At 42.7% G+C, this 144179-nt stretch overlaps 1 protein-coding gene across 15 annotated transcripts; it reads right to left on the bottom strand.

Annotated features, from left to right (window-relative positions):
• Positions 1-1922: 1922 nt before the first annotated feature.
• On the bottom strand, positions 1923-76590 carry PCMTD1 (protein-L-isoaspartate (D-aspartate) O-methyltransferase domain containing 1). Of its 15 annotated transcripts, none has more exons than XM_053245771.1 (9): positions 76188-76590; positions 52666-52877; positions 45236-45295; positions 42198-42624; positions 35151-35253; positions 9292-9463; positions 7040-7060; positions 5908-6031; positions 1923-4494 (listed from the first exon to the last, which is right to left on the bottom strand). In XM_053245771.1, the coding sequence occupies exons 4-9, from the start codon at positions 42502-42504 to the stop codon at positions 4124-4126; spliced, it is 1098 nt and encodes a 365-aa protein (XP_053101746.1). In that variant the 5' UTR covers positions 42505-42624; positions 45236-45295; positions 52666-52877; positions 76188-76590; the 3' UTR covers positions 1923-4123. The 15 variants fall into 15 exon arrangements, 14 of the variants coding, with proteins under 14 accessions (XP_053101746.1, XP_053101743.1, XP_053101745.1 ...); XM_053245768.1 differs by lacking the exon at positions 76188-76590 and adding an exon at positions 75878-76179; XM_053245770.1 differs by lacking the exon at positions 76188-76590 and adding an exon at positions 75483-75756.
• Between the last annotated feature and the right edge of the window lie 67589 nt (positions 76591-144179).

Below are 144179 nucleotides of genomic sequence, written 5' to 3' on the forward strand. Positions count from 1 at the left end.
AAACAGACAGCAGCATTAGTAAGTCCACTTATCTAGTAGAAGATGAGATGCGAACAAACTTAAAGATCTTTAATAGATGGAGAATGTTCCTTGAGAAGTAAACTCAAATACCGGAGAAGTAAACTCAGTGTTTTAGCCATTTCCAGTATATTACAATTTTTAAATTCCTTCACAGAAGATCTAGATTACTTTGTAAGAAATGAATCACCAACATCTCAGAAGATTTCTCTGTATGTATAGAACCATCATCTAAAGTGTAGCATTCATCAGAATCTGAACCAGAGACTAAAATTCCCCATTACAGATACAGGTTGTGCTGGCAACATAGATGCCACTGTTGGGATTGATGTGGACAATACTGCCACAGAAGATACCAAATATGTTGAAAGACGGTATCACCATCCTTCAACAACATATACAGTGTCACCAGAATGGATAATATAGGAAATAGAAAACTATCTAATCATTCTAATGAGCAGAGTTATGAGATATCCGTTCACTATGAAGGGGTAAAGAGATGATAGTCGATAGTGGTTCACTTCTGGGAACTGGAGATCTAGCCACTGTATGCCCAGGAGAATTATCCTTCCAGTAATCACATTAACACAAGAGATGAATAATAAAAATGCTCCCTGCAATAAGGATCCCAAATAGAGGAGGCAAGAGAGTAAGGTGCTATGTGTCTGATGTCATATCCCCTGTGTGGGAATATACATTTGGAAGACAGGGTCTCAGTCGATCAGTGAAACAAGATGGACTTCTATAGTGCCAATGGTAATCAGGAAAAGTAGACAACAATGGTTGTATGAATGGGATTTCCTATGTAGGGAGGGATGCCATATCCAATTTGGGTCCACTGATCTCAGTCTAGATTGCAGCATTGAGTATTATCATGTGTTCGGATGTTATTCATATCGTGGCCAAATATTGTTATATAATATGCCAAATGCGTATAAATGTAGTCTGATTTTATATTATATCATCATCATCATCATCATCATCATCATCTTAATATTGTTGTATTGCTGGTCTACGACCGAAATAAAGTTTTACTTACTACTACCGTATTATCATGTGGATTCCCCTCTTTGTCTCAGTAGATGTCCTGCTGGGAAATAATATACTGGAGACACTGAAGGCATTTTCAGTATCTATATTAATCCAGAAGTACTACTGTTGTTTATTCTGTGAATTTCGCCTGACAGTGCCTGCACTTCTTAAATGATCTTTTTGTATCTGGAAGAACAGAAAATCTCAGCACTAGTCAGAACTACAATCCAAATTTTAAAAAATGAATGCTACAAGTTCTCACTCGCCATCAAAGTGTGCAAAACAAGTTTCCAAAGAGGAGCAAAGTTTTCCCAGTGCTTGGAAAGGATCTGAAGAGTCAGTGCTCTAACCAACCTTCCCTAATGGTCATGCTGGCCATGTGAGGGTAACATCAGAGTGTCTCAAGAACCTTGAGAAGTTTCCAATGCGGCTGAATGTGAAGGTGCAACTCCCAGTAGTCTGAATGCACAGAGGAATATAACAAAGTTCTAAACACATCAATCATCCAACCTGTAGGATTGTTTCCTTCAGATATTACAAGAGTAGCATGGAATTTAACCATGGAAGAGCAGCAATGATACCATTCTGGTAATTTAAGAATAAGTTCTGCAGCAGGTCATTTCAGTAGTCCTTGTGTGCTGCAGTGATAAGACTATTTGTCATGTTGCAAAAGAACAGCAACAGAGAGAGAGAGAGAGAGAGAGAGAGAGAGAGAGAGAGATTGAGATTAAGCAGCTCTGATAATACCAGTGCTTTCAACTACAAGTGTATTATATAAAACTGTTTATATGATCATTCTCAAACTGAATCTCAATTTGTTAAGCAAAAAAAGATACACAAGTAGAAACACTAACAAAATTTTAATCAGCACAAACCACTAAATATATTTTATTGTAATTATGCCAAAAGATTTAATTTTGATTCATTTTATGCTTTTATTTTAAAAGTAAATATAAATTCAAGAATGTGAAATAAATCCACAAACATGAAAGAAACATTGCTCTGTAACTTCAAAAAATTACATATTGAATATTCATGACTCATCTATTGTCTATCTGATCAAAAGTACAACAGAATGGGGAAAATGAAGTCATTCTTCAAAAGTTCTTTCAGATAATTTTTTTTAACATTTTGCACTCTGAACAAAGATCGAGGACATAAGAGAACTAGAAGATACAACATGAATTTCAAAATATCTAAAAATTAATTTCATCTAAAATAAATGTGCTATACTGTATAGTCAATTCTTCCCACAGATTAACCTTCAGAACTATTGCAGTAGTTATGCTGTATAGGAAATTGTCTCTACTATTTGTCAGTTTTTATGGTTGAGAGACAAGGCTGGCACACATTTCCAGCAACAATTACATTGTTTATTCACTAGTGTAAATGATTTTTAGAAACTAACTTAACATGCTGGTTAACAAACCAAGCTTTTTTGTGAAGCTGAATTTTCAGAATCACCAAAACACTTTAAATAGCAAGTAAAAGTATTAAATTTGGAACCAATTTGTAAGTAAAACTATATCATTCATAGATTCTGGCCAATAAGAATTTTATAATATTGTAGAGTGGTTATCACAAAACAAGACCAGGTGTAGTTTGACTGGTTTCCATGTATAAGTATCAGGCTGTGATAACAAAATAAATGCTTCACCATATATCCTGATTTTATTTTGCTTTAAGAATTTTCATTGTATAGTAATACCACAACAGTAAATTGTGCAGGAATTTTCTCTATTAGGAATGCTTTAGATTGGGCCCCAACAGATCAGATGTCTTTAACAGTAGCAGTTTTTACAGCATATCTTGAACTCCATCTTATTTCATTGATATTTTACACTAAATACTAAAATTATAAAGCTGGTGAAAATTAGACACTCCATCATGCAAAAAGAAAAATAAACCCTGCAATGTCATTAAATAATAAGAAAAACGCAACACCACCGGAAGATGGAACAATGAAGTCAAGCAATATCAGTCCCCAAGCTTGCAATGCTACTATTAATTTCCAAAAGGAAGAACATCAATAGCAAATATAGGAACCACACATCCTGCCTTAGAGATAAATAAGGTACAGAATCCACTTAAAGTGCACCTGCTGAACCAACCTAATACAATTCTATCATCACAGCTATGCAAATAAGCAGCAAAAGCTAGACTTTTTACATACTCTACTCTATAAAGTAGTAAATATAGTAGCTGAAACCAAAATTACCATATTTTATATATGAAAAATGCTTTTTGTACCATGAACTTTTAAAAGAAACTAAATACTTTTTTCATAAGTGTTGGAAAGTTGAGAAATCTGTTTATCAGTAACAGAGGCTGGTGTTAAGGAAACAGGGTTGCAGTATATTTTTTAAAAAACATTGTAGTTAACAAAATGTTTTCTTAAGGCTGAGAAAAAAGCAGTCTCTTTTCTTGAGATCTTTTGGCAAGAGATATAAAAGAAAGTGTGGCAGGGCCAACTGACATTTCTGAACCTGAATGTTCATATTTTGTTAAAGCCAGCTCATTCAGTATCTGCACACAATTATTGCACTCATGTATTCCTTGGAATACATTTACATCAACACAGTAACGATGATTGCAACATAGCCATGGTAAAATAAAGGGTTTTAGTTCAATATGAGATGAGAAATGCCTGCATGTTCAAAAACTTCCCTAAGAGAATTGATGCAGACAGTTTCTGTTAATGACTAAAAGTCGTTGTTCAATTATTCACACTTATAAAATTTCACTAACTCTCATCAATACAAATTTGTCAGGGAGCAAAAAGATTTATCATGCAAACTCTTAATTGGTGCTGCATACTACTTTGGAATATATTCCTATCAGAGTTAAGAGTATTTTATTTTTGAAAAGTAACAAAAAATGGATTTAAAATAGAAGTCTACTGCTGAATGCAAGTCCTTGTAGCAAAGTTAAGACAAGTTACATTTCATTTCATCACTGCACTTGAATCTTGCTGAAAGACAATTGATATTTGTCCATCTATTCCTTAATAAATGCTACATTTCAAGAATAATGGAGCTATCAAGTCGGCATTATCACTTCTACTTAAAGCAAGTTATTTTTCTCTGTAGTATGTCAAGTAGGCTTTTAGAGATTCAGGGAGCGGTAGACTCATAATTCTTTCCCGCAACAGATTTCGAGGGGGTTCCTCTGGCTTCAAGGCTTCACTGTGATCTTTATCCTCTTCTTCTTTGTTGTCTTCTTCCATCTTTTCATCCTCTTCACTGTCTAGAGGCTGAGGAATGAGCTGATTACCTACAAACACATAGGTATTAATCCTGCGCCTACGGCACCTTCTGCGTTTGCGCTTTGGTGGGGGCTTTGGAGTAATACCCTTGGCTTGCATCTCATCATTTATATAGTTTCTAAGAGTGCGCCTAATGTAGATCCGAGCCAGGTCCTGTAGATTTCTAACGGCACAAGGGGCTAACCAAAAAAGAAAAAAAAAGTATTTACATAAATGATTACTCTTTAGGTAAAAAACAGAGCTAACATGAACTATACTGTAAAAAGATATGAAAAATGAAGTCCAGAAAGAAGATTGGAAATGTTGAACTATGCCTAATATTTCTATAAGAGATAAAAGTTAAGAACCATTTGCTATGAAATACATGAAAGCTTGAATGCATTTAACATGCTTAAATGCTGGAAAACCAGCTATATTGTCCAAGATAAAGAATATGTGAAACTAGTTCTGTGTGTGCACAGGAGCCTTAGACGTGTAACAGTAACCCCTGCCCTGCCTCTGCCTCATGCTAAATGGCAAGCTGGTTTTTAAACTGCACAATCTTAACAGCAGATTGTGATATGGCAAGTAGGCCTGCTCTTGAATTTTTTTATTTTTTTATTTTAAAAACAGTAGCACAGGGCAGGATTAAAGTAACTTTTTTGAATCCAGCCTTTATGGAATATCAAACAGTCACACAATAAAATTTCAACTAGACAAAAAAAGATACATAACCAAATGTAATCTTTGTGTGATCATCTCCTAGTTACTTTGATGGAATTCCTCAATCACAAAGTAATTTACCAATGTAAGAGGCCCATAAAGTCATTTTGTAGGTATTAGAGATTTAATGGCACAAAGGAATCTACTTCATAATACACCATGCACTAAATGAATTGACAGCCACCTCTATGTTTCCATTCAGTCATGCATATAAGTTTCTTCCGTTCCATTTGTTCCCAGGTCTTAAGAACAGGGCAGCCCGCAGCCAGCCAATTATTTAAAAGTGTGAAGGAAGCACATCAAGTAATGTCTACTACTAGCTAGGTCCACAAGGTGCATTATGCCCCGCTTCAGCAGGGGGAGATGCTTTAATGAGCATCTATCCCATCTCCAGTTCTTCACTGAGCCAAACCAACTTCCTGTCAGCAGTTCTTGAGGGATGTTTTTAATTTGATGATGATCAGAGTGTTGGTTTGATCTCAGAATTTTTGTTCTGACTTTCCCACATGTAAACCTAAATGTAAATCTGTGTGTCCTGGTCAATCACGTTTGGTTCAGCTTCAGCAAAAAAATCTGCATGAACACCCTTTATACTGAATGGGCTGCTTCCAAAGGGTTGCTTTGTATGCAAGGTGAGGCAGTCCCCAACTTCCAACAGTTCCTCTTTCCAGTTGTAGCTTTCCATGCCACAACCACATGATTCTTTAAGTGTACCCTCAATCCCATTTTATAAGCAGAACTCCTTTCATGGTAATGTTGACATCAAAGAGAGCCATCAGAATTATTTTTCCTAAGCAAAATTACCACTTTGTTTAGGCAGATTAATGGAAGGGACATTTGTACTAACAGCATTACTGCCACAAAGGAAAGGCACAATATATAGTACTTACGCAGCCCCACAGTATCATTTCTGCAGGTGTCATTCTTGCTTGGCTGAACAAGTGGAGCAAATGAAACAGCAAGGATGTTTTTGCTTTCCCAAGTATTATGCCCAGTCCTCAGGATTTGGGTGAGCTGCATAGAATCAGTGAAAATGCATGACAAAGAATAATTAAATACATGGTTTCATCTACATTTGTATTCATTTTTCATACTGTTTCGTATTCCTCAGGGGGAGAAAGAGAAAATATTTTAAAACAGAGTGAACAGAAAACCAACTTTATATTACATTCAAAAAGATTTATCATTCCCAGTTCCTTTTAGAAGGATTTGCTAAACTCTGAAAAATAAGAATGCATCCTTGATAACTTTAAAAAAGTTCTATATTGACATAAAATATTGATGTAAATGAAGATTACCCAGCTGCTTTATGTTTTAGTACAGTTACATCATGAACTGATATTTGATGCATGCAAGTCCATGAATTGCCCAGGGACAATGAGTACTTAAATATATATAGTGATGATATGCATAATACTCAGAAGTGAAAGATACATCATTAAAATAGTTCAATATCACTGATCAAATAAAAAAGATAAATATTTATATTGCTCAGAGGGAATGTACAAATTTGCTTGGCAAGAGTTCCTTTAGTACTTGCCAATAATGCAATTATAAGGTCAGGTTACAGCAGCTTTAAGTTTATTTCTTTTATTCCTTCATATTAGTATATGAAGTTAGCAGTACCCATACAATTTTCCTTGCAAATATTAGATTGCAATCTTCTGGGTACGTCAGAAGTAAAACCATTTATTTCAGTAGCCCTTGCTTCAGTGCAGTGTTTTTCCCCCCAATGGATAGCCATCAAATGATTACTGAACAAAAGTGGTATGATGTAAACCTCTCAATTTAGAAAACATTCATGTTATCCTACAGAAACAATATAAAAAGTTGTTTGGTTACCATGAAGAGAATCTATAAAGCAATTAATATTACAATTTAATTGATGGAAATGTTTACTATAAGGCACTTCATTTACTTATTGAGCAAGGCAGGTTTGTTAGGGATACTGTCAGCTTGAGCAAGTCATGTTACAATACACCTAGACTTCCCCATCTGTAAAATGGAGACAATTATACTCACCGTAGAAAAGCCCTTTGAGATCTATGAATGAAAAATAAGTGCTAAGCATTATTGTATCACTTAACTTTTCATGCCTCTTAAAACATTCTGTCCTTGTGATAATGCAAGTTTATTGAAAGCTAAGAAAGAAAAAGCCCTAACTCCCCTAAACATTTTGAGCATTAAACTTAACTTTTAATACAAATATTTACCCTGAAAAATCCAAAAATTGTGTGGATTTTTCAGGACGATTTCCTGAATTATTGTTAGTTATTATTTTTCCCTTGGCTAGTTGCCATGCTACAGATGTATCCTAAAGTTATTATAATTTATACACTACTTTTCAATTAAAATGTTCTCAAAGCAGTTTACCTAAAAAAAAGAGAAAAAGAAGATGGCTCCCTGTTCCCAAAATGTTCACAATTTAAAAAGAAATATAAGGTACAATAGGCTCTAGAGGACATTGCGCTGAGAATTGATAGTGACAGTTGCTCTCTTTCTCCCTGCTAAATGCAAGAGAATCACCCTACTGAGATGTGCCTTTTTGTAGGGCTGTGCATGGCCATCATTATTGGGATCAACCCAATCCTGGAAATGATTGAATCATGCATTTAATTCCTGGAGTAGCCTTGATTGCATCAAGCCAATACCAATGTATCAGTGTATTGGGGTAGGTAGGAGGCTTACCTTTAATAAAGTTCCTGCTCCTTTAAAGAATTTGGCTGCCCACAGTGGCAGTATTTAAAATCACTGCCTTTTCTTCCTTGGTCTCACACTATAATGCACAAAGCAACATCATGACATTGTGCAGCTATTTCGCCCCCACCCCCACCCCAATGTACCTAGAAAAGAACACAGGGACAACTTTAAATGCTGTTTTGGCAGGCAGCATTCTTCAAAGAACTGAATCTTCACTAAAGATAACCCCAAGCCGAAACTATGCAATACAAATCAATATTTTATCAAATGGTTTACAGATATCAGAGATATTTTTCACTGCAATAGTTCCCATTGAAAAATCCTCCAAGATGGCTTGTACTACCTTGGAGCTGATTAACTGCGCCAATGTGACACATAGATTCCCTTTTTACTCAGTTAGCAGCATGGAATCTAGTCATGGGGAAGTTGTAGTTATACTGTTTGGAACATACGAACTGGGCTTTAGATAACTGTGGTTATTTATTTATTTAACACATTTGTATACTGCCCAAAGTGCAAGTCTCTGTATAAATTAACAAGCTGTCTGTATAAATAAAGCTGAACATTACATTACAAATAGTAGTAGGAGCACCAAAAGGATAGCAGTCAGTAATCAAACATACAGTCGTCCCTCGACTACTACTCAACATAAGTATTTTTCGAGTTACAAACGGCAGTTTTAGATCCGGTTTTAGATGCGGTTTTTTCGACTTACAAATTTTTAGATGGGGTTTCCTCGACTTACAAATTTTTAGATGGGGTTTCCTCGACTTACGAATTTTACATGCGGTTTCCTTGACTTGCCTGCCTGTTTACTGCCTGTTTATTCTTGAAAAGAAATGTTCCTGTGCAGTTTGCAAGCCTTACTGGGGGTCTGGGTCTTTTTTCTAGGCTCCGGAACGCATTAATCCGTTCCCAATGCATTCCTATGGGAAACCGCTTTTCGACTTACGAATTTTTCGACTTACAAATGTGCATTCGGAACGGATTAATTTCGTAAGTAGAGGGACCACTGTACTCTGTCCTCAAACTGATAGCTTTAGCATAATGATGCCTTGATAGTTAGGCAACAAACATTATCAAAAGACACTGTCACCGTCAATTTAAAAACATGGATGGGTAACTTCTTTAGTAAATAGGTTTGGATGATAATTACTATTTTGAACTGCTGACCCCGAAAAAGCTTATTTTTGACAGAATACTCTGGCTAGTCACTTTGTAAGGCACAAAAATATTACTTTAAACAGGGGTGAGCCTTGTCAAGAGAAGAATAATGTAAAAGCTATATAGGATTCACTGTGGAAATGCCAGAAACACCTCCCAGAGGCTGCACATACATATTGTGCAATGTTGGGAGTATCTCTGAAGGTCACAAGAAAGGGGAAAGTACCATATGTGGTTAATGAATTGTATGTTCCCATTCTCAGGTTTAAGGTTTACAAAATACCTTTGTATTCACTGTACTGAGGCAATTGACAATAGGAGAATAAGTAATTAAGAATAAGGGTCACAAGAATACTATACTGTAACTATTACATTTAAAGATACAGCAAGAAAAACATATTCAGAGTCACCTGATCTTCTATAGGCATAACTAGAATCCCTCCAATTTTCAATAAGATTTTCATGTAGTTTTCATGGTCTTTCTGTACACCAGCTCCGCAGTAAATTCGGTCATATTGATGACTGTCAGATGCAATTTGCAAGCAGTTGCCAACTACAAAAGCAGGTTCACAAAATTCAAATCTGAAAAAAAGTTGAAGATGTTTTGAACATAACATATTAGAAAAACACTAAAATTTCAGCTCTAAACATTTGGCAAGTCCCAGTGTTTTCACTAGAACCTATCTACACTGAAATATGCAGTCTAAATATATAATTTCCTGTTCTTTATATCATTTCATTTCAATTCACAAAAATTTAAACACAGTTGAATATGCTTAAGTAACTAATGCTGAGGAATTTAAACACACACACACACACACACACACACACACACACACTTTGTAACAACATTTAAAAATCCAAAAGAACAGCAGCAGTCTGGGTGATTACTGTAAAAGTAGTCCTAGAAAATCTGAAATGCTTGTCGCCACCACACTTTCCCCCCACAATTCTGAAATAAGTTTTAATTTAAAGATCTAGTGACAATAGCATTTCTAGAAGAAAAACTTCTAAAAATTACTTCTTGGGGTTACTTCCAGAAGATTAGTAGCAGTTCTGACAATCCTAAGAGTCAATTATTCCATACATGGGCAACACTGTCAGAGCTAAACAATGCAGTACAGCCAAATGTGAAGCAACTCAGTCAAAGCTATTGCTTACATTGCTTATGAAAGTCAGAGGGACATTTTTCAAGACTCATATTAGCATCTAATATATATGACAATGTAATCCAAGAACCACAAGCATCTGAGCTACTTGCAGAACTGTGCTATAGATATGTCTAATACATGTAGACGTTAAATTTCCACTGATTTCTACAAAAAAAGTATATTTATTTATTTATTTATAATATTTCTATACGTCCCAAAACTTGCATCTCTGGGGAGTTTACAAAATCATTGAAAACATCAAATCAATTAACAATTGAAATCTTTTAAAATACTGAAAACATTTAAAACCCAGTATTAAAAATATTAAAACTATAAATCTAATTAAAAGTCTGGGTGAATAAATGTGTCTTCAGTGCCTTTTAAAAAGTTGTCATTGATGGGGAGGCTCTTATTTCAATAGGGAGCGCATTCCAAAGTCCAGGGGCAACAATAGAGAAAGCTCGTTCCCAAGCAGCCGCCAGACAAGTGGGCGGCAACCACAGACGAACCTCTCCAGATGATCTTAACAGGCAGTGGGGCTCATGGCAAATACCCAGCATCTAAGCTGTTCAGGGATTTATAGATAATAAACAGCATCTTGTATTTTGCCCAGAAACCTATCGACAGCCAGTGTAGTTCCTTCAACACAGGAGTAATATGGTCTCTCTTAAATGACTCAGAGACCAACCTGACTGCCGCATTCTGAACCAACAGCAGTTTCCAGACTACGTACAAAGGCAGCCCCACATAGAGCTCATTGCAGTAATCTAGCCTAGAGGTTACCAGCATATGTACCAACATTTTGAGGTCATTCATCTCAAAAAAAACTGATGCAGCCAGCGTATCAGCCGGAACTGATAAAAAGCACCGCTTCAACCTGGGACACCAGGGAGAGTTTTAGATCCAGAAGCATCTAGACTGCATACCTGTTCCTTCTGGAGGAGTGTGACCTCATCCAGAACTGACAGATCAAGATTGTCTCTGGAGTTCCAACCTTGCACAATAAGTCTTATCTGGATTCAGCCTCAGTTTGTTATCCCTCATCCAGCCCATTACTGCTTCCAGGCAGGCATTTTGGGAGGTTATGCCTTCTCCTGATGATGTTGACATGGAGAAATAGATTTGGGTGTCATCAGCATATTGATAACACCCTGCACCAAATCTCTTGATGATCTCTTCCAGCAGTTTCATGTAGATGTTAAACAACATCAGAGACAATATGGAGCCCTGAGAGACACCATAAGAGAGTTCAGATTTTGAAGAACAGTCTCCAAGAGACACCATATGGAATCTGCCCATGAGGTAGGAATGGAACCACAGCAAAGCAGTGCCTCCCACCCCCAATCCCCTCAGACATTCCAGAAGGATACTGTGGTCATTAGTATCGAAAAACGCTGAGAGATCCAAAAGGACCAATGGAGTCACACTCCCTCTGTCAATTCCCAATTGGAGATCATCCATCAGGCCGACCAAGGCAGTTTCCACCCCACAGCCCACCCAAAAGCCAGTTTAAATGGGTCTAGATAATCAGTTTCCTCCAAGACCACCTGGAGCTGGTCAGTATGCCATGTGATACTATGTACATGTTCAAAGGTAGAGAAAAATGTCTCATGTCTATTCTCAATGTGACTAGCAAAATAGCAAATAATGTTTCATCAATTTTGAGATGCAAAAATCTTGCATTTTGTCAGTTGTATATTACACTGGTGAGATGTGCCTAGATTCTACAGTAGTCCAAAAATAAATTAGTCTTCATTTTGAAAGTATAGCAATCAGAATTGTGGAGCGAGAGATTCTTTGAGAATGGTCCTTATTTTGCATACTGCAATTGCATTATCCTTACAGAACAGTTAATCTGCTATGAACACAATCCAGTCAGAATTTATCACTAAATTCAATTCAGTTTGTTGGATAAATCTATAGTTCAAAATATGTGCATTCTGCAGTGCGCACACTTTTTTTGGTTACACATATGCACTGTCAATGAGAATCTCAGCAAGTATATTCATATCTCATTTTTTCAGCAGCATGGAATTTAAGGTGGCATACATTGAGTTCCCTAGACAGTCTCCCATCCAAGCACTGACCAGACCTGGACCTGCTTGGAGTCCGCAAGATAACTGCATCATGTGCCCTCAGAGCATACCCTGGACTAGGAATGTAAAATACTAAACATTTAACCATTCAGATCAGTCTTACTTGTAATAAAGTGCATTAAATGTTTTGTTTTTAAAAGGATGTACAGCAGGGGAATCAAGTGGGGGAGCAACAGGACCTGGGAGTAGGGTTCGAAGTGCAGTTCGAGCACTTTTAGGGAAATTGCAACGGGAACAATTCATTATTTGCTCTCTGCTGCCCCATACAGCTTTCTGCTGGGGTGGTGCACATTCCAATAATTCCCACCCATATGTGTGCATGCCATGTGCATGCTGGCATTGCACAGGGGGTTATTGGGATGTGCACTGCCCCAGCAGGAAGGAACTGCTCTCCTTTTTCTTAAAGTTCCTGGTACAATTTCCCTAAAAGTGCTCAAACCATGCTTCAGGCACATCCCTACCTGGGAGATACCTATAGCCAGTATCCAATACATCGCCAATAAAAAGGGCTTCACCAATTGTTCCAGTTGCCAGAGAGATAGAACAGCAGCTGGGATCTTCTTTGCTCTCTTGAGAACTGGGAATTTTCGTGCAAGAGATCCCATCATTGTGATACAATTGTGCAGACTATTAGAAGTTATAAAAGATGAGAGTGAGCGAGAATAAGGAAAGGTGGCAGCTCAGATGAGATGGACTAGAACATACTATTTAACCATTCCATCATCACTTATCATGACACTATGGTTTGGTTCAGATGTCTTGTGGAGTCAGTACTGGGTCTTGGTTTCACATGACATGACATCCCTTGCCTTGAGAATAAGAACACCACATGAAACCTGGATTCATTCCTTGCTCCATGAGATATCTGAACGGGACCAATGACTCCAAATCCAATTTAATAATATTGATGCTTTCTCTAAAACAAATGAATCCTTTTATTTATTATTAAACATTTATACCCTGCCTTTCCCCTCCAAAAAGTTACCCAATGTGGCTAACAACCCTACAAAACACAAAAGCAGTAAGAAAAAATACTTTAACCAACACACACACACAGTAGTATAGCAGCTGAAATAATGCAATCAAATAAAATCCAACAAACATCGAATACACATTTTAAAAGCTTGGTAGGTACATTTTAACCCAATGTTGGAACACTGACAATAAGGGAGCTGCTCTGATCTCCCATACTGGGTGCCACCATAGAAAAGGCCCTTTTGTGTGTTGCCACAAAATAAATTTCTGGTGGGCTGGAATATTCAACAAGGCTTCACCAGCTGACCGTAGACATGGGCAGTTTCAAGCAGCAATGAGGCTGTCCTTCAGGTACCCTGGTCATAAGCCTTTTAAGGCAATGGCAATAGTCAGCACTTTGAATCGTGATCAGAAAATAACACAAGTAACAATGTCTGCATTATCATCCTCAGAACCAGGTGTTGGAATAAGAGGAGGAGATCAGTCAGGATTCTAGAACTCCCAAAAGAGAAAAGGGCAATTTTGCCATAAAGAACAAGTTCTAATAAGAACTAATCTGCCTACTTTCCTTTCATTTTCACTACAACTAGACTAAATCTTGTCCAAATCAGTTAGGCAGTTCACAATCTAGCCCACATGAGCCTCAAACATTCATGCATCTGTCATCTTGAATTGGGGTGGATGAAATAATTGCAAACTATGTGTTTGAGGTGTCTCTATGTATCCCTACAACTGTTCCAAATTTGGTCCAAATCAGTTCCCATTTGCACCTCAAATGTTCATGTGTCCGTCATCTTGCCAGCATGGAGCCAGCATGGTGTAGTGGTTAGAGTGCTGGACTAGGACCGGAGAGACCCGAGTTCAAATCCCCATTCAGCCATGATACTTTCTGGATGACTCTGGGCCAGTCACTTCTCTCTTAGTCTAACCTACTTCACAAGGTTGTTGTGAGGAGAAACTCAAGTATGTAAAGTACACCGCTCTGGGCTCCTTGAAGGAAGAGCGGACTATAAATGTAAAAATAAATAAATCTTGAATCAGGGTGGATTGCATCATTACAAACTACACCCTTGAGCCATCCCTATGTGTTCCTACCGCTGTAGCAAATTAGGCTCAAATTGGTTAGGCAGTTCACAAGTTAGCCCAATTGCATCTCAAATGTTCACGTGTTCACCATATTGAATTGGGATGGATGACATCATCACAAACCATGCTGCTGACGTGTCCCTATGTGTCACTCACTACATCTATACCAACTTTGGTTCAAGTCAGTTAGATGGTGCACAAGTTAGCCCACTTGCGACATCCACCATCTTGAATCAGGGTGGATGACATCACCATCAACTATGCCATTGGAGCATCTGTATGTGTCCCTACAACTGTATCAAATTTGCTTCATATTGGTCCAGGCATTGCGAAGAGGACGGGGTGGGGGTGGGGAACAAACACATGGAATATCGGGTGATCTCATAAACCGACTGGAGAGTAAGCTAAAAATTGGCCTTGGTATTTCTGCTACCAGCCAATAAAGAAGTAAAGATGTTCATTCTGCATTGCGAGCACATGCGTGCACACACACAGCACAAAAGGAACTTGAGATACATGTACTTGATTTTAACATTCTCCTTTTTGCATATGCTGTCAATGAAACTTCATCTATAGTTCAGTGACAATGTCTTTGCCTGATAGTTCTGATTCTGGAAAAGCTGGAAGCTAGTTGGCAAAAGCAGAATACCCTTGGATTATATACAAGTTAATACAAAGTCAAGTCTTGCCATCTGCTGAGTTTGGCTGGGGAAAGTGTATGCCTAGAATTTAACTTAAGTTTGTGTATTCTTTTATTTATTTTTAAAGCACAAAAAAGCTCCAAATATGAACTAGAATGACTATGTCTTATGGACTGATCCCTACTGATTTTTCTTTTTCTCATTTGCAAGTTGTGCTCCCAAATGATTCACTGATAGGAAAGAATAAACAGAGGATGACAGCCTGGACAGACCAGTGCAAAACCAACTTGATGAGCAGCAATGAGCCAGGGACCAACACCAGCTTTAATCAGATTATGAACATAAAGCATGTTTGGCACCACAGCTCATGAGATTATTCTGGGTTTCTCAGGCACTGAGATGAGAAAGTCCAGAAAGGAACATAGCCCCTTTCTTTTTAATATAGAAGACAGGCAGCAAGACAGCAGAATGGCCTAAAAGATGGCCAACCACAGAGATGGCCTGAGCACAAGGTTTCTGCTGAAGAGCGGCAAAGAGTGCATAAAGCCTATCAGTCCAAAGCCAATTTCTCTGGTTTAGCCCTTACTTTTCTCACTAGCACCTGCCTCTGAACCATTCCACACCTCACAGGATGTGTTATCAGGACAATTCACACTGGCCATATTGTAACAAACTTGGGTACATTTTTTAAAGGCATTTCCGTACTTACAAACAAAGCCAGTAACATATCACATTATGGAAGTCCCCAACTTACAAATGCTAACCCACACATAAAAAACAAGTTATCACTCTTAGGAACTATATGCATTTTGAGTTACAAACATCTGACTTTTGGAACATAGCCCACTTGTAAACTGGGGGTTTGTTTCTTGTTTTCTAATCTTATTGGCTACAGCAAAGCCTGCCAATTCATCTCTCCCACACCATCTTATAATACATGCTGAACAGTGTTTTAATGTTCTTACATTTATATCTGGGAAAAGATAATATTATACAGCAGAGAATTATGGATAATAATAATTATTTCTTGCTAGAATGTTCTCAATCACCTTAGGTACATTCCACAGTAAAGTACATCATGCTGGAAGAGTCACATCTCCAGTACATTCCTTCATACCATTCACAATGCTTAAAGGCAAACAGTATGCAGGAAAGGAATAATGATGAAGCACCACCTTTGTGACCCAGCTCATGCTGTTAATATTTCGTAATCACTTTATAATCCCACCCAAACTGACATTCTTAATAACATTTTTCTGTGTCAATAGGCTGTATCAACACTTAATTCTGAGTCTAATAGTATATGCTAAGACCAATATGAACATGTTTTAAGATGAAACTAACATATGTAGTCTTTTTGGCAGCCCTTCATTACTCTTATGGCCATCATGATCCAATGTCTGATTAAATCCTTTTGATAAAAACAGAATAGTTCAGCAATACAACCTTTTCTGTGCCTTAAAATTCTACCGAACATAAGTCCTACTTGAAGAATTTGATAGTTTCATAAACTATCATAAACTAAGCAAATGGGTCTTATGAAAATAATACCATCCTTTTTGTCTTGACAAGAAATTGGAAAAACATTCAGCTCCGTCCTAATACAGAGATAAGCATAGTAAATATTTCAGCCTAGCTATAAAAAAAACTTAAGTCATGTTTTTCTTACGACTTTAAAACTGCATTTTGTATGAGACTTCAACACAAACCAATCTGCAAGTTTATAAACACAGTATCAAGTAAGTTAAACACAAACTATTAAGCTTTTGTTGTGTTAATAATCAATGTTTATTCACAGAAGTTTCTTCAGGGTACTTTCATTATGATCTCCAAATGCCTACCAAAATAAGTTCTGCCAAGTGCCGCATTCATCCAGTGGGGATACTTCTTTTTGCCCGATGCCAGAGGAAAAAATGTGATGGGGGTGGGTGGGTGGGGGTTGACTGAGAAGTAGTGTAACCAATGGCCACTTTGCTCTAGACCACCAACTAAGGTGGTTCTCTTTCTGAGCATTCATTCCTGTGCTGATTGGCCTGGAAGTGTGGCTACCACAGACAGGTCAGATTGGAGAGTTCTCTCTTGTCCATCTTCTGATTATAAAGCAAGATATGAATAAAGGCTTAATGTCTCTTAGCCTTCCCTCTCACTTGGCAATTATATTTCATTTGGGACTGTTATCTTGTTGTAGACTTGGCTACAAGAAGAAAAACACTTAATGGCAATTAAGTGGGCCTTTTCGGAAGGGTGGTATAAAAATCGAAATAAATAAATAAATAAATAAATAATGGGCTCCCTGACTAGCTGGCAACTGGGCATTTGGGTTTTACCTTATGCATAGTAAATTATTTTTCTTGTTTATGTTGTATACTTACTTTTGTACCCTGGACTCTTTTTAGAATCACAATTGACCTTGGTGCTAGAGCAGCAGGTAGGAACCATAACCTGGGCTAAGCAGGTTTGGGCTGCCCACATGTCCAGGGCTGTGGGCTCACATGATAAACCATCATGGGAACTGACATACCAGTTGCTTTCCCAGGTTCTTGATAGTTCTTAACATACCATCTGATGTCTGATGCCATTCTTCCTCACAGTAGGTAGGCTAGGGATTTAGGGTCAGTATATGGGCTATTACTTACAGAGCATCCCTGTTCATATAATGCCACTTTCCTATAAGCCAGGTGTGGGGATCCTTGGCCCTCCAGCTGTTTTTGAACTACAACTCCCACCATCCCCAGCCACAATAATTGTGGCTGGGGATGATGGGAGTTGTAGTTCAACAACAGCTGGAGGGCCAAGGTTCCCCACCCCTGCTATAAGCAATAAAGATATGGACAGCTTCAACCTAGTTATGTGCACAATTCCCAACCCATGGTACACACAATTTAATATGTTAGCTATGACTTGAAAGATTGTATTGGTATTTGCTCGAACACCTGACCTTAAGCAGAGAGCATTGCTCAAATTCAGTTCTGCACAAATCTTCATATTAGGCAATTTTTAGTCATGATGAAATTTATTTAGTTATACAATAATTGTATGTTGATCTCTCCAAATACAATTATCTATATAGTTTCAAACATATTTACATTTAAGGAAGCAGTTAGCAAAAAGGTTGGTTTTGCTCATTACAATTTATGTAGGAAAATCCAGTGCAGTTGGTTACTGCCATATCCAGATACATTTTCATTATTTTTTTTTAACAAAGCAGTTTTAGTAAACAGAAAGCACAATGCATAAGAAAATAACAGATCTGGGAGTTTAAAATATTCTTATTGTCTACCCTTCTTCACCTTATGTTCAAAGTAGAGTGTATAAATCCATAAAGTGTGCTTTAAATTTATTTAAGAAGATGGTGAAAATGTTTAACTTTTACTTTCTATTTTAAATTTAAATGAATTGCTTGTGTTGGTTCTTAACTGAAATAAAACGTATGCTTCCAAGACCCATAACCTAGCTAAAGGTAGCTATCTTCTCATTCAATACTTGACTAATCTGAGACAATTTTGTTTATCAAACAGTTCTTGCCCAGAGATAAAAGCACACAGCACCTACTGTCAGCCTAAGGCTGTAATTTCACAAGTATGCTTTCTGGCAATACCAAAGTGACCTAGAAAAGTCCTGTGAAAGTATTCTTTGTTCAAAATGCTGACGTGGGGCCTTGTTTTACAGCAGTGTAGAGTCATTAGTGTGCAAGAAAATGTGAACTGTCTCTTTGTTGGTGAGAATTTACATAACAATTAAGTCAGAAAACAAGAAATAAAGTGCTCCACACCATTCTATTGTGATGGACTTACTATGAGAAAGCTACATTCAAATCCCCACATAGCTATGGAGCTTACTGACACACTGAATCTCATCTCTCCCAGGAATTGAACAATAAAAGAAATGTAGCTGAAAACTCCTCAGAGGGTGGGCAGAACAAAAAAAAAAAATCTGCCCCAAGATGCACATTAGGGACCTTCCTTTAACCCCTTTAGGCATATTTTGAAATATCCCTTATTATTTAAATCTAGATTTCAAAGCTCTCCCTAAGGTATGCCCAGAGTTTATAACTTCATATTTTGAAGACTCCCAGTGAAGTGTGAAACAGTGGGCCAGTTTGGATAACATTTTGTCAGTCAAACCAAGCACTTGTGATAAAGATATGTGCATGATATGCTCCCTCTGCCTCTGGCATATTTATATCCTCCCTCTGCCTCCGGCATATTTATTTAATCACGTGGGTGGGGGCTGGTTCATCTGAATCATTCCTCTACACACCACAAATACTTGTTTGAACCAGCATTTGTAGCATGTGTAGAGGAGTGGTTTGGATGAAGCACCACTCCGTGCAATCAGAGAAAGGTGCCTCGCATGCTGGGGTGGGAGGGGACATGAGCATGCATATCTTTATTGCATGGGATTGGGCTGGCAGACAAAAGTATTGTTGGAACCAGCCCAACCACACAATCTGAAATTATCAAACAAATATCTTGTCGTATACTATATAGTTAGTTACACCTGTTAAGTAGTCTAACAAAAGTAATGAATCAAGTGTTTATGTAATTTAGTTAATATTACAATATAATCTTTGTATTGCCTTTTTATTGATATAAAAACCAATTAAATGGTGTTTGCCATTCAGTCTGAGTTTGTCACAAAGTTATGACTGATGATATAACTAATATTATTGCATTCAGATATATTGATAGCTAAGTAGCAATGTGGTGGGTTGGATACTTTCTCTGAACAGCACAGAAAGAGTGGACCCCGCACTTGTATCATGTTAGCTGTACAATAATGCAACACTATACCTCTGAGCTTAAAGATTCTGCCCAAATATGCAACTCCTGTTTTCTTAAAATGTGATATTTTACATAAATATCCCTAATATTTCTATATTGGAGCTAATCTTTACTTTGGAAAATGTACAATTACATGTAAATGTTCAATGTACTTAGCATAATAAAATTTTGAGACATTTTTCAAAACTACTGTGACTATAGTGAGATATCTCATATTCTTTATATTTCTATTGGTGAAACCTTTTTAAAAGTCTGATGTTCTATTTGAAGACTACTACTTACAAGTAATGTACTTGCTTTTGAAATAGTAAAGATCTGTTTGCTACCTCTGCTCATTATTTCCATATACAAGCTTTTATTTGAATAATTTATCTACTGACTCCACATTGAAGAAATTTTGTCTTGAAAATTGGAAACTGGTTTCTTCAATTTTTTTGCTTTATTTGTGACCTCCATTCCTCCCTCTTAAAAAAGTATATCTTGCAGATGAAAGATTGCAGAAAGTATGTGTTCTGCTTAGAAACTTGCATTTGTCTTATTTTCAAGTGACATAGTAGTAATGATTCAAAATTTCACTTTGTTCATCTGTATATCATAAATTGTAACACTTTTGATGATGGGACACACATTTGATGAGAACTTCCTTTTTCTTAATGCATAATTCCACAAGCTGAACTTTTCTTATACAATATAATTTTGAAAATCTGAAGAAGCTAATGTTGCAGTAGAAGCATTATCTACAGTTTCTTCATTGGTCCTGCAAAGCTTCTGTACATCTAGATGCATATTTCTTCTACCTTGAAAACAGAGGTCATGATTCCAGTGTGATCTTGCAAGTCAGCAGGTTAAAGAGAGGCAGTCTTCAACTGTGGAATCTTCAGATGAATACAAAGGAACATCAAAGCTTTGGGCACGATTTATGCATTGTGGCCAAATTCCAAAAAAGAATAATCTCTTGCTGAAACACGTAAACCTGTGACCATTTACCTCCCACTAATGGTAGAAGTTTCCAGAATTTCAAATGATAGGTTTCCATTTTCTCTCTCAGATAATTTCTAATTTAGTTGCAAAAGAAGTTCTTCAGTGCAAATGGGACGAATGACCTCTCTTCATAGAATTCCACAAAGAGTTCTAGAATTTCTTTTCCTAGCATTCACTGTGTTGTCAGAACGAAAATGAACTGAATCTCATTAGAGGAAAAGTAATGCTGCTGGACGATTGATGAGAGTAAGCTGGCTTCCTTTCTATTGCAGATATAATCTATTAGAGGCTTGTCTTACCTATAAGATTTATCCCAGAAGTAGTACTACAATTCTGGTCACTTACCATTGCAGAGATTTCTTTAGCAGAATGGTGACTGTTTCATATGGCCCAGAGAAGAACTGTTGGTTTTCTTGCACAGTAGAGATCACATCTGCTTGTGCACTTGGGGATTTGGTAGGCTGCTAGAAGGTGACCAACCTAGCATTGCCCCGTTGCTCTCCCTCCAAGATGGATATTCTACGTCTAGAAGCTGACTGGGAGCAGAAAAGACAACACATTCCCCTTCAATAAAACAAGTGAAGAGGGGTCTCAACACTGCTACATCTGTGCATTAGACACAGCCTTAAGGATGCTTCCTTTTTTTTTTAACTGCCCCATGTCAATTAAGGAAATATATTCCTTATTAAACTTCAAAGTCAGGACAAAGTAGCTAACAAAATGTAAATGGTATTTCTCCATAGTGCAGTCTGGATTGAACATTGCCTTCTGTTTTGCTGCTTGAAGCAACATTTTATATTGAAATTGAATAAAAAGGAGGAAGCTTTGGCCTTCTTGGTTTTCTATTCAAAGGAGAACTAAAACTTTGCAGAAAAAGATTGGTAAACATGGAGCCAAAAATGATTACTATAAAAGCCTTACTAGAAAGTTGTCTCAAGAATAAAAGTTTTTTGGAGGGCACAAGTGCAGGCAACTTTATCCTCAGAACAAGAAAGTATTGATAAAAGTGTGACAAAAAGACAAAATACATGTTTACTTGGCACAAAGCATTCAAGATATCATATGACCTACCAAAATAACTCCTATGGAAGTATAAAAACTCAAATCACTTTTGCCAAGTTAAGTCTAAAGATCAGCCTTAACACATATTATTGGTTTTTTAAAAGTGCTTTTGGCATGTAAATATGATAATCGTGATGCTCTAAGCAGCAGATGAATGGCTGTACAACTGCTAATCAAAGTCCCCATGAGCTTACATAAGAAACATGGATGTATGCATACTAAATTGTGCCATATTTTTGAGTAGTAGGTTACCCATTCCTCAAGGTGATAAATAGCAAGGCAATCATTTGATTGCAATCCTTAAAGACACCTTGGCAATTTCTTTGAAGTCTTTTTGTTCATAATCCCAGTTATTGATGCTGGTACACAGCTATTTTGGCCTTTTGGCCACACAGTCCTGTTCCTATCTAGTTTGTGCAAATAAGTTCTACGGCATAGAGATATTTTATAGTGTGTGTGTACATATATATGTGTGTGTGTATCACACACACACGTTATGAATACAGTGAAAGGCACACAACAGCATCTCTGAATACTTTTTAATATATATAGCAGTTTAGACTACTACAAATGCATTACTGCTTAGGATGCAGTCTGAAGCTTTCTAAATCATATAAATATAGAGAGTAGAGCCATGGAAAGCAACGGAATTGGCTGAGATCCAGCATTTCTCTAAAAGGTTCCACAAAGTCCTCTGAAATTGTGCTGTAATTGCAAAGGCTCTTCTGTTATTTGCATCTCTATAGAAACTAAAAAAATATCCCTATAAGATATAGGATTTGAGTAAATTGTTGAAATGAAAAGCTATAGCTTTGGTGAATGGCATTATGTGACTAGATTCTTTGGGGCATGTTCAGGAAAAGTTCCAAGGGTAAAGTTAGCTTAGATTTATATCACTCACATATATACCCCTACCCTCCTCCTCATCTTAAAAGATAGCAAGTAATGGATACTGAGTCATATAGAACCATCTGCTATTGAGTAACAAAGCTTCTTTACCCTCCAAACAGCAGTTCTACTAAATATGGTACTTTGGCACAATATAGTACATGTATATCCTATACAGCTTATTGCTTTTTCTGTTAGCTGATTATTACTAAAAAGAAAAGAGATTCCTCAGACATATACAGAACACTCCCTAAGTTATTCATGGGCAAGCTTGCTGAATGGATAGTTCTGCTCTAGGCACTTTGAGTGAGGCTGATTATATGGGCCCTTTTCAATCTGGCTTCTTTCTGGGCTCTGGAATTGAGACTGCTGTGGTAGCCTGGTTGAATAATCTATGCTGGAAGATAGATAAGGCCACATTTCCTTTGTTTATGTTTAGCCTACTCTCTTTAAGGAATAAACCTATGTGATCACCCAGCACCCAGCATTCTGTGTCTCTGTGTATGTGTCCCTATCAACTTTGCAATGCCTGGACCAATATGAACCAAATTGGGCACTGATGTAGTGACACATAGGGATTCCTCAACAACGTCATTTGTGATGATGTTATCGAGAGCCCAATTCAAGATGGTGGACACATACACGTTTGAGGTGCAAGTGGGCTAACTTGTGAACTATCGAACCGATTTGAACCAAATTTAGTACAGTTGTAGTGAGTGACACATAGGGACATCTCAATGGCATAGTTTTTGATGATGTCATCCATCTTAATTCAAGATGGCGGATGTGTGAACATTTAAGGCTGGTGGGTTAACCTGTGAGGATGGTAATAATAAATTAAGATTATAGCGAATTGAAAGTAGGCAGAACGGTTCTTACCAGAACTTGTTCTACACTCAACAGCTTTGAACATCATCGTCCACCTGATACTTCTAGGCTAGGAATACAAGTGAGATACTGGTGACCTCTGGGCTTGACTACTGTAATGATCTCTACATGGGGATGCCTTTGTACTACAATTGGAAACTACAATCGGTACAGAATGCAGGAGCCAGACTGGTCTTTGAGACAACCCGAAGGGACCATATAACACTGATTTTAAAAGAACTACACTGGCTGCTGATAGGTTTCTGAGTGAACTACAAAGTGCTGGTTATTATATATAAATTTATCAACGGCTTGTGTACAGTGTATGTAAGAGAGTGCCTTTATCATGAACACTGTTGCCTATTAAGATCATCTGGGGAAGTCCAGTTATAGTTGCCACCAGCTCATTTGGTGGCAGCTAGGGACCAGTCCTTCTCTGTGGCTGCTCCGCGTCTTTGGAATATGCTCCCTGTCGAAATAAGAGCATCTCCAACTCTGAATGCTTTTTCAAAGTTCCTCAAGAAACACCTATTTTCTCAGGCGTTTCACTTAAATGAATTTTGAAAACTGTTTTTATCTTGTGAAATTGTTTTGTTTTTACTGTTTTATATTTGTTGTGTTTTAATTGTATGCACCACTTAGAGATACACATATCAGGTGGTTAATTTATTTATCTATCAAATTTATATGCGGCTTCAAACTTCTTTTTTGAGTGGCTTACCGCAACAAACACAGCCAAAACACACAAGTAAAAAACTTAAAACAATTTAAAGCCACAATTAAATTAAAAACTTGGGTGAAAAGGAAAATCTTCAATGACTTTTTAAAAGTTGTCAGAGATGGGGAGGCTCTCATCTCAGCAGGGAGTGCATTCCAGAATGTTGCAACAAAGAAGGCTTGTCTCCACGTAGCCACCAGCCGAGCTGGTGGCAGCTGCAGGCAAACCTCTCTGGATGATCTCTCTAGATGATCTCATTTTGGATGGGGCTCTGGAGAATATGATGTTCTCTTAGATACCCAGGGCCTAAATTGTTTAGGGCTTTATAGGTTATATCTAGGACCTTGTATGCTGCCCGTAAAATTATCAGTAGCCAGGGTAACTCTTTTAGTACAGGCGTAATATGGTCTCTTTGAGATAAATATGATTGATAATAAAATAAATAAATAGATTATTTTCAGGAATATTAACCTGGCTATTGGTGGTGTACACAAAGCCAGCAGGTCTGGTTCAGTTTGAGTCCGAACTGGAGCAGGCCAGTTTGGTTTTGCCCCAATTGAACCCTTGCTGGGTTCAGTTTGGGGGGATTCGCGAGTAGTCCCCCCCTTTTTTAGTACTTACGCCCTCGGGGGGGGGCTTCTCCAAGGCTGCAGGGGGTGTCCACGGAGGTCCCCCGCATCAGCCTTTCTCATGCCCAAAATTACCCAATTCATGCATTCTTCGGGCTTCCCTCACCTCACATTGGCCATTTTGGAGGCCCCCGCAATAGGCCCCTGCATGGTCAGGTCATGACCCAGACCATGCAGAGGCCCATTGCAGATGCATGGCAGCCTCCAAAATGGCCACCTCAAGGGGGAAAAGGCCCAGAAAGGGTTGAAGAATGCCTGAACTGGGTGATTTGGGGCACTAGGAAGTTGAGAGAGGGGAACCTTCATGGATGGACCCCCTGCAGCCATGGAGAAGCCCCCCAGAGAGAATAAATACTTTTAAAAAAATTACTCGTGAATCCCCTGAATGGCTGGTGAGAGGCTGTGTGGTTCAGTCCAGGGTTGGACCAAAGAGGGGGTGGTTCAGTTCAACCCCAAACTGTTGAACCCAACCGGTTCGACACTGAACCTGGTCAACAGGGAGCCAGCGTGCTGTAGTGGTTAGAGTGCTGGACTAGGAGCGGGGAGACCCGAGTTCAAATCCCCATTCAGCCATGATACTAGCTGGGTGACTCTGGGCCAGTCACTTCTCTCTCAGCCTAATCTACTTCACAGGGCTGTTGTGAAAGAGAAACTTAAGTATGTAGTACACCGCTCTGGGCTCCTTGGAGAAAGAGCGGGATACAAATGTAATAATAATAATAATAATAACAACAACAACATCGAACCTGTTTGCACATCCCTACTGGCTATGCCCTCAGGCACCAAACTCCCTGTCAATACAGAGTTGGAGATCATCTTCCAGGCCGACCAAGGCAGTCTCAACCCTATAGCCACCTCTTTGCCCCCTTTAGCACATGTCCTCCTGTGTGTGTGCTGCACTTTGTTCATGCTCAGAAGAAAGGACCGTGTGTACATCCCTGTCATGTGGGACCACATATCATTAATGCTAAAGTTCTGGTCAGATGATCCTGGCGACCCTTCTCCTGGAACTGCCTTAGGGTACATTTTAATGCATTAGAATTCTGCCAACTCAGTCCTTCCACCCCACCCTTGGTAACTTCCACTGAGGCTGAGGTCTCCCCAAAATGGGCTAACTACAAGTCCCTGGACTTGCTCTGTGTACTGCCCAGAGCCATCTAGTTTTCCCCAAAACCTTACAACAGCTTCTGAGATCTCCCTAATACAAGTTGGTTGTGGACGAGTGGACGTGGTAATGTAATGGAGAAGGATCATAGAGATATTTGGTGTCATTAGTATGCCAATTATAGCAAGCACTATGTTTTCTTCTCCTCTGATCCAGGGGCAATACAGAGGTCCCTGAACAGGTATCTGGGCTGGGGGTCAGCTAACAGAAACTGAAACCACATCAGACAGATGTTGATGACAGGAGTAGCTAACCATCACATCCCTCTGAAAGATCCAATTTGCAGACAGGGAATATTCGTAGATAAATATGTGGAAGACCAAGGCAGAAATGCTTTCTACCAGCTTCAGCTGCTTAACCAGCTGCTTCCTGGAGGACTGGAACATGTCTACTATCACATACACTGTGGTAAACACAGGTTGCTCACCTGTAACTACTGATCTGGAAGTGATCCATTGCAGTCATAAGAGTGGGTTCTGCACCTGCATGGGACATTGGGCAGAACTGACTAGCTCTTTAAAGCACTTAGCTCTGCCCAGGGGCATAACTATAATACGGCAAGGGAAGACAGTTGTCTGGGGGCCCACTGCCTTGGGGGGGCAGAGACATGTCACATAACTGACTCCCCCAGCCGTGCACCCACCCGGGCTTCTTTTCATCCTCCAAAATTGATGTGAGTGTTAAGACCTGGAGCTACCAGAACACCATGTCTTTCTCTAGTACCATTAAATGACTTGCATCATCCACAATTTACAAAACCTTTTAAAAAATAATTTAGGATGATGTTCTAGTATGGCACATAGATATTTTATATAAATAAATTCTACTATGCTTTTTGTTACCACTATTCAGCCTCATTTAAGATTTCTTTACTTCATGAGCTGAGCTTCAGTGAGCGGGGGCCCATTTTGAAATCTTGTCTCTGGGCCCACTCCAACCTTGCTATGCCCCTGGCCCTGTCCCTCACATATGGTACACTTCCTTAGTCTGGGCAAGCTAGCGTTTTCTCCTCAGTTCCTGAAGGACTGACATTTGGATTCAATCACTGTACAGATCCAGTTCAGTTTGACAAGGTAAGTAGCACTTTATACTCTGTAAACATACGCATTGTCACTTTGCATACTGCAGCAGGGCTGGTGGGAGGGTCTTATAACTGCAACAGATCACTTCCAGATCAATAGTTACAGGTGAGCAACCTGTTTATCTGGATCGTGATCCATTGCACTCATAAGAGTGGGTGACTAATTAGCTGTCAGTGTGGAGGTGAGTGTAGTATGCTAATGTAAGACCCTTTTCAACACACCCTCCCAAAATTGGCATGAGCTGCAGAGTGGAGGTCCAAGGCATAGTGATTAACAAAGGTATGCTCAGAGGACCAAGATGCTGCTGTACAGATGTCCTTGAGCTTAATGCCAACCCTATGGGTGGCAGAGGTAGCATAAGCCCTGGTAGAGTGAGCCCATGTGGCCTTTGGGGGCTCCACCTTTTGGAGTTTGTATGCCAAGATAATGAGTTCCACAATCCAGTGGGCTGGTCTTTGTCTAGAGATTTGGCAACCTTTCATTTTCCCCTTATAACCCACAAAAAGTCATTTTGTATTCCTATGGGGCTTGGGCAGATTCAAGTAGAATAGGAGAGTATGCTGCACATGTAAGTAATGCAGTGACCATTCCAGAGCCATTGTGGGATTTCAGAAGAAGGTATGCAAGACAATGTCACTGTTGATGTGGAAGTCCATAAGCACTTTAGGCCTAAACTCTGGGTCCAAGCAAGGGACCACCTTGTCTTCATGAAATTTAGCGTAGGGGATATCAATGCGAAGGGTGTTTAATTTGCTCACCTGCTGGGCCAACGTTACGGCCAACAGAAAGGCCGTCTTTAGCACCATGAGTTTAGGAAAAGCCGTCACCAAGGGCTCGAATGGACAATTTGTTAAAGTTGATAGAACCAGGGATAGACTCCTCTGTTTGGTAGGTCGCTGGATAGGCGGGTAGAAGTTGTTTAGACCTTTAAGGAACCTCTTTAATTGTGGATGTGAGAAAACTGTCTTTCCGTCCCATCCGGGATGGCAAGCAGAAATGGCGGCCAAATGGACTTTGATGGAAACATTGGCCAGCTTCTGCTGCTTTAGGTTTGTGAGGTACAAAAAGGCCTGGTGAGAAGTAGCAGCCTGAGGCAGGAAGTCGTCCTTCTGCGTGTACACCCATTTTTTCTGTCATTGAATGGATGTTGCTCACCAGCCTATATGCAGTTCGCAGACTCCTGCAGGATTTTCACCAGAACTCTTTTTCACCAGAACTGTAGAGTGTAAGGGGGAAAGATGTATGGAAATTTTCGACCCCAGTTAAACTGGAAGGCATCCCCTCTGGAGTTGTGGCTGATTCCGGCCCTTGAGCAATATTGGGAGCACTTTTTGCTTTCTGACATTGTAAACAGGTCAATATTCAGGGTCCCTCAAGCATTGAACAACACTTGGAGATACGGCAGACCGACGCCTCATTCGTGCTATTGGAGATAGATTTGTGATCTACTGAGGTGGTCTGCTAGTGTTCTCTATACCTTTGATGTGAATCGCGGTCAAAGTCACATGTTGCACTATTGCCCAATTCCAGATCTGTAGGCACAGCATGCAAAGGGAGCGGGGATACTGTTCCTTCCTGGAGGTTTAAGTACACAGCCATCATGGTATTGTCCAGGAAGAACTTTAGTGCCTGAAAGACTAGTTCCAAAAGGGTTATATGCAGCTGGTGCTGGAGCGGAGACCACAATCCTTGTGCTTGGAGATCCCAACAGTGGGATCCCCAGTCCTGTAGGGAAGCATCTGTTGTGACCCAGGCATTCAGTTGAGGAACTTGGAAGGGGACTCCAGACAGCAGGTTGGCTTCCTTCATCCACCACTAGAGGGAAAGCAAGACTGTATGAAGAACAGTCAGCTGCTTGTGCACACTGTCCACATTTGGCTGGAAAACTGAGAGAAACCAGTTTGAAGATGTCATAGTTTAGCACAGTGTACAGAGGAGGTATATGACATCACGAGCCCCAGCAGTTCCTGCACTTCGTGCGCTCTCTGAATAGGTTGTGCCACAAAGGCAGCTATCTTGGCCTTGATGCACAAGAAGCGCTCCTTGGGCAGAAAAGCCCATTGCGATTCTGCATCGAGGATGGCCCCAATGTAATCTATCTTCTTCACTGGCTGTAGTCTGGATTTCATCCAAGTGACCTGGACACCCAGATACTCGAGCAGATTCAGGACTGTCGAGACCTGCAAAGCTAACTTTTCTGCCTACCTGCTTGCCAAACGCCAGTCAAGGTATGGAAAGATCATCAACCCCTGCGACTGTAGGTGTCTATAATCACGGCCATGTACTTTGCAAATAAATGGGGCATCGTAGTCAAACCAAACGGCAAGATGTTATACTGATATATCTGGTGCCCCACCATGAACCTGATCTACTGCCTGTGGCTATGCTGGATCCCGATGTGGAAGTGTGCATCTCAGAGATCCAACGTTGAGAACCATTCCTCCCTGTGAAGGAGAGGAAGGAGCTCTGCAATGTCATCATACGAAACACACATCCATGTGATGGTTCAGCAACTGCAGGTCCATGATTGGCCATAGGCCTCCTTCCTGCTTGGAGACCTGGAAGTAAAAGCTCTGCCACTGGACTGCCCATTGAACCTGTGAGATCGCCTCCTTGTCCAAGAGAGCCTGAACTTCCTCCATCAGCAGTGGAGATGCTGGTGTGTACTTGATCCCATTGAACAATGGTAGAGTTGTGAATTCTATCACATAGCCCATCTAGAGTATGCAAAGTTATGTTGTGCCATGCTAAGGTATGACTTGCCAGCCTGATGTTGGGGGTGGCTAAGATGGTGAAAGTTGGTATCAGGAGCTCTTGGAAAGGCTGCTCCAGAGGACAGGCCATGCAATCAAAGATGCTGTTTCCCTGAGTCGGTAGCTTTCAGGTGTGGGCCTTGAGAATTCCTTGGTTTTTGATTGAAAGGTTTCCTATTGAAGTGTTGATAAGGCTTATGGTAGTCCTTCTCCAATTGCTTGCAAGAATACTGTTGTCTGCCAAGCACAGTACTTGGAAGCGTAATTTTGGGAAGACACGATGAACATTTTTGCCATGAATCTGGATTATTTTGATGCACTCCATGGTGGAGTCTGTGGATTCACAGAAAAGACCCTTCCTATCAAAAGGTAAATTCTCCACACTGTCCTTCATGTCTAGTTGGAGAGCAGTGGACTGCAGCCACTCATGCCTCTGCAGGGAGATCGCAGTCACCAAAGCGTGCAACCTGGTTTCTGACAGGTGTTTGGCATTGCTCAATTGTTGCCTAGTAAGGGGGGTGACTGAGGCATTAATATAATTAAACTTAACCAATAATTCTTCTGGAGACAAATCAGCTTGTTCATTAAAGTGATAATCCCACAGAGAGTGGGAGTATTTGGCAAAACACGCAGTGTAGTTTGCAATTTTGACTGCAAGACAAGAGGCTGAGTAAATCTTGAGACCCATTATGTCTAACTTGTGACCCTCCTTATCTTGGGAGGAGAAGGACAGTCCACAACTGAAGAATTGGGAGATGGATGTTCCAGCAGAAAATTGTTCTCTTTCTCCTGGATCCTGTACAAGTTCTCTGGGCATTTGGAGGTGGAGGCAGAAGTCTGGAGAATCTCCCATGCAGACTTAGCAGCTTTGGTAATCACTGGGAGCACAGGAAGGTAAACAGGTTGTGTGGTAGCCATTGAATTGAAAAACCTATATACTGGATTGTCCATGACTTGCGTTGGCTTCTTGAGCTATAAACTCAGTTGCTCAGCCATGTCACTGATCTGACAGTGATAGGAACACATCTCCTCATTTGGGGAGAAGTCCTCCTTGAGAATCACCTTGACAGGAGGGTCATCTGGGTGCTTTGAAGAATTGGAGGACCCGGACATAGAAGAATCAGAGTCATAGTCCGTAAGTGTGATGGTCCTCGAAGCTGATGGGGTAGGTCCCAATTCTTCTTTGGGCCAGTCTGTGTCATAGAAGAGGTGGTGTCCAAGTCACTTTTTGAGTAGGCTGACTCTTCAGTGGAAGAGCTTTTGGGGCTCCTACAGTCTGCACAGAAATAGAAGCAAGGTGGACCGTATAGGGAGGTACTGCCAGGGGATCCCACCTGGAAGGAGTGACCTGAGTGGCCATTGAAACCACCATAGGAACAGTTATTGAATCCTCAAGGGGGGGTTACCTGGGTGGCTATGGGTACCATAACAGACTAAGCCTGATGCCAGAGCTTCCAGGGCCTATAGTCATGATTGTCCTGTGGGAGATCTGGAGGAGGTTGAGTTGACAGAGGAGCATTGCCCTGACCCCTTCCTGAACAAAGCCCAGACTGAAAACATAATCCCTCGCTGCCCTCCAGGGATGTGGATCATTGGTGTAAATAGCAGAGACATGTGTCGATAGTGAGAAGGGAGCTTGAAAGGCTGAAGGTGTCGAATGAGCTGACTGTAGGGGTGCAGCTGGTGACATTCCAGGTGTTTTCAGCACTGATAGAGCCAAAACGTCATCATCAGCATCGAGGCCATGGCTAAAGAACCCATAAAATATTGAGGCCGACAGAAAGCTTTTGTTGGAATCGAGCATATTCAGAAGATGCTGAGCATCACCAGGACCCAAGCCAGCATCCAGATCCTCACCATCGGCATCGAAAACAACCAGCAAGGTTGAAGAGTGCCCCCTCACCCTTTGCAGCTGGGATGCTGGAGAGTGAGATTGCAATGGCGTCTTGGCAGGAGACAGCAATCAGTCATGGTGCCAAACATCAAAGTCGGCATCATCATCAGAGTCGAAGGATGCCCACAATGTTGAGGTCGGTTTTGAGGTTGACATCAAAGGTTGAACTGGAGAAAGACCATGTGCTGACTGAAGGCAAGTAAGAGACGGTGTCGACAGAAACGATCGCAAGCTCTTCATGCCGAGGTTTAGTGCCCTTATCCCAATGTTTCTTTGAAGGAGGCACTCCTTCGGTGTCCTGCTCATGGTGTTGAGACTTGTGATGTTTACAGTATGTCAATTCCAAAGGCAGTTTTGGAGTATTAAAAGGAGTGCCAGATTCTGTGTGGCATTCCGAGTCGAGATTTTCTACCACCTCCACGGTCGTTGACCTCGACATCAATGCTGTGATCGGTGTCAAAGGAACCAGCACATTGGCAGGCGAATCGAGCCTTGGCATGCCGGGATGGAGTACCTTGTCATACAGCGCGGCACAAAGGCATAGCGCTCTATTTTTCTGCATTTGGTGAGAGAAAGTCAAGTATATTTTGCAGGTAGATGTGTTATGCTCTTCCCCAAGTCACAGGAGACAGAGCTCCTGGTCATCCGCTGGAGGAAGCTTAGCATTACAGCAGATATGTTTGAAAGTTTTCTTCTTTTCCATGAGGATGGAAATGATGGGGAGATAATGTACTTACAAGCCAGAGTCAGGAGTCCGTTCTGAGGCAGTGCCATCGAAGTTCGTCCGTCAGTTCCAGTTGTTGCTGAAAGAATCCATCTGTTTGTCCATTGTGTTTTAAAATTATTATTATAAACAATTAACTAAAGAATAGTAAAGTCCAGTCCGAGTCAGAGGAGTAAAATAAGGTATTGTCTCTTCCTTTTCCACAGGAAAAATGCTCCAACTGAGGAGCTCACTGTTTGAGTTGCCAACACAATGGAGGTCAGAAAGGGACTAAGGAGAGAGCGCTAGCCCGCCCAAACTAAGGAAGTGCACCACATGCAGGGGGCAGGGCTAAGCGCTTCGAGGAATTAGTCAATTCTGCCCGAATGGTCCTGGGCAGGCACAGAACCCACTCTTATGAGTGCAATCGATCGCGATCCAGATCCCCTTGTTTCTATTACTGCAAATACGGATATATGGAGAAGACCTCTGTAGTGATATTTGAACTATGGACCTTCCTTCTTAGGAATGCTAACCTGTTTTCCTCCCTCTTTTAACTTTACAAAAAGTCAGGAAAACCCATTTTGTTTATTGAAGCTTTTAACTTGTACCAATTTCATTGTTCTCCACAATTTTTAATGTGACCAGCCCACAGTTCATCTGTTGTTCCTTCTGCCCCTTCCCTGCCAGGGACCAGAAGAAACTGACAGATTTATGTATCCATATTATAACTTGGTGTGGATTTTAATTGTAAGCCACTTTGGAAGCTAACTTAGGCTGAAAAGTAGGGTATAAATATAATAAACTAAAAGTAAAGGTAAAGTGTGCCATCAAGTCAATTTTGACTCCTGGCACCCACAGAGCCCTGTGGTTTTCTTTGGTAGAATACAGGAGCGGTTTACCATTGCCTCTTCCTGCACTGTATGAGATAATGCCTTTCAGCATCTTCCTATATCGCTGCTGCCTGATATAGGTGTTTCCCAAACTAAACTGCTTTATTTGTGTCTTAGCATATTGGTTTTACTGCTGGGAATGAGCAGCATCCAGACTATTCCAATTCAATCCAATCCAAGGTATTGGTTTCAACTTCTAAAACTCTAAAGAGTTTGGGCCCTAGATATCTGAAAGACAATCTGTCCCAGCAGAATCTGACCATGACATGAAGGGGCCATGCTCCACGTGCCGACACTTGTTTGCCATGTATGAAGGATAGGGCCTTTTTAGCAATTGCCTCTAAGCTCTGGAATGCCCTTCTCCAGAGATGTTTGTATCCTCCCACTCCTTTCAGTTTCTCACTGCAGCTGAAAAACTTGCTCTTTACCGAGGCTTTGAATGATGAGTGTTTGTGATCATCTGCTCTTTTAAATGGTGCTGTTTTTGTTGTGTACATTGACTTTGGAGGACATGAAATGAGATCATCTTTAGAATGTATTAAATATTAGTCACAACTAAGGCCTACTGAAATTAATGAGACTCAAGTTAATCATGACAAACTTGTTTCATTGATTTCAATGGTGCTTAGGCCATAACTAGCTAGTCTGGAAGCTGACCACTGTCTATGTACTGTCATTTGGTATAAAGCCACCTTGAAAGTCTATTGGCAGAAACATGGACTATAAGTAATGTTAACAGTACATGTCCCTGGGAAAGACTCATGCATTTTAGGGGGTGCAGACAATTTTTACATAGATGAAAAAATGAGAATCTATGGATGGCATCATTCTCAAGGAGAATTATGGTTTCCTTCACACATAAATCATATTAACTTGTTCCAGAATATAAAAAATTCATCTCAGTTCAGCATATGCTGGCAATTTAGAGACCTGGAAATAAAAGTGCTCTTCTATGCCTAGTTTTCAGTTAGAGATTAGTTGGAATCCTGAAAAGACTACTTTGGAATCATTCCCACTGATGTTAATGGGAATAGTAAGAATGTGATTTCTGTTGCTCCAGCTCTAACATGGCAGGAAGTAGAAGTGTTCTAGGTGGCATTCAATGTGAAAAATAATTATTCTCATTGCCTTTCCCTAAAAGTTTCATGTTATGTCTAAGAAAAATGATGTAGGAAAATGCTAATGCAGTACCCACACAGATTGCACCAATTATCATATACCTGACATACATATTCAGATATTCTGAAACAGTTATGCTGCTAACTGCTCCCTAATACACAATAGCTGAATCACATATAGTTCAGGCCCTTTTCATTTCAACAGATTATTTAACAAATTACCAAAAATATAAAAAGGATAACAGCATAGACTACTATTTAAAGCATACTTTTATTCCATAAAAGCTAATTAATGGTCAATATAGAATTAGTAAACACAGTGCTTCAGTTCTTATCTTTTTGTACAAAGGAATGATCTAGTGTCCATCCTCCCTACATGTAGAACTGCACACTCCAATTGGGATAGGGAAAGATGTTGTGGGAGAATCAACAACCACAAACCACAAGGCTAAGGTACATATACTTGCATCAGTACAAAGATATAAAGCCATGAAAGATAGCCCAAGATTATAGATAATGCAATTGCAGTAAAACTTCCACTCATTCCAATGGAACATACACAGTTCCAAGTACAGTCATCCATCTCCATGTCTTCTTAGAGCTTCTCATTTTAAAACAGTATTGCAAATGTTTTACTATGGTTACACTAATATTTAAGAAAAAAAAACATTCATGTTTTATCTTGAAACACAATTTTATGACAAATAAATAAATAAATAAATACATACATACATACATACATACATACATACATAAAATGAACCAAGCAGACAATATACTTACTTATCAAAACTATCACTATATTTTATGAAGCTCTCCAGTTTTTCCTTGGCATATTCCACCACATCTGGATGAAGTTCTATTCCATGATTTATTCCAAAAGGGCCTGTAATTTAAAAATCAGCAGGAATGTAAATCTCCTCAGTAAACCAATATGTACAAAGTTTAGGTCTGGTGTAAATGCTAAGCAATTCTAAGGAAGCATTTGGGACATTTGGTACAGGTGCTTCAGCTTTTCATGGTTTAGTAGGGATCAAAAAGAAGGGTTTATGTTAAGGCAAGTGGATAGTTATCCAGTGGACCCAGGGTGAAGGATTAGTTGTAAGGAGCTCTGTCAGGCAGGAGTGCAGATTTCTCCCTAAGTATTTGAGGAGTCGCTCCCCACATTTTATTAAACTCCCCTCCACCAAACCTAATTTTCAATCCTCAAAACATATTTTTCTCCTCCCTCAAAAGTAAAAATTGAGGAGTTGCTCATCAAGCTTTCCCCATTTGCACCTCTGCTTTAAGGATCTAGGTGCTATAGCTCCGACACATAGAAGGTGCAAGGTGGAAACTCCTGCCAGACAAGAAATAACGGGAGAGGAGATAAGATTATATTAAACTTTAAGCTGACCCAAGAAGTTATCTGTAACACCTTTCTAGCTTAAAATGTGGGGGGTGGGGCTTGGATAGGGCAACAGATTTTTTGATTTATTTTTTTTTAAGCTAACCATCCCACACACACACATTTTGACATCACAACCATCTGTTTGGGGTTGTCCTTCTGTCACCTGCACACCCCAATTCTGGTGGACACTATTTTCCGTCATACAATGTAGTGTCATCATGAACCGTGAAAAATGTACAGCAAAATGTCTTCTGCTTTCTCTGATATATTCTAGGTACAAAAATGACATACACCAGCAGTGGAAAGTACAATCACTGCCAGACAATTCATGCCTGTTCACACACTCCAACTTTGCAGTCTATGAATAAATGGCAGAGTTGGGGAAATAGTTCAGTGCTAACTGAAGCCTATATAAGATCATGTTGGGATTGGGCTATAGGATAAGAACAGCCCTGCTGGATCAGGCCCAAGGCCCACCTAGTCCAGAATCCTGTTTCACACAGTGGCCCACCAGATGCCGCTGGAAGCCTACAAGCAGGGGTTGAGGGCATGCCCTCTCTCCTGCTGTTACTCCCCTGCAACTGGTACTCAGAGGCATCCTTCCTTTGAGGCCAGAGGTGGCCTATAGCCCTGTTGGGGTCATGTTGGGGACAGGGTAAGATCATGTTGGGGACAGGGTAAGAAATGGCTGTCAACTCAAAAGTTGCACTCTGTGTGTGGGTTGCATTTTTAAAATTATTTCATCTGTCACTATTCTTAAGCTGCTGTTGCAAAATCAGTGTGCTTCTATAGAATATCTTGAGATGACTGCCTCCCACTCAACAAAAAACAGTGAACAAGACAACTTTTTTTCTTTGCAGATGGTATAATGGTTGAGTCTGCTCCTACATTACCTTCTCCACGTTATGCCCCCCCCCCATGTGCTATTATGTGTGTATTTGTAACAGTGTGGAGAAATAAATATATGTATCAAGCAGTAAAGAGATATTGATTGATTGATTGATTGATTGATTGACTGATTGCTGTCAAGTCGGTGTCAACTCTTAGCGACCACATAGATAGATTCAAAGAAATATAGCCAGTAGTTATTTCCACGGCCACAACAGCACTTTCTCCAGAACTAAAATCATGACTATTACTGTGACTGCATCCATGAACAGTTCACTTCATATTCCTGCTATCTACATGGGTCTGAATGTAAGGGGAAAGAGGTATCTTGTGTATATTGTCTCCCAAGCACTGCACCATAAAATCAAAAGAATATAAATACAGTACCTGATTCTTTGACAAAGCAACACTTAGGAAAAATACATATTTAGGAATTTCCTTTTAGGTGAAACAATTTAGATGAAGCAATTTAGACTGATTGTCAATAAATGAACTGCTCAAAATATTCCTACTGGCAGCACTGTCTCCATAATTCCAAGACATTTACTCTTTGAAGAAGGCTCTATCCTGTTAGGGCACTTCTGGGAGAAAGCATTTGCAAATGTCAGCTCTCAGTAAGAGCTTCCAATACATGAAAGCCACATGAGGACTGATGCCTCTGCTTTTCACTGTTCAAACTAGCAGGGCACAGATGGGATGATGGCCAAACCAACCATTGTAGTCCAAACCTCCATACCAGCAAGTACTTCAAATCTGAGAAATTCCTATGTTGGTGACCGAGTTGCCAGAGAAGCTGCTTCTGGAAGCGCATTTAGAAGGTAACAACTATGTCAACTATTCCACCATAAGCAGCCTTGAAAACTTTTCCACTGCTACTACAAAATGATTGTACTAAAATTATACAGGATGCTTGGAAAAGCTGTCTAATCACTCAAACATGTACAAAGTTACAGAATACTCTACAGACCATTGAAACAGTCTGGATAAATACTTACCAATAGAAGCTTTTATCCAGCAGCTAATTCATCTCTATGGATGATCAACACCAAAGGCTGCACAACTCCAGGGCTGAACTGGACTGCACATCCCTCTAGGGTTGGACTACAACTCCCATTGTCCCCAGCTGTGTAACAATAGTCAGGGATGATGAAAGTTGTAGTCAACATCTACGGAAGTGCTGATGGTGTGCGGCCCTAATCAACACCAGATTAAGCAGAAAAAACATTTTACCGCCCACAAGAAGGAACAGTGAATCAGTTGTCTTACTCCTGCTTACTCAGGCATGAAAAAAAAACAGGTTGCTTACCTGTAACTTATGATCTGGATGTGATCCGTTGTATTCATAAGAACTGGGTTTCTGCGCCTGCGCAGGGACCTCCCGGGCTGACTAGCTAGCTCCTCTTTGCGCCCCGCCCGTCTGCACGTGCCTTGCAGCTTCCGTTAGAATCGACGGTTGGGGCGCCTCTCCTTCAGATTTCTCGCAGACCGCCATATAAATGACGATCCGCACACCAGCATCCACTAGTCCAGGCATTCTGCAGCGGGGCCGGCTGGGAGGGACTTATGAATACAACGGATCACATCCAGATCATAAGTTACAGGTAAGCAACCTGTTTATCTGGATTGTGATCCATTGTATCCATAAGAACTGGGTGTTTAGCAAGCTACCCCATAAGGAGGCGGGTGCAGATGACCCCCAGCTATGCCAACACACGTTTCAACACTGATCTTCCAAAATTCGCCTCCCTAGCCATCCGCAGATCCAAAGCATAATGCTTCACGAATGGTAGATGCGATGACCATGTCGCCGCCAGGCAGACATCTGCCATTTTAATGCCTGACAGATGTGCCGCAGACGTTGCGTAGGCCCTAGTAGAGTGAGCCCGAACCGTCTTTGGCGGTGTTATCTTCTGGCTTTTATAGGCGAGGAAAATCAGTTCCACTAGCCAGTGAGCAAGTCTCTGGCGAGAGATTGGACGGCCCTTGCTACGCCCCCGGAAGGAGAGAAAAAGCTTTTTACTCTTCCTAAAGCCATGAGTTCTCTCCAAATAGTATAGGAGTGATCTACGCACGTCCAACGTGTGGAGGGCCTTCTCTAAGTCTGTCTCTGGACTACTGAAAAAAGTTGGCAGCACTATGTCTTGATTTAAGTGGAAATCTGTTACCACCTTTGGCAGGAATCTCGGATCGAGACGCATCACAACCTTGTGTGGATAGAATTGAGTGTAGGGTCTATCCATCCGCAGGGCCGTCATCTCGCTCACTCTCTTAGCCGATGTAATGGCTACCAAGAATGCCACCTTCAAAGTCAGAAACTTTAGCGGAATAGTCGCCAGTGGCTCAAAGGGTGCCTCCGTTAGGGCGGAGAGTACTAAAGACAGACTCCACTGCTCCATTGGGCTGCGCACAGGAGGGTAAAGGTTATTTACACCTTTCAGGAAACGCTTACATTCCGGGTGGGAGAAAACCGTGGACCCATCCCATCCCCTGTGCTTTGACGAGATTGCAGCCAAATGCAGCTTAATGGAGACATTCGCCAATCCACTCAGTTTGAGCGATGTCAGGTAACGTAGCACATCCCGAGGGGTCGCACGCAATGGCGTGACACTCTTCCCCCTCATATAACTCTTGAAGCGGTTCCACTTGCAGGCATAACTGCGTCTTGTCGACGCACGCCTACTGTTTAGTAAGATGTTGTTTAATAGTTGATTCTCCAAGCGGTCAGCTTGAGAGAGTGCACCTCGGGGTGTAACACCTTTCCGTGTTCTCTTTGCAACAGGTTTGGAGCCCTGGGGAACTTGTGGAACACTGAATGAGACATTCCCAGAAGTGTGGCAAACCACGGCTGGCGTGGCCACCATGGGGCCAGAAGTATGCATTTCGTTTGGTCCCGCAATATCTGCGCAACCACACGGCCCATTAACGGCAGCGGGGGAAAAAGATATAACAGCCCCGTCTTCCAGGCCCGTTGAAAAGCATCCCCCAGGGATCCCTGGCCTATGCCCGCACGCGAACAATAATTGGCACACTTTTTGTTGGCAACCGTGGCAAATAAGTCTATCGATGGGACCCCCCAGATCTCGAACACCCTGTCGAGATACATCGGGTTGATTTCCCACTCGTGTCTTTGGTTGAAACTGATGTCCCTGCTGAGCCTGTCGGCCAAGCAGTTGTCTACACCCTTTATATGTATTGCCACTGGGTGAATTGAATGTTGAATGCACCAGTCCCATATTTTTCTCGCAAGTAGGCAAAGAGACAGTGACACTGTCCCCCCTTGATGGTTGAGGTAGGCAATCGCCGTCGTGTTGTCCAACTCCAGCTGTACTGACCGTCCCCTTATCATAGGTTCGAATGCCCTTAGGCCCTGAAACACAGCCAATAGCTCCAAGTAATTTATATGCTGAAGTCTCTGCAACTGGGTCCATGTCCCCTGCACGCATACGCTGGCGCAATGCGCACCCCAGCCCGCCATCGAGGCATCTGTCGTTATCCGGGAGGTGGGCTCCTTGGACACAAACTCGACTCCTTTGCCCAAATTGTCCATGTCTAGCCACCACCCCAGACTGGCGAGGACATGTTGTGGTAGTGTCAAGTGCATATTCTGGCCATCCACATTGGGTCGGAAGTTGTGGAGAAACCAATGCTGCAATGTGCGCATGCGGAGGCGCGTGTGTGACACCGTTGCGGTGCATGATGCCATCAAACCCAACATCCGCTGGATTCGAACCGCTGGCTGCCGTGGAGTCCTCTGAAAGTGACGTATGAGTTCGTGCATTTGGGTAATTCTTTCCGCAGGTAAGAACGCCCTGGCCAATTTCAAGTCCAGCACTGCTCCGATGAAGTTCACTCGAGTCATGGGTTCGAGTCTCGACTTCTTCCAATTCACATTGATGCCGAGGCACTCCAACAAGGCTAGCAGCATCTGCACTTGGCGGGTCAGTAAACTCCTGTCGTGGCTCACCACGAGCCAATCGTCTAAATACGGATACAGCCTCAAGCCCTGAGTTCGCAGGTGGGCTACAACCACCGCCATCACCTTTGTGAACACTCTGGGCGCAGTAGAAAGTCCAAATGGAAGCACCACATATTGATAGATCTGTGCCCCTACTGTAAACCGGAGGAACTTGCGGTGACTCTCCTGTATCCCGATATGAAAATAAGCGTCCTTGAGATCCAGAGTAACTGCCCACTGTTCGTTCACCAGCAGAGGCAGAATTCCCTGCAGCGTCACCATCCTGAATTTCCTGGTCAGAATGAAGAGGTTGAGCCCCCTCAGGTCCATTATGGCTCTTATTCCACCGTCTCTCTTTGGTATCTGAAAATACCGGGAATAGTAGCCGGTCAGTCTGTTCGCCCATTGCACCCGCGTGATCGCCTGTTTCTCCAGCAGCACCTTGACCTCCTCCCGCAACACCTCCGTGGCCGGCGTATAGACCAGTCCAGAGAAGGGAGGCCTTGTCTCGAACTCCAACGCATATCCAGTCAAAAGTTTTGATAATAATTGAGGAGCAACAGCCAAGAGGTGTAAGCGCTTTGGCGGTCAAGAGAAAACTGAAGGAGAGGTGCCCCAACCGTCGATTCTAACGGAAGCTGCAAGGCACGTGCAGACGGGCGGGGCGCAAAGAGGAGCTAGCTAGTCAGCCCGGGAGGTCCCTGCGCAGGCGCAGAAACCCAGTTCTTATGGATACAATGGATCACAATCCAGATTAATCACCAACTTGGTCCGCCCCCAAATGTTATCACATCCAACATGACTATCCTGTTGAAGAGTTTAACAACCATATATTAAATGCATTAAAAAAAACCCTGTGTGGACATTTATTCCTGTCTTCCAAACGTTAACATAACTATTGTACAACTCCAGTAATCATTAGTACTTCTATGGATCAATATATTTCTAACACATTATTTCGGGCTAAACTACAAAATACATGGGAGATTTGTGAAGAGACCCCCAAGCAATTCTATTTTCTTTGTTACAGCCAGTTAGGGTTAGAGTTGTGAGAGCCTCAAAATCAGATCAAGGCCAAGATGCTGGGGGAAAGGAAGTATTTTCCACAATCGCAATTACCCTTCCGAAGCTGCTATTTATCCCACCAGGGAAAACCTACACAGCATAGAAGGTGGGGGAGAATTACATTTCTGCTCCCCAAGTGTCACTGCCCAGATCCAACTCTCCTGGCCACAGCTGCTTTTAATTAAAAATAGAAGCACTGGGAGATTTGATTACAGATTTCCCATATTACATGCAGTTTGGCATCAAGTGAAATATCTCTCTCTCACTTTTGGAATAATGAAGGTGAACAGAATGAAGACTTAAAAGTGATGCTAGCACTTTAGAATAGCATGGGATTTTTTAAAAAAGCCTGCATACTAATTTATGATGTTGTGATCAGTCATACAATAGGGTTGAAATCATCAATATCATCTCCTGTTAAAACCTAGACTGATTGAGAGCTGCACAAGCATATATAGTTGTAAAACTGTGATGGCAATAATGCCTTTAAACAAACATATATATTAATGATAACAAAATCAAATAAAGTTACCTAATATTAATCCCACCATTGTGCTTAAATAGCCGGTTCCACTACCCAGATTAAGAAAAGACAATCCCGGTTGAAGTTTCAATGCTTCCATAACTTCAGAATAAATGCAAGGTGCTGATAAATGTATATTTCCATGCTTCCAAGCCAAGTCTTTATATGCATTGTCCCTATAGCCTTCCAGATAGTAATCACCACGATCAATAGCTCTGAAGGCTTGCTCCACTCTTTCGGTACGAATATATTGTGCTTCTTTCAAGTTATCAATTAAATCATCATTGTCTTCTCCTGCACTCACAGCTCCTCCCATGATGATTTTCTGTAACAATTCAAATTATCTTCAAAAATACATTGGCAGGTGCTTCCTTGTTGCTTCCATGTAGAAGAGGATCCAATTCTATCTGGTTCAACACTGCTTTGCAAGTGAATCCTAAAACATGTTTAAGAGGACATGTTTTTATTTTTGCAGGATGTAAATATCTAATTTAATGCATAAATCACTCTGTACAAAAAGTTAAAAGTTAATATTAATTTGTGTCTATATTCTGGACAACAAATATACTGAGTTACTGAATTAACCCAAAGGTTCAGTGTATACTAGAAGTTCTCAGAATTTCTAACTGTGAGCCTTACTAGATCAAGGTAATCCATATCAGCCTGCCGAAAAGGAACTAGGCCAAAACAAAAGCAAACTGGAAATATTCATTTGATCCTCAGGTGGAAACAGGCCTAGTAAAAGAAAAGAGCAGATCCACAAGTCAATTCTTCATCCACAAAGATCTAAGGAAGGGGGGAAACTCCCTCCTGCCCCACTGCCCAGTTTGCTCCAGTGCCCTAGCACCAACAATCAACATAAAGAATGGACATAATGACTCTTGTGTTACTCTAACTGAAAAAGAGATACATGTGTTGGCATTCTGCCTCCTGTCCAATTCGAAATGCCATCTGTGAGGGAAACACAGAATGAGCCCAAATTGCACTGGATCCTGCATTTAGTTTTTAATCCTAATATCAGTGCTAAGAGTTTGGAGGGGCGGGGCGGGGGGTCAGAGCTAACAACAGTAAAAGAGTATAGATACATCTCAGACTGTCCTTGGCCAACAGTCTCCATTCTGCAGTGACCACCCTGCACTCCCCTGCAGGGACCACTCTGCACACTCCTAGGTAAAGGGGAAAATCCAAACATGCAGTACATTTCCAAGATCCCCACAAGGGGGTGCCACTTTTTAAACTGGAATGAACAATAAATGATACAACAACCTGATGTTGTAGAATATCCTGCACATTTAGCATTTGAAAAACAATAGCAGCCAGAAGAAGCTTGTTGCTGAAAAGACCTATTAACACTTCCAGCACTTCTGGCATCACAGCTTGTGAAGGCACAGCGTAGAGTAGTAAAAGAAAGAGACCTCTTCCACCACTACCAATAAGGACCCCAGCAAAAAACAAACAACTTCCAGAAATGTGCCTCTGTCAAAAACTGATGTCATACATCCCACCTTCAAAGTTCAGAACAACTAAGGAAATCCCCTCTCCCCAAAACTTTGGAACAGCACCAAATACAGACAGTCCTACTTGTTTTGATTTTGAATGATTCATTTGCTGTATAAATTAGGTGTGTATAAAAAATGATTCTATTAACATGAGAAATAATATACCCACAAAACCTAAGAGGAGCCCTGCAGGATCAATCCAATATTCCTTTTCCAAGAGTGATCAACCAGATGTTCTTGGGAAACTCACCAAGCAAAACAGCCCACCTCTACTGTTTGCTCCCCAGCTACTGCTTTGAAGTTTAAACCTCAATTTAAACTGTGCAGAGACTATCTAAACAATGTAATTTAAACGCTGAATAGTATAAATTGGCAGACCTGTACTCACTGAAGACTAGTTTTCTAATCCACATTAAAAGCCAGTGGTGATATCCCACATTCTGGCCAACAAATGCCACTGTTTAATTATGCACTAGCTGGCCCTGCACAGAATATCTGTGCCCTAGTTCTCCATCTCTCATCCCTCCCCAGACAATCTGGCTCCCTGACCTGCCTTGCCCACCTCCTTAAGCCACCCGCTGCCATCCGGGATGGCAGCGGAGGAAGCAAAACCTCTCCTCCACCCACAACTCTCTCCCACTTCGCCCCTCCCCCATCCCTTAGCCTACTCCCTCCCCTTCCTAGGGAGAACAGCATTGCAGAGGCCTGTTGGCTCCTACCGCCAGCCTCTCTCACATCGCCCTGCTGATTCTCATCGCGAGGACAGCCAATTCTGGCAGGAGTGTGCACTGAGGGTCAGACTCCATCACCCTGGAGAGGAGAATGGCCAAGCTGGGGCTTTCCTTCCGGCCTACATGGATGGCCCTCGGTGCATTCTTCTGCCCTGGCCATCCTCATGAGAAGACACGGCAAGGCGATGGGAGGCCACTGCTCATTATCTCATCTTCTTTCTTCCTTGTTGCCATAGCACTGCCGCCTCCTCCTCAACAGCTGCCCCTCGATCCGCCGCTCAGCCCTACTCTGCGCCATCTCTCTCCTCTGGACAACTCTCATGGGAGGTGCCACATACCACGGGATGTGCAACATACGACCTAAGGCTTTTAAATAGATAGATAGATAGATATTTTAAAGAGTACTTTCTTTTCTTTTATCTGTCTTGAATTTACTACAAGTCAGTTTCCATGGGTGACCTCCAAATTCTAAGCAAGTGCTTTTTGTTGATGTGGTGACCAGAACCACATAACGATTAATTTGGAAATTGGTTCTAAGAGTCCAAGAAACTTCTATTCATCCTAATTATCTCTCATAATACAAACACTTTTGTTATAAAAAACATAATTTTTTTACCACAAAGTAATTTATTTACCAGCTGTCCCACCAAAAGAAGAAAGCAGTGCAAGAGGAACTCTTTATCTGTGGAGGTTCTGTTCCCACAAGTTTCCGAGGATAATGAGACTTTAAGTCAATGGTGTTTATGTGTGTTAGGTTCTTGAAAATCATAACAAAGGCAAAAATGCAATAAAAAGCAGAATAAGTGAAATAAAGTACCATGTCATGCTCTCCAGGTGTCCAGCAATGCCCCCGCAAACTCCAAATTCTGCCGATTTTCTGAGAAAAACCACAGAAACCTTTTTTTTTTAAAAAAAACTAGGAACCACAAAATGGTTTCTTGATGGCCTGAGCTGACCTTTGAGATCATTTCCAGCCACCTAGAAACTGCAGATATGTGGATTTTAACCCTTTATGCACTCACATATATAGAGGTCAGGCCTCCATTTCCCAAATGTGGATATGTGAAAACATAGGTGTCAGGATGTGACGAGGTCCATATGTATAAGCAGTAAAATATAAGGATAAACATAGTATTAATTAGAAAAATAGTGTTCTAGGGAACAAAGATTCCCTAGCTATACTATCTGAACTGACATCTCAAAATGCCTACCAAACTGAATTCAGTTTTCAATATGCCAATATGAGCAAGGTGGACTATGACAGAGGGGGAAAACTTTAGAAAGACATTTTCACTTGTTGCCTATAATCATAGTGTGAGAAAATCTTGTAACCTTCCATGGATAAAATATTCAAGAAGTGTCATTATTGAAGATACTTTGACCAAGACCATAGCAGCTCTAGAACATATAAGATAGCAGCCGACCCCGCACAGAGCATCTGTGTACTCTATGGGGCCGGCAGTTCCCTTCCCCGCCCCAACTCCTACCCCAATCTCTCTTGCCCTCCTCCCACCCCAACTCCCGCCCCAGTCTCGCCTGCCTTCCCCCACCTCACCTCCAGCCCAAGTCTCTACTGCCCTCCCACACCCACCTCCTACCCCAGTCTCTTGTCCTCCCCCACCTCCTGCCCCAGTCTCTCTTGCCTTCCCCTACCTCCCACCCCAGTCCCTCTTGCCCTCCCTCACCTCCTGCCCGTCTCTCTTGCCTTCCCCCCACCTCCCACACCCGTCTCTCTTGCCCTCCCCCACCTCCCTCCCCAGTCTCTCTTGCTCTCCCCCCACCTCCTGCCCGTCACTCCTGCCCTCCCCTCCACCTCTGCTGACCCCGCACAGAGCCTCTCACTTCACTGGGCAGTGAGTCGCCATTTTCATCCAGAGCTTGTCAGCCATCAGATGGCCCAGCAGCTCTCAAAGGCGCCTCTCCTCCCTGCCAGTCAACCGTTCACCTCCCTCAGCCATGACCTCCCTCGACCACAACCCCTCCCGCCCTTGCACGTGTCACCCCCTCTGGGCCCGCCATTGATCATGGCTGCAGCGGGGCGGAGCTTGCCATATCCCAACGCATCCCCCTGGTCCATTTACAGGAATTAATAATATAGAAGACAGATTCTAAACTAAGATTACTTCAAAAAAAAAAATCATGGGCAAACATTCAGTGTTGGAGAAGACACTCTCACCTACACTAAGCACAAGACTTAAATATAATAACAACATGCTTTTAAAGGTAATAACTGGCACAATTAATACAGCCGGGAAGTTCAATGAGAACTTCATAAGAATTATTTTAATTGTGCTAAAAACTCTCAATCTCCCCCAAATCCTGCTATGCTGCCTCATTGTGGTGGTGGTGGGGGGGGGGGCTGTTCCTGGGAGAGATGAGCCAAGTATGCCAGGAGGTATAATCCCAATAGCATCACCAAAAGCACTAAGATCATCCCAGTTGCCAAGCTAAAGCAAGCAGGCACTAATATTGGGCAGCAGTGATATAGGAAGGTGCTGGAGGCATACAATGACTTCAGTGACAATGGCAAAGGCATCAACCCATAGTATATGGGAGAAGGCAATGGTAAACCATGCCTGTATTTTACCAAGAAAGCCATATGGATAGATAAAACAGAATGATATTGATGTAGTGCCAGATAATGGACCCCTCAGGTTGGATGGTATTCAACATGCTACTGAGGAAGAACTGAGGATCTCTCAGAGTACTGATGGTGTTTATGATGCGGTTAGACTAAAGCCTTTTGGATGTCTAGCAGCTGATGTTGCCATGAGGGAAAACAAAATCCGAAGCTGCAAAGACAGAATCACAACTGGAACATGGAATGCAAGAAGCATGAATATGAAAAAGCTTGACATAGTAAAAGATGAAATGGATTGACTACAGATTGACATCTTGGGCATCTGTGAATTAAAATGGACTGGAACAGGACACTTTCAGTCAGAAAATCATACCATTTACTACTCAGGACATGAAAAATAAAGAAGGAACGTTGCTTTCATAGTCAGCAAGGATATAACAATGGCAGTACTTGGATACAATGTGGTCAATGACCAACGAATATCAATTAGATTTCATGGACAACTCTTTAACATGACAGTTTTTCAAGTCTATGCCAACAACTGATGCAGAAGAAGAGGAAGTTGATAAGTTTTATGCTCAAGTTCAGTCTGAAACTGACAGAACATGCAAGCAAGATGTGCTGTTGATGGTTGGAGACTGGAATGCCAAAGTTGGAAATGGTAAGGAGGAAAACACAGTCGGACTGCATGGCCTAAGAAACAGAAACGAAGCAGGAGAACGACTTATTCGTTTCTGCCAATCAAATGATCTCTTCATTGCGAACACATTCTTCAAACAACCAAAGTGGTGCCTATACATATGGACACCACCAGATGGAATACACAGAAATCAATTTGATTACATTATTGGTGCAAGGAGGTGGAAGAGCTCGGTTATAACAGCAAAGACATGACTGGGGGCCAATTGTAGAACAGATCACGAACTGCTCATGTGCAAGTTCCAAGTCAAGCTAAAGCGGAAAAACAAAGCTATCTAGTTTCCACGATATGATCTTGAGAATGTACTCACCATTTTCAAGGAGAACATCACGAACCACAGAGGAACTGTGGAATGAAATCAACAATTGTTCAGGACGAATGTGGAAAGAGACTGCCAAAGAACAAGAAACAGAAGAAAGCAAAATGGATGTCAGAATAGATGGAGGAAATTGCCCAGAAGAGGACAGAAGCCAAAGTCAAGTAAGATAAAGACTTCAGGAAGAAACTTAATAGGGAATTTCAGAAAGCTGTTAGAAGAGACAAGGAACAGTACTACAATGACATCTTGAAAGACCTTGAGGATGGAAATAGACATGAAAAACAAGGAAAGTTTTCCAAAAGATCTCTGAAATCAGAAGGAGGTTCAAACTATCACATTGGATGCCAAAGGACAGATAATAACTGATTGAGAGAAGATAAAACAGAGATGGAAGGAGTATACCGAAAATCTGTACAGCAGGGACGTCAACATCAAAGATACTCTAGAAGATCTTGCAAGAACCTCTAGATCAACACTTCGGTTATTACCAAGTTGGAAGGCTACAGGAATTGATGGAATAGCTACAGAAATATGGCAGGCAACAGAAGAATCAGTCAAGGCTCTAAACCAAACTATGCCATCAAATCTGGAGAATGACACAGTGGCCTACAGATTGGAAGAGGTCAGTCTACATACCCATACCAAAGAAAGGAGACTGAACAGACTGCAGAAACCATCACACAATATCCTTGATTTCACATGCTAGCAAAATAATGCTCAGGATCATCCAATGCAGATTAGAGCCCTACGTGGAAAGGGAAATACCAGATGTTCAAGCTGCTCTCAGAAAAGGCCGAGGAACAAGAGACATCATTGCTGATGCATGCAGGATAACTGAGAAAGCCAAAGAATAAAGTAAGTTAAAGTGTGCCATCAAGTCACAGGGCGCCCACAGAGCCCTGTGGTTTTCTTTGGTAGAATATGGGAGGAGTTTACCATTGCCTCCTCCTGCGTAGTATGAGATGATGCCTTTCAGCATCTTCCTATATTGCTGCTGCCCGATATAGGTGTTTTCCATAATCTGGGAAACATACCAGTGGGGGTTCAAACCAGCAACCTTCTCCTTGTTAGTCAAGCATTTTCCCGCTGCGCCACTTAAGGTGACAAGCCAAAGAATATCTAAAAGAAATCAATATGTGCTTTATTGACTAAAGAAAATCCTTTGATTGCATCAACCATGTCAAGTTCTGCAATATCCTCAGGAAAATGGGTGTCCAAGAACATCTCTTTGTTCTCATGAGATACCTATACACAAGACAGGAAGCCACAGTCCAGACAGAACATGGTGAAACAGACTGGTTCCAGATCAGCAAAGAAGTTAGACAAGGCTGTATACTTTATCATTATTTATTCAACTTATATGCTGAACATATACTAAGAGAAGCTGGATTGGAAAAAGTTGAGTGTGGCTTTACTGTTGGAGGAAGAAACATCAATAACCTGCGCTACGCTGATGACACTACTCAGATGGCTGAGAATGTAGATGATCTGCAAGCTCTAGTAATGAAAGTCAAGGTGCACAGTGAAAAAAATGGAACGACAATGAAATGTAAAGAAGACTAAACTAATGACAATGGGTACAGCAACCAGCCTCAGAACTGATAATGAAGACACTGAAGTGGTGGATAGCTTCTGCCTTTCAGGATCGACCATCAACAGTAAAGGATCCAGCAGTCAAGAAATATGCTGCAGACTAGAATTTGGAAGGGTTGCAATGAAGGCCTTGGAAAGGATATTTAGATGCCATGACAAGTCTACACTTAAAAAGATTAGAATCATTTGGACAATGGTTTTTGGATGCGAAAGCATCTTCAGTCTGGATCACCCTGGCCAGAAGGGTGATGATCTCCAGAAGGGGATGTTCTCATGTGAGGAAGGAGAGAAGAGAAGCTGGCCCCCAAACAGCTTGCTCAGGAAGTGACTTCCCACCGCCACCTTCTGCCAGTGAAGATGGTTGTCATCAATTTAAACTCAAAAGTGTTCAATAGGCTGGGGCTTATATTTCAGCCTTTCATACAATCAAACTTTAGACTTTTTGTCTCCTCTTAACTTTCTGTACTTAATAATAATTAACCAAAGCCCCATTTTGTATTCAAACAACACCTCTATCCAAATAAAGGAAACACATATACACATATTATGTACTGTACTGTACTGTATTGTATTGTATTGTATTGTATTGTATTGTATTGTATCATATCGTATCGTATTGATAGGACAGAAGCTCTCCCAGCTGTATTTTTATGCAAGTACTGTCCTCAAAGGATGACTATAAAATCATAAAAGTTATAAAAGAGTAGTTGTAAATACAACTGATAAATATCAAGATTACCAGAAGAATGTTTTCTGAAAAGACCCAGCTTGCTTTCAGCTTTGGTGCAAGTAAGACCTTTGCTGTTCCAAAAAATCAAGGTGGATTGATTTACATTATCTATTTAAAATGCAGATTTAAAATCAACTTTCCAACTTTCTAATTAATATGTTTCTTTAATAAGCACACCAATTGGTTATCAAAACACAATTATAACTGGTATATGCTGGCCTTTGGCCAAAATAAACACATACATACATACATACAATTAAAACTGGTCTTCAACTAAAGATAAATTTTATGCTACGTAGGAGTATAATTTCAGACTTTTACTCCTGAAGAGTGTGTGTGCACGTGTTGCAGAACAGAATTTATATCTCCTTCTGATCAAGCTTAGCAATTATAAAATGAAGGGTTTGTGTTTATTAATTAAATTGTTGCACTGCCTAACCTAGACGGCACTAAGCAATTTACATAAATAAGAAGATAAAAACCAAAATAAATAAGCCATTACAAACAATTAAGATCAAAACAATTTTAAATGATTAATGATTCACTAAAAACCAGACTAAAAGAAGTGTTTCTTTAGGACTCTTTTAAAGGCTAGTAATTATTTTAAGCCTTAAATATCTAAACTGAGTGCATTCTACAGCCCAGGAGCGATTACAGAGAAAGCCTGATCCTGAGTTGCCTCCAGGTGAAACAGAGCCAGAGATTGACCTCTCTCAATCTGGTGGCGCTCCACCAGGTAACCTGGTCCTAAGCCATTTAGAGCTTTCAAGATAATTACCAGCACTTTGTATTTTGAACAGAAACATAACAGCATTTATAGTGCAACTGTTTTAACATAGTGCAATTGTTTTAAAACAGACATAATATGGTCTCAGAGACCAATATGGCTGCTGCATTTTGAACTAACTAAAGTTTCCTAACTACAAACAAAGGCAATCTCACCTCAAGACTAGAGGTGACAGGCACCATAGTTTTGAGAACATTATCTTCAAGGAATGGACAAAGCTGTCATACCAACCAAAGATAGAATGCAGTCCTAATCAAGGAGAGCTGGTCTTGTGGTAGCAAGCATGAATTGTACCCTTCCCTAAGCAGGATCTGCCCGGTTGGCATTTGAATGGGAGAGTACATGTGTGAGCACTAAGATATTCCCCTTAGGGGATGGGGCCGCTCTGGGAAGAGCACTTGCATGCTTGAATGCAGAAGGTTCCAAGTTCCCGCCCTGGCATCTCCAAGATAGGGCTCCAAGAATTCCCTAATGCCTCAACCTGAAAAACCAGGGTGAGGCCTAGGCCCAGAAGCACTCCCAAATGAGGCACTCCTCAAGCACTCCTCTTGAGCCTCTGCACCATCTTGAAAGGTGAGCACGGAGTGATAGCAAGTGTAGCCCTTCCCTGCACTTTTCCCACATCCAACTCTCTTAATGGGCCCTCCCAGAACTAAGGAAAGCACAGTACTATGCAGAGGTCAGCATAGCGGGTAATGGCTCTCACAGTGAAGGTCTTATGCCAAATTGGCCCCTCCTTGAAAAATAGTGAAGATCACTGAGTCAGTGCAAGATGAAGTGTCCAGAAGCAAGAATGACCAAGCAGAACAGTATTTCTCTGTAACATGGAAATAATCTCTATATTCTTTGATTTATTGTGTTTAAATATTCATAATTTGTACAACGTAATAGCTGATCTATTGTGCCATACTTATAATCCTGGACCTCAAAAGTCATTTTTATGCCTGTGACATTCTTTTATATATAAAAACAGATTTCAATGCGGTATTTGATTCATGGATTCAATTTTGAAGGTATAGATTTTAAAATTATATCTGAATGAAATATGAACATACTGAACTAGTAAATTTTTACTATCTGCATTAAATCCTTAAACATTTTTCTCTACTCCGAGAACAAATCCTTCAGAAATGTGTTTAGGTTTGGACATTTAGGAGCCATGGTCACTTTGCTACAAAATGTTCCTCATGGCATTTAACCTGATCCTTCCAAAAAGTCTAACATTCTAGAGGATATGCACCAAAACAAATAATTTCATCTTCATTATCATGACCATCAAGTCAAGCAAAGAATGTCAATGAAGAGAATAAGAAACAACAGTAACAATTCAAGTAAAATATATACCAAAGAACACAGTAGTTTATGCTTATTAGTTTCCAACTTGAGGCAAAAATATGAAGCAATCCTTGCATGAAGGTCTGTCTGTTATTAAGAAGTTATTAAACCATAAACTTGATGCCTAGGACTTTTCTAGTGCTGCATGAAGCTCTATGAGAGTCAGGCAACCTTCCCTCAATAAAAAAAACAGGTTGCTTACCTGTAACTAATGATCCTTGAGTGATCCAGGAGTATTCACACAACTGGAATTGTGCATAAGCAGCAGCTGCCATTGGTAGGACTTTCAAAGCTCCATGCGACGTTCTAGCTCTGCCCCGCGCTCATGCATGCCTGTTAGGAGTGGCGTTTGGAGTGCCATTGGATTCAGTTCCTGGACGACCACTGCAGTTAAAGCGATCATCCTATATAGAACTAGAAGAAGTAAGTGAGAGATTATTAGAGTATACCATACATTAACCAAAATATATTCCCCTGTAGCGTGATGATGGGTGGGCTGTGTGAATACTCCTGGATCACTCAAGGTTCTTAAGTTAGAGGTAAGCAACCAGTTTAGCTTTGACATGATCCTGGTTGTATTTACACAACTGGGCAATTAGCAAGCTCCCTGTAGTGGTGGAGCGTACAAGTTCCAGCTTACCTTTACATCTCCCATTATTGCATAATTTGTTGTAGCTCAACTAACAAAGAAAGCATCTGACACAGATCTCAGGCCTAAAGCATAATGTTAGATTTATGCAGACGACCAAGTCGCTGCTCTGCAAATATCTTCCATAGACACTCCTGATAGACTAGCTAATGAAGAGCCTACCTCATGTGTAGAAAGTGCTTTAATGTCTGTCAGTGGCTCCATTCTCCAACACTGGCATGTCTCGATTATAGCTGAAACTATTCATCTGAATAGTCTGATGAGTTCCCCCTACCTCCTTTCTTATCCTCCCTGTATGAGACAAATAAGCTATTGTATTTTCTAAAGGGTTTAGTCCTTTCTAAGTAGAAGGCTAGTGTTCTTCTGATATCTAAGGTGTGTAGTTTATGTTCTATAGCAGAACGAAAATTGCAGAAGAAACAGGGTAGGATTATATCTTGATTGATATGAAAAACTGAATTTATCTTTGGAAAGAAATTTATTTACATCTGAGCACAGAACCACTTTTTCTTTGTGGAAGCAAATGTATGGGATATCATACATTTGATATCCACAAATGTATGATATTTGATATACATTTGACATACATATTATTGTATGTTTTTTAACTTTTGTAAACCACCTTGAGGTTGTTTTTAATGAAAGGTGGTACAGAAATTCAACAATAAATAAATAAATAGATAAATAAATATAAAATAAAATAAAAATCAGCCCTCATTTACTCTCCTTGCTGTGGCCACTGTGATCGAACACACTGTTTTTTATCGATAGACATTGTAGTGATATTGTTGCCATTGGTTCAAATGGAGTTTATTAGACCTGTCAGAACCACTGAAAAACTCCAGTTGCATATTGGTTGTTTTATTGATGGATATAAATGTTCTAGTCCTTGTAGAAACATTTTTCACAACAGGTGTTAAAATGCAGTGCTGGGGTCTATGCCTACATGGCAGCCTGATATTCATTCATTCAATTTATATGCCACCCTTTCTAAAGTGGCTCAGGGCGGTTTACATTAAACTCAAGCATACATAATTAAAATTAAAAACCATTTAAAAGCAAATTAAAATTAAAATTAAAACTAGACATCATTAAAAGCCAAGCTAAAAAGATGGGTCTTTAAGGCTCTCCTGAAAGCCTCCAAGGAAGATAATCCTCTCATATCCACAGGGAGCTTGTTCTACAACCCAGGGGCAACAACTAAGCAGGCCCTATCCCAAGTCACCACCAAATAAACTGGTGACATCTGAAGACTGACCTCTCCTGATGATCTTAATGAGAGATGGGGGTCTTGTAGAGAAAGGCACTCTCTCAGGTAACCCGGACCTAAGTCATTCAGAGATTTAAAGGCAATAACTAGCACTCTGTACTTTGCCCGGAAACATATTGGCAGCCAGTGAAACTGTTTAAGAACAGGCATAATATGTTCTGTCCACCAGATACCCCAGAAACCAATCTGGCTGCCACATTTTGAACTAACTGAAGTTTCCAAACTACGTACAAAAGCAGCCCTACATAGAGGGCATTACAGTAGTTCAAGCTGGAGATTACCAGCTAGTTTACCACTGCTTTCAAGTCACTCTCCTCAAGGAACAGGCTGAGTTGTCAAATCAATCACAGCTGGTAAAAAACACTCCTGGCCACAGCCTCAACCTGAGGCACCAGGGTAAGATCTGGGTCCAAGAGCACTCCCAAGCTATGCTTCTGTTCTTTCTGGGGGAGTGTAACCTCATCCAGAACAGGAGGTTCTATCCTATCTTGCAGATTACAACCGCCAACAATGAGCACCTCTGCCTGGCTTGGATTCAGCTTCAGTTTATTATATTCTTCATTCAGCCCATTACTTGCCTGAAGACAGGCATTTAAAGGGATAATGCCATTTCATGTTATTGCAGCCAGGTGAACCTTTATAGAGAAATCTGACAATCCACTCAGCTTTCAACTGAATAGGCAAGTCAATATCTGTATTTTTGTTAGTAAGAAGGATTTGGAGTTTGCATAGGTCTCAAATCTTTTCCATTCTGCAGCATATGTTCTTGTTGTTAAAAACTTCTTTTCATTGAGCAGAATTCTCTCTATTAATTCTGCACTTGTGGGACCCCCATGATCCTCCACACATTTAGTTTAAGGGTTGTCACATCTGGGTGTGGAATCTTGCCCCCTTCCATGACAGAAGTTCTGCATGTTGGGGTAGTTTCCACATTCTGCTCCTTGAGATCCGTAGGAGTGTTGGGTACCATACTTGCCTCTGCCATCAATACCAAACTTATTAGGAAGCAGTTCACTTGGTCGTACATTACCTTGTTCACCACTCTTGTGGTGAGGGGAAGCTGAGGATATATGTAGTAGAATATTTTGTCCCATGTTATCATAAACACATCCTCTAGGGAATCTTTCCCTACACCTGCTCGTGTGCAATACTGTTAGCATTTGTTGTTCCTTGGAGATGCTATTAAGTCTACCTGTAGAGCACCCTACGTGTCGAATACCTCATGTAAGTATTGGGGATTGATGATCCATTTGTGTGTTTTGGTGTGTGTAATATCTCTGCTCAAGATATTGACTTCTGCATTCCCTATCCACTTGATATGAATTGCAATGGGGTGAACATAATGGTCTATGCACCAGTTCCAATACAGAATGGCAAGATGGCATTGCACCCCCTTGGTTGTTTATATAAGCTATTACAGTGGTGTTGTCCATCACCACCTGAACTGCTTTCCCCTGCACCAGAGGTCTTAATGTCTTGAGTGCCAGGAAATAAGTTAGAAGTTCCAAAATGTTGATATGTAGTCTCTGATGACTTCTTGTCCATTTATCAAACATCTGCAGGGTTTGGCAAGGTGCACCCCAGCCCTTTTGTGAGGCATCTGTGGTCACAGTAATAATTCCAGAATTATGTATGGAAACCTGGTTTGAAAAGGTATGCCTGTGGTCAAGTTCATGGTGTTTTTCCACCACTGGAGGAAGTTTTACTTTTACCAGGATAGTCAAAGCTTGTGATTGATACCCTGTTTGAAAATTGGATATCTTTAGAAACCACTATTGTAGGTACACATTCTCAATTTCACATGTTGAATAGCAGCTGTGCAAAGGCTATCAGCCCTAGTAAAATCTGTAACCATTTTTCCATTTGTTGTGAATTCTGAAAGGCTAAGTCCACATGTTGTGCTATCTTGGAGATTCTGTTTACTGGTAGGAAAGCTCTCTGTTGATCTGCATCTAGAACTGAATCTATGAATAGTATGGCTCTTGTGGGGTGCATCAGATTTTTTGTGGTTGATCCTTATGCCCAAATTGTCCAGTAGCATTATCATATCTTTCAAGTCTTCTTGTAGTTGGGTAGGTGAGTGTGCTGTCAGCAACCAATCATCTAGGAATGGGAAAAGGTGAGCACCTTGTCCCCGTAAGTAGGCAATTATGACAGCCATACATTTAGTAAATACCCTTGGTGTGGTAGATATACCGAAGGGTAGCCACTGGTACTGGTAGGCATTATTTCCCACAGTGAATATGAGGAATTTCCTTATTATGGTCTTGACACATAAGCTCTACCCTGTGTTATTCCTGATCTTCTGTATTCTCTTTTATCCTATCCCTTGTATTGCTGTCTGTATCTTCCATAGGGTTGGTTTGCAGAGTAAGGTTGTCTTGGTTTAGCTGAATAGATTTGATGTGTCGTTAGAATCTCAAGTGTCTTTTTTCAGTTTTTCAAGTGATTCATCTGTTTCCCTGCTAAAGAGGCCCTCACCCTCAAATGGAAGTTTGTCTATTTTCTCTTGAGTTTCATATTGCAATGTAGAGGAGAAGAGCCAGGCATGTCTGAGCAGTGCTATAGCTCCTGCCAGATTTTTGGATTTGCAGTCCATTAATGTCTCACTGTGCTGATTTGCTGTTTGGTAATGTCTGCTGGTTTAAGTTGCAGTTCCTTCATTTTGTTCTCAAGATTGTCTGAATCCTTTTTTGCTGCTTCCTGGAGTTGCTCCCACAGAGCATGTTGTTATCTGGACATGCATGTCATATTAATTGGCTATGCATATAAATAGTATTGAGGTGGAATTGAATTTATGCCCCATTCCATCTAATTTTCATCCCTCTCTGTCAACAGGTGCCATGATTTTTGTTGGATCTAGATAAGGCACAGTCTACCACTAGAAAATTTGGATTTGGATGTTTAAGTAGGCAGGTGCAATTCTTGTACCTTGTACATCTTTTCCAAATGCCTTGAGATTGGAGCAGTAACCAGATGGTTTTTAGCCATGCTTATTTGGAAGCTTGTAGTAGTACAGAAAGTATAGGTAAAGCTGCTGGCTGAGAAGCTCTGGTTGACTGTAGAAAGTAAACACTGGGTCCTGAACATTCTCTTTAACTTGTTTCAGATCTAATCCCAGAGTATTTGCCATATCAATTATGAGGGAGTGGTAGGTTCTGTTCTCTTTTGGAGAATCCAAAGACTTCTTTAATACTTCATCATCTGGAGAAGGTTCTGAAGGAGCCTCTGTATTCGCAGATTCAGCTTCTCGGTCAGGGGAAATCACTTCCTCATCTTCTGAGGAGGAGTCATCTATCTGTTCCCATCATCGATCTGTTCATCTGGTTCTTTGGTGGGGCTCATGCATTGGAGATGTAGAAACTGATGTGACCTTTGCCATTATCTGTATCCTGGTTGCTCTAACTAGTTCAGTTTCAGCCTGTGAGGTGCGTTTCCTCAAATCTGCTGATCCTTCAGAGGGAGATTCTGGCCTTGGAGTAGGTTGTTGAATCGGGTCAGTGGTTGTTGATGAGATGAAAGTTACTTTATGAGATGGTTTTCTCCTGACATCTAGTGGATGCTAGATGGCAAACATTATTTCTAGCTGAGATAATGGTTGCCATCATCAAGTAGCTCTTCAGTATATTTCACAAGCTGCACATGAGGTTCATATCTCTTGCTGTGAGGATAGTACTCATGAGAACAGGCACAGACTGGCGAATAGGTTATATAATAGGAAATCTCCTGATGTCCCCTAGGTTGAATGCCATACTCATTAGCACAAGAAGCTTACCAAACTGCATATGTTTTGTTGAACAACATGTGTATTAATATACCTTCCATTGTTCTTGTTTCCAGTCATATGCCTTTCCATGGTCATCTTTTAAGTGAAAATGTGTGGGGCAGGGGAGAGGTTTTTGGAAGTGCAATCACTTCTTCCTCAAACTCCAGATCTCCTCCAAATGACATTGAAGGGGATTGGACAGTAAAACATATGGTTGTGGTCTCTCCAGTCTCTAATGTCAGCAGTCCTGATTAAGTGGTCTCTGTAGTCAGGGCCGGTGCTACCATTAGGCTAATTCTTGGGGTTTGCATGTTTGTTTTGACAATGCCAGATTTTGTCAAACACATTAGTTTTGTTTTCCTCATAGAGGCACACAAGTTGGCAATTTTGCTTTCTGTTTCCCACAGAATTTAAATGTTTTCTTGTCAGTCATGAAAGACAGAGCAACACTATGGTAACAGAGCAGATAGTAAAATTAAACTGTTTTCTCTCACTTTTATATAGGTGCTTGACAGAAAAACTATCGAGAATCAGAGCTGTCTCATCCCAATGCTGCTGTGGCAGTGGCTGTAAAGGAACGGAATCCAATGATGCTCCAACCACCACTTCTATTGGGCACGCATGAGCATGGGCTGGAGCTACAGCATCATGGGGAGCATTGAAAGTCCTACTGATAGAGGCTGCTGCACATGTGTAATCCCAGGTGTGTGAATACAACTGGGATCACATCAAGGATAATTATAGTTCAGTTTATTGTTTATTACCTGTAAAATACAGCTATTTATGTATTTATACTTGCCCAAAACCTATGTCTCTGGGCAATTTACAATAAATAAAATACAAATTAAAACAGAATTAAAATGTTAACACATTAAAATTTAAAAATTTAACACAATATTAAAACTAGAATTTATTTAGCATATTTTTATACCGCCCAAAACTTACGTCTCTTGGCAGTTGGGCTCATGGGTTGGGCTATTAAAAACTGTGAATTAATTAAAAGCCTGAGTAAACAAATGTGTCTTAACTGCCTTCTTAAAAGTTTTCAGAGATGGGGATACTCTTATTTCAGCAGGGAGCACATTTCAAAGCCTTGGGGCAGCAACGGAGAAGGCCTGTCCCTGAGTAGCCACCAAATGAGTAGTGGCAACTGCAGATGAACCCCTCCTGATGATTTCAATGGAAGGTTGGGCTCATGGCGAAGAAGACGTTCTCTTAAATAAGATGTTTAGGGTTTTATAGGTTATCACCAACACCTTGTATTTCCCCCGGAAACTTATTGGCAGCCAGTGTAGCTCTTTCATCACAAGAGTAATATGGTCCCTATGAGGTGACCCAGAGATCAACCTGGCTGCCTCATTCTGTACCAACTGCAGTTTCCAGACTATGTACAAAGGCAGCCCCAAATAGAGCACATTGCAGTAGCCAAGTCTGCAGGTTATCAGCATATGTACCACTGTTTTGAGGTTATCTCAAAAAACGGACTCAGCTGGCATATCAGCTGAAGCTGATAGAAAGCACCTCTTTCCACTGACTGAAACTGCGACATCAGCTAGAGGCTTGGATCAAGAAACACCCCCAGACTGCATACCTGTTTTTTCTGGGGAAGTGTGACCCAATCCAGAACCGGCAGTTCAAAATTGTCTCCTGAGTTCTAACCTTGCACAATAAGTACCTCCATCTTCTCTGGATTCAGCCTCAGTTAATCCCTCAAGCCAACCCATTACCATCTCAAGTAAGGCACTTAGAGAGGTTATGCCTTTTCCTGATGATGTTGACAAGGAGAAACAGATATTCAGTATACTGAGAACACCCTGAACCAAATCTCCTGATGATCTCTCTCAGCAGTTTCATGTAGATGTTAAACAACAAACACCATATGAAAGTTCAGATTTTGAAGAGCAACAGTCTCTAATGTTCACCATCTAGAATCTGCCTGAGTGGTAGGAGTGGAACCACTGCAAAGCAGTGTCCCGCACCACCCCCAACCCACCTCAGACGCTCCAGAAGGATACTATGGTCCAAAAGGACCAACAGTCACACTCCCTCTGTCAATTCTCAATTGGAGGTCATCCATCAGGCTGACCAAGGTAGTCTTCACCCCATATTCTGCCCAAAAGCCAGTTTGAAATGGATCTTAATAATGCGTTTCCTCCAAGACTGCCTGGAGCTGGGAGGCCATCACCCTCTCAAATATCTTGCCCAACCACAGAAGGTTGGAGGCAGGTCTATAGTTGCTTAACCCCGTGGGATCCAATGCAGGCTTCTTCAGAAAAGGTCTAATAATTGCCTGCTGAAGAGAAGGAGTCATTCAAACCTCCCTCAGAGAAGGATTTATCATATCTACCAGGCTTTCTACAACTGTGGAAGACTAAGAAATGGATAAACTCAAAGACTAAACCAGTTTACTTTAAAAGCTGAAATGTGGGTGGCAGAGGGGGAAAATCTCAATGCATACAGTATATCTGTCTGCCATGTTAGCAGGGATTACTCCAAGTGGGTAGCAAGTGCTCCTCCAAGTATATCTCCCACTCCTCCATCCAGCAGACTGGAACTTTACAGCAAATACAGACACATGGTGTATTATGGTCCTATAGCCTGAATTAATTATTTTATTAATAGTGCTGTTTTAACACTGCACTGCTATTGTTTAAAGAAGTCTCATTCATTCACTCCTCTACTCCAGAACAAGCAGCAGAAGCCAATGCAGCCAGGTAGGCAGGAGACTCCTCCAGCCTCCCACAAGCCAGGCCAACAACTTAGCGTCCTTCCTGGCCAGGAACTGGCTGGATATGACCATGTGTGCAGGGTATTGTCTTCTGTAGATTTCAGCAGTCCTAGTACTGATCCTGCTCTCCACCTCAGTCTTTCCAGCCACATGGTCTTGGACAGGAAGAGAAAACTAGCCTGGAAAGCAGACTGGAGAGTTTGGTATAATTCAAAAAGACAATATTTTCTAAGTGGAATCTTACCTATTTCTGAATAAGTTTGAAAATGTCAAGCAATCTTCATTAATAAGGTAAACTAATAATATATCAATTACTTTGCCTCTATAAATATCTAATGTATAGCAAAATCCTTGCTCCCCTAAAAACATTCTTTGCCATCCTTTTGCCCCCAGACTAGTTCTTCTAGAGTTGCCACTGCATGTTAGAGGCCCAATGCAATGGTCTGATAGAATGTTGGGCTTGGACCAAGATGACCTATGTTCAAATTCCTACTCAGCTACAAACTCAAAAGCCACAAAGCCTTAGCCCAACCCATCTCACAGGACTACTGCAAAAATAAAATGGGAGAGTTCCATGTACATATACCCTCCTCTCATTTCAGTTATCATGCCAAGTGCAGAATTCACTCTCCTAAAATCTCAGCTTTCATTTTAGTTTTTAAAAAGAGTGGGGAAAGCATATAGACAATGCCTATGCCATCAAATGGTCTAACCAGAAGGCAATGGGAGGACTAACTAGAAATTCCAATGATCAGCAACTAGGGCTTCAGATCTTTTTATTTCTGTATTGGGCAACCAGCCAACACTGATAGAGTTAACTGGAAAAAGCAGTTGACCTTGATTGATAGACTGGAGACCCTAGGTCATGACCCTATCAGTTAAGAGGTTAGGTGCGACAAGAAGGGCTCCTGATGGTCTTCTGGGAAGAAGAAAGGAGTGTCCAGGTGAGAGAGGAGCAAAGGAGTCTTGCCAGATTCTCTCAGGGTGAGTTCTGCAAGTCCCTGGGCCAGGAATTGCAGGGTTTGGTCTCACCTAAGTTCTGGTGAGGTCCAAGGGGAAAGAGCCAAGGCTTATGGCTTTCGGAAGACTGACTTAGGAGAAAGTGTTTTAGTAAGACTTATGTTAAAAGTTATTTTCCTTTGTGTTTCTTCATATACCCAAGTATCTGCTTTTTGTAACTATCTTCAACCCTTTAAGTGCCGCCCGAGAACATTTGGGTGTTTTGAATCCTCTTGTAACCACAAAGTGAATATTATTTGCAACAGCTACATGTGAAATTCTGAAAGCTTATTTTTTTTTCTAAAATAATAAATCAATAAATCGTTTTCTTTGTTGTTACAAGCACTCTGAGTATTTGACTGACTCTGGGCAAGGCGAGAAGGGAAGCTACTTGTCCACATGGCCTCCACCAGGATCACTAAGCCTGCTACTTCCCCACTTAAACATATATAAGTGGAGCCACATTTTTATATTGGCCTGTTAGAAAAGTAAAGAGGGGACTGGAATTTTTAGCGTTCCCATTCCAGTCAGAGGTAACTCTCTATTAGCTAAGCAATGCTTGGTGACAGCGATACAATCAGTGTGTTCTCTAAATTTTTTTCATCTGTGTGCAGAATGAATTTTGTTCTGGGTAGAAGTATCAAGGCAGTGTTTGTGCATGTGCATTCAGAGTGGGGCCTTCCTGATTCAATCTGAGCGGGATCTAAAATTGACTGAGCAGACATCACAAAATGGGTAAGTGTGCACGCACACACACACCCCTTAGAGGGAACACTGGATACAATCTACTGGATATTCCATTTAATTAAATATAAACCCAGTCAGCTCGCCAGGTAACAGGGAGAGGTGACTCAGTGATAATTCCCCTCATGTGAACTTGGCTAGGTCTGTCCCTTACAACTTCTCCCTCATGATGTTTTTTTTAAAGGCAGAACGTATATGCAGGTGTGCTTAATTTGCATAAAGTATAGGACTGCAGAATTCAGAGGACAGTATTTCTATTCTATTTTCAAGGTTGCTCTATATAACCATGACAATGCATCCACTGTGCCAGCTGTGTTCTATTTTTTTTAACCTAATACTGAGGCTTATACTCACCAAGGATTCTGAAAATAAATTTAAAAATAGAGATTTTTTTCCCCCGCTACTAAAGTATGGTTTGCTTCACTTTGATTTAAACTATGATGGGACTGTACATCTGTACATTCAATCATTCACACATTTAGCACAAAAGTTCAGATTTTAATTTAGCAGGTTTTGGAAGGTAATATTAACAACGTGCCTGGGTAGAAAGGCAGCAATGCTTAAGCAAGTATTTATGGAAAGACAAGTAATCAAACATGAAGAGCTGTAACATGACAGTGTGTGAATAGTCAAATGAAACATAATATTAGAGCTTATAAGTGACTACTGTTCAACAGTGGTAGATAGAAGTATAAAGATCAAATAAGGTAAAAGACTGACCACAATAAACTTAAATTACAATTAAAACTGTACTCAAGAAAATTGACTGAAGGGATAGGGTTAATAAGCCTCTCCCCCCATGCACTGATCAATACCTTCAAATTGCAGTGTCTGTGCATATTGCTTGCTCATAGTTAATTAAAAGATTACAAAGATAACCAAAAAAAAGCCCTCCTCTGGGGCAAACATGTCATTTTTATTTCCAGAAGGCAGAAAAATAAGTGTAAATATGTTGTTTCTGAACAAGAGCAAGCAAAGGGCTGTAGGAGGCTGCAAATTTTTTTTGCAACACCTTCTATTGTTAATCCTTTAACCTACAAGCTTTATATCTGGTGAAAAATTACATGCATTTTTGTTAAAAACTGTAGGAACTATGTATAAAAATGTTCTCTATTTTTCATTTTCATTTGACTAATGCACAAATATTTGGAAGCTCACTTCTTTAAATGTGAGTAACTAGTATTGGCCTGATCAAGAGATTCATGTGTACATAAGTAGGCTTCACATGTATATCTGCACACATGCTGAGTCACCCACAAGATGGTTGGCAAGGTCAGCTTTAACACCAGTTTAGAAGATGCTGGGATCTTAAACCAAGTGCTTGTGGAGCAGAAGCTGAGAAAGGGGAGGAGTTGGTTTTAGGCCAACCTGCACCATGGATGCCCCACCATGCTCCATGGATGCTCCATGCAGAGACACCAGGGAAACCTGGCAATGACAAAGTCAGGCTTGCATTTTTTAAAATCGATTTTTCTATCTTTCTATCATTCTTTTTATTCTTTCTATCATTCATTTTTCTATCTTTCTATCATGCAGAGACACCAGGAAAACCTGGCAATGACAAAGTCAGGCTTGCATTTTTTAAAATCGATTTTTCTATCTTATGTACTGAAAACAAACTGGTATTTAAAAACAACCAAGGCAGTACACAATCGTACAACTTCACATTAAACAATAAAAACACAGAAATGAACAGGTCAGCAGATGCAAGCATAGGAACATAGGACGCTGCCATATACTGAGTTAGATCATTGGTGTATCTAGCTCAGTATTGTCTTCACAGACTTGCAGCGGCTTTTCCAAGGTTGCAGGCAGGAATTTCTCTCAGCTCTATCTTGGATAAGCCAGGGAGGGAACTTGAAACCTTTTGCTCTTCCCGGAACAAAAGTCACTTGCTACTACAAGACCAGGATAGTGCAAAGCGGAGCATATGTGCTGGGCTTCTGGTGTTTATGCTGTGGGCTTGACTTGTGATTACCACTGTGCAAAAAGATGCAAATTTATATTATCTATCAAACTTCTCTGGGCAGCCTTGGTAAGTCACTATAATTTTAACTGTCCTGTTAAGAAACACACAAGTCTTCTCCTTTTGATGAATATTTAGTCTCAAAGGTATTGATATTTTAAAAAGATATTCTTTTTTATCCTGTAATGAATGTTGATATTCGGAGCACTGTAAAGTTCTCTCCTACCAGGACAAAAAAGTGTACTTAATATCCTTTTAATCTGTTAACATTTGTTTGCAATTTGTTGCACACTTCTTGAATCTTTGAATGTATTGTATTCACTTATTTAGCTGCAATTGTCTGGAAGCTTATATATAGGTCAGACTTTTAAAGTTCTGCTACAAAATGTTTCATCTAATAAGCTAGTAAAAGATGAAAGCAATTAGTGTTTTAATTAAACTTGTGTTGAGGTCCAATAATATTTTTCTTAACACATTTAACATATCCAAGTACGATTTCGGCATGTCATTTCAATAGCAGTTTTTCAAAGTATCATGTGTTTTAAAATGAAGTTGCCATGGCTCCCAGTGTTTCTGAGTGCAACACATGCAGCAGCTGTATCAGCATTTCAGTCTATACTGCAGTCTTCATTTCAAGGAACATTTTCCAGTAGCAGCAGAGCAGCTACCCAGCTACTACTCCTCCTACCCAGCTGTTTGCTTCCAAAACATCTGAAAATTGGGACAAAGCACAATGATTGATTAAGTGCCGTCAAGTCGGTGTTGACTCTTAGCGACCACATAGGTAGATTCTCTCCAAGATGATCTGTCTTCAACTTGGCCTTTAAGGTCTCTCAGTGGTGCATTCATTGCTGTCATAATCAAGTCCATCCACCTTGCTGCCGGTCGTCCTCTTCTTCTCTTTCCTTCAACTTTCCCTAGCATTATGGACTTCTCAAGGAAGCTGGGTTTTCACATAATGTGTCTGAAGTATGATAGTTTGAGCCTGGTCATTTGTGCCTCGAGTGAAAATTCTGGATTGATTTGTTCTATGATCCATTTGTTTCTTTTCCTGGCTGTTCATGGTATCCTCAGAAGTCTTCTCCAGCACCAAAGTTCAAAAGCATCAATGCTTTTTCTATCTTGCTTCTAAGCCAAAAGAGCTCACTATGGGTATGAGGCCCATCTTCTGAGACTATATCTAATTAAGATATTCTAGTCCTCAAGGCTTAATCAGTCATAGAAAATAGGTTTCATGCTTGAATAGAGAGATTGTTCTGCTGAGGTATTTCTCTGTTAGTGGTTACTGGGGAAGGCTTCGGAGCATAGTCTATTGTTCTTCCAATCTTCCCAAGGTATTTATTTACTCATCATCAATTTTATTACGGCCGTTGGCCAGCAAAAGTAGGAGTAACAAATATGCCCAATACAGTATTTATTTACTTAAAGACAGCCCCTTTGTTATTGATATCAAGCGGGGGAGAGGGGCACTCAACCTTCTCTCCCATTCCATTGCCAGGTGTCTTTTTCTGATTGGTCTCTGATAATACCAGTGTGGACCTGCGAGAGTCCTGGTACTGCCTGGGAGACCCATAAGCATATAGCTCAGGGCTAAAAGGGGGTTTACTCCTAACAGTACAGTGGGAATGGTTGCCTCTGCATAGTGCCAAAGGGACTGTACAGAGGATTCAGCTTTGACCAAAACTTTGTACAGGCCTAATACACAATTAGTCAGGAAGCACACTTAGGGTTGATGGGAGCTGCCACTGGCTCCAGGGCTTTACAATAAACACTGACTTAAAGGGTTTTGCAGAGGGAAAGAACTATCTTTTCTGGGGCATGTACAAGGTACGTCCATTAACAGAAGTTGCAATAAAAACTTCCTGGAACTGCTGAATGGCAGGTTGATGCCTTTTCCTGTCACCCATGATGTGCCATGGGGGAACAGAAGGAGATTTGGTATTTAAAGTCAGAGCATCCCACTATCACTATGTGATGCTTTTAAGGCATCCCAGACACTGGATGCTGAAAGGAATCCAATTAGCACAGGAGGCAATGGAACACAAAGGTTCTTTGCCCCACCCCAAGTCATTATGGCTAGGGTGGGGGGGCAGTCTATATATACCCATTCACTGCTTTTTACACATAGTAAAATAAAGATATCAAATTTGTCTTTTTGCTGCAGCCATAACAAGATGTGCATGTGTGCTCATAACAGACAAAACAGCCATCTTGCATTATACCTCTCATACAGCAGGTATTTACCAATATACTACTGCAGAAACAGTGCTGAACCTGAAGAAGCATAAACACAGCCTGAATTCAAAAAGGATAATCATTCATACTGTAACCACAAGATATTGTATTTCTAAAGAAGTAACTCAGTAGTTACTTAAACTGGATTAGGGCCACTCCACATTATTTCAGCTTTCCATCCTAAACCTACCATCACCACACATTTACAGTACCTTTATTCAAAAAGGTGCATGGCACCAAAACATTCAGATAAACATAAGTCCCAATAAGAAGGACTTCAATATGTAGTCACAGGCTGGATTCAGACATAATGTGAAATTATGGTTTGATTTGCTAAAGCATGGTTTCACGGTAGACCTGAACCTAAGTCCACCCATAAACGATGGTTTGTTTGGAACAAACCAGGATCTGAAACTATGGTTTGAAGTTTGTTTGCAAATCAGGTAGTACTAACTATAATTTTGCATTATGTCTGCATTCACAAGTTAGTGATAAGCCACAGTTAGCACCATTGCGTTGCCTCGAGAGGCTGTGTACCATGGAGACAGGACTGAACTTATGACCTTATTAAGTAAGTAAAGTCTAAAGCAGATCAAAAACACAAGCAGACAAACAGCTTTAGATCAACATTTGCTGTACATCTAGAATCTCAAAACAAGATTTGGGTTCTTAACTATGGTTAGTACAAAACATGATTTTGCATTATGTATGAACCCAGCCACAATGACATGGAATACAAAAATCTGGCTTCTGAGATTCATACTTTGCTAATTTATAAATTAGATTAGTGTGCTCTAAGTGGGATTGCCCTTGAAGATGTAAAGCTTTAAATGGTTCAACTAATCAGCTGCTCACTGATGTAAAAGGTAAAGTGTGCCATCAAGTCAGTATTGACTCCAGGAGACCACAGAGCCCTGTGCTTGTATTTTGTAGAATACAGGAGGAGTTTACCATTGCCTCCTCCCGTGCAGTATGTGATGCCTTTCAGCATCTTCCTATATCTCTGCTGCCCGATATAAGTGTTTCCCATAGTCTTGGGAATTGACTAGCAATTGACACTAGAGCCGTCTATTGGCAATTAAGATGAGCTTTTTTGTCACAATCTCACAAGCATGGTCAGGTTCTGGAGCACTAGCATCATAGTTTCAATGAAGAAGCCACACAAGTCGCTTTGTTATCGCCTCCTCCCACCTTCCCCATCAACAAAAAGGCTTCTCCAGGAGGCCCTGTTGTCATTAGGGGATTTCTGGGGAAAGTCAATTTGCAGATGGGGAGGGTGAAGAAAGCATCCACAGAGAAACTGTTGTCTGTCAAGAAAGTCATACCACCACTGCAAGATGGACACCAGGCAGGACCTCAAGATCTTTCGATTGCTCTGTCCCCTCAGCACATACCTCACTTGGAGGACCCCAGTCCTGTGTCAGCCTAAGGATGTTATAAGGATTATCAAGAACATGTGAAGCACTTTCTAGACTCAAAAAACATTGTATAAAAGCTATGTTCTACTGCTGAAGGAAAAATATGAGGTTTCAAATAATCCATGTTGGCCTCAAAAAAGAAAAGAAAGAAAGAAAGAAAGAAAGAAAGAAAGAAAGAAAGAAAGAAAGAAAGAAAGAAATCTCATGATAGTGTATTTTTTGCTTAATCATGCTAAGGCTTGTCTTAAATGAAAATTTCCTCCTCCTTGGAATAAACCAACTTTTACTGTATAGTACAATGATTGCTTAATATTATTAGAATGTATTACTACTAGAATGATAATGCTCAAATTACTCTCTGAAAAATCAGGTAAAAAGACAGGACATGTCTAATGATACAATGGAACCAATACTGTTAATCCTGATACATATGCAATTAAATAGTGACTTCATGACTATCGGAGAAAATTTATTTGAACTAGAGATTAGGGATGTACATGAACAGGTTCAGAGGCCCTTTTACAGACCTCCAAATTGGTTCAAAAGTCCAGCACTTCAAAGGTGGGGGGGACAGCTTTGAGGACCGAGGAGGGTGCTCTTACCCACGCACCCTGCCGTGTTTCCTCTGCCGGCGCTGTGGTTTAAAATGGTCCAACGGGGCGGCAGTGTACCTCCTTGCCAGCATGGTGTGCATCAGATCGGAAGTGCCTGGTCCATGTGCACTGGGCACTTCTGGTCCAATGTGCACCAGGGTGGCAAGGAGGTATGCTGCCACTCCGCGGGACTGTTTTAAACCACAGCACTGGTGGGGGAAACATGGCAGGTGGGGTAAGAGCACCCTCCCGAGTCCTTAAATTTATGCTCCCCACCTTCGAACTGGCAATCGCCGGTTCCATGCACATCCCTACTAGAGATACACACTTTATGGAAATTTTATAGATGGTGTGGGGAATCAGCAAACGCTGAGGTTCTGGCAAAAACTAGAATACATGCAATATTTCACCTTCTTTTCAATCTTATTTTACTATTTTAAGAAAATAAAGTGTAATAAGTATAGCTCAGCAGGTAAAATTACATTGTTTATTAAATGTAAGTATTAAGGCCTTCATTTAATCCAAATAATTACAAGGGCATTCAGAGATTGAATTGAAAGCTGCCGCACACTAACATAAGCATTATGGTTTTTCCAAGAAATCATCCACTCTGAAGTAAACAAAAATGTTATCTCTGCTTCAAAATAGAAATTGACATCCAGCCTTGGATTCCAGACTAGTGTTTCGCTAGTGCAACAAGATAAGTTGCACACACTGAAAAGGTTTGCATTGCTGCTTGAAGTTTCGGTGCTCAGCAATGTTGTACAACTGCTACTGCGAGAACTTCTCTGGGCACAAATAAGGTTGTGCAATGCACTGTGCAGCCTGTCAACATACTCCACCAGTGTACAATGACTAGTCTTTGCACAATACCTTTGCACCATGTCCTTGTTAGCACAACAGCATTATGCAGAAAAAGAAAAGCCTGTATGAATTATGCAGAAAAAGAAACTCACCTTTATGGAGAAAGGTCTAAATTATTACCATAATTTAGTACTGCAACAACATTATCCTAAAGCAACACTAGCCTGGATGTAGGACTGTATACATTATGCAGAAAAATAAAGTCATATTTAGAGATAGGTATATATACATACAGGTGGACCTCAATATCCACGGATTCATGTATCTGCGGTCGGGAAAAAGACATCCTACCTCAGCACACGTGAAAAAGAAGAAAAGAAAAATATGCCAACCTCGCGTATCCATAGGTCAGAGGTGGCCGGAAATTACCACGGAGGTCATTTCTGGCCACCATTTTCTTTGAAGAAGCCACAAAATGGCTCCCATCTTTGTTAAAAAAAATAGAAAGGGGGGGGAACCCCAATTCTCAGCCAATCTGGGAACACAGCATGACTCAGGGGGAGCAACAGAGCACAGTAAGAAGCCCCCCCCCGAAAATCAGCCTACTTTTGGCCATTAGAACCTACGACCACCCCCAATCCCATAGCCCAAATATTTGCAATTTCCACATCCGTGGCTGCAGCCCAGAACAGAACCCCCACGAACAGGAAGGTTCTCCCATACATACATATTAGGGATGAACAGAACACGTTTCAACTCAAAATGTGATGTTTTGTGTGTTTTATGCTTGAAACAGAGCACCCTTTAAATAAAGGGTCTGTTTTGAGCTCAGAGCAGAACCACCCAGTTTCAGTTTAAACATTTCAAGCACCATTTTATGCCTGTTTTCCCCTTGCTGATTGGTTTTCTGCCAGTGGCTTGCTATATCTCCTTGCTTCTTGGTTGGCTTATTATACAAATCAAGTGTTGTCATGGGCAACTGTGGCCCCATTGACTGGGAGAAGAGAGGAACACAAAAGAAGGAAATTTCAAAATGTATTCAAAGCAGTGGTGGCTAGTGAGGAGCAAGAGGCACCTTTAAAAGTAAATTAAAAGGTACTTACCAGCAGTACTGCCACAGATGCAAGCTGCCTCATCTCACATGGTGGTGGTGCAGCTATGGCCCTCAACAGGCCTCAGGGCATGTATAGAGGCCACCTACATGGTCAGCAACACCATGTTGACCATGCAAATGGCCTCCATGCATGCACAGAGGCCAGATGAGTGCCAGAGCTGAACTGCCACCATGTGGGATACTGGGCAGAGCACTGCTGCTTCAGGCAACTTGCAGGTGTGGCAGTATCTCTGGTAAGCACCTTCTACTTTACTTTTAAAGGTGCATCTCTCCACCCTGCCCCCAGCACTGCTCTCAACAGATACCAGTTATTCAAAAGGGACCACGAGGCAGAGAGAGCCTTTATAATGTGCTTCTCTTGAAGAAGAGAAAGGAAAGGAAGATGATGCGTTTTTCTGGGGGGTTTTCTAAGCACTATAGCTGTGCTACTGCTGCTATAACTATATGGTTTTGCTGGATCTGAGATTGAGAAAAGCAGAACTTGGGTGCCTGATTTCCTTGAGTTGTCATTTGGTTTGTTTGTGAGATCGTATTTTGGTGAAAAATAGACAGTGGCATCTCTCTATAATCTTTCTTGGCTATAGCTGTGATGAGCTCTTGTGTTTGGCCTTGAGACTAACTTGTGCTTCACTCACTGCTCTGCAATCTGCATTGCAAGATGTAGTCAGTCAAAATGTGGCTGAAGTTGCTCTAATTAAGCTTATGGCTATGCTTGCTGCTAAGGGTTCTGCTGTAGCAGCTGTTGCAATGCTAGGAACTAAGGAGTCACTTGTGTGTAAGAGAGCAGATTGTGCCAGTGGTGTTACTGTGGCTGGCAGTGGATTCTGGGTCAGTGATCCTTTTTTGGCCACCCTATGGGGTTTTGGGGAAAGGTTAAATATTTGTTTATAATCACCCACTTGCACATTTCTTTTGTGGATTGGGTGGTAGGTAGAACCAGTTGTTTCAACGGAATGTTTCAGCCATCCGCATTGCATCTGGAGCTTGAAACAGAAGGCAAGATCTGTTTTGTGTAAATCCCCCCCCTCTCTCTTACACACACACACACCATTTAATTTCAGAAGCAATGAACTTGGATGTTCATTATCACTTTAATACTACTAAAGAGCTCCATAATCATACAAGTAACAGGCCCAGGGGCATATCTATGGTAAGACAGGCATGGCACGTGCCCCAGGTGCCACTTGAAGGGGGCGCCATTTTTTAAAATTAATTTTTTTAAAAGTCCGCTGAAAACAAAATGGCCACACCAGGCCTCGCAAAGGCAATTTGAGCATGTGCAGTGGCCATTTTGTTTTCAGCAGCCATTTTTTTTAAAAAAAAAAATTAAATGGCTACTGCACATGCTCAAATGGTCCCTGCAAGGCCCTAGAGGCCAGTGGGAGGAGGGGAAACCTTTGCAGACCCCCCACACGGCCTTTAGAAAGCCCCCCAAAGGGGCTACAGGGTGTTTTGTTTTTTTTAAAAAAACACACACAACATGAATATAATAAAAGTCACTGCACACATATTCAGATTGGCACTATGTACAGAAAATCAGGGCTTGTGAATAATGAGCTGAAGCTTATGAGATAGGATTGTATTCATTTGCTCTTACTTTGCTTCTTGTGATAAGTGAGTTAAATGTGATGTCTTAATAATATGGCTATTAATGGTGAGTTTGTCTTTGAATCAGTGTGAAGTCCTTAGTATTAAGGCCACTGGTAGTTTCTTGCTCTCGTTCTCTCATTTTAACTGTCTTTCTGAAATACTAGAATATATTCCAAGCAGTGACACAGTTTACTATACATATCCTTTAATTATTTTCAGAGTATCTGGGAAAAGTCAAATTCTCCATTTATTTCTACAACTTATGTAATAGTGATGCTACAATGCATAGTAGAGAATTAGACAGGCATTTCTGTTTAGTTTCCCAAGTACACCTCCACATACTATTTGGGCATTTCATAAGCCCCAGCATACTGAAATTTGTCATTTTCCAGCATTTTTTGGTCTGGCTACATCCACTGCTAAATATTTTTTGAAATTTTAAAAGATTAACGAGCTTGACTTGTATTTATCAGCTGATATTATGGTAAAGTTATCTAAAAGATGGGTGTCAGATGTTTGGACAGGGGGTGCAATTTCAGTGCTTGCCCTAGGCGTTATTTTCCCTAGATACGCCTGTGAACAGGCCAATTCTAAGCATATAAAACAAGTCCTGCCAAGTCCAATGGGGTTGACTCCCAGGCTAAAATCCTATGCACACTCTCCTGGCACTCCTGCTGAACTCGGCAGAAATTGCCTCTCAAAAGACATACCTAAGATTGAGCTACATCTGTAAATATTCAATTCTGCTTGCCACCTACATTCTTTTCTTTCCTCATCAATATTTCCATTAGAACAAAGCAAGTTTATTTTTCTGATAAGAATCAGCGTCTGGAAGATCCATCACCTCATATTCTGAACTTTTACTTTGAGCTTCATATGCATGCACAAACTGAAACAAGCATCTCATGTCCCTTAACATGTTAAGTCTGTCTACTGATTGTGTGTATTTTCACATTGGCTTCTTTCACTTGATGTACAAGATGGAGAAATCTGAGGTAAGTGGAAAGCAAGAGGAGTCAAGCTAGGCTATAAGGGTCATGTTACCTTGCTGCATTAACAGTATGGATGGTAGACTTACAGATGGTACTAGTACAGTAAACAAACAAATGGTGTTCTGCAGGGATATAAAAAACATTCTGAGGCTGGAACACTCCACCTTAAAATGGGCTGTTTTGAGCTCAGAACATAACACCCTTTTAAAAGGGGTCCTGTTCTGAGTTCAGAACAGAACAGCCCATTCTGAAGTGCAATGTCCTGACCCCAGTCTGGCCACCATTTTGACGCAAATGGCCGTGCATGCGTGGCCACCATTTTGGAATCCAAAATGGTGGCCAGAATGGTCCGGCAGGATGGAACATTTCACACATTTTGCATTCCATACCCAGAACTGAATGCAAGATGTGTTTCATGCACACCGCAAGTGTTCTGTAGCCTGCAATACCTAACCAATAACAAGACTACTGCTTGTTTAATAATTCATTCAAATCATACCAAAGTTATCATCCCTACCATAATTCTCCTTGGATCATGGATTCAAAAGGTTTGAAGCAGCACGAATGAGCTGTGTAATACTTAAAATAATATTTAAGTCATGCTGGAAAAGAGAATATGAAATGCCCCTTATACAAGCATCAGCATAAGGTAGTTAAGAATACTTATGTTGCTTTTCAATGAAAAAAAGTTATCTGAGTGATTTAGGTTATTGTTTGTATATAATGTTAACATTAACTGCTTGCTTTGATGTGTCCTGTTCGGATAGGAAGGCCTAGGGAAAAGCACACACAGATGTGTGGATCTTTCCCCACCCCCTAGAAACTCATCATGGAAAAACTAGAAAATTTTGAGTAGATGCCTCTCCCCAAAATTTCTAAAATTACCATTACAGGTCTCAGAGGAGAAAAAAAATCCACCTAACTTTCTGAGAGTCCCCAGCTCCACCCTCATACTTTCTTTCCAGGTATTCATATCTGAAGAGTGCATGTCAAAGCAGGTGGTTGCTAATGTTAATATGAGTTTCTCATGCCTTACATTATGTTCTAACCTTATGCCAATATGCCAATACTAGCATGACAAGTAACTACATAATGAGGGTTCCCCTACATGCTCAGGTCATTTCTGCAGTGAACTCAGCCTCAGTAAAATTAATTGTTAGGCTTAATTTGTCCTGCAATGGTTGTGCTAAGGCTTTCACTTTGACACCACATCTCTATTTCAAGAATTCAAGTCACACACATACAAAGATATTGCACTGCATTTTTTAAAAGTCCCAGAAGAAACAAGAGAAGCCTATTAAAGTAGCTTATTCTTTTGCTTAAAGCAACAGGTGTAGATATATGCATGTCTGTGGTGTGCGTCAGGATCTCCCACCATCCATTCATCATGCACACAGCTACGATGGCTGTATAAATGGGTTTTAATAGGCCTGGCATGAGCAGGAGACTGGTCATTAGATGATGAGGGGGAGGGAGGCAAGCACAGCTAAAACACAGGTTTTGTTCACAGATACACAAATCCCTTTCTTGTTGCTTTGCTTTCATTTCAAGGTCAATGCATCATCACAAGGGTCTTGTCTTTTAGCACATTCAGAAGATGGCAGAGCCCAGGCCCTGCTGCTTGTTGCGTCTGTAACACATTCAAAGAGCCTTCCTCTCTCCCCGACCTTGGAGGAAATCACTGAAGTCCCAGAGCATCTAACTGCATACACAAAGGAGGAAACCAAATACCTCTTAACAGGAAGGGGAAAAGTGCGACACAGAGTAAGGGAACCACACAGAGGCGGCCTCCCTCCTCTTTCCTTCCAGCCAAAACAACGTCAAGAACAGCAAGTGGCTGACTCCTCTGCAGTCAGCCCGTTTCGCTCCCCCTATAGACAGCGCTCAATGCAGAGCCTTCAAGTGTAAACAGAGGGGAAATGTGACAAGTTCTTGAGGGGCGGGGAGGGGGGCCGCCTGGTTGGTCGGTCGCAAGAAAAAACTGGAAGTCTCGTGGCATTATATGGAGAGAGTGGCACACACTTTTAGGGGTAACTTCGTCTGGTGCCTAAAAACAAAGTGTGTTCTGGTACCTTGGAGGGAAATAATCGGGCGGGCGGGGATTAAGCGTTCGCTCGCTTGCTCTCACCCCCACCCCTTTGCTCGCCTAACCTTGCGACAGAGAGGCTCGGGCGCTCTTCGTCCCTTTGTTGTGGCTCCTTTGGTCTCTTCCTCTTTGGCACCTCTTCCAAGCGAAGCCAGCTGGCGGCCAAAAAGCAGAGCAAAGGAGGAGCAGACGGTGGCGTCGGCGTCAGCTCACCAACTTGTTTATCCTTTTATAGTCCCGGCTACGCCGGCAACCGCTCTGAGCAAGAAGGGCCGCCTCGTTAGCAGCTGGAGTTGGGGAGCAAGCGGGAGGAGCCACATCCACCACCACTCCCAATTCCAGCCCCCCCGGCCCTTTCTGTTGCTGTTTTGCGCGGCCCATGCCGGGACCCTGAATAGTAAGGCTCACCGGGCGATGCGGGCGCGCTCTTGCTTGCTTCCCCGTCTTAAGCAATACATACCTCGTGTCTCTTTGGAGGCAAGACGCTATTTATTGCGCCGGGGGAAAGGGGGCGCTCCCGAACTCAGTCAGAACCACCCTGGAGTCAGAGACGTGGTGGTGGTGGGCATGAGAGGCGGGGGTGGGGCACAAACAGTTTGTCTCGCGCCGCTGGGCTTCCCAACGGCCTTCCGAGGGCCACCTCACTCGCGGCTGCTGGCCCGGGCGTTCGGCTCGAGCCCTGCCGCCGCCATAGGTGCCTCCGCCGCCCCTTCCTCAGCAGCAACAGCTCTTCTGCTGGCCCTCCTACCGTCCCTTCACGAGGCACTCACCCTTCCGCAGTGTCCTCTGAATCCCGCAGGCGAAAGGAGAAGAAGAGGGTGGGGGAGAAGGTGGAGGAGTAGGCTAGAGTAAGAAGAAGACGACAGTGTAGCGGGGGAGGGGGGTATCTCAGGCTCCACAGGGGAAAGAGGATTGTTTTCAGACGGTGCTGCCAACTAGGCGAAGCGGGAAGGGGAGGGGGGGTCAAAAAGGCTCTCTGCTTCCGCGTTAACCTCTCTCCGCCCCCCTTCACACGCTGTTGCTGGTTCCGACTGTTTGTGTTGATGTGAGAGACGCTGGAGGAAGGGGGGGAGGGGAAAGGAGCCAAACAGCTGAGAGGATGTAAACACTGGGATCACGTGACTGAAGCGCAGCCAGAGGGGAACCGGGGGGAGGAAACAACCCTCCGCCTCCTTCTTTTTGTCCTGGTTGTTGGTCCTGCGAGTGGATCCGCCCCGCAACGCAGCGGCCAATCGGGAGGTAACAGAGCGGCGTCAAAATCTGCTGCCGTCAAACGGGGTGGCCAATAGTAGCTGCTGATCCGAAGTCATTGTTTTTGGCTGCCTTGTCAGGAGGCTGTGCTGTTGCTGCCGCCGTTTTGTTTTTTTGGTCAGAAAAAAAAAAGCCGCTGGTTAAGATAAACGGGATCTCTCTCTTAAAATCTGCCAACTCCTAGACCCCGCTTTAAATTCCAACTTTAAGGAAGATATATTTTAGCTTTGATTAAAACTGAAGGTTCCTCCCCATGTTAGTAGAGATGTTTTCGTCTTAGTTTACAACCAGCACACAGCATTTTAAAAAAAAGAAACTTAAAAAACAACAACATACGTTATGTGTGGTTACACACATAAGATTACACCAGAGATTAATCTGCTTCAGTTCTGAGTGCCCGCAACAAAAACAAAATATTGCCAATGCAATCAAACAGATTTCATACATGCACAGAATATTATTTTTCTGCAGACAAAGTGATCCAGAATGGGTAGGATTTCCTTTTTCATAGTTATAATCACTATCTAACATCACACATCATAAGCATATTCTAAAAAACCCGCTTGCCTTGTAAATACAAAACAGTGCATGAAGCCAGGGGCTGGACTAAGAATCTTAAAGGCCAGAAGAAGGATATAAATTTAATTAATTAATTATCAAGCTAGGTAAAATACAGACCATGACCGTAACCAACTGAGACTCCTGCTGTAACAGAATTATCTGGGAATTTTCTGGCACCAAGGGGAGAGTTCCCATTGTTTCTTGCACTTTGCTTAAAAATAGTATTTTGTGGCACTTTAAAGGCCAGCATATTAATTGTGACATAAACTTTTATGGCCCAGAGCCCACTTCATCCTATGTATGAAATGGCCACCTAGATAGAGAAGTAATTATTTACTCTATGTGAAGAGCTTTTCTTTTCTAAATTAGAATAAAAGGTCAAAACAATATAAGAGCTAACTGTAGATGAGTCACAAAACTATGGAGAACACAAATGAATATACCTGTAGAATCCAATCCGGTGAATAAAATTCAATCAATAAGTTAGTGTGTAATGACTGATGCTTTTGAACTTTGGTGCTGGAGAAGACTTCTGAGGATACCATGGACAGCTAGGAAAACAAACAAATAGATGATAGAACAAATCAATCCAGAATTTTCCTCCGAGGCACAAATGACCAGGTTCAAACTATCATACTTCGGACATATGCAAAGACCCAGCTCCCTTGAGAAGTCTATAATGCTGGGGAAAGTTGAAGGAAAGAGAAAAAGAGGATGAGCAGCAGCAAGGTGGATGGACTTGATTACAACAGCAATGGTTGCACCACTTAAGAGACCTTAAAGGCCAAGTTGAAGACAGATTATCCTAGAGAGAATCTACCCACATGGTCGCTAAGAGTCGACACCGACTTCACGGCACTCACTCAATCAATCAATCAATGATCAAAGCGGTGGGTACAAAATCCCTCTAGCTGTGAGGAGTCCCGGGTAGGCTGCCACCATCCACTCTTTCATGTGAGAAGATTTACCCTTCCAAAGGAAGATTCTGGGAGAGTAAAGTTGACAAACCCTCCCTGAAAGAAAGGTTTGAGAAGTCTTAGGCTCAAGAATGTGTGACTAGGGCATGACCCAATAGGGAGTGACACTCTGTAACAACAACGATTTATTAATAATTGGGTGCGAAGAAAAACTATAGAGGCATCAACAATCACTGCTTCCATTCAAGTAAAACCCTTCCCCAGTAACTACAGGAACCATGAAGTCAGATCCAAGCACTTAAGAAAAAATTTCCTGGCATGTCTAGCTAAACTGGTCCCTATCCCTCCTACTTACTTCCAGGTAAAGAACTTCCAGTTGATTCACAGCGCAAGGCTGTTAGTCTCCCCTTTCTTTACAGTAGTTGCCGATCAAACTTGCCCCCAAGGAAGAACTGAACTCTAACACCCTCTCCCCCTACTCTTCTATAGGCTGTAAACCCTGTCCCTCCCTCTGGACTGGCCACAGAGATTTGAGTCTCCTGGGTTTTCTTCCTTATTTGGAGAAGCCCACTCTCCAAGCAGTTACTCTAATTGAGGCCTAGCCCTCCCTCAAACCTGACTATCACTACAGTGTGAATGCGCATAACGAGATCCACAGTGTAAACAAGCACTTAGAGGAACAATTGCATTCTGTAAGAAGCTAGAAATCCCCTGGTTTTATTGACACCAAGTTCCACAGTTGAGGGTTGTGTGCAGAACCAATTTTCATTGTTCGGTCCAAATTTGAACTTCTTTTGTGTGGTATGGTAAATCAGATCTGATACAAAATGTCCTGGAAGACTGAAATGTCTGAGCTGTATCGGTTTATCCTCTTGCACAGAAAATTAGCTTTTTGAACTAAGCATGGCAGAAGGGCATTGCTGGCAGATGACAGTGACACATGGCATGGCTGATGTTGTTAGGTCTCTTGATGGTGTTGCACAAATAGATATGGAGACAGAGTTGACTTTTAGGAATCTGTTCCTTGGCTTATATTGCCGTTAGGTGGCTGGTGAATATCTGTTTCAGATACAGTTTGTAAGCAAGGACAAGCCTCCCACTGCAGGCCTCTGAGAGGTGGGCTTCAGCAGATCCCTGATGATGCAGTAGTAAGTGACTGATTATTTATTACAAGAAAAAGAAGCATAAAGAACCGCACTGGACAATTAAGGAACAGGGGATATCCTCTCATCTCTATGCAAGAATAAAAATAGGGTTACTTCTTTGTAAGTCAATGTGAGAACTGTTTCAGCTGAAAAGTGACTAATATGTCTATTCCATTAATCAATCAGTCATGAGCTGGTGTGACTGCATTAACAGATATCACATTCTGGCAGTCATTCCATCAGCAAAACAGTTGAAAAATGACCCACTGTGTTCACATGAATTATTTCCAGGAACCAAGATCAATCAAAATGTTTGGGCCAATTCAGCATCAATCAACATGTTTGGTCCAGCATATGAACTGGCTCACAGACTTTAGGTCATGCGCCTGACGTCACACCACAGCTCACGGAGGTCTGCAGGGAAGGCAGGAACTTGTCTGCCTTCCCCAGTAGACAAGCAGCAGCACCTTTGTCTCTACCACACCGCACACCCACACAAGTGGCGGTGCAGCCAAGGCAAAAGCCAGGAGTGGGAGGACTTTCCACTCATTCATCCCAGAGTGCCTTCGCCCCTGCCCACCCAACCCTGACTTGCTGCCAGAAATGGTGGCAGGTTGGGGGCAGTGTTCCATCTATTTTTTTCCCCTCTGTGTGCAGAATGAGTTTTGCTCTGGGCAGCCGTACCAAGGCAATATGTGCCCACGTGCATTCAGAATGGGGCCTTTCTGATTCAATCTGAGCAAGATCTTAAATTAACTGAGTGGACAGGGGAAAAAAGCTTGTGTGCACACATACATGTGCACACCTAGAGGGAACACTGGCTGGGGGTGGGGGAGCCTTTTAACCCAGGGGCAATTGTGCTCACGATTGTCTGCCAAGATTTGACAAACCACATGTTTGTTTACCCTTCACTAAACGCCAGGGTTAAAAAGTTGGGTTGCCACATTCTGGAGCAGTCCGGAGCGGAGGGCTCCCGATGCTCCGGATGACACAAGCTGCCTGGGTTACCCCAGGCAGTTTGTGTTGTGTGAATAGCCTCACTCTCTGTTAGATGGCTGCAGTACTTATTCAGCCGCATTCCTATTTTCAGTCATACAGTATTTCAAACACGTTTTCAGTGTGTCACATTATTGTGAATAATTTTTATTTCCTCTGTCCTTGTCTCCCTAGCCTCTCACAGACTCTGTTCTGAACCCTACTGTTTATTTCTGTATTCTTAGCATTGTGCCTACTGATATCTGGATACTTTAGCTTTAGCAAGTACACCAAGCCAAACCACCCTATTCCTTTGCTTTGTTTCTGTGGCCTGTTGTAACTAGCAGGCAGCAGATTCTGATCTAATCCAAAAGGAGGGCATTGGTCTCTTGAGATTTTGTGAGTTCACTCAAGTTTGGTGAGCAGACTTAATAACAGCAGAGCAGCCAATTCTGACAGGCTGCAGCAAGTTTTAATTTGATGCAATTGCTGCGATCTCATTAGAAGCCCAAAGATGTTTGCAACTTTTCCTGCTGCTCAGAGACACCCAAGTAACCTGCCTTTCAAGAGACAGGAAGTATTTGTACAGCTGCCTCACAACAGGTGAAAAAGGAGCTGCTGTTTATTCTTCATTCGCAGTCTGTGTAGCTGGTAGGCTGACAGGGTACTTTAGCTTCTGAATGATTTAGAGATAAGTTACACACTTGACCACATTATCAACATGAGAAATAAGGGCACCCAGCATGAGCTGCTGAGTCTAAGCTTTGGAAGAGGAAAAAGAAGAGTACTGTCCCCTTTAAAAGTTCAGAAGCCAAGCCTAAAAATGTTAGCTTTTACTTGGGTGTGCCATTTATAACATTGCAACTCTAATAAAGGTTATGTGATTGGCTAAAAATTTATTTTTTTATTTTATGTATTTAATTTATATACCACCTGATCCCAAAGGTGCTATTATTTATACAAAAATAAACACAATCAAAACAGAATAAAACAAACTATTAAACAATTAAAAATCAAAACATTCAAAGATTACTAAAAGCAGGGCTAAAACTGTATCTTAAGGGCTCTTTTAAAGGCTGGTAAAGGTATTCAGCAACAAATATCTATAGGGAGTGCATTCCACAGCCCAGGAGCAACTATAGAGAAGGCCCGCTCCTGAGTCACCGTCAGATGAGCTGGTGGCATATGGAGATGGACCTCTCTCAATGATCTCAATGTGTGGTGGGGATCATGCAGAAGAAGGCGCTCTCCCAGGTAACCTGTTCCTAAGCCGTTTAGAGTTTTAAAGGTAATTACCAGCACTTTGTAGGGCAGAGAGCTGATCTTGTGGTAGCAAGCATGACTTGTCCCCTTAGCTAAGCAGGGTCTGCCCTGGTTGCATATGAAGGGGAGACTAGAAGTTTGAGCACTGTAAGATATTCCCCTTAGGTGATGGAGCTACTCTGGGAAGAGCATCTAGGTTCCAAGTTCTTTCCCGGCATCTCCAAGATAGGGCTGAGAGAGATTCCTGCCTGCAATCTTGGAGAATCCACTGCCAGTCTATGTAGACAATATAGAGCTAGATAGACCTATGGTCTGACTCAGTATATGGCAGCTTCCTATGTCTCTGTGCCTGGAAGCCTATTGGCAGCCAATGCAGTTGCTTTAAAACAGGCATAATATGGTCTCTCTGAGAAACCCCGGAGACCAGTCTAGCTGCTTTATTTTGAACCAACTGAAGTTTCCAAACTACATACAAAGGCAGCCCCACATAAAATGCATTGAGGTTGTAAAGCCTAAAAGTTACCCGAGAGTGCACCACAATTCTGAGATCATTATCTTCAAGCTACAGATGTAGCTGTTGTTTCACCTGAAGTTGATAGAAAGCGCTCCTGGCCATAGCTTCAGCCTGAGAAACCAGAGTGAGGCCTAGTTATAGAAGCACTCCCAAGCTATGTACATGTTGGAGGCAGCACTGTCACTACTCTCCTGGCCAACTGCTACTAATTTTTCCCTCTTCCTGAAGAAGTGGAGAATGGAGAAACAGAAAGTGTGAACTCAAACTTCCTGTTGCTCAGTTCCCTGTATTTCCAAAGGCAGGAAGAACAAGGAAGTTAGTAGCGGCCATCAAGGAGAGGATGAACCACATAGTTAGTACGGACTCTCCCTTCAAAGAGCAACCAGTGCTGCATCACATGCTATTGCCAAGGGTCCATCATCCCACCGGAATCACTTTTTGGTGGGGTCAGGGAGCTGCAACAAGAATGGAGGACTGAGAAAGTGTTTTGTGCTACCTCTCTTGCACTACCATTGCTCTGGATGCCACCTATTAAATTTATGTTCACCTGTTTTCATTTGCTGTTAAGCCTGTTTATGTGATATCTCAATTTTGATAACACTGTATGGCATTCTAACCTGCCAATTTCAAATGAAGATATTTATTTTAGTAATATTTTTAGTTGGTTTAACTGGATGTAGCATCCTTAATATCTTGTATGAATTTGTATTCATCAGTGTTTTATCTACATTTTGGGAATACAGGAGAACCTCGTTTTTTGCAGTTCCATGCATCCATGGGTATCTAATAGACACAGATTTCCAGTATCTGCAGATACTAATGAGTTAAAACCCATGTATCCACAGTTCTTAGGGGGGCGGAAGTGACCATGAAGGTCACTTCCAACCACCATTTTATCTTCAGGAGGGAGGAACATACAGGAGCAGCCATTTTGTGGCTCATTTCCTGGGGGTGGTGGACGTTTTTCATGATTTCTACGGCTTTGGGGGCCATTTCGTCCTTTGGAGAGCATGCCTGGGGACATGGGGGACCCACTGAGCACACCACAGTAAATTTGGGGCAGTTTGGGGGTTAGGTTCCACCCTGGAACCTAACCCCCTTTCCACATAGTTCTCATGCCTTTTTACTCATGGTTCCGTTATTTGCAGTAGTCAGCAAGGAACAGAACCCCCACAAGTAACGAGGCTCTCCTATATACATTTTTAGCACTGTAGGTCAAACACCACCAAATACTTTGAGCACTAGGTAATACTATTGAACTTGGCCTGAACTGACGCACTGCCTCAGATGCTTTTGTTCTTTATCTCCAGCTTTACTAATATAATGGCTAGTTTATTTTGCTATATTTATTCTTTGCTTTATAAGCAACCTGTGAGACCTGACTGTTAATAGAGATGCAAAAACACCTTATAATCTGGCCATTATATTCCAGTTTGTGCCATTTCCTCCCCCGCCACCAACATTTTGTTTAAGGATCTGTGTAACTTCAGTACTCTGTGCAAGTCCAAATTATTTATAATCTAATTAACAATCTGTTTTTAAATCTTCTGCTACTTTAAACTCAGAGCACTGTTTTCTGTATAATGTATATAGTGCTTCCCAGAATACCAGAGGAGATATAACACTGGAGATAATGTGTATATGTAGCTATCTCCTACATCCACATTATATGTGTATCTTTGATCATGGAAATGTTCTTCTGTGCAGTTGATCATCAATGTTCAAAAAATGATAATACATATAAGATCTGATGATCAAATATCTACTTTTGATACTGAAATTAACTGCCATGCAGGTATTGTACACTGTACATAACAGTGTAATTCAGTAGTTCTCAACCTATTTGAATAGAAGTTCTGTTAATCTGAAAGCAGTTCACACCAGCAATTCAACAGACTGTATCATTACTAGCATAAACACACTTTCCAATGATGCTCAAAAGACTTATGAAAAAAAAATGTATTCTAGTATGAGTAATGGAAAAGTTATGCAATGTACATAATATTTAGCAGTCAGTGAGTGGGGGCAAATACAGGTAGGGATGTGCAAACAGGTTCGAATCCAAACTTGTTCAAAGTCAAAGGTTTGACAGCTTGATGTTGAGCCGAACCCCCCACCTCCTGATTCGGTTTAACATCGGACCGAAACCCACTCCCACCCCTAGCTGTTCAGGGGTGTGTGTGAATATTTCTTTTTAAAATTTATTTATTTTTACTTACACCTTCTGGGGGGGGGTTCTCCAAGGCTGGGGGGGGAGGGTGTCCATGGAGGTTACCCATACCCCCCACCAAATGCCAAAATTTGCCCAGTTTGGGCATTCTTCAGTCATTTCCAGGCCTTTCCTCCATTGTGGTGGCTATTTTGGAGGCTGCTGCACATGCTCAATGGGCCTTGAATGGCTGGGTCATGACCCAGGCCTTTCAGGGGCCCATTGTGAATGTGTGGCAGCCTGCAAAATGGCCACTGCAATGGGGGAAAGGCCCGGAAAGTGCTGAAGAACGCCTGGACTGGGTGATTTTGGGCATTAGGAAGGCTGGTGGGGAGAGGGGAAACCTCCGTGAACCCCCTCGTCCATGGCCTCAGAGAAGCCCACAGGAGGGGGTAAGTACAAAATAAAATTAAAAATAATTTTTTAAAATATTCGCGAAACCCCCCAAACTGCACCAAATGTGGGGGGGTCTGAGGGGCGCAAAATCGAATTGGCTTGGTCCAGTTTGAGGTCGATTTGGCCTTGAACTGAACTGGCCCAACCGGTTTTGTGCACACCCCTATATGCAGGAAAGCAGAAGTGGAAACTGAAAAATGAAAGTGGAAGTTCTTGTCCATTAAAAGCAACATACTAGATGGTATACAAATGTGGAAGCTGATTGTTGTCTCCCAGGCTATAAGCTATGACGAGAGGGCTATTTTCACACAGGCTTGGGCATATAGATATCACAGGTTTTACATGTGTATGCTGGGTACCCTGTAATATGCAAGGTATCTTATTTCACTATGTGCACACCAGTAAAACATGTTTGGGGGACATGTATGTTTTCAGTGTTTGTATTATCCATGCATTGAAAAAAATGCATTGAAAAAAAATTATCTGCCTCACAAATTACTGTGTACAAGTGAGTGCACATAAAATTTCTAACATGCATACCCTAAAAATGGGATGTGTCAAGGGGCCCTGAAGCTAGATGCTTAAGAAGGCAAAACAACATACAGAGAGCATTCATGTCACAGATCACAGTACAAAGCAGGCAGTAAAACACTTTGTTCTCTTTCACACACAATGCCCCTGACTTTCAATGCAATACAAAACTGGGATGAACTAGTCTATAGCTATAAATCATCAGGGCACTCTTGAATGTCGTCTCAAATTATAGACTCCATTCTTCATAAACACTAAAATTGGATTTTTCCAAAATGACTCATTGTTCCAATAGTAGCTTTCCAGTCATAACTGGGTCATGAAATCCTAGGTGGAAAACCAAAAGTACAGGGTTTCTGTATATTTTAATTGACTATTTCATAGGTTTTGCTTAGCTGAACAAAACAATTGAGCTAACACTCACTCTACCTTTCTAAAGTTTAGTCCTAGTAGAAACTGACACAAATGCATAGCACAATATGTCTTGTATTCTCTCAAACAGAGAGAGAGAGAAACCCCCACTGGCTTGTCATCTGAAGATTTCTGACATTACAACCATTCTCATTTTAATCTATCAGAGCAACTTTGGACACTATAGGACATGGTGGGAAACAAGCAGGAGGGACGTAGAGCCATTACTGTAGAATATCAACTAGACAACTACTCTAGGTTAATGAATGTATTGCACTTTTTAATATAGATTGAATGTCCTGATTCTAGATCTAAACACATTTACTTAAAATTAGATTCCACTAAAATCAATGGAATCTAATTTTAAGTAAATGTGTTTAGGAGTGAAGTATCAGTGAGACAGAATAAAGAAAACTGAACCAATATCTGTTTTAAAATCCTGGCAGCATTTGAGCCCCACATTGAGGCTCTTCTCACGATAAGTGAGAAAAACTTGGAGTGGGTTAGCGGGGAGAACAGGCTTAGCCTGCTCTCCCCGCACATGAGCAGGCAGTCTGCTCTGGGTGGCCAAACAGGCTGCCCACACGACTGCTGGCTCCATTACAGAGCCGGTGGGGGCTGGGAGGATTGGGGGCCGTGCGGCCCCTGGAAGCTCCAGCATGCCCTGCGCAAGAGTACAGGGCATGCTGGAGAGACCCCCGAGCCGGGAAGCTGCTTTTTAGCCTCCCAGTCGGGGGTCTACTCGTGAGTTGCCACAGTGCGGAGCCATGCCACAGCAACACACAAGCACAATGACGGGATTAGCGGAGCACTCGCTGTGCTAACCTCGGCTAAGGGCAGGGGCAATTAAGCGGGTTACCCGCTTATAAACCACTGGGCTCGCCTGTGAGCCTGGTGGTTTACACGACCAGCAAAAATCGGGCTAGGCTCTCCTAGCCAAATTTTGCTGGTCGTGAGAATAGCCTCATTGTGTTCTTTATAAAACATTACAGTAAGAAAGAAAAACTGAGCCCCTTTGATGTACATCAGTTATTTTTGCTTAGAAGGGCAGAATGCAGTATCCCATTGAACCTTCCCTTATCACATGTTGAGTTTCTTCCTGACAGCCTCCTATTTATTTATTTATTAAACTTCTATACTGCCCAAACTTTAGTCTCTGGGCGGTTAACATAAAAAACAATTAAAACACTAAAAATTAAAACCATGCAACAATTTAAAGACAGCCATAAAATTAAAAACAGACAGTTTTAAAAAGCTGGGAAAGCTTGGATGAAAAAATGGGTTTTCAGATGTTTTTTGAAAATTGCCAGAGATGGGGAGAATCGTATCTCAGGAGGGAGCCCATTCTGCAATCTCGGGGCAGCAACTGAGAAGGCTCGTCTCTGTGTAGCCACCAAACGAGTTTGTGGTAGCTAGAGAGGGAGCTCCTCTGATGACCTCAGTGAGCAGTGTGGCTCATAGTGAAGAAGACGCTCTCTTAAATACCCAGGGCCTAAGCCATTTAGGGCTTTATAAGTTACAACTAGCACTTTGTATTTTGCCCGGAAACCTATTGGCAGCCAGTGAAGCTCCTTCAGTAGAGGAGTAATGTGGTTTCTCCAAGATGACCCAGAGACCAGCCTGGCTGCCGCATTCTGAACCAACTGGAGTTTCCGGACTACGTACAAAGGCAGCCCCATGTACAGCACATTACAAAAGTCAAGTCTGGAGGTTACCAACAAGTGTACCACTGTTTTGTGGTCATTGATCACGAGAAATGGGCACAGCTGGCGTATCAGCTGGAGCTGATGGAAAGCACCTCTGGCCACCGCCTCAACCAGAGAAATCAAGGAGAGGTGTGGATCCAGAAGTACTCCCAGACTGCGAACCTGTTCCTTTTGGAGAAGTGTGACCCAATCTAGAACAGGTAGATCAGGATCCTCTCTGGAGTTCTGACCCCGTGCAATAAGTACCTCCATCTTATCTGGATTCAGCTTCAGTTTATTCTCCCTCATCCAGCCCATTACTGCTTCCAGGCAGACATTTAGAGAGGATATGCCAGCTCCTGAAGAAGTTGACATGGAGAAGTAGATCTGGGTGTCATCAGCATACTGGTAACACCACGCTCCAAATCCCCTGAGAGTCACACTTCCTCTATCAATTCCCAATTGGAGAACATCCATCAGGCTGACCAAGGCAGTATCCACCCCATAGCCTGCCCGAAAACCAGTTTGAAATGGGTCTAGATAATCAATTTCCTCCAAGATCGCCTGGAGCTGAGAGGCCACCACCCTCTCAATTACCTTGCCCAGCCATGGGAGGTTGGAAACCGACCTATAATTGCTCAACTCTGAGGGATCTAAAGCAGGCTTCTTTAGAAGAGGTCTAATGATTGCCTTCTTAAGACAAAGAGGCATCCTGCCCTCCCTCAGAGAAGCATCTATGATTTCCACCAGGCTGTCTACAACAGCCTTCCTGCTAGATAGAACAAGCCATGTTGGACAAGAGTCAAGAGAACAAGTGGTAGGCCTCACCGCTGAAAGCAGCTTGTCCACATCCTCAGGGGTCACAAACTGAAACCAATCCAGTCGAGTCACATAAGAGGGTTGCTGGACACCTCCAGTTCAGACATCAAATTAACTGTGGAATCTCCATCTGGATCGTCCTGAATCTGAGAGATTTTATCTGCGAAATTCTCTTTAAACATGTCATAGCGGGTAACTGATGACTCCAAATTCTGGTTCAAGGGAGTGGGGGCCGATACTAGTCCCCTCACAACCCTGAACAACTCCGCTGGACGTGAACTCGCAGAGGCAATACGGGCAGAAAAGAAACACTTATTTGCAGTATGTATTGCCTGAGCATAGATCTTTAAATGTGCTCTATGTTGTAGTCTGTTGGATTTGAGTTGAATCTTTCTCCACTTGCGCTCCAGTCGCTTACCTTGCCGCGTCAGCCCCCATAGATCTTCCGTATACCAAGGGGCCAATTTTGAAGCGGGTCGGAGGGGACACTTGAGGGCAATCGTTTCTACCACTCTGGTGAGCAAGTTGTTCCAATTCTCAACCAGGGCATCAACAGATGACCAGCAAAGCCAACACTGGATCCCTCCACGGCTTCTTGGAATCTTACTGGATCCAATAACCTCTTCGCGCGGACCATTCTAATGGGCCCCTCACCCCTGAGGAGGTGGGACGTAGTTGTAAGTCCAACCTTAGCCAGATGGTGGTCCGTCCATGACAATGGGGAGATCAAAGGAGTCCCCACCCACGGAACACCACCTTGATCAGAGTAGAAGACCAAATCAAGCATGTGATCTGCAATATGCGTTGGTCCAGAGACCACTTGGGATAGGCCCATCGTTGTCATGGCCACTATGAACTCCTGAGTTCCCCGGACAAATTGGTCTCGAAACGAACATTGAAGTCCCCCAGCACCAAAAGTCTGGAAGGCTCCAACGTGAGCTCTGTGACCAAGTCCGTGAGCTCAGTAAGGAATTCCATTGGGCAGCGGGGCGATCGGTACACCAACAGAAGTCCCAATCTATCCCTGGTCCCCAAACTTAAGTACACACATTCAATATGGTCCGATACCCTAACAGGGACCCTGGTCAGGGAGATGTTATCCTTATAGACCACAACCAGTCCACCTCCCCGCCCACGTCCCCTCACCTGCTCCTCTGCAGACTATCCTGAAAGGAGAAGCTGGGACCAAACTGGATCACTAGCCTCCCCCAACCAAGTCTCAGCAATACATACCAGGTCAGCACCTTCATCCATAATCAAATCATGGATGAATTCTGGCTTATTTTGGACCAACCTGGCATTGCAGAGGAGCAAGGAAAGGCTATGTGGGTAGTTGGCAGTGCTCCCCGAGGTCAAAGAGCTGGGCAGGACAGCCAGAAGGGGAGACAGTTAATATATTTCTTACTACCCTCGCCCTGGAATGGCCTGCTGACCTGCCAACATTTCTTCTTCTGTTCCCCACCACCACCGGAATAGCTGCCTCATAGTCAACATAGGCACCAATGCAGGCACCCACATAGTCTTTAGTCTTTCCATACGTGCCTGCATGCTCCTGATAGCGCGTGTAAGCCCTGTGCCAACTTGATTCTTGTTTGCATGATGCATCTGAAACAAAAATATATAATGGCATATACACAAGGCACTATCCTGTGGGCAGGGCTGACAGAACCTTCCCCCCTAGCTCCATCCCGCTCAATCTCCCAAGCCCAGGCTCTGCTGGTACCAACAACTATTGAGGAAAGCAGATGGGACAGATGATAAGGACAGAAGAGGAGGTCAGGACATCACACCTGGCATTTCAGCTGAGCACCTTTGCTCAGTCTAGATCAACCTAGATCAACCTCAGTCTAGATCATGCAGGGAGAGGAGAGCTGGTCTTGTGGTAGCAAGCATGACTTGTCCCCATAGCTAAGCAGGGTCTGCCCTGGTTGCATATGAATGGGAGACTTGATGTGTGAGCACTGCAAGATATTCCCTCAGGGGATGAAGCCGCTCTGGGAAGAGCAGAAAGAAGGTTTCAAGTTCCCTCCCTGGCTTCTCCAAGATAGGGCTGAGAGAGATTCCTGCCTGCAACCTTGGAGAAACCACTGCCAATCTGTGAAGACAATACTGAGCTAGATAGACCAATGGTCTGACTCAGTATATGGCAGTTTCCTATGTTCCTTTCCTATGTTCCACCACTGTTGCCACCCCCAGCAATGACTTCGTAACAAGAGCCCATGCAGTTGCTCCAGGCTTCTTCCTGCTGGGCACACTATTTGCACACGGGCTTTTGTTGCTAACCAGTGGTGGTGGCAGCAGCAGGCCTCTCCTGCTGCTGCCACCGCCACCACCACTGCCTCTTCATGCTCTTGTGAGGCAGCATGGGGAGCCCAGACAGCTTCCCACAACAGAGAATGGTGCCCAGGCTTGGGAGGTGTGCCCAGGACAGGGCTAGCAAGGGGCCATGGTTACATCAGTCTGCTGTCAGGGCCAGGATGCAGGGTGCCAGGGCACAATCTTCTGCCCCCCCCCCCAAAAGCTCCCCCCACTGGGGCTATTGCTCAGTTCACCAAATGTGGGAGCAGCCCTGTGTAAGGCACAGAGACTAATCATGCCCTGTGTATGTTGCTGCCTTTAATGAAGAATGGAAGCTATGATCTTATTATGGTGCTGGTTTTGTGGGCTATTTATAGCCAAGGAAGAAAGGAGGGGTCAGAGATCTGACTTTATTTGTCAATATTTAATTAAAGTTATACATTCCCAAGTGATGCAAACTGATAGTGATATTTAGGTAAAAATGCATATTTGATTGAAAGTTGTCTTTTCTGCTTTTGATATATTGACAATATTGTGTCTGCTGAAGTTGTAGCCAGCAGGTTTTTCCTCATTTTTAAAGACAACATTAAAGTGGATAGCATCTCAATCAGACAGCTTGACCAGCCAGTTTCAGTTTCAGCTGTGGTTAGAATTATTTTGTATTTCTATGATAAATTAATAGGTTGCCAGCCCCTCAGGACTGGCCTGGAATCTTAAGGAACTGGCATCAATCTCCAGGAAAACAATCCTGGAGATTTTAATAGCTTGATATTGTGAAAAATATTGGGGGATGGGATTGCAGGGGTGGGAGATGTGGCACCTGCAGGAATAGCTTCAGTTAGAGTATCTGCAAATAGTGTCAGCACATAAAATGTACACCTTCACACTATAAAATCACACAATAAATGGAGCTCAGCTTAACAAAATCAAATTCACTGACCAATCCCTTAACAGATTTCCTACATTTCATGTGTTTCACATCTTAGGAAACAATAAGATCCTTTAATAGAATGAATCACATAGCAGGCTCTAAAACTGCCTGGCCTTGAGGCAGTAATTAATATGTCAAAGATAAAGCAGGGAACTAAGAACAAAAATTACCTTATATAAAGTCAGTGAATTAGGAGGAAAGATTTCACAAGTAAACACAGTGATGTTGCTAAGATGAACAAGCAGAAAAAGATAATTTTATTGGTTTTGTCAGTCATGAATAACATATCCTTACCCATGTACCCTTAAATGAATGACTTTACAAATGTTTGCAATAAATGAATGATCATAATCTAGGCAATAAAGGAATAAAATGGGCATTTAATGCATTGTTGGCTTTTATTGCATGCATGCGTATTTATAATTCTGCATCATTTTAAATATAATTCTTATGTGGGCAATTTATATGTAAAAATAAATTACAACTGTTGCCAGCCTGAGACTCGCTCTGCTGTGATTTCCTGCCACCCCACCCCTGTTTTCTGCTTACTGGTGCTGCCTCTCCTTTTCTCCACCCTGTTATCTAAACATTCAACTTAAAGTAAAAGTAAAATTCAACTTAAAGTAAAAATATTCAGTACCTAAAAGTGCATCCTGTGCTTGGTTGCCCGCCCCCATTAAACTCATCTCTGCCTTCACACTCTCTTTTCACTTCTTTATCATTTTATAGGAAAAACCATGTGTCCTGTGTGAGGGTGCACAGTGCACATCTTTACAGCAGCCACAGAGAACAGAGGAGTTTTCCCGCAATAGCCACCATAGCTGAGCAATGATTGCAGATTAAGGAAAGACCTGGTTAACCCAATGCAGGTATTGCAGTGCTGCAGCTCTGCAGATACCTATAGAGGTATGTGTAGCTAGCTGACAGTGATACCACTGTCTGTGCAAGTGGAGAATGATAGTAACTTTTTGAACTGGGCTATCCTCATTTATTGCTTGTCAGTTTAGGATTGCCAGGCTGGATGCCTCCAAAATCTTGAGGTTTCTGGGGCACAGCCTGATGATGTCAGAAGGTGGGGCCTAATGGTGTCACAAGATTGCTAATCCTTGAAAAATCTGATCCTTGGACAGAGCCTCGTGGGAAAGGAGCAGAGCCTAGCAACAGCTGCTGAATGGCCTGAGATTAAACTTTGCAGCCTGCCTGAGGAAAAAAAATGCAAAAAGCTGGAGAAATATGTTATTTTTGTTCAGTTGACAACCCTAGCTTAGCAGTGCATATGGACCACTATTTATTATTTCATCATGTAATTCATGTCAGTGCTGTAGAGATTTAGTGTAAGAATTCAACGTCTTTACTTTTCTGTCTCATGTTTGCTATTCGCACCACTTCCTGGAACAAATTGTTCTTTGGGCCTCACGTTGGTTACAACTTTTCCTTCAAAAGTGAGAATGAGGTCTTAGCTGAAGAAGTGTCTGAGTTTGCATAAGTGCTTTGTAATTGGAATGCGACAGTTCTGTTGATGTTGCACAACTTGGAAATAAACTGTGGTGTTTCAGCAGAGCTGGCAGGCTGAAAATTTTTAGTTTTTCACTAAATCACTCTGGAAGCATATCTGCTTAGTTTGAAGAAGCTATTTTTATAAAGTCACTTTTCAAACCAGAAGTTTACTTGAAATATTCTGAGCAGTACAATGAAAGTAATGTTTAAATCATAGTTCTTCTGGTTCAAAGTACTGGCAAATTTTGCTGCAGCTGATTAAATAATGTAATCCATTTTCCATTCGATATCAGAAGCATTTCCTGGGATTCAACTGTAATAATTTTAAGCTAGCCAGATTATACTTCTTTATACCAATTTGAATTTTATGAATATTTTTTGTATAAATACAATGTTTTGATTGCTCGGGAAGTTTGGCAAGGCAACACACAACAATTTAATGAATCAATGTGACTGGCCTGTTTCTGAACTACTATGAATTCAGCCACACCAGGGCGCTTTTCAGATTAGACCCTAAAACGGGGTCAGGACATATCTCTGAACTGTGCTTCCACACCTCCCATGTTGTGACACTGCAGTCCTGATGCTGACCGCAGAGTCCCATTCATATATCCAATGCCTTGCTTTGAATTTAATCACTGCGATTTAGTGCTATGATGTCGTTTATCCAGCATAAAAAAGGTGTCGTTTTTCCGGGTTGTTAGTTTTCATGAGACTGCTCCCCCTGCAGGTTTTATGTTTTGACTGCAATTTGCCTGAATGAGGCTTTTAGCTACTTTTAAGAGGCTAATCTGGAAAGCGCCCAGGGAAGAATCAAAAACTGGAGGAAGAGATGGCTAAAAATAAGCCATTCAGACTTTCCACAACCAAGAGAGACAAGACTGTCCATGGAGGAACAAAGTGCAGCCCTCCACCTATTAGATAACATTTGGATTCTGCTGACTCTGTATTTACAATGTTTTCTAAAACTCAACTTTGCTAAAGCAGGCATGTTTTTCTTCACTAACATTCCCTGCCTTAAGGAATACACAAGTTCCAGTTAGGGTTGGAGAAAGATTTGACACACTGATGCTTTTTGTATTTTCAGATGGAGAGCCTTTATTTGCTTCTCTGTCCAACATGCCTCAGTGTAACCTTAATTATTTTGCACAAGGCAAGTTCTAACACAATTAAGCTGCAATGGTTTCCTCCACTGCCATCTGAACACTGAAAAAATCACTGCAGACAGAGCTTAACATCATGCCTCTCCCCTTCCAAATCATATTAGATGTTATAGAGAAGTATAAACCTCTACAGAAATCCAAGAAAGTGAACATGGTAGCCCAGTGGAGAGCATCCGAGGAACATAAAATGGAGAAATAAAGTAACACTGTGGTTGGAATGAAGCACTAGCCCAGAAGAGCAAGACTAGAGATAAAGGGAGGGGGGAAGAGAAAGAAGAAAAATGACAACAAAAAGAATAAACACAAAACCAGAAGATAGCATGGGGCACATTTTCTCTGGTTGAGGGTGGGTGAAGGAAGGAAGGAAGGAAGGAGGAGGAGGAGGAGGAAGAAGAAGAAGATAAAAAGTGGTGATTCTCTTTATTTAAGCAGGGGGAGAGCAACTAGCCCTCTCCACCCCAGAACAGCATCCTTCCAGTGGCTGCTGCTGTTGTCTGTCTTATATTTCTTGTTTAGATTGTGAGCCCTTTGGGGGCAGGGAATCACTTTATTTAAGTATTTATGTATTATTCATATCTATGTAAAATGCTTTGGGACTTTTGTTGAAAAGCTGTATATAAATATTCATATTCATACACTCTTCCTCTCCCTTTACTTACTGGTCATGGCAGCAGAATGGGGGAGGGAGGGTTTTTTGCTCCTTTCCCCTTTGTTACTCTGATGTGCCAGGAGCTAAGGCACAGTGGCCTTTGAGATCTGGAGTCTTCTGCCCCTGCCTGAATCAGTGCTACTGTGCCTAATCTAATGGTCCATTTCTATCTTTGACTCCTATTTTTAAGCGAAGAAAATATAGTCAGCCAAGTGTTCTAAGTTTCGCTTTTGGTCAGTTCCCAGACTCACTTGCTGTGCCCAAATATTGGGGGGGGGGGGAGACTGATAACTGGTCAAAATGGTGTGAAGAATTATTGTTGGAGAATTATCTGTCTGCAGAAACGTTGCTCTGGGATGGTTTTGTTGTTGTTCTTGTTGTTGCAGAGGCACCTTATTGGATCAGGAGATCATCCAGATCACTTGTTTTTCTAAATAGTGCCATCCGTTAATAATGCATCACACCCAGCACAGGTATGTTCATGAACTAATACTTCCTTGATTAAGAAAAGCCTTCACAAGGCTGCATTCCTTGACAATACCTTTGGCATAACTTGACAGCAGATGTTCTGACTCCTGGTTTTGTGTGGCAACATAGGAAGCTGACTTCTACCAAGTCAGCATTGGTCCATCTAGCTCGGAATTGTCTATACTGACTGGTACCAGCTTCTCCAAGAATTGGGGCAGGTCCTTCCCAGCCCTCCCTGCAAGTGGCAGGGACTGAACCTGGGAACTTCTACATGCAAAGTAGATGCTCTACCACTGAGCTACGGCCTCCATCTCCAATAATGTGGTACACCCTCTACATTATTTACTGCCAACTATAGAGTCTTAGAGAATATTTTGTTGTCTAGGGCTGTGTTAAGTCCCCCCACCCTCACTCAACCATATTTCATCTTCCCATTGCAGGCAGTAAAACTGGGTGTAATTTAGTGATTGTGGTGGTAGGGAAGATGTGAAACTTGTCAGCAGCACTCCTGAGAGCCAGCAGTCATTAAAAAAAAAAAATAGCTACACCCCTCCCCCCACTTCCCCCCTTAGCAATCCCTTCAAATGAGGGCTCCAAGTATTGCCCTCATTCTAATTATCTTCAGAACAATTGTAATTGCACAATGTGCAATTACTTTTGTGGTCTAGAGCCATCTTATGCCATAATAAATCTGTCTGTCTTTAAGGTGTGACAGGACTCTTTGCTGTGTGTGTTTGTTTCAACAGGCTAAGATGGCTCCCCTCGGGAATTTGTCAACCTGGCACTTGCTCTTCCTCTCTGAGTCTTCACTGACTCCATACACAAATTGCCTCAGGCTCTGTCAAGCTCCAGTATATACTAAAAAGTTACATTGAACATGCTTTAAAAAACAAAACCTTTGCTTTGCCCTTGTCAGATGTAAAAGGCACGACTGTAATGCCAAGTTGTGCCCCATCGTATTTTTCCATGGGCTTTGCCTCAATTTAGTTCTTTGGTTTGTTACAGTACTGACAATGATACATATACCTAGAAGATCCTTGATGTGGTCCCAGTGTATTCACACCACTGGATACACCCCTGTGCAGGAGCCTGTTTGGGAAGATTCTAAAAACTTCACACGGCGCTCCTGACTCCGCCCACGGTGCTCATGCATCCGTCAGAAGGGCGGGCGGAGCACCACTCTCAGTTCCTTTCCAATCGCCAACTATTACGGATGCTTCAGAAGGTTCTTCTGCTTTGACTGGGGTTCGCCCCCTCAGCCATTCGGATAAGTGAGAGAAAGTTATTTGACTGTTTTCATTTGAGAGACTATCGTTTCTTTCTTTGTTTATCAAGCGGTTTTGATGACCAGGGGGAAAAATACGTTTAACAGGTGCGGGAACAGTAACACCACTTTCCCCTCCTCAGATCATCATTCCTTATCTGTCTAGAAGAAGATCATAATACAGAGAACAGTAGAGTCGGTCAAGAGTTTTCTAAGCAAACTTGAAAAATTAGACATTTGAAGTTAAAAGACAACCTTTTAAATATGGAATTAAAGCCTAAGCTCTTGATGTCGAGCTCGTCAGCCATTCCATTATCAAAGCCAGCCGCGTCTTTGACGTCAACAGTAACAACTCTGTCTGCCAATGTTGACTCCCTCGCAGCTGCTGAAAGTACCAATATCAAACATGTTGGTCTAGGGAAACGCATTGCTGCCCGCAGTACTGAAGTTTATGATACCAAAACTGAAAATTGTACTTATCAAAGAGTAATGACAGGAGAGGATGCCGACCCTTGACTCCCAGATGACAAGCCGCTCAGTGATGGTGACAACTGAAGTCCCTCCATGTAACATTTTCTCTCTGCCTTCAAAGGCAAATATGGCTCTGTCCCAGGGTGTCTATCCCCTTTCTCCCTCATGTCCCAGTATTATTGACCTCAGTGATACGGATTATGTCATTGAGGTTCCAAGGACACTATCTTTTTCTCCTGTCACTCAAGGATGCCTAATGGAGGACAAAAGACATAATTTAATCAAATGGAAGACTGAGAAGCCCTGGAGTGTACACTCATATAGTCCTATGCACTCTGCTTCATCTCAGTTGACCCAGAGTCTCCCCCTAACCCGACCACTCTGTTGCATCCACCTTCAGTGGCACCAATAATGCTTCCAGTACAACCTGTTTTGCCAGCTGAACCACAAAGCCCAGCTCCAATACCTTCTGATGGTACCCCAAGGGGTACCCCATTGACTGGGGCCCCATCCCCTATCCCTGAGGACCAGGCACCTGATTCAGACACCGACCCTCAGACTACTGCGGACCCGTCGGAACCGTCCCTGGATGATGAGGTACTTTAAAAGTCCTCTAATTCACCCAAAGAGGAACATAAGAACCATCATATCTTGGTCTCTGATATGGCCAAAACTTTAGGCCTCAGCCTCAAACAGGTCACTGAGAACATTGAGGATCCTGTATATACGTTTTTGCAAACTGCATAGACTTCCCAATCCACTGCCTTACCTATGCTATTGGTGCTTTTACAAGCTTCCAAACAAGCCTGAAAGAAGCTGTCTGCTATGGCCCCTACGTCAAGGTGGCTTGAAAATATGTATACAGTCCAGGAAGAGGGCTGCAAATAGTTCTTTAAACACCTGCAACCCAATTTGCTGTTAGTAAACTACTATTCCTCTTCTCGTTCTGGCAGGCAACATACAGCCTCAATTGATAAGGAAACTTGTAAGCCCTTGGGAGATGTTTCTATTCCACCACCACATTAGCAATGCACACTGCTAATTACACTATGTGCATATCACACTATCAGCACTCCTTGTGGGAGGAACTTGCCGAGATGAGGCCAGAAGACAAGCCAGCTAAAGCCAAAGAGCTCCAGAGTAAATCCACTGATATCACCAGGCAGCAGATTAGCACAGCTCACCATCTGATGGACTGTGAGTAAAAACGTATGGTGGGTTCGATAGCTTTGCAGCGTCATGCCTAGCTTTGCTCCTCCACTTTGCAATATGAAACCAGGGAGAAAATAGAGGACCTTCCCTTTGAGGGTGAGGGTGTCTTCAGCACTGAGACTGATGATACCTTAGAGAAACTGAAAAAATCAAAGCTGACTGTGAAGTTGTTTGTGGTCTTGACTACTCAAACAGGCTGCCAATCTAAGCCCAGATCATCCTATGCCCCTGGCACCGCCTATGGGAAGTATAAATCTCAATACAAACCCACGGACAAGTGTGATTTTAAGAAAACTTCAAGCCCCCCTTCTAAACCCTACCAGCCCAGGGGAAAGTTCAATACTCAGCCCCAAAAAGGGCAAGAGCTCAAAACAGAATCTTTGATAACTTGGATGCTCCTACCCAAGTACTCATGATTTTGGAACATCTGGACAATTGGAGACTCATAACTGTGGAAGAATGGGTGCTTTCCATAGTCCAATTGCACTATGCCATACAATTTCACACCCTTCCCTGGTTCATGGGTATAAGATCCACTGCTCCTAACCCTGCTCTCCAAGTGGAGGTGGTGCCTGGTGCCACATCTGGAAAGAAATGTGATAGAACCTGTTCCACCAACTCTCCAGGGGGGCTGGTTCTATTCCAGATATTTCCAAGTGCTGAAGGAATTCACCCTCCGGACAGTCAACAAATTTATGCAGACCACCAAATTCTGCATGATCTCCATTGCATCCATAATTTAGCTACTGGTGGGAGACAGATGGTTTATCACCATCAATTTAAAGGATGCTTACTTTCATGCCCAAATCCATCTGAAGCACAGAAAGTACCTTTGTTTTATGGTAGGCCTTCAAGTCTGTCAATACAAAGTCCTCCCCTTTGGGCTCTCCACTGCAGCCAAGATGTTTGCCAAAGTTATGGCTGTGGTGATAGCTCATCCCCGTCACCTTGGTCTGGAGGTATTCCCGTACTTGGACGACTGGCTTTTGACAGCTCTGTCCAAGTACAAACTGGAGCAGGATTTAAAGACCCTGGGTATCTATGTGAATTACAAAAAGTCAAAGATGACTCCTTCAAAGTCCATTCTTTTATTTTTATTTATTTATTTATTTATTTATTTATTTATTTATTTATTTGATTTCTATACCACCCTTCCAAAAATGGCTCAGAGTGATTTACATAGAGAAATAAGATGGATCCCTGTCCCCAAAGGGCTCACAATCTAAAAATAAACATAAAATAGACACTAGCAACAGTCACAGGAGCTACTGTGCTGGGGGTGGATAGGGCCAGTTACTCTACCCCTACTAAATAAAGATAATCACCACGTTAAAAGATGCCTCTTTGCTGAGGTGCCTCTTTGCACCTTGTTGGATGCAACCAATCAGAGGGTTTTCCTTCCAGAGTAGCGGATGCTCAAGCTGCTGCATCACATAAACTTGGCTCTTTCATCCTCTACGAGAACTGTGCACCAGGTACAAATCCTACTGGGCCTCATGGCCTTTTGTACCAGTGTGGTTGCCCATGCGAAACTACTCCTGCGTCCTCTTCAACTTTGGTTTTTGAGGAATTTCAATCTCCCTTACAGATGCCCAAAGCAGCTTACGCACATACCACAAGCTGTTTGAAACTCTTTCCTGTGGTGGTCCTTTTGGGGAAACCTGATTCCCTTCCAACATATTTTCCGTAGATAATTGTGACTTCAGATGCTTCCAGTGAGGGTTGGGGAACCCATTGCCTAACCTACAAAGTGAACGAGTCTTGGACCAGCACTCAGAAGCAACTCCACATAAATGTGTTAGAGCTGTTGAGGTGCTTCCTGGGTCTGAAGGCCTTCAGGCCAATTTTACAGGGCAAAGTAGTCCAACTCATAATGGACAACAGAATGACCATCGCATATGTGAACAATTAGGGGGTACCATTTCATGCCCCCTATGTGGCTTGGCATTGAGACTGTAGGAGTGGTGCATCCAGCACAGGATTCACCCCATGGCTATCCACATCAAAGGGGTCGACAATGTGGAGGCTGATTTATTGAGCTGCACACTGCATCATTTGGATACTCACTAAAATAAACACCCAGGCTTTTAACTGATACTGTTTATTGTTTTAATGTTGTTTTAGAATATTGCTTTTTTAAAAAAAATTGTGTTTTAAATTTCTTGTTTTTGTTTTTAACTAATGTTTTAGTGTTGTTTTTATCTTGTTGTAAACCACCCAGAGACGTAAGTTTTGGGCGGTATAAAAATATGTTAAAAAAAAAAATGGAGCGTGTCCATGACCTACCTGTTCCCCATCTTCTGCACATGGGGGTTTCTGTGAGTGGACTTATTCACATCATAGGAGAATGTGAGATGCAATCTGTTCTGTTCGAGGGCAGTGATAGGAGAGAACTCTATGGGAGACGCCTTCCTTATTCTGTGGAACAAGACCCTGTATTATCTATTTCCACCCCTTCCCTTGATCCTGCATGTCCTCAACAGGATCTTCCACCAGGGGATGGATTTCATTCTAATCACCTCAGACTGGCCACGTCAAGTGTGGTATCCTACTGTACTGAGACTTTCCAGAGGCAGGTCCCAATCCCCACCAGCTGTCCTAGACCTGCTGTCCATGTCTTCTTGTGAATTTAATCGCGATATAGAGCAAGGGCGTCGTACATATGGAGTGAAAAAGTTGCTGGTTTTTTGAGTTGTTAGTTGCTGCAAGACTGCTCCCCCTGCTGACGACTGCGGGGAGACATGATAGAGGTCTATAAAATCATGCATGGTGTGGAGAAAGTGAATAGAGAGAAATTCTTCTCCCTCTCACATAACACTAGAACCAGGGGTCATCCCATGAAATTGATTGCCGGGAAATCTAGGACCAACAAATGGAAGTACTTTTTCACACAACGCATAATCAACTTGTGGAATTCTCTGCCGAAAGATGTAGAGAAAGCCAGCAACCTGGATGGCTTTAAGAAGGGTTTCAATAACTTTCCAGGAGAGGTCTATCAATGGCTGCTAGTCGGAGGGCTATAGGCCACCTCCAGCCTCAAAAGCAGGATGCCTCTGTGTACCAGTTGCAGGGGAGTAACAGCAGGAGGGAGGGCATGCCCTCAACTCCTGCCTGAAGGCTTCCAGTGGCATCTGGTGGGCCACTGTGTGAAACAGGATGTTGGACTAGATGGGTCTTGAGCCTGATCCAGCAGGGCTGTTCTTATGTTCTTATGTTGTTATGTAATGTGACTTGCCTGAATGGAGGCATTTTGCTGCTCTTCCAGCAGCTAGTCTGGAAAGCCCCCATGTGTTGAAATATTTGTTGAAATATTTGTCTAGCCTAAAATTGGCTGGTCTTTCCAACCCATCTATCAAGTTCCATCTTGCTGCCATCTGCAGTTGTCATATGGGCATGGATAACTCTACTGTTTTTCCCCACCCCCTCTCCAAAAATTTTCTCAAGGGTCTGGAGAACCTATGTCCACACGTGCAGGCCCCAACACTACAGTGGTCTCTTTCTCTGTTCCTAGCAGAACTAATGAACAGTCCATTCAAACTTACGGCTTCTGTTCCTCTTCAATTTTTGTCATAGCCACCACCTCAGCCAGAAGGGTGGGGGAAATGTGTGCTCTTAGGTCTGACTCTCCTTATGTCAGATTTCACAAAGACAAAGTAGTCATTTGTATGGATTTGTCCTTTATTCCTAAAATAAACACCAGTTTTCACATCAATTAAGAAATAATCCTGCCAGTGTTCTTTTGTGGCCAGCATTCTTTTGTGAAGCAGTCTGATTTGGAGCAATCACTTCACATCCTGGATGTTCACAGGGTGCTGGCTTTTTACCTGGACAGGGCTTGTCCTTTTCATAAGGGTAACAGACTCTTCATATCCTACAAGAAGGACAAAAAGTTCATGAGAATCACTCACCAAGTCTTGTCATACTGGATTATTCAAGCTGTAGTGGAGGCTTACAAGTCTCAAGGCAAAGACTCGCCAAAGAGTGTCAGGGCCCACTCTAATAGAGCATTAGCTTGCTCAGCTGCCAGTTTATCAGGCGTCTCCATGACCGAGATCCAGAGAGCTGCCACCTGGTCTTCAGACCACCCCTTCATTATACACTATGTGCTGGACCTTCAGTCCTCCAAGGATGCACATTTTGGGAGGGCTGTCTTGAAGGAAGTTCGGTCCTAACGGCACATGAGGTAAGTCCAAGAAACCCTCCTCCTGTAGGAGCTTGCTAATCGCCCAGTGGTGTGAATACACTGGGATCACATCAAGGATAAAGAGGTTGCATACCTGTAGTAGATGATCCTTGAGTGATCCTAGGTATTCACACATCCCACACTACCTCCCCACTTTCTTGGAGGTCGTGCTCTGGGCAACATCTATTTATTTCTTACCTGTTCTCTCACTTACCTTCTCCAGTTCCTCTCACGATGGTCGCTCAAGTCTTTCAGTCATCCAGGAACAGAGGACAGTGGCGCTCTGCCCACCCTTCTGAAGGGCGTATGCACACTGTGAGCGGATTCAGGAGCGCTGCACAAAGCTTTTAGAATCTTCCTGAATGTGTTCCTGCGCAGGCACATGTCCCAGTGGTGTGAAAACCTAGGATCACTCAAGGATCATCTGTTAAAGATAAACAACCTGTTTTTCTCAGACTTCTTTGATATCCTTTATGTATACACCAGGCCTGCTCAACTTCCCCACCCCCAGCTGTTCTTGGACTACAACTCCCATAATTCCCAGGCACAGTGGTCAGTAGCCAGGGATTATAGGAGTTGTAGGCCTACAGGAGGGTTGAAGTTGCAGCCCTGGTATACACCATTCACATGCAATTAGTGTGTAGATAGTTGTCATTTCATGTTTCAACCCATGCATCTTTTTTACTGTGAAAAAAGGCACACAACTCTTTTTCTAGTGCCCTGGAAGTCATAATGAATCCCTATGAGAATTCATTACACATCAAAGAGTCTAAACACCTAAAAAAATTCTAAAATATAAAGTACCCCATGTGCTTTTTATTGGGGGGGGGGTGTAGTTGACACATGGCAGTTGACAGTTGGCAACGTCCAATGACAGTCAAAATGAACAGAAGCAATGAAGGTGTGCAATGAATCCTCATAGGGATTCATTGAGGAAAAGTTATTATACATCAAAGAATCCAAACACTTGAAAAATAATGACTGCACTTTTTGCTCCATAATTCCACTTCTACAAGGGCTAGAGCTTAGCCTTAAAAAAAGAAAGAAAGCTGGAGGTCCATGTTAGGGTTAGGATAGGGCAACTTAGAATCCCCATTATTTCCTATGGCAGAAATATACAAAATGAGTAAAAATTTAAAAAAAACATATTAAAAACTAGCCAAGTGCCCCACCACCTTGAAATTTGGGTGGTAGGTGGCACCCATGGGAACCTATCAACCACCCAATTTTGGTGCCCCTAGGACATTGTTAAGTGGTCTGAATCAATCTGAATCCAAATCAAATCAAATACAAATAGAATCTGGGTTGATGGGGCGGGGTAGATTTGGATACAAAACAAATCAGGGGTGATTTGATCTGGACAAGAATCGAATTTTTAAAAAATCAATTTGTGCACATTCCTACCTGATATAGTAAATCTGAAGTAAGTAGGAAAACACCAAGCAGGATTGCAATCCCAATGGGGCAGTTAATGGCTAGTTTTATCTTCTTTTCCCTCCCACTCTTTGGGTAGTTATCAAAGCTGTCCAAGAAAATTTCCTTCTCCTGATGGACCTCATATGTCTTATGTCAAGAAACTGCAATAGAATTGTACAGCCAGTTACTCTAGAGAGCTGAGGATTTTAAACAGTCAGGCTGTTGAAGTTCTCAATCAAAGCAAGAAATGTTAACTCTGTAGATTCAGGAGCTCTACACTCTTTTGTTGATTTATATTCCACCACATGTTGGCTTTCCGCCTCCATTCTCAACCTGTATTTTGCAACTGAAGGATGAAGCATTTAAAGATCCCACCTCTTTGATTTCTTTTTGAAGAGGATACATTTGATTTCATTAAAAGGACAACAGAGTGAACTGAAGTGACTCACACTACCACATACTGCACATACAAAGCTGACTTGAAACAGAATGAGAGCCATCTAACTCAGTACTGTCTAGCAGCAGCTTTCCAGGACCTCAGGAAGAGGGTTTTGTCAGGCACTGAACCTGGAAACTTGAATCCAAAGCATGTGCTTTACCATTAAACTACAACCCTTCACCTTAAACCGTGAATTTGTACTGCATCATAAACCCTCATGCATTGTGCCACATGGACTGTAGAGAACAGTGGCTTACATTCTGGGCAGTGAGCCAACAATCCAAGGGAGAGAGATGCTTGCTGCTTCCATGGCAGTTAAAAATCTGCTGGCGCTGCTTCCAAAGGTGGGGAGGCTTCGTGCCTACTAAGAAGTGCATGATTGCACTTGCAACAGTGCTCCCATCATCCCAATAGGAGTACCATCAAAAGTGTGATGACACATTTGTTAGAAGGCTTGGAACTTCCTTGCCTTTGAAAGCAGCACTGGCAGGGTAGAGTCATGCAGAAACAGTGAGTGCATCACTCCTTTGTATTGGTGCAACCTGTAGCCAAGGAGGAAGGCTAGGATGGGCCCAGCTCAGCCCAGCCCAACCCCACCACTATTTTTTTCCCTTCCCTTCCTAAACTTTTTACAAATAAAATTTAAACCGCTATCTGATAATGTAATGGAGAACAACTAAGGTGGTAACAGCTGCCCCTTCTATTTTTGTGCCCCCCACAAAAAAAACCCTGTTTCGGCTGGCTACGGACCTAAGTATACTGTGATAAATAAATGCAAACATTCAGCATCAACACCAGAGAAGGCAAGCATCCTACAAGGTAGCAGAAAACAAGGTATAGTCAAACCAGCACCAATTACTTTTAATTTACAGTAGTACTACTGGCCATCAATATGACTATTGTACTGACAGTGTGATATTTGCACACGTGAAGTGGAGGGAGCGGGCAGGGAGCCCTGGGCGGCCGGCTCTGTGACAGAGCCAGCGGGGGGAGCGGGGGCTGCGTGGCCCCCACAAGCCCCAGTATGCCCTGAGCGAGAGCGCAGGACATACTGAGGAGACCCCCGGCCGGGGGCCTACTCATGAGTAGGTGCACCGCGAAGGTGCGCCACGGCTACTCACGGTTGCAAAAAGCAGGTTTGCAGGAGTGCTCACTCCGCAAACCTGCTTTTTAGCAGGGGTTCTTGAGCGGGTTACCCGCTCAAGAACCACCGGTCTCAGCTGCGAGCCCAGTGGTTCTTACAGTCACCAAAAATCGGGCTAGCCTCTGCTAGCCCGATTTTTGCTGATCGTGAGAAGCGCCCCATAGTCTCCCATTCAAATGTAGCCAGGGTGGACCCTGCTTAGCAAAGGGGACCATTCATGCTTGCTACCACAAGACCAGCTTTCCTTCCATCCTCTCTCTAATCCTGTTTTAAACAAGTTTCTTCACAAAATATTGTATGATTTGTTTGAGCTGGCAAACATTTTATTGTTCAAAGAAAAAGAAGAGATCCCGCCCTCCCCCCAGCAAATTTTATTCTTGGGAGGCTCTATTTATCTACTTAAGTATAGCCCAAGCAATAATGGCATACATGTGTGCAATGTATTTTCAATTCATCCTTTCACCTGAAGCAGTTGCCCAAGGGTGAATTAATGTTAGGCCAGCTACCTTATGGCAAGCTGAAAGATTACAAAAATATCAGAGAAACTGGTGTGCGCACTGGATCTCAAAGACATTTCCACAGGATACTTTTTCTGAATAGTCCAGATCAAGCCCTTGACTTTGAGGCCTACCATACTTGATCCGCATACTTGGGGAAGTGCTTAGAGCAGAACTTGTTACAACAGCATCCCCAGCGATATTAAACTGATTCTATTTATGACCAGGATGCCTGGGTGCAGACATGTGCTGTAGCCAGCTTTTGTGTTTGCTTAGTGAAGATAGGCTAGTCACTTGAAAATTTCCCCATTTCAGCTGTAATGCAGATGTAAAAATCAGAAGTCATCAGTGAACACTGCACAGAGAACCAAACTATGTATTACTACTGCTACTATTAATATCTATATACAGCTTTTAAACAAACAAACAAACAAACAAACAAACAAAAAGCTCAAAGCAGTTTATATAGAAAATGAAATAAGATGATTCTGGATTGGACTTTATGCAGGAGATCTGTGACTGGACCTGATGTATTTATAAAAGCAGCCGAGCCCTCCTATCCCAGAACTGGGTTGTAGCTGGGCAAGGGATGTCTAACCCTTCCCCCCTTGTGTTGTTTTCTGACTTGTATTTTTTCCCCAGCAGGGAAAACAGCAGCTGGGGAAAGATTTAGATGAGAAAACAGCATGAACGGGGAAGAGGTGTTAAACCGCCACCAGCTCCAGTGTTGCTACTGTGATAAAAGCCAGAGCCCCCTGCTGCTACTTTCAAGCAAAAAGAAAGAAAACGAAAACCCAGTTAGACACTCCAATCATGAATCACCCACATCACATGTGGTTTAACGCTATGCATATGTGATAATAATTGCCATGTGAAAAGCTTGTTGATGATACTCAAAGCCTACCTTCAGATGTCACCTTTTCTACATTGACATGTGAGAAACTTAACACATGGCCAAAGGACTTCAGCTATGACAAATAGCTCAGCAAACTTCACTCAGGAACACCTCAAGGCAGGGATTCTCAACCTTGGTTCCTCTGATGATGGACTACAACTCCCATCCTATCATGATATCAAATTTGATGAGGATTCCCTCCACCCCTTGGTTTTATCATCATATCAACAGTTATTAAAATTGCTGCAGAGTACGGAGTACAGGATAGAGTCCAAAGGTACCCCACTTGAAAATTTCCCCCACCCTGGGATGATAGGAATCACTGATGAGGACTCTTTGTATAGAGTTTTCCAATCAGTTGTAAATCTAACTGGGGGAATAAACATCTAGTCTTCATTTGATCAATTTGGTAACCAAAATATCATGGGGAACATGGTAAAATGCTTTGTTAAAACCAAGAAAAGTCATTACCACCACAGCAGTCCTACTATCTACTAAACTAATAAGTTATGACCCGTTTAAAAAGAGAGAGAGAGAAGATTAACTTGGGACAGTTCATTCTTGATAAATCCACGCCAACTTCTATTAAACACTGCATTGTTATCAAGATGTTTACAGATGCTGCTTTATAATGTATTGTAATGTATTTATAATTACAATGTATTTATTAATTATAAAGTATCTTCCCTGGTACCAAAATCAGGCTGGACTGTAGTTTCTAGGGATGTGCACAAAACCGGTTTGCCCGGTTTGGTTTGAATTCAAACCAGGTTCGAACCAGGAGGGGGTGGTTCGGTTTTGGTTTTGCTCGAACCTCCCCCTGGTTTGGTTCGCATTCAAACCATTTCAAACCAGTTCGAACTGGTTTGCTCAGCAACCCCCCCCAAGTGCAATTATGAGGTTGCTGAAACCTCCATTCTTACCTATGGAGAAAAACCTTAAAGCCACTTGGGGGGTGCTGGGGTGGCCCAGAGTGTGTGGTGGTCTAGTGCACAGAGGGTGCCAATCACCCCCATGGGTTACTAATATGGGTAGCATGTAAGACCCCTGAGTGCCTACCACCCACCCCACTTTTTTGCCCCTAGGTGCTCCACAATAGGGGATAATTGGTTGGTTCGGGTTCCATTATACCCTATGAGAAAAATAATTAAAAATATTTCAAATATTCATAAAAAATCGCAAGAGTGTCCGATTGCTTTGGGGTTTGGGTGGTTGTTGACACCCATGGCTGCTTCATAATAGGGAATAATGGGCTGGTTTGTGTCCCATTATACCCTATGAGAGAAAAATAAAAACAAATTTCAAAAATTCATTAAAAATTGTACGAGTGTCCGATTGCTTCGGGGTTTGGGTGGTAGGTACCCATGGGTGCCAGCTACCACCCCACCCACTTTTGGAGGTTCAAACCAGTTTGAACAAGTTTGAATCGAACCACCCTGTTTGGTTCAAATTCGAACCTGCAGCTCGAACCTGATGGCTGGTTTGGTTCGAATTCAAACCTTCGAACCACCCTGGTTTGAATTTGAACCAGTTCGAATTCAAACTGGTTCGCACATCCCTAGTAGTTTCCTGGATATGATTTTCCCCTTTTTGAAGATTAGGATGACATTAACCTTTCTTCAGTCTTATGGCAGATCATCCATTCTCCCAGATCTTTCAAATATGGCAGAGGTTCTGAGAGTATATCAGGAAGTTCTTTAGTATCTTAGGATGCAATTCATCTGCCCCTGAAAACTTGAACCCATTTAAGGTAGTTACTAGTTAGACATTTCTTGGTCAAGTCCTTATCAGTTTTGATGTTGACCCTTCAGAATTCCTGCTGTTTTTGTGAGGTTAAACTCCCCTTTTAGATGAAAACAGAGGCAAAATAGAAGTTGAGCAGTTCTCTCTTCTGTTTGTCACCTGTTAATATTTCAGCACTCTTACTGAGCAGCAGGCTTACGGTGTCTGTCTTCTTTCTTCAAACATAATTGAAAAAGCCTTTTTCTTGTTCTTAGCATCCCTCACCAGCCTTGGCTCATTCTGAATCTTAGCTTTAGTTTTCTCAACAACATTCCTCTAAGTCTGAGCTACTTGTCTTTACTTGTCCTTCATGACCTGCTGCCATTAAAAAAAAAAAATCAACCCATCACTAAACATTTTGTGAATCTATATTGTTGGTGTGTGTGTTGCTGCTGCTGCTGTTGTTCCTGCTGTTTTTGGAGATCTTTCATGTTTCTGTTTCATTAGAATTGTTTGTAACCACACCTGTGGTGAGCAAGGGGTTATCAGAGTCTGGGCCTGGTTGCTAGGGTGGATGACATCACAGTTAGACCACACAGTGAACCCTGTAATGGTTACAGTCTCACATAGGGAACCAATTAAATGAGCAGCTGGCTTTTCCCTTTCTTTTTTAGAGGAGGGGTTTCGTTTCTTTTGTGTGTCTGGGAGAAGGGTTTAGAGTTGGTTGGGTGTGGGCAGGGTTGTAAACTTTGTGGGGGTGGCAGGGTTCAAGCCCTCCTCCAGATTTCCTGGGGAGGCAATTCCCCCCACTCCTGGCTCCCAGATAGCATCTGCAAGCTCTCATGCTCAAGTTCATCAGTCAGTTGAACAACACAGTCAGTCCTGTGTTGTCTTTTTAGCAGCACAGCAAGTTCTTAGGAGGCATGGCTGCCTCTCACGACCCTTGCACTCTACCATTCTCTGATTAGAAGTAGTCTAACAAGGAGAAAAGCTAGTGGTGCCCTTTGCATGCAGTGCTCTGCCCAAAGCAGCCCATCCCCTAAGGGGAATATCTTACAGTGCTCACATGTAGTGTCCCATTCAAATGCAACCAGGGTGGACCCTGCTTAGCAAATGGGACAATTCATGTTTGCCGCCACAAGATCTCTCCTCCCATATGCCCTGTGACCCCGCCTGGGAAATTGAGAAGTCTACACCCCTGGGTGTGGAGAATGAGAGAAGAGATGGTGGAAAAGTGCCTTTCTGTCTGCTCACTGGGGCCCTGCTCAGCTTGATGTGTGGAGGTCACTTGGAGACCTGTGGAGTATAACAGCCGCAAGGACACAGGACAAAAGGTATTGTAGGGACAGTACTTGTAGTCAGTTTGTGTTAATATGTTGTTTTTATTTTCTGTGTTGCCTGGGTGTATTGATAAGGCTGAGGCCTTTTCTATTTTTTCCCATTTGCTCCAATTCATATTCCATTGTAACAATAAAGCTTTTTGAGTCGTTAATACTGTTTCCTGAGTGCTCAGTGGGGAAAGAAGGCCCCCCAGTCACATGCCTCCCAAGCCCCAGGCTGAAGGAATCACAATTTTCTACTACTATTTCCCAAGTGTCCACTGTATAGTTTCAGGTATTTGGAGAACCTGTGAGGGAGACAGGGTATCCTGTTTGATCCATTCTGGTAAGCTTTAGGGGTAAGGGGTCAGCAAACCCTTTCCAAGTCAGGGCCTACCAGAAGGTTTGGGGGGTGGGGCAGTTTGAACAATCCAAACCCATTGCTACAACACCTTCTTAACTCCTTCTTCAGGAACTCCTATGCCTCTTGAGCTCCTTTCCTCATTAGTTTAGCTAACCATGGAATCCTACCCAGCACTTCTCCGAGCTTATTAAAATCACATCTCCATGGTATATTTGACTATGCTCACCTTTCACTTTCCATAAGCATGCCAGCATTACATAATCATCCTGTCATCCAGGGGGATCTGTAGATTCCATTATTCATGCACTGAAAAAAGCCCACTGGGGGAGGGGGAGGGGAGGAGAGTGGCAGTAGCAAGGAAGAAGGAAGCAGGAAGCAACTCATGGCTTCCACTGCCACGCATGGAGTGGTGGGGAGAGAGTGAGAGAAATACCAGCAACGGTAGAGGTGGTGGGGGAAGAAGGAAGCTTGGAGAGAAATAAGTATATGTGCCACCTCTTCTTCAGGGAGTGGGGGAAGAAAAAGGCAGTGGGGCTTAGGTCAGTTGACCTCAACAGGCCTGATCTGACTCATGGGTCGACAGTTTGATGCCCCTGCAGTAGGAGCTTCAGCTCCATCTCTGTCACAGGGGGTGCAAGGGCAAAACACTCCACACAGGTAAGAAAGAAAGGGAGCCTGTCCATCACACCATCACTCCTCCACATCGTCCACCCCACACACTATGGGCAAATTGTACTGGTAAAACTAGCCTCCTTCAGGAGCTAGCACTAGACTCCTCCATACTAGGTAAGTGTGCATTGCACAGAAAGGGAGACCTGCTGTCTATCAATCTGCAAATGCAGGTAAGTTTCCAACATGCATCTGTGAAGGCTAATGTGAATACAGCCATCTTTGTGGGTGAACACAGGCACTCTAACTATTGGTACTTTTAGCCAAATGGCTCTCTTTCTTTGCAGTACCAAAGCCCAGGCCACAGAGTAACTGGAGAAAGAGATCCAGTCCTACAAGTAAGGGGCAAGTATTTTCTGTGAGGATTAGAGCAGCACCCAACTAGCAGCACTTATTCACCAAAACATACCAAGCATCTAAGAAGAGGAAGTATTGCAGCTGATAGCTAATACTTATTACTGCCCTGATGGCTGTCCATACAGCTCTTTGCTAAGGCAGGAATGACCAGTCAAAGGAATTCTCTGTCGGTTGCCATTTGTTGGTCTTTCAATGGTTTCTATGCATCTCAAGAGGGCATGAGAAGCAGTGATGGCCTGTATTTGTGGTGGGTGGTGGAGGGTGTCGATAAACAAGCCTCAGGTGAGGCTCATTCTCATTGCTCTTCCCCCTTCTCAGTGGCCTCACTCTCCCTTTCCACACCTGGCCACAGCATTTACCCCTTGCATGGAGACTGGTTGTTCGCTGGGTTGGGAAACTGGGCAAATTACCAGCCTGCATGCAAAGGGTTAATGCCACAGCCAGACAAGGGAAAATGAGGCAGCCAGGAGGAGGCAAGAGGAATGAGAACAAGCCTACACTGAGGCTTGTTTACTGTACCTCCTCCCGCCCCATCTGCTCAAACCAGCCACCACTGATGGGGAGACAGGAATGTAAACGGTTGCAACTGCACTCCATGCAGAGAAGTAGTGCTGGGGAACAATGCACTATTATGTTGTTGTTGTTGTTGTTTACACAATCAGATAGGTGTTATTGACTGGTTTGTTTTATCCAGACATCGAGTCCTTCCCAAGGACCTGGGATGCCAGAATTTTATTGTCAATGTTGTTGCTGTTGTTATAGATATCGTTGCAGAATATAGGATGTTCCCAGTAAAGCTGCTTTTGGTAATTGGCTGATGGTGATTTCTGTGACCCCTATAGTGTTGAGGTGCTCTTCAAGGTCTTTTGGAACTGCACCCAGGGCGCCAATTACCACTGGGGTTATTTTGGTCTTTTTCTGCCACAGCCTTTCCATTTCAATTTGTAGATCTTTGTATTTGGTGATTTTTTCTATTTCTTTTTCTATTCTGCTATCCCCTGGTATTGCTATGTCGATTATTTTAACTTGTATTTCTTTCTTCTCCACTACAGTTATATCTGGTGTATTTTGTGGCAGATGTTTGTCTGTTTGTAGTCGGAAGTCCCATAATATTTTTACATCTTCATTTTCTTCAACTTTTTCAATTTTATGGTCCCACCAATTTTTGGCTACAGATAGCTTGTATTTTTTGCAGATGTTCCAGTGTATCATCCCTGCTACCTTGTCATGCCTTTGTTTGTAGTCAGTCTGTGCTATCTTTTTACAACAACTGATTAGGTGGTCCACGGTTTCATCTGCTTCTTTACAAAGGCGGCACTTGCTGTTTGTTGTGGATTTTTCGACTTTTGCTCTTATTGCATTTGTTCTTAGTGCCTGTTCTTGTGCAGCCAGTATTAAACCCTCTGTTTCTTTCTTCAAGTTGCCATTCTTAAGCCATTGCCAGGTCTTGGTGATGTCTGGTTTTCCACTTATATTTTGCAAATATTGACCATGCAGGGGCTTATTTTTCCATTTTTCTGCTCGGTTCTTGACTTGTTCTTTCTTGTAGGCCTGCTTTCTTTCATTGGTGTTGAATAGTTTCGCGTTATTGACCATTTGAAGTGCATCTTCTTCACTGTCCTTGATATATTCTTCAAGGCCTCTTTTCTTCTTCTTCTTCTTCTTCTTCTTCTTATTATTATATAATAAATAAAAATATAGTATGCCACTTGTTAACAAAAAGTCTTCAACACGTTTTACATTGAGAAAGTATCGGAAAGAAAAAATTGTTCCTTGTCCCTAAAGGGCTCGCAGTCTAAAAAGAAATAAAAGATAGATACCAGCAACCACCACTGGAGGGATGCTGTGCTGGAGTTGAATAGGGCCAACTGCTTAATATAAAGAGAAAAACCACTTTAAAAGTTGCTTCTTTGCCCAGTTAGCATATCAGTCATCCAGCTTTCAAGGCCACACTGGTCCTGTATGAACAGGAAAGCTGGAAATAAATATGCCATCTACAGTACTCGTTCTACCACTGATGCTACTCGATAAAGGTTTCAGTGGTTCCACCTGTGTCTCTGTTGTCCTGATCTCCCCACCCCTGCCATTTTCCACCTCCTCTGCCATCAGAATGTGGCATGCACATGAGAAGGTCTGGAGATCCTCTAATACATCTGACCAGAGCTTGGGGGAGGCCTGCAATGTACTTGAGTGGCACGCCACTGGAGCAGCAGCAGGTAGTAAGGAGAGCCTCAGTGGCTCAGTCAGGGGTATAGCTATAGTTGAGTGTATGGGTTCAAAGAACCCACCCCACCCCAGCTCCTGATGGCCCCTGCCTCCACCCCTTTGTATTTTCTTCATCATCTCCCTCACTCCGAGGGGCTGCCAGGGAGAGGCCCCCTCTCCCCAAGCTATGCCCCTGAGCTCACTGCCTTTCTGATGGTGTGGCAATAAACTAAGCAGTGAAGGATGCCAATTGCCAAAGGGTGTAAGGCCTGGTGGACCATTTGCCAGCAAGAACTAGCAGTCAATGAAATGAACATAGGAAGATGTGGCTGCCAGGGAAGATGTTGAGGCAAACATGACAGACATCTTGAGACATGCAAGAATAAGATAGTTACTTGAATGGAGCTGTTTTATGCCAAAGACCATGACAAGCAACAGACTGGGGCTTTCTCTTAAAAGCCATGTCTGCAGCTAGGCTCTGCTTGGAGATGGTCTGAAAGCTACTGTGAAACGTATTGCTTCCATTAATGACTATCAACAATGCAATGAAATGCTCCCTCTGCTGATCACTCAGCTATTTGCATCATGGATTTTTGATTTAGTTTCAAGATTTATCCATGTCTGAGTGTTTTACATAGTTTTGTGATATTTAAGGCTTGGTTTTAAAAATACTTTATTATTTATTAGGCACTACGACAAGGGAATGTAATACACTGTAAACTATGTAATACAATGCATGATACTTTTTACTTATTGAAGAACAGAGACAGAAATACACACACACACACACACACACACACACACACACTGCCTGACCCACAATTAGTCCTTGATTTTTTTGTTGTTTATTTGTTCATGTTTATTTGTGTCAAAAGGGAGAGATCTTACCCTTTCTGTAAATTAGGCAAGACTAGCTGGGCTGGGCGCAGAGCATCTGTGCCTCTAGTTCTCCCCCATTTCCCCCCCTCACAGGCATTGCCGCTGCTGCCGTTCCCCCTCGCCACTGTTGTTCACCCACATGCTCCTACCCCCAGCACTGCTGCTGCATCCTTCCTTTTGGCCAGCAGGCGAGCCAGAGAGGGAGTGTGCCGCCCTCTCCGCCACCCACCTGCCTGCTGGTTTTGCTCGGTGGCCGGCCATCGCCTTCTTCCACTGGTGGCTGAGCCATCTTCCCTTTGGGCCGGTAGGTGGGTCAGAGAGAGAGGCTTCACCACCCTCTTTGCTGCCCACTCACCCGCCACAGTTTTTGCCCACCCACCTGCTACCTTCCTTCTTTACCCCCCTGACCACCCATTGCCTCCTCCTTCCTCCCTGCCGCCTGCTTCTGCTGTACTGTACTGTATGCTGCCACCACCACCCCACCTGGCAGCCAGCCAGCTGGCTACCACCACCATCCCCGCCCCACACCATACCCATCACTATCCGGCAGCTGCTTGCGAACTCTCGCGAGAGCTGCCACACATGAGATTAGTGATGGGTATGCCTTAGAGAAGATACTTCAACAAGTTTTCTTGCTCTTCAAAGTGTTTGATGGACAAAGGTACAAAGCAATGTATGTTATGCAGGAAATTCTAGAGAAAATATAAGCCAGATTTCCAGGCTCAATCCAAGTTGTTGGTTCTCATTTTTAAAGCCTTAAACAAGTTGGAACATAGCAATAGCACTTACATTTATATACCGCTTTTATAGCCGGAGCTCTCTAAGCGGTTTACAGTGATTTAGCGTATATGGTATCTGAAGAACTGCCTTGGCCCAAATGTACCTCTTCACACTTTTTGTTGGTGGCAAGGCAGCTATCCACCCACCCACCCATAAGAAGGACTTTTCACGGGTGGCTTGGATGCTCTTATTATGAGGGGACCTTTTACCCCACTTGTGGAACCTTTGACTGTGGTTATAAAACAGGCATTTTCCCATTAAAGTCACAACCACAGGCTTAAAAATCAAATGACATAGATGGCTTTACAGAGTACAAAGTAAGAAGCTTGACCTTAATTGATAATGAGAGGATTCTCACGTGACACAGACAAGAAAGGTGTTAACACATGCCTGAGCTAATTACTCTGCTATGACTATTGAGTAAACATTCATTGCTAACAGAAGCAGGGAATGAAAGGGGAAGAGTGGTTGAAGAGTAGGGAGAGAAGCAGGAAGAGCGGGGAAGGGAAGAGCATCAGGAAGAGAACAGTGACTGAGTAGTGGGGGTGGGTGGGTGGAGAGGGAGCCAGGGATAGCCAACAGAGGACGAGGGAAAGGAGCCAGAGAAGGAGATGGAGGAGGAAACCTGCTTGATAGCTGGGGAGAATCGAGAGAGAAGGAGAGAGATGAGCTTGTAAAGGGACCAGTGGAAGGAGAGGGAGAGCCCTAGGACAGGAGAGAGGGGATATGGGGATAACCCAGGGAGAGCAGGAATGAGGAACTGGTACAAGAAACTGTGGAGGAGGAGGAGGAGGAGGAGGAGGAGGAGGAGGAGGAGGAGGAGGAGCTGGTACAAGAACTTGGGAAGAAAAGGGAGCAGAGGGGAAAGAACACTGGGAGAAATCCAGAGAGAGAGGGTCAGGTCACCCTAAGATAGGGAGCAACAGCTAGGCTCCTTCCCTTGCTGGCTTCCCTCTGAGACTATATACACAACCCATTTCAAATGAACTGCCCCCACCCCACACACTCATGATGAAGGAATATGTTGCTCAGGAAAGATACCAGGATAGGTACACTCTTAGCACATCCCCCTTATTAATGATATAGGACATTTCTGGGGGGAAGATATCATCTGAACCAATCCAATGTGGTTATGATTTTAGATGATTAGGGGTAATGCTTGACTAACAAGCAGAAGGTTTCCAGTTCGAATCCCTATATCGGGCAGCAGCAATATAGGAAGATGCTGAAAGGCATCATCCCATACTGCACAGGAGATGGCAATGGTAAATCCCTCCTGTATTCTACCAAAGTAAACCACATGGCTCTGTGGGCGCCAGGAGTCACTATTGACTTGACAGCACACTTTACCTTTATTGTTTGTGAATTCCCACAGAGGCACCTGTCTGGTCACTATGTTCTTAGAAGTTCAGGATTTCAAAGTCTGGACCTATTTTTGTATTTGTATTCAGGGAGCAAGATTCCACATGCACATGTACACATCCCACAGCTGCAGCCCTGGGAGATGTCAGGTGCCTCAAGGACCTTTTTCAAATTGCCACAGTCATGCAAATCACAGAAGTCACGTGAACAGCCTCCACATGACAAAGCATCATTTCCCTTAGCACTTTTGCATGAGTGCTGCTGGGGCACATCATCTCAGCCCCACATGCTCCTGAGGGATTAAGCATTATTAGATATGAACTGGGCCTTGGGAGGCAGAAACACCTAGAGCCATGCATATTTTTGGAGCCTGGGCAAAAGAGCTCAACACACCTCACTCTATCTCTTTTGCAAGTGGTCTGAACTCTTGAAGATTGCTGTTTGTCACAGACTCGGTGTCAGGATCTGACAAACATTTGGCCCCAAGCAGTCAGGTTTGAGGGGCCAGAGGAAAGCAACTAGGTCTAATGGCAAGGACCACAGCTCAGGCAGATGAGTCAAATTCCATAAGCAGCAACCAAGGGTTAGGAAGTCCAGAAGCAGGTAACAGTTCAAGACAGGCAGTGGGTCAAGTTCTAAAAGCAGCAGCATGGAGGAAGGAAGCAAGCAAGCAAGCAAGCAAGCAAGCAAGCAAGCAAGCAAAGACATATCCAGACAAGGTCCCCTCCAAAAAACCAGGTTGTTCAGTTTGAAGAACAGGCTCTCAAAGATTTGGTGGAGCCAGGTTGGTCCTTGAGATCAGCTGACTGAGTGTTGTCAGCTGTACTGGAGCATAGGTGGCACTCTTGAACAGCACCTAGTGCAGTCTATAAGGCTTATCAGAGATGCCCAGTAGTGGTCGTCTAGGAGTCTAGCTGTTGGGAGCCCTGGCTGGAGACTTTCCTGGCACCTTATGCTTGCTTGATCATTGTCTACATGTGTAAACATGATTTTGAAATGGTATTAGTAATTGTAATAGTTTAATGGTATGGTTTAATATATGTTACATATAGCAGGTTAGTGCCTTGCTCTACAACAAACCCAAATCATTATTTTAATTCAAGGTCTGGGGCAACTGTGACCACAGTGATTAAGGGTACAACGCCAATCTTCAGTGGGAGAGATCGACCACACTTGCCCATCTCCCAGTCCCTAGATATCATAAGGTTACTGAATATACAAGCCACCCAATGGCGCATTGGGGAAATGACTTGAATAGCAAGCCAGAGGTTGCCAGTTTGAATCCCTGCTGGTATGTCTCCCAGACTATGGGAAACACCTCTATCAGGCAGCAGCAATATAGGAAGATGTTGAAAGGCATCATCTCATACTGCTTGGGAGAAGGCAATGGTAAACCCCTCCTGTATTCTACAGGTGCAGAGCCAGACTGCCAGTGGCTCATGTCCTGCCATGGTGGCGGCCCTGCTCACCCCACCCCCGCATCTCACATCAGACGCGGGGGCTAGCCAGGAGTCAACATCGACTTGATGGCACACTTTATCTTTACTGAATATACAAAGCACAAACATGACTCCTAAATGGTCTTAGGTTTCCTTATCTGGAAGAATTGTAGCAATGTGAAAACACCATGTTTGTTTCCATGCTCAGTTCAAAATATACTTTTGTGGTTTTCATGCCAGCTGTACGAAAGGTAGTTCTAAACTGAAATTGAAAAGGGGCTGAATGCCATTAAAGGAGAACCTAGATTGCTATCAGATAATAATGTGGCCAGCTCTCAAAGTGGATCAGAGTGTTGCTGCATGGCAAAAAATAACATGAAACAACAGGCCTGTGGCTGGACTTCTAAGAAACAAACAGAAGAGAGACCTTTGGTGGTTGCTTGACTCTAATGAAGCTCAGGCACTTGTCATTATGATAGAGGGATTTTCCGTTCTATCTGTTGTCTTCAAAAATAGAAACAGCTACACTCAGTATTATAATAAAAGGAAGACAAAGAAGAAAACAAATAGTAATTGTTTGCCATTATTCCACCTTTCTGTCCCAGAAAATGCAAAGGTTGTGCATTGTATTCACATCCCAGTAATCAGGATTCATTTTGTACTGTCATTAACTTGGCCACTGGTGTGCTGCGTCTCCTTTATGAGTCTACACACCCACCACCTTCTAGGCTCACTCCAGGCATTTAAGAAAGTCAGCTGTTGCCTATGAAACCTTACTCCAAATAAACAGGTTATCCAGGAGTCTTTTGTGTGCTTCCATATTATAGCTAACCCTGTATGACAGATAATTTAGTCCCAGTCATATTAAACTGGGCAGCTGGGATTCAGTTCAATGCCTTTCATCATGAAGGGAAAGCAATTCTAAAAGTATTCCAAAGATTAGAGCAAGGTTTGGATGAGGCGGAGGTATACATTTGGCTTTATGCATCCACCCCAATGAGCATCTTGCCTGAAAGGACATTTGTCTAGCATCCAGCTGTGCAGAGTGGCTTCTAAGTGTGACAGACATCATCATTTGTTTTCCATACACGGTAAGAGATGGGAGACATGCCAAATCACCCCCATTATCTGGAAAAATGGTCTGCCAATGCATTAGGTCATTGGAGAGGCAATATATGGCACAAAGGTGGTCAAAAGGTCTGTGATGATATATCTTGGATCCCTGTTGTTAGTAGATTTCTTTTCTGGAATAGTGGGAGGAGGGTTAAAAGGAATAAGGAGAAGAAAGGACTCTCTTGTTTTAGCCAGAAGGCCATAGCAGCATGTGTATAGACTGTTGCAACACAATACAATAGAATTGGAGCACACCAAATAAAAGGTGCCACATAGCTAAAGCAGCCCAGTTCTGTGAAGTACAACATCTCAGATTTGTTTAATAAGATTGGCTTTTATCTTGCAGCTGGGAGTGCAGATTGTGCCACTTTGAAAGTTAGTGGGGCCATTCACACGACCTACTGGGCGGTCAGGTGGGCAGAAGGCTTCACAAACCTTGCCTTCCCCCCTGTTATGAACAGTCCACCTATCAGAACCAGAGGTATCAACTCAGAAGTATGTGAAATATAGGCCCGGAATATAGGCCTGTGTCTGACTCCATTTTTATATCAAGAAATGAAATCACACCTGAACTCTGGTGAACTGTCTGCTCTCCCTGCTCTGAAGGGAGGAGGGAATCCAGCATTGTGTCGTTAATGGATATGCAAGGAAACACAATGAAGCCAGGTCTGAATGCTGAATGCTACAATCCATATGCAAAATGCATCTGACTCACTATGTCTATGGAAGAGTCTGCCAGGGGGCTGATTCCCTCCCCCCCCCTTCCTGCTACAAGAAGTCAGTGTTAAATGCTTGTATTTGTTCTCCATGGAAGTTCAATATAGCCAAATGGATACTGAGAAAATACTTGTAGGCTTTAAGTATTCTCTCACTGATGATAATGCCTAGCTACATGTATTGAATGTCTCGCACATGCATGTATACTTTAAAATATTATCTTGTTTTCAATTACAAGCAAAACACTGGATAAGAAGTACACAAGAAGTAAGAATGACTGTCTCACACAGAATATCCTGAATCCCCTTACTAATTCTTGACTTCTTAACACCTTCTGGGGGCCAGACTGCCAAGATATAATTTGCAGCATCTTAGATGCAGATTTGCTGTGGGCAATGTCCCCCTCCCTCCCTTCCTGAAGTGCACAGAGTTTACAGATGATGAGATCCAGAGATACCACTGGACTAGCTGATATCCTGAATAATTAAGATTTTGTTCAGAAGGTAGCAGCAAGTTATCACCTTTTGGACATCCAGGAAAAGAGGAGATCTTGAATAGATTCTATTCAAGGATAAAAGAGAAAATCACTATAAAAATGCGGCTTTTTGAGACAGAGAGTTAGCATTCTTGTGCCTACAACAAGATCTGCTCACACGCGTTCCCAGAGTTTGCTGCCCAGCCGCGGGGCTAAGTAGGAACTCTGCCCATGCTCAGAGGCTGTGACTTCCATTGCGCAGTGAGAAGTCCAGGCTCCCCAGCCATGGAGCTCTGAGCTATGATCTGAAGCAACTGCACAGCTCCTGTCTCCGCCAGCGCCTCACTCCTTCAACTGAAGTGATCCTCTGCTTTCAAGCCTCGGATCCGGGGTAAATATGCTGCTTGGATTCCCCTCCATCTTTTCCCTGCTCCCTTCTCCTCCCCCTTCCCCCCCCCCCCACTAATCACCCCAAAACCATGCCCGCCAGCCTCTCTCAAACCCACCCACCCCTCTTTTCTGCCTGTATCTGAAATGTATTAGAATCTAGGAAGATTTAATTACACACACATAATTTAGTTAGGCACACAGTGAATCTTGGTACTGGTTAGGACATTCTGTTTAATTACTGTTGCTAAAATTGATAGAGGGTTCTGCTTTTTGCCTTGCTAGATTAGATCTTTTATACTCAATAAAGCCCATTGAATCTTTGAGTGGTTTGATCTCCTCCCTTCTTTGCAATCCAGATCAAACGTGGTTATCAATATAAAAGAACAAGGTCACGTTGGTGACATTATGGTCCAGACCTATTTTATATACTGGCTAATGAGCATGTTTAGTATATAGATCAGGCCTGGTCTGTAACACCCCAACCCCCAGATGATCATTTTTTGCTTGGTGGGAGCATGGAGCATGCTACCACATGATCTCCACTGCTCTGTGAAGCATGGAACAGGATGGATTTCTCTGAGTATCCCACAGTGCACTGTACGCCAAGCACAGCATGCTGGAGGATTCCCTCAAGTGATGGGCACTCTAGGCACCCGTCTCTGTGTCAGCATGAGCTGAAAGTAGCTCATGCTAACAGAGATCTCAGCAGCTGGGTTAAGGGCACATTCATGCCCTTAACCTTGGCTAAGAGATGGGCTTCAGTGCAGGGCTTGGTGCCAAGACACCGCCAGGATCCACGTGGATCCCAGCAGTTCTCAAAGGCAGACAAGCTCAGGCTTTGCTGTCTAAGCCTGGGCTTGGCTGTTCGTGAGACAGACTAATTGAATGGGATTTACTTAAGAATTAAAACTCAGGTTTCTGACCCCCAAAATTGCTACAGCTACTTCTGGCCGGGGTGAAAAGCACATAAAGGCTTCAGTCCTAAGCATGCTTGTGTGGAGGCAAAATGCTCTGAAATAAATAGAATTCATTTCCAAATAAATCTGTCTACGAGTGGGGCCAAACTACACAATGGGCAGCATCCAAAGTAAGTTAGTGATAACTATGCAACACAGAAACCAGCGAGACAAGCCAGTCATGACTAACAAGCCCCATTAATTTCAATGAGACTTAGCTATGACCACATTTGTCTGGTCATGGCTGCCCATAGTATGGTCCTTCCATACTTGGAGTTATTATTTAAAAAGGGCTGGTATGACACGTTTATTCACCCAGGTTTTAATTAGACTAATAGAATCTATCATTGTTTTATACTGTTGTAAGGTTTTAACTTTATTTTTAATCTGTTTTATTGTAAACTGCCCAAAGATGTGAGTTTGGGGTGGAATACAAATATGCTAAATAAAATAAAATAAAATAAACAAACATACACCACTCACTGCTGTCATCATTGCCACTCCCACTGTCGAGGGAACACATCGAGTAAAGGGTACGTCTGAAGGGCTAATTTTTTTTTAACTTAAAGAAGCTCAGAAAGGATTCCACTGAAGTCGACTGAAGTATGGATGATGAAGGACTGAGGGGATGAGAATGGGTGCAGCAGCCGCATATAGTGTTGGTGGTGGGGTTCTCGCCAAAAAGATTAAGAGCAAGAAAGCTTGGAAAGTTCCCAATGCTTCCATGCATGCACAAAGCCTAGAACTGAAAGAGAGAGAGAGAGAGAGAGAGAAAGAAAGAAAGAAAGAAAGAAAGAAAGAAAGAAAGAAAGAAAGAAAGAAAGAAAGAAAGAAAGAAAGAAAGAAAGAAAAGCCAGAGACCATGTCGAAGAAGAGGGAAGACCTTTCTGAGGTTGAGCTCAGAAGTAATCATTGGAGGCTTTTTAAGTTTACCCTCCCTTTCAAGAGAGCTTTTTGAGTACCTCTGGTAGAACCTGAAACATATAAACACACACACACACACACACACACACACACACACACACATATATATATACACACACACACATACATATATACACAGAGGGTAACATTCTAACTAATGAAGCACCATTACAATGGGAGAAAGACCAATGTAGCACCACTGCTTCTGAAGAGTTCCAAATAAATGCTGCACTGTGCTATTGAGTGTGTGTGTGTGGTTGTGTGTGTGTGTATTTCAGTGACCTCCCCTTCCTCTGGAAACTTTCTGTGTCACCCAAAAATATCTCCATGAGAGCTGTGTGACTTTGAGTCACACAGAGGGCTTCCTGCAGAAGAGGAGGCCATCAAGCCATCAGTGGAGCTGAATTAGTTGAACTTTTCAGAAGCACTGGTGCTTCTCCCATCGCAACAGTGCTTCACTAGTCCAACGTGAAATTAAGGGTTTGGGAGAGAAATTTCAGGGGGACCCCAATAATTATTGTCAAAATGACAAGAATTATTGGGGGATGACATTTGGCTCAGCACTATTTTCTTCTTCGTAAAGCTTGGATACTTTCCCTCGCATTCTTCTCCCTCAATTGCCTCACTTTTTAAGTGTCAGCCTCATTAGACATAAGTACAGTCTTAGAATTATTATTGGGTTCTTACATGTTACGGTGCTACTTTCTTTTATAGAAATTAATGAGGCTAGCCAGTATTTGTTGCAGTCTATGTTAAGCTTCATTACAACTTGGCAATTGGCACACCACATCTTGCAAACTTCTCAAACACAATACCTTATAGTGCACTGAACTTGAGTACTTTGATTTATTTTCATTCATGCTCACATGTGGCAACTTCTTCACAGTGGTGTGGGTTAAAAATAGAGCTTTTCCCCGCACACTGAACGTGAACATTCCCCTCAAGTTATTCATTCTTGCTCACCATCATCTTGTAGTACTGAGTTTATTTCACCAGAGTTACTTTTTATCCATCTTTATGGTAATTAGAGATGTACCTATCGGGCGGTATAGAAATATGATAGATAGATAAATAATTAGGGAACCCTTTCCTTTCAAGTATATGGAAACTCTTGATCCTGTCATGAAAACACAGTTCTCACAGTGTGCTTGATGCACATCCTGCTTCCATACCCATGGGTCAGGAATGAATGAAGATAGGGAAAGGCTGTGATACAATAGGCACAAGATGAGTTATTGTTGTGTGACATTTTGTAGGGCATAATTGGCTTTAATTAGGAAGTTATATGGGCTGAGAAGATGGTATGGAACACAGAAGATGAACCAAGTTTTGTTAAAATCATGGGAATAAAAACACACACTTTGATTGCTGAGGCTGCATAAAGCACTAGAAAACTACTGATTTCCTGTATCACAGGCTCTGGAGGCAGAAGTCTGTATGTGAGCAAAGGGTCACATCTCCTCCATTTCTGAAAAACCCTTTACACTGAATGAAAAGCTTTCAGGGTTGTTGTTTTTTGAGTACTTCTAGCTGGTACTGGTACTGGTACTATAGTCTATGTGATGGCTGTGCCATCTTTTCAAACAACAAATAAATCTGTTTGAGTTTGCCTAACTAAAGGAAAAGTGACATTGTAATGTTTGTTCTTTATTAAGGCAACAGTGTTAATCTCACAGCAGCTGCAGAATAGCCATTTCACAATGACCATCATCAATCTTTATTATGGTTTCAGACCAGCATAAAGTATAGGGGTGATAACATGGTAAAGGAAATGCTTGCATATAAAATAATACATTAAAATACTAAAAATACTAAGCCAATGTTAAAATCTAAGAGTGATTACCTGTTAAAAGTAAGATTAGATTAAAAAGGGATTACATATAGAAATTAAAAATTAAAATTAAGAACATAAAGACTAATAATATTAAAAGGACTAAAAATGGTATGCATGAAGGCCTCAACGCCTGAGAGGTAGTAGAAGTAAAAGGCATAAAAAGAAGGCATAAAATTGTAATAAGGTTAAAAGGTAGCAGAAATCTATAAAATCCTGAGTAATAAAAATTGAAATCCTCCAAACTGAGGGTATAATGGGCAGTAGAAAGGGGAAGCACATGAGCCATTACAGGGCCTACTCAGAGTAACAGAGAGTCAGATTAAGGCTGGAGGGGCTCAGTGCCCATCATCCACTGATGAATGCTAGTCACAGCTGCACAGTACCTGGCAACGCTATATGTAATGGCAGGCTTAGAGTCAGAGAGTAGCAAGGAGCTGTAGAATTGGCTCGGATGACCTGGGTACTCGCTTAGCAGTTGAAGGATGAGAGAGGCACGAATGTCTCTATAAAACAAATAGTATGGGAGGGCATGCTCAATTGTTTTGATCTGCCCTAATCCACAGGGGCATAGTCTCTCTGCAAATGGGGTCCCTCTTTAGTGGCCTTCCAGAACTGCTGAGGGAAGGCCATGGTGGCAAGCCAAAGTGAATGCCCTTCTGTGGTTAGGGACCTCCAGTTGGGTGAGGTATGCTGCTGGAAAGCACAGTATCTAAGCCCATCAGTGATATAAAATGTTGGAACACTGCTGAGATCAGTCGGGTGCTCAGTGTCTATAATGCACTCTCAGCCTAACCTACTTCACAGCGTTGTTGTGAGGAGAAACCTAAGTATGTAGTACACCACGCTGGGCTCCTTGGAGGAAGAGCGGGATATAAAATGTAATAAATAAATTAAAATGAAAAAAATATTTTTTCCTGATCGTAGCCCATGTTGAGTAAGGTCAGGGGGGAGAGGCCTAATGTAGCTATTTTTGTCTGAATCCAACTAGATTGGTAATCATCATGTAATTTTAGGGGGGCAAGACCAATTGGGCGAGAAGATAGTCTGAGCCAATAGCAGAGAGTGGTCACCCACACCCTAGCTTCAATCTTGATCAGGCCTGTCTCCAGGTGCAAAGTGGCATTGGAGACATCTCGGAACAATCTCAGGAATTTAGACTGAACACATTCTAGAGTCGCAATATTGGGGAAAGGGCCCAGTTGTGCACCATAAAGGAGTTGAGCTAGTGGCTTGGCTATGAACAGTTCAAGAGCCACAGGTAGATAATGGCCTCCTCTTTTACACAGGAATTGGAGAATGGCAGAGGAGCTTCTCTGGGCATTTAGAGCCACGTGTTCTCCATGAGCTTTTCTAGAGCCACCAAAATGAAAAACTACTCCCAAGTATTTGAAGTGTGCAACTTGCTCAATCTCATGTCCCTCGATCATCCAGGAGTGGATCTTGGGCCTCCTGGCAAAGGCCATGATTTTAATTTTGTGATAATTAATTTCCAGGCTGTCCTCCTTGCAGTACAACATCAGGGCCCTCAGTGCTCTTCAGAGGTCAATGGGGGTCCTTGAGAGGATGGCTGCATCATCCACATATAACAGGATGGCAGTGTGTCTCCCCGCAAGCTTAGGAGGGTGGAAATCTGGATTGCTGAGTTGGCCCACCATAGAGTTAATGTAGAAACTGAATAGGAGTGGGACCAGAAAGCATCCTTGTTTGACACCCTTCTGAGTTGGTACAGCTCTTGTGAGGTGGCCTTGTGAGTTACATCTCACCTTGAGTGAAGTGTCCAGATGCAGGGTGCAAAGAAGATATAGCAGACACCAGTCAATTGAGGAGGCCTCCAATTTCTCCCATGGTTTGACACATGAGATGGAATCAAATGCTGCCTTGAGATCAATGAAGGTGGCATAAAGTGAGGTCACCCTGCAAGAGGAGGCCTCCAATTTCTCCCATGGTTTGACACATGAGATGGAATCAAATGCTGCCTTGAGATCAATGATGGTGGCATAAAGTGAGGTCACCTGACCTGTAGCTTCCTACATTGGGGAGGGAGATAGATATTAATTATCAACAGTTTGCATTGGCTGAATTGGACCAGAACTGCCATAGCATATTGCTTGAGTGCTGGAAGTGGTTTTGAGGATGCGCACAGCGAGGTAGCAACAAGCATACCCAGGCCGCCTTTGTATCTGCCACGGCCAGCCCCAGGTACAGCTCCAACTGTATATGAGTGGAAACCGTTGACTATTAAGTCCCCATGTGTCCAGGATTCCTGAATCAGAATAATGTCATGGCCGATGAGATATGCTCTGAAGGAGGGGTCCAAGATAGAGGAATTCCAGCCAGCTATATTCCATGTTAAGAATCCGACTTTACACTGGTTTTCTGGATGACATTGTGTGGCACGTGGAACACTTTCAAGTTCCTGGGCACCCTCCTCTATGAACATCAGACCTCCCTGGGAGGAAATCTCAGCAGGTTGAGTTGGAGGTCCCTGTGTCACCATCAAGCCTTCTGAAGGGGTTGGTGTGGTAGAGGTGTTGAAGAGGGGATTGCAAACAGAGAGAGTTCCTGGATCCATGCCTTGTGTGTTGGTATCCTTTGCGGTTACAGAGAAGGGCTGGATCAGTGGGCGAGTGGGGGTGGGGCTACCTCTGCCTGTCGGCCTGCTTCCAAGGGTGTATTCATATGTTGTTGCTTCTGAGGTTGTTGCTTCTGAAGTGATGACTGCCCTGAAGGAACTTCGTCCTCCATTTGGTCGTGGCTCAAGCTGGAGGTCAAATGGAGCTGGGGGCAGGACAGACTCTCAGGGGTATCCAAGATGTGTGTTGGCTCCTCAAGTTGTGAGGGGTGGTGAGGGGGGCATGGAGACCCTCCCCTATAGTGGATATCTCATACAGGTTGCCTGAGGACCTTGTCGAAGTGTGGGTCACTAACAAATAACATTCCAGGGCGCAGTTCATAGGAACATAGGAAGCTGCCATATACTGAGTCAGACCATTGGTCTATCTAGCTCAGTATTGTCTTTACAGACTGGCAGCGGCTTTTTCAAGATTGCAGGCAGGAATCTCTCTCAGCCCTATCTTGGTGATGCCAGGGAGGGAACTTGGAACCTGCATCTCCACCCCCTAAGGGGAATATCTGTGTTCACACTTCTAGTCTCCCTTTCATATACAACCAGGACAGACCCTGCTTAGCTAAGGGGACAAGTCATGCTTGCTACCAAAAGACCAGCTCTCCTTTGATCTGATCCAAGAGGGCTCTTCTGAAGGAGCTGTCTCCTACTTTCCTAAACCTCTTTTCCATTTCCAGAGATTACATTTTGATGCCGAAGTAATAATTAAAAAAACCAAACCAACAAACATACATTACCTGACCTACTTTCTTAAACTCACCCCCTTTGGGAAGGAGCTAGACTAATTGCTAGTTACACCGCAGAGAGGCAAAGTGTTATTTTAAAGGCAGTTGGGGAAAGAGAGCAAAAGGCGGGGTGGAGGGGCGTGAAGAAGGAGAGTAATAAGAAACCTGGCGGTGATTTCTAAGAGAGGTACAAGGTGAAAATGCCTGTGTGCTGCACGCTTTGCACCCCGATTTGCACGCTTTGCACCCCAGAGCAGAAGCAAAACATGTTCTCTATCAAAAACAGGGGTGAGGCTGGATGCATCCACCCATTCATTCCTGCACTTGAGAGATTTTAAGGCATCTAGGAAAAGATAGCTTTATAACCCTAATACCACCCCTCTGCTCTGCCCCTTGCCCACATCATGGCTTAGGAGGGTTGCAGGCATGAGAGAGGGTTCTTGAAGGCAGCTGAGCGGTGTGGGAGGGCATTGCCCCCCAGACTGGTTCCTTCCAGGGCAACTTCCAGGGGAGGAGCTGCAATATGTGGAGAAGATTTCACATTATCTGTGATGTCAGGTGTGAGCAGGACTAACGCACATGATCTGGAAGGCCAGTCACTCCAGTTGTTGATGGTAAGCTTGATGGAAAGCCTCTCTGCATCATCCGTTTTGCTACCACTTTCAGATCTTGAGAATAGATATGCCAAATGTACTGACAGTTTTCTTCTACTCTGAGTGTGAGTTGCAGAAGCGTGACTGGAGTGATTTGGGACTGCTTTTGGGAGTTGGATATCCATGTCAGAGTCTGAGTCTGTAAGTGTGCTGTTCTCCCCATGTCTTGATTGCAAGGCTAGAGCCAGCAGGGGTTTTTTGGCTTTGAGCAATTGATTTTTAAGATGGTTTAGTTCCTCTTGCATGATATTATACAGTTGGGATTCCCCAGTCGGCTTGGTGTTAGCTTGCTTGTTTTTGCCACAGCTAGGAGATTTATAGTCCTTGGAGTTGATGGGTTTATTTATAGGGCTGTAAAACTCTCGACTAGAGATGATGTCTCTAATTACCGGATCTGCAAAAACACGAGTAGGTTTGTAGCCATGAAAGAGCAAGCGATCTGGCTGGTGTGTCAATTTTGTCACCAGAGCTGGATTTTGAAAAGTTAGGAATAGCCTTCTGAAGTGTGAGAAAGGAGGCTAATAGTGATACGAGGTTAGGCTAATGCTTTCTGATTGAGAGTTTGAAAAGTAGGTCAGAGAGCAGGTGATCTCCTTGTAGTTTGTCCATTTATGACCAGCACTGCAAGGAATTTCAAGGGCACATTTATTGTTTTGGAGCACACACTGATAACTTGTCAGGTTATTATTTCCCATGGAACATGGCGTCATCTTACGTGAAGAAGTGGAGATAAAAGTGAAGGGAGGGGCTGGTCGGGGGTTAGTGATAGCTTGCTCCGAAGTGTCTTTAACCCCTTGATGTTCCTGGGCTGCAAATTGGTCAAAAGCCTGCCTCAGACTGTTTAGATTTTCAGTAATGAAATTTATCCTGCCAAGTATGGTTATCAGACTTTCTGCTGAGATGATGCAGATGTCGCTGAGTTGTTGAGTCATTGAATCGGCTAAGGGGCAGGATGCATGGCTGGAAAGTGGCGGGCCATTTTCTCTCCAATCTGGGGAGCTAGAGCAGCCCTCTGGGGCAGCTTGGAAGTGCCTTGTTTAGTGGCCAGCTTGCATGAAGAAGCCTCTTTGTCTAAGGAGCGGGGGACCTCCATGCCCAAGCCAATAAATCTATTGCTGGTACTCACAGCATACATATGTCCTGCTGTTGCCTCTGATAAAGGGAGGAAGGTGTCAAGCTTGGTGTGTTTCTTTTTCCCCAGTGCATCCTCCACTGTCATCAGTTGGATTTTTGCTGGCAAGGCTGTGGTGAGATTTTTTCTTCTCCCTGGTGGGAGGCAAGCCCTTGGGAGGCATTCCCAGGAGGAATGCCCAAGTCAGGGCAGGAGCTCGTGAATCAAGCTGTTAACCTGTGTCCATCTTTGCTCCACGCCCCCCCCCCCATGGAATTCCTGGCACTGGTCACAGGGGGAATATGCCCAAAATGTTTGGCCAGACTTCTTGCATGCACACACACACACACACACACACACACACACACACACACCAAATTTGTTTGCATGAAGCAGGAGATGTTGGCAATGATCATGCTTTGGCGCTTTTAATTACAGCCCAGAACATTCCTCCCAATCACTACTTCCTCCACTGCTGATTCTTCCCCCCTCTTGTCTTTGTAATGGAAATAGGGAGGGATAGAGCAGAGTGTCTTCTCCCCATTTCCTCTTCCGCTCTCTGGGTCCTGCCTTTGCAGGATCTACACTGTGCAGCTGATTACTCACAGGTTGGAAGAGAAGCCAGCAGGACTGAGGGACTGGCTGGAGTTCAGGCCTGAAGGAAGGCTGGAGGTTGAGGAGACAGGGTGACAAAGATGCTAGGAATAACAGCTGTTCAGGAGAGTGATCAGTTCTGGAATAAAAGCTAGCTGAGGTACCGGGAACAAAGCATAATGTACAGCAGCTTGGGAGCTGGTATTTGCTGCCATTCCAGCAGCCATCTTGCAATTCTGGAAGGGTTTTAAGGCTCCAGCTGGTAGCAGATCTCTGGCTTGTTAGTGTCAGCATCTGAAACTGGCTCTAGGATTTATCTTGAGGAGACTTCTTGCTTATAAGGAGGAGATTTTCTTACTGGTGTTGCTGGGCTGCCAAGTGAGTGCTCTTTTGCTGCTCCTGAAGGTCTGCCTGAGCTCGATGGCAACAACAGCACTCCTTTGGGGCTTGGAAGCTCTTCTCAATCAGACTCCTGGGGATCCGCCTGGGGATCCGAAGATGGTAGGAACCTCCAGGAGGTGTATGGCTATGGATTCTGGAGGTCATGGCTTGGAGGAGCAGGGGTGTCTTGGCAAGGGCTTCAACAGTTCCCACCTTCGTCTGCTGTTATGCCAGTGTTAGTTATGCTTAGTTAGTTATGTTATGCTTAGTTAACCTAACATGCTGTTATGCCACCAGGGACCCTACCAGGGTCCTCTTCAGTTTCGAGTTCTTTCTGGGCCATATTGGGGTCCTCCCTCAGCCTTGGAGGGTTCTCAAGGGGGCAAACTGGGGTGGATCCTGACACTCTGCCCCTTCCCTTTCCATTTGTGTGCAAAGGGGAGGGGAAGGCAGTTGCACGGAGGGCTGGCCCTTTTAGTATGTGGGGCCCTCAACTTGGCTTCTGGGCTCAGTGGAGGTGGTGGTGGCAGCAGGAGCCCAGGGGAAGAAGGTGGGTAAACTCCCTGCCAAAATACTGTTAACCTCCCCCCTGCAACTCTTTAAAATATCTTCATGACCATGCAAAACAAAAAAGTGGGGAGTAACCCCAACCCCCCCCCCCATTTCATGTTTTGATAGAGTCACCACAATAAGTAATTGCAAAGTGAGAGAAATTTGAAAACTAAGCTAGTACTGTGGGCCAGGAACCTGATCCTAATAGTATCCTAGCCATGTCCCTGGCCAAAACACAACAGATATAACAAGGAAGTACTGGTGATTATGGTTTCAAAAACTGGAAGAGAGTGTGGGATTCCTTTACAGAGCTTGAAAAGGTTTAAATATCGAAAATGGTGGATACTTATGGGCCCAGGATCCAGTTCTATCTACCTAGCAACACCCTTGCTTCTCCATAAAAGTTGCTCTGATCAGAACTCCCCTTAACAGAGTATTAATAGTCTAGTGGGAATTACTGACTGACATCCAGACTAATATTGCACATAGCTGAAAAATGTGTTGGGTAGGAGGGAGGAGCAGTTTTCACCCATCTATTCTTCCCTCTGCAGCTTATTGTGCCTCCTGTAAATATGTGCCCCAAAGTCCTGCACCTCTCCAGGATATATTTTCGAGAGGCACACTGGGCTGCAGAGGGAAGAATAGATGAGTGAAAACCATCCCTTCCCCACTGAGTGCATGAAGCATTTTTGGGATGCACAACATTAGTCTGGATATCAGCCACAATGTACTGGTTATGTTTTCAGGGTGGGCATTAGATCAGTTTGTGGTGCACCTTTAAAAGGATTTGCTGCCCCACTATATGGTTAACACATTATTTAGTTCTATCATCCAATGCCATGGGATGATGTCTATTGATCTTCCTCCACAGTCTCCATTTGGGAGAAAACCCACACTGGGGTTTTTTTTTAAACTGCCTGATAAATGCTTGCTTAATTATTAATCTGAAAGTTATCAGAGCAATCTTCTTTACTAGGATTTATATCTGTTTCTAAAATTAGAACTGCATTAGAATATTAAGACACAAAGATTTCAAATATCATTATTTTTTTTGTTTATACAGTCAGACAGGTGTAATTGACTGGTTTGTTTTGTCCAGACATTGAGTCCTTCCCAAGGACCTGAGATGGCTGAATTTTATTATCAATGTTGTTGCTGTTGTTATTAATAATAGTAATAATAATAATAATTCAATTTCTATACCACCCATTCAAAAATGGCTAAGGGCAGTTTACACAGAAAAATAATAAATAAATAAGATGGATCCCTGTCCCCAAAGGGCTCACAATTTAAAAAGAAACAAAAGATAGACACCAGCAACAGTCACTGGAGGTACTGTGCTGGGGGTGGATAGGGCCAGTTACTCTCCCCCTGCTAAATAAAGAGAATCATCATGTTAAAGGGTGCCTCCTTGCCAAGTTAGCAGGGGTGACATCTAGGAAACTGGTCCTGTAAAAAAACAAAACAAAACTGGGTAGCACCCAGTCTAAATTAGTCATGAGTAAGTTCCATTGAAATTAATTGGACTTAAATTAGTCGTAACAAACTGATTTCAATGGTGCTTAGTCGTGATTAAGTAATCAGGATGCTGTCCACTATGTTTCAAGACTTTAGTGCATTTGTATATTCATTTATATTCATTTATGAGTTTCTGAATTGTTCATTTCTTTTGGAAAGTTTGAGTTAGAACCTAAAACCTCCCTCATTGGTCAATATACCTTGCGTTGTGATTACTCATGTGCAGTGCACTCTGTATGGAGGAAACAAATATTTTAGCACAGGCTTGACAAAATATGTCACCCACAAGTAACTTCCAATCTGTTAATAGTCTTTTAAGTGATGAGAAGAAATGAAGCTGTTTAATTCAGAAGCTGTACAGTCTTCTGTTCATTATTGTGTGTACCCAAAAGAATTCACCAAAGAGCACTCAATGCCATGACAGGCTGACAAGGGCCAATTTGTGAATAACTTGTCAGCAGCCTGAATGCAACTCTAGAAATCCATAACAGGTGCTCGATAGCTGTAATCGAGTGACAGATGGATTAGATACACAAAACCACAACAAACTGACTGAACAAGGCAAGGGAGCAGGAATGAGGGTGAATGTAGGCTCATTAACTATGGAAGAGAGCACAAATTCATGAATGATTAAAGATGCTACGTGAGACAATTTATGTGCAAGTTTCCTGCTCATCTCTACTGTGCCTGGGAATAGGTACCAGCACATCAGTTAATATATGGAATGGCAGAATAGTAGCACTGGGAGAGCTCTAAAGATAATCTAGATCAACCCCCTGCAGAAATTTCCAAGGTCATGTTTAAATGAGTCTAAGCATGCAGACATGAAATAATCATATACTAGCTGATCCCCCACAGAGCATCTGTGTGGCAGTATATTCCCCCCACCTTCTGCCCTATTCCCCTCCCCCAAGCCTTCTGACCCAATCCACACCCCACAAGCCTTCTGCCCCCACTTGCTCCCTCCTCCATTTCCCCCTTTCTCTCTCTTTCTCTCTCTGTCATTTGTGCTCTGCTCCTCACCACTTTTTAGCCTGCTTGTGTTTTCCTCGCTGGCTGTTGCTGCCTCCTCCTTCCTCCAGTCCCTGGTGTCGTGTGACCAAGCATTCAGCTGGCTCCTTCCTGCATGGCCTTCTCTCAAGCGAGCATCTTCTGAAGAGGCCAGCCATTTGTCTCTGCCCAGCCAGGCTCCGCCACTTTCTCTCCCCACAGCTCCCCACCCCCTTCTGCCCCAGTCCATTCAGTTCTCCTCTCCGCTTGCCCACTTTTCTTCCTTTCCTTTCCTCCCCAAGTGGCCACATCCCTACATGGTCAACCACTGCCTAGCCAATCCAGCGCCTCCAGCGCCCAGCCAATCCGCTGGGTTGCTGGGACGCATCCCCACAGAGGCACGTCTAGGAGCATTAATATAATAGATAATTCCCTTGTTCAACTCCCTTTCCTCTCTCCTTCTTGTTGGCTCCCTTGTGTCTGTACTTAGATTTGTGAACCCTTGGGGCAGGGATCATTTGGTATATATTAATAATAATTAATAATGGATAATTGTATGTGGGGCTACCTTTGAAAATGGTCTGGAAACTGCAGTTGGTCAAAAACAGGGCTGCAAGATTATTAACTGGGCTGGGCATTTTGACTATATCACACCAGGGCTTCGTCAGCTGCACTGGCTCCCAGTTCTAGGCTTGCAAAAGCTTCTCTCAAATGAGAGCAAGCTTTTAAAGCTGCCCAAGTTCTTCTCGGTTTGGGGAAAGTTTGCACCCCAGCCCCGACCCTTCCATGTACACACACACCCCTCCCCAGAATAAACTACACACAGGGCTGTGTTTAGGAGCAGCAGCAGCTTCTCTGGCTTATTCCAAACGATGCTGCAGTAGACCTTTTCTAAACTTAGTGTTCTCCTGTGTAGGCTCCTAGGATTAGTAGTATTTCCAAGGGCAGCTTAAATGAGTGAAAAAGGTCGGATAATTTTAGAGCCACTTTGAGGGGAGGTTTGGACTCAGAAAGCCTTGCTATTTTGCTCCATATGTAATACATTACATATTTCTAATTCTATTTTATTGTTTGTTTTATTCTGTGTGCAACTTTGGGTTAATTCTAGTAGAAAACTGTATAATGATATGAAATAAATAATAGATATATATATAGAGGCTATTCTCACGATCGCCCAAAAGTGGGCTAAGGGAGCCTAGCCTGCTTTTGGGCGATCGTGTGCTGCAACGGGAGCCACATGGCTCCCGGCAGCAAACTTCACTAAGTACCCCTCCCCTTAGACGAGGTTAACGGAGTGAGCCATCATCTTTTCCCCCTTGTGTTGCTGCAGCGCAAAGTGACACACAAGTAGACCCCTGACCAGGAGGCTGCAAGCAGCCTCCCAGGCTCGGGGGTCTCTCCAGGATGCCCCACGCACTTGCACAGGGCATTCTGGAACTTCCAGGGGCTGCGTGGTCCCCAATCCCCACAGCCCCCACCGGTTCCGTGTCCGGCCGCCCAGGGCTGCCTCTTGAGCGCCTGCAGGGAGAATGGGCTAAGCCTGCTCTCCCTGCAAACCCCCTTACAGCTCTTCACACTAATCGCGTGAAGAGCCTCATAGTCTGCATCAGGGGTTAGCAATCTGTGGTCCTCCAGATGTTGTTGAACTTGTTGAACTTCCACCATCATTATATATTGTGGCTGAGGGTGGTGGGAGCTTTAGTTCAGCAGCATCTGGAGGACCACAGGTTCAGAACCCCTGGTCAACATTATAAGGCACCATCAGCTGATACTGATGAAGCAAAGAACATTATGAGCCTATTCTCATGATCACTATAAAGCGGGCTAAGGGAGTGCCTCCGTTGCCAGATTTGGCTTTTTTAAAGCCAAATTTTGGGTTACGGCCCATTTGACCCATGAGTTTACCCCTGAGGTTCTGGCCACCCACTCTAGCCCACTTTCTAGTGATCATCGGAACCACCAGGCTCACAGGCGAGTCCAGTGGCTCCATGGTGGCTAGCCCGCTTAATTCCTCCTCCCCCCAACAAGGTTAATGGAGAGAGCGCTCCATTAAACTTTTTTAAAAATTGTGTGCCACTGTGGCACATGGCAACACACAAGGAGACCCCCCTACTGGGAGGCAACAACAAGCCTCCCAGCCTTGGGGGTCCCCCCAGAATGCCCCATGCCTTCGCGTGGGGCATCCTGGGACTTCCAGGGGGCAAATGACGATCCCTGCAGCCCCCACCGGCTCTGTCACAGGTCTGGTAGTTGTGTAGGTGGCTGATCCAGCCACCCAGGGCTTCATGACTGATCGTCTATGAGGAGAATGATCATCTCCCCACCGAACCTTCCCAGGTTCTACACACCGCTCGTGAGCACACAGCATCAGAGGCCAGGCCAGGGGGTGGGGAAGAGGTCATACACTAACGACTCAAGAAAGTGAGTGTGTGTGATGAGGCAGCCCTATATACCCTCATGCCATCTCAGGTATTTTTTTATTTATTATACCTCACTCTTCCTCCAAAGAGCCCAGAGTGGTATACATGGTTATTTTTATCCTCACAACAGCCCTGTGAGATAGGTTAAGCTGAGAGTTAAGCGATTGGCCCAGAGCCACCCAGTGAGTTCTATGGCTGAATGGGGATTTGAACTCAGCTCTCCCCGGTCCTAGTCCAGCATTCTAACCGCTACACTGGCCCCTATTTGCATCTTTTATTTTATTGATTTGATTTGATTTATATACCGCCCTTCCATCAATGGCTCAGGGTGGTTGTGCCTCTGGAGCCTGAGGAAGAGAACAATGTAGCAGAGAAACCCTCACTGATATTGGAATTGTAGCTGATGGATTGGTAGAGCTATAGATTGACATGTGGCAAAACAGATAGCACTTTTGTAAAGGTTGGGCAAGCCCCAAAAAGAGAGAAAGAGAGAGAAAGAGCTAACAGGATAGAGAAAGGATAGACTGGAAATATCTGAACTAATTATTTTTTTTACAATGGGCGGTTTCGCACAACACGGAGACCCAGGAACCACTGGTTCCCAGAGTGTGCCTGCAAGCCTAACTTCCAGTGTCAGGATGGCTATACCAACATTGGACAACTAATTCAAAACCATATTGGCATATGCTACTTGTGGTTCCAAACCCAGCACCTGTAATCAATGTCAATGTTGGGTCAATGGGTCCTTTTATCAGCTTTGGCTAATATGCCAACTGCGACCTTACCTTGTCAGAGATATCTTGGCCAGTTACTCACACTCTGATAACCTCTTGCTTAGGTTACTGCAATGCGCTGTACGTGGGGCTGCCTTTGAAAACGATCCAGAAACTGCAGCTTGTACAAAATAAGGCTGCAAGATTATAAACTGGGACTGGATGCTTTGATCATATCAAGCCAGTGCTTCATCAGCTGCACTGGCTCCCAGTCCATTTCCAGACTGGGAGCTGGTAAAAAGTGCTGATTTTAACCTTTAAAGCCCTAAATGGCTTGGGACCGGATTACCTGAGAGAGCACCTTACCCCATATGTCCCTACCCACACCTTGAGATCTTCTTCAGAGACCCTCTCCTGGGTGCCCCTGCCAAAGGAGGTGAGGTGGGTGGCTACCAGGGAGAGGACCTTTTTGATGGTTGCAGCCCGTTTTATGGAAGAGCCTCCCCAGGGAGGTTCACCTGGCTTTGTTCTTGTCCCCTTAAGCTAAGCAGGATCTGCCCTGGTTGCATAAGAAAGGGAGACTAGAAGTGTGAGCACTGTAAGATATTCCCCTTAGGGAATGGAGCCGCTCTGTGAAGAGCATCTAGGCTCCAAGTTTCCTCCCTGGCATCTCCAAGATAGGGCTAAGAGAGATACCTGCCTGCAACCTTGGAGAAGCCGCTGCCAGTCTGTGTAGACAATACTGAGCGAGATGGACCTATGGTCTGACTCAGTATATGGCAGCTTCCTATGTTCCTATGTTCACCCAGGCCTTTTAAATTTGGACTTTCAGTTTTAATCTGATTTTTAACTAATTTTTAAAATGAGCTTTTAAGCTGCTTTGTATTGTTTTTTGTATTTTCTTCTTCTTCTTTGATGATGATGATGATAAATAAATAAATAAATAAATAAATAAATAAATAAATAAAGTAGATGATCATCTACTGGAGAGTAGTTCTTTCTGAACCTTGTTTATGCCTTGCCTTCAGATGCTGCTTCAGTTGTGGTTTCTTGACTGATTGATTTCAAGCAGCATTGTGCTGCTGGGGCAGGATAGCAATATTACAGATAAATGAATAATAAATTTCAACTAAGCACCTGCTCCCACTTTAAATGCTCTGGGTAGAAACCCAACTTCAAAGAACATAATACTAGTACCCATCATTGACCAGGCGAAATCATTTTGCATAGATTAGATTTATAGGAAATTTCAGGAAATTAAATATATGTAATAGAATTTTGTATTAATGTGCTTGCATAAGGGATATTGGTAGGATTTCAACTTCAACCATTATTCATTTTATCGAATAATTACCATATATGGACAATATGTATCATAGTTAATTTGGATCTGAGAAAGATCTGCTTTTCTTGGGATTATGTCATTTAGGAATTATTTGGTTACTGAGTGTTAAAAATCTGTTCAAACAGTAACAAAATGTGTTTATATGCAGAATTCCTTCTAAAAATACCCCATCCCCAAAATTAACATTTTCACTTAGTATACTCCAGGGTAAAAAGTAGTGCATTCAGCTAATTTCAGTGGCAGGATTGTTCATGCAGAATTTGGTAACTGAAGGTCACTGGAAAGAATAACTTTGTTTTACATCAACCAACCAAACAACCAACCAGCGCTTAATGGGTGGCTTTACATAACACAAAGAACTGGGAACTGCCAATTTTTGGAGCATGCCTGTGAGCCTGACAGCCAGTGTTGGGACAGCTATACCAACACTGGCATGTCATTCAAACCCTCAATGTCAATGATGCCATAATCAATGGCCCCGTCCACGTTCAGACATAAAACTTTGGTGGCCAAACCTCAGGTCTTGGCAGCAAACCTTACTGCAAACCAAAGGTTCAAACTGGATTTTAGCGAGGCAAACCACAGGCCGCTTTACAATTGCATACATTCAGTTGTAACAGAGGTCCCGTGTAACTCTAGTTTCATGTAATGTCTGAATTCGGCCAATGAGTTACATGTTAAAGTTAGATTAGTTCTGTATACATTTAGTAAAAACATTCAGTTTCAACAGTTGTATTTTTATTGTCATGAAAGCATAAGTCTCATCTGTAGTCAACTAGGCCACACGTCTTGGAGAGAAGATAACTGCTGAATTATAAGTATGCAGTACAACCCTACAGATCTTTATTCAGAAGTAAGTTATGCTGTGTTCAGTAGGAATAACTTCCATGTAAGTATGTACAAAATTACAGCCTTATTTTCTGCAGCTGTTATTAATTGCATTGTATGTTGGGATTGCAGAATAAGGTTAAAAGCTGCTCAACCCTGGAATTTCTTTAAAATAAATAAATAAACACTGCTGAAGATCATCAAGTACATTATTGAAATAGTTCATGCATATATGCTAACACTATGAATAATCCTCACAAATTTTGTTCAAAGAAAAACAAAATTTATGATTTCCCTGTGGAATTTTTGAACATATCCAGTTTAAAAAACTCTTAACAGAAAAAACTCAAATTATGTTGTCCTTTAAACAAAAATAATCAGTTCCTGATCAATTTCTACTGGAAAGGAACAGGAGTTTAAGTCAAACTTGACTTTAGCTTAGTATATGAAAGTTCTTCATACATTTAGCTTAGTACTTGACACATTAAGAGCATGCCAAACCAATCTTAGACTCATATCAGTTTAACCATCACCGCTTTCCTCAAAGTACCCTCGGAGTTGTATTTCACAATTATTGCTGGAAAATATTTGCCAAAGATATTCCGTTTACAGAAGGCACTGTATACCTTTGGGGATATACAGTGCTGGAAATTTGCCAAAGATGACTATGCTCTCCAGGGTTGCCTGGGGAGAGGAAATGGGTATAAACTCATTTTCAGTCTGTGTTGTAGATATGGTTTTGAGCCAAGCAAACCATGTTAAGCATTTTAGGAAGACATCAAGAATTATGCTACTCAAATACCAGTAGAGGGCAGTGGTACATAGGGATACATACCTTCATATTTTGACATGTTTTCTTTTGGGCCTTCAAGGTTTTATGAAGCTGTGTGTATGCATCTAGGTGGCCAGATTTGGCTTTTAAAAAGCCAAATTCTGGCTTACGGCCCATTTGACCCACGAGTATCCCCCTTAGGTTCTGGCAACTCTGCATGTATGCAAATGTATGCATATACACATACATGTGTGTTCTTGTGCATACATATCCCACCAAAGGTAATTTTTAGCAATTTGTGGCACTATCTACAAAGGTTCCCCACTCAGTTTCTGCAGTTTGCCTCTCCTCATTCTAGCACAGGTAGCCACATCCTTGCAAACCTCTAGGAGACAAACACTAGACAGGGCCCACAGGCAGTGGGACCATTTTGTTTGTTTGTTTGATTGTTTATATCTATGTAAACCGCATTGGGAACTTCTGTTGAAAAGCGTTATATAAATATTCATCGTCGTCATATACATTTGTAGTCTATGCAAAATTTCGTATCCAAGAACTCTTTCCTTTTAGATACATTTTCCATGTGATATGTAATGTGGTTTCCCCGACTTAAATGTGAATGTAAGACCATGCTGACCAGAACACTCACATTACAAATAGTCATAGCTCAGTGGCAGAGTTCCCGCTTGGCATACAGAAGGTCCCAGCAGGTTCAATCCCTGACCTCTCCAGGCAGGGCTGGGAAAGACTCCTGTCTGAAATCTTGCAGAGCTGCTGCTAGTCAGTGTAGACAATACTGAGCTAGAGGGACCAATGGTCTCAGATGGTATAAGGCACTTTCCTATGTTCCTAAGTCTTTTTTCTGCTCTTGCTTCCCTAGTACCAATGACCACGTATTCACATACACTGAAGACCATTTTAAATGATGGAAGAATGAATGTGACAGGGAGAATGGAATCCAGTCACCTTTTCCTTCTGCCCTATCTCTGATCCAATGATGAGTGCAATTGAAAACAAATGTGCTGCTCTCTCTCAGGATTTTGCTTTTCAAAACACTTGCAGCACCCACTTGCACAGACATTTCCTTCAGGACACAGAGTTATCCATGATTCCATATAGATCAGGGCATAGAGTTACCCACAATGGGAAGAGTTCCAGATGACTACTATGACATGTGACCATTATTAATCTAACTTTTACTTACAGAGTATTGCAAATTGAAATGTCTAGAAAGCCCACAGAAATTATTTCATGTCACTGATAACAGTTGTAAGCCAGGGTGTCATGACTCCTACCAGAGCCAGAGGAGGAGGGGAGCGGGGAATTCTCTAGGGTTGAATCCTTGTCTGTAAAGGATTCACACTAGGTTGCCACCATCCACTTTATTTTAATGTGGGACAAACCACTCTTTTCACATAAGATTCCTGAGTTATTTGCACATGGCTTCATGCTTCGGGGTAAATGTTGAGTGAAGCCACTTTGAACTACACTCGCAGCATTGAGGAAAGCAGCCCCTCCCCTCTGTTCTCGGGTTTTGTTTTGAAACAAGTTCACATGGTAGGCATCTGTTTTTTCCTTCTAGGAGCTTCTTGAAGAGCGATATCTCCATTTCTAAAGAGAGCATCCCTCTTATCATGCTAATGATTCTACATCAGTGCCTCTCCCTACTTGCTCCAGAGTTTTCAGAAAAAGTAGCTTAAAATCAGCATTTTAAAAATCCAGAAATACGTTGAGATAAGCTAGAATTCACATCACAAAACCCAATTTTTGTGTGGAGTGGCTCCAAGAATCTCTGAGGGACTTCGGGGTAATTTTGGCTGGTGTGTGAACACACACACTCTCTTCTAAAGGAGATTCGGGGTAGAAGCCCTGTGTGCAAAGCCTCCGGGGGGAGGTTAAAGTGGCAAAACCCTTCCCCAAAAGGCTGAGCAGTCCTAGGCCTTCAAAGGCACGTGATGAAGGCAGACCCGAAATGAAGAGTAGCACACTTCAGCAACAAGAATTTATTATTAGATTTAAAGAAAAAGGTATGCAATAAGAACAATGGTCTTTTCATAAAACAGATTATGTTTTCATTAAATTAGGCAACTCAGAGTCCACCTCAAGCAATACAGAAAAGAAAATAACTTTCCTTATACATCTGTACTGGTCCTTATTACTCACAAGTTGTGCCTGTAGCCTTCCCATGTCCCAGCAGCTCAGCCCACTGCTTTCTCGGGGCCCTCCTGGGACAGACTAACTAGCAAGCCAAAGCTTCTGCTGGTGGCTGAGCCAGAAATCCCCACCCTGTCCTCTGGATTGGTCCTTTGATTTGAACTTCCTGGGCTTTTTTTTTTTCATTTTTAGGAAAGCCCCCCCCCCGCAGTTGCTCTAAGGGAGGCCTAGTTCTTCCTCCAATCCTTATTACCACTACACAAGGTCATCCTTCCAACAGCCTCATTCTCTTGCCCCACAGCACCTTATTAAATAAATGAGGCTCTGAAATGTGTAGATTTTTTGGCCACGAACACTCACTCACTCACCCACCTACCTCTGTTTCCCAAGGTAAATTGTTTTACCTTGCTCAGACATGTTTCAAATTGCTTTGCTGTTGATGCAGCCATTTGATGCATAATGATCCTGACAGGAACAGAGGCAAAAACATATGCTGCTTGCATGCCTCTGTAGTTCTGCCGCCTCTGTAACGCACACTGTGATTATCATTATGAAGAATTTTGTTGCCTCCGTTCTGAACTACACACAGCTGTTCTAATCCACACACACCCAACATGGAAACCGCTCAGTTGGAATGCTCAGATGCTCCTTTCCTTTCCTACATCTGTATTATGCAGCTGGATATATGCCACTGCTGCTCAAATATCTGATTCACTTCTGGCATCCGTGGTGCAGGGCGGGCATAGGTGGCCCGTGTTCAGGCCGCCCACCCCCCACAACCTGGTGGGCCTTTCTCTCACCTCCACATGGATGGGGGTGCATTGCAACCCCTGCTAACTGGGCAAAGAGGCACCTTTTAATGTGGTGATTCTCTTTATTTAGCAGCGGTAGAGTACCAGGTCCTATCCACCCCCAGCACAGTACCTCCAATGACTGTTGCTGATGTCTAGCTCATGTTTCTTTTTAGATTGTGAGCCCTTTGAGGACAGGGATCCATTTTATTTATTTGTTATTTCTCTGAGTAAACCGCCTCGAGCTATTTTTGGAAGGGCGGTATAGAAATTGAATAAATAAAATAAAAATAAAATAAAAATAAAATAAATCTCTCCCCATTGCACACATGGCAGTGGTGGCGGATGAGTGGCAGGGGCAGGGCAGGCTATGCTGGGCTGCTCCCTCAGGGATGCTGCTGCTACCGCTGCTGCCAGCCACTGCACACAGTGGGGGAGAAAAGGGGTGCCTCGCATGTGGCAGGGAGAAAAGGGGTGTTTCGTCCATGGCACATGTGCCCATTGCTGTGAGTGGCAGCCCCGAGGGTAGCTGTGCATGGGATCTTGGAACCCATGCACACAATTACAGTTCCGCCTCTGTCTGGCATCCTTCACCATGATTCAGCACGGACAATTTATATGCAAATATTGGTGTACAAACATGCACAGTAGGACTATATGAAGCTTTGGAGTCCTATTCAAACTCAATCTGCTTTGACACTCTGGCCCAAAGCAAAGAGGCACTGGGTGGGGGGCAAAGCAGAGGAGGCAGAAAGTGAAGCAAAGTTGGCCATACTCTTCAACCTCTCAAAGCTTCATTATGACCCAGCCTCACCCCACCCCTCAAACTACCCAGACTAGCAGGGGCAAGGAGAAAAGTCTCTCATCTTTCTTTTCACTCTCTCCCTAACTTGAAAAGGGACACTTTTTACCTTTTCCTATGGAGTCCTGGGAAGAGGCACAAATGCTCCTGAAATCTGTAGACTTTTCTGAGATTACAGCAAGGGCTACAGCCTCAGAAAAGACTACAAATTCCAGTCTCTGTTTCAATTCCTTTGGAGGGAAAATCCTTCCTCTTGTGCAATGATACTTTGCTGATGAAAACTAAGAAAGAATAAGAACTAGGATAAGAAAGTAAGGAGACTGCAACAAACAACAACAACAACAACAAGCAAAGTTTTTAGAGGTACAAGCCAGGTCATGCACAGCAGAGTTGTCCAAAGAATGTTGTAAACTTCACAGTGAAATTGCCAGATTGAACATAGCGCTCAATCACACATCACTGCCCAGCTGTCTGTCAACACTCTACAGTCAGGAGGATTACAACATCTGGACATCAGAGACATCTGAAGTTGGAATGTTTCCTCATTCCCTATTTCTGTAGACTACTACTGAAAGAACCACACAACATGTTTTGGGTACTGTATGCATGGTCCATCCTTTGGCATGTTTTTAAGTTTCTTTAGAACTCTTTTAAAAAACCAGATTTTTTAAAAAAAGTTAAAGCTGAATGATACTTGAAAGTATTTACAAGCTTTTTTAATGAATTGCCAAAAAGGAAAAAAGGGGACAGTGACCACATTTAATTTGTTGCTCAGTGGTACATGTGTCCAGCTCTCCCTGAGTTTCACATATGTTTGTCATACTATATTTTGCATACAAAGGCTACCTAAGAGGTTTTTAGAACAAAAAGTCAAACACATCTGTTATTTGGCTCTGATGACAAATGATGAAGCCAATAAAAAGTCCAACTCATGTATGTGGTGGTACTCTTAGAAAAGAGAGTTTTGCACATGGGGGCATCCATTTTACTGCTTTGGGATATATTCAAAGTTAAATTGCAAAACAAACAAACAAAAAACAACTCCTACAAAATGTTGGAGCTGGGATTCTAGCAGCAA

This window comes from Hemicordylus capensis, chromosome 4 (genome assembly GCF_027244095.1).
Source record: "Hemicordylus capensis ecotype Gifberg chromosome 4, rHemCap1.1.pri, whole genome shotgun sequence".
Taxonomy (NCBI): Eukaryota; Metazoa; Chordata; class Lepidosauria; order Squamata; family Cordylidae; genus Hemicordylus; species Hemicordylus capensis.

Bases quoted from the DNA above. Each gene is read 5' to 3' on its own strand.
- PCMTD1 (XM_053245772.1), bottom strand. From the start codon at position 42,504: ATGGGAGGAGCTGTGAGTGCAGGAGAAGACAATGATGATTTAATTGAT. The intron at 6,032-7,039 runs GTGAGTATAATT...GATTCTATGCAG, and splicing joins TCTCAAAGGGCTTTTCTACG to CTCACCCAAATCCTGAGGAC. The intron at 4,495-5,907 runs GTAAGTACTATA...TTTTTTGGTTAG, and splicing joins AAATGATACTGTGGGGCTGC to CCCCTTGTGCCGTTAGAAAT.